The following is a 110,439-nucleotide window of genomic DNA, read 5'->3' on the forward strand; positions in this document are numbered from 1 at the left end:
TGGTAGTTTCTTTAACAACATTTTTCAAGACTAGGGTATAAAAATAGCCAGATAGATTTGGAAACAAACGGACTGTATAACGATATTCGTCGTCACCATCTGCCTTAGTAGAAGTAGCCGCTGATGAAGTCGTAGATAAACACTTTATCGTGCTTCATACATTGTCCATACATACCTACAAACCTTAGACGCGGAAGTTAAATCGAAGGGATTCAAGACGTCATTAATGGATTCAGAAGATGGTCCGGACGTAGTGTTGAACGCACTGACGTCTGGCATTTTGAGAGACACATTATACACATCCATACACTTCTGAATCAGTGTAAGTATAGATGAAGGATCGTTGCAGTTTACGAGGCCGGAGAGATCAATGATGTCTGTGTCTTCATTATCCCCTGAAACAATACGTAACGAGATTAGTAAAACCAACATGATTGTTGATGTTAACGATGGTCCTACTAGGTTGACTGTGACTTGTGTTAAACAATTTGTTGGACATGTTAGAAAAGTAAGCAAGAAAACGTACTTTGTGATTACCGAACTGACCTCAGATATAGCGCGCGGCGGTGGAGTAGCCTAGTGGTTAAAGCGTTAACTCGAAGCCCGGGTTCGATTCTCCAAATGGGTACACTGTGTGAAGACCATTTCTGGTGTCCGTGATATTGCTTCAATATTGCTAAAAGCGGCGTAAAACCATATTCACTCACTCATATATAGAATCAATGATGACGATAATGCCTAGGAACATACACAGTATCCTGGGCAACACAACTGCCCTGGTGATGTACACCTCTCTGAGGTGAGCCTAGTATGAGAGGATCTATTCCCTTAGAAAAGTGTCACCCTTCAAGTCCCCGTGTCTGCTTCATTACTGGGTTACAGACAGGCAAGAAACAATCTTCCAACTCCGCATACATTGGTGTACAAAACTAGCCAAACTGGAGATGGGACTTATCCCAGGGAAAGACACAAAGTCCGTCCAAGAATATCTTGAATGCACCAACTTAAATCTTGAGTGTGCACAGTGGCCAGCAATTCCACGATCACCCTGCTTGAATTGGACCAATAAGATGGGTAACTCCTGGATACCACCGCCGCGCGTAGCTGTAATATAGCTTATGCAGCGATCAGCAATAATCACGAACTCAGACCTCAATGCCAGGCTCGCATAGATCTCTTGTATCAGTCGACAAACACGAGGCATTTTAGTGATGGTGTGACACATAAACCTACCCGAAACTGTGGAAAAGAACAGGAACAAGAACAAGTAAAACAGCGGCATGGCTCCTATTGTCTCCTGACAACGAAAGATCCTGCGCATAAATATATTGTCTTATATAGACACGGCTATCTGAAGGAAGATTAACAGCTGCCAGACTTTAAGTTAAAACTGAATACTTAAACCAGTAGTTACAAATTTTAACCCTGACAAAAGATAACGGAATTGTGAAATTGTGTTCATGACAATATCTAGAAAACACAACAACATTTAAAACTTGATACTTTTTAAAAATGAAATCTGCAAGGGAGTGAGTGAGTGAGTTCAGTTTAAAGACGCTTGTATTTCAGCAGTATCACCTTAAATGGGCTTCACACATTGCACACATGTGGGGAATCGAACCCGGTTCTTCGGCTTTAACGCTTTAACCACCAGGCTATCCAACAGACCCAAATCTACAATGAAGCAGTGTTTGCATTATTATGGACAATTCGTGTGTATTACACTGTTATCTTGGAGGATACAATAAAGACGGTGGGAATTGGATTGAAACATTATTATAATGGGAAAATATCGGGTGACGTTCCATGGCCACGATGAAATAGTAAAGGCCGTGTGCATGGTCGTCTAGCTCGGATAGTTGCAGTGCACAGTCAATTCCTGATGTTCAGGCTGCTGCTGATAATCCACCTCTTAACCACTGTCTGCCAGTGGAAGTTGCAGTCACAAATCTGTTTTCTGCCACATTTTGATGTTACATCACTCACGATGATGGTTGAGTCAAGGTATACTCACATATTTGATTGAACGTGCAAGTTTGATGCATTTTCCTGTCTCTGGGCATACATTCCAATGCAAGTGAATCGTTAAGGCGATCACGTGACTCACTGCAGTTTCATGTTGCCAAGACCATGTTCAAACCAATATTATAACCAATAATGTGGGTGTGCAGTTTCTAACTTTCTTGACCTTGATTTAGTTGGTGCTTCTGTACTGCCAAACAGAAATTGAAGTCAACAGCGAAGTGCCGTGTCCAATCGACACCGGCTCGGTTACGCATGGGAAAGCTCTTTGAACGAGACAAGTTGCGACACGGAATATGGCAAACAAACCTGGTTTTGTTGTTTTCAATAAACCCATTGAAATCGTTCAGGGATCATTTCCACAGTATCTGTAGCCATGCCTTCTGCTAAAACGGACAGGAACTAAGTTGATGGATAACATTCAGGTAAACATGGCAAATATGATGACTTTGCTGGCAAAATATCATGCTTGCATCCCAGGAACTACATGTCCACACACTCCATTGATCTCGGTGGTTTTTTACATCCCAATCTATTGACGGATATTGGGACAAGACCTTGGTTTGCTGCCAAGAACATCCCTTATGATACACATGAATATCTTTTCATAAAGAAAAGACTTGACATTTTTCTCTTCAATTCGGTATTCTAAAAGTCCGCTGCTTTGTCGATTGCGCGAAGTAGATTCATACCTGAAACCAGACGTTGTCACCTGGTTGTGAAACCAGTCTAACCTCGGTCTATTGACGGCACCGTCTCCATCTCCCTTATAATTGCCCGCATGCCAGTCCGGCGGTTGTCGTGGTTCAGTAGCTTTCCATTCATTGTTAGAGTAAGGGTGACCCGTAAATTACATTCTCTAGGGTAATAATCACATACCTTTGTCATGTATGTATTTGATATATGCTATCTCATACATGTTTAAAAAAAACAGTTGAAAGATTTTTTCCACGTATCAGCGGGATTATCTGGTACTTGTGTATATTTCTCAAACATTTGTGTACATCTTTTGTACCATTGTAAATCTTACGATCAGAGCTATATTTTGATACGTACATCTTCCCTGTTACTTTACAAGTTATTTTGCTATTAATTTAGCAGTTATTTTGGTATGTTCCGTTCCTTAAGAAACACGCTTTGTGCATTGGTTTCTTTGCCATGCTATGTCATTTTCCACGGACCGGTACAAAACCAGTTGTCCTCTCCGACGTCCGGAATAGCGCCCTTGTGAAAATCCTGTGTTTTTACCTTCCGTTTACGGACCACCAGGCAACTGTGTGGTCATTTGAAACAAGTAAATAGTTATGGGCCAGTTTTCTCTTGGGTACTGACTTACATCTTTAGTGCTGAGATTAAGATTTTAGCTCGGTTTCTTTCCGTACTCTCTTTTTTCATCTATTTGTCTAGTCTAGGTTAGGTACTTATTTATTAGTGTTAGTCAATTTACTCTTTTGGCCAAGTACCTTTCTTAATAATTGTGAATATGGATACTCAGTAGTACCTGGTATTGTTATTAAGTTTTGAAATGTACTGCCATGGCCAGTCAAGACTAATTTGCTATATAGACGTGTTTTGTCTACTATATGGCTTATATTTAGGCAGAGGCCATCAGTGCGTAATTACCGCTATTTAACCCAGCTTATTCACCCATTCGAGTGCTAAGTTAATTAAATCCCAGGTGTTCATTGGTGGCAACCGATTTAATTGGCTGTCTATGCATTCTGACAATACCTTGTGACAGTTTTGATTTTAGATATACTCTTAAATATTTCTCTTATACCTGCTTGTGTAAAAAAATTCTTTCTTTCTTTCTTTCTTTACTTATTTATGCACTTATAATTAAATTAATCAGTGACCCTTTTCTCGTTAAATTGGGTTTATGATAATTTATTTTGTCTGTTGACACAGTTGGCTGATAGTAGTAAAGCTGTGAATTCTCATAACGATTTCAGTGATTACTGTATTCTTGATTACTGACACCATGGTCTCAAAAGCACGGCTCCAAGACAGGCGTCAACTATAATCGGAGTCAGTGGTAAAAGTACGCATGCACAAATACGCGCACACTGGAGGTTTTACTCATATGTGCAAATAAGACAAATCTTACACAATTCATTCGCACCCAGGACCCTACTGCCTGTCAAGAGATTGAATGGGCAAGTTAAATGACTCGATCCAATGTTATCTACCCCGACTTCATATAATGTTACTCGTGATATCATGTTACTCGTCTGGCCCTAACTTTACTACTTATTGACATACATAATGCTACTAATCTATTCAACTCAATTAGTGATTTTATTGTGTGTACATCAGTAAAATCTGATCATTCGCCTATTGTTTGTCAGCTAAAGTGTTTCTTCCAGAGGACTGTCATGAGATAACTCCGGATAATCCATCTCTAGGTGCAAAAATGCTGTCTGACATTATCAAAGAAACTGCATCTTCTTTTGGAATGAATTCAAACTATGTGAGGAGACGGGATAATCATAAACATCAATGGTTTGATCAAGACATGTGAAAATGTTAACATGATGTGTATGAACTTTGGATAGATTTCGCCTGTCCGGCGATTTTTCTTACCTTCAAGGCTTTCTTAAGGTTAGAAACAAATTCAGAGAACTTTGTCGTCACAAGAAGGAGGAATATACAATCTCAATAACCAACTCTATATTATCAGATTTTTCTTGTGGTAAGAAGGTTAAATCTTTTTGGTCGCATGTGTGACGTGTTAGAAGCGCTTCATGTAAACCTGTAGAATCAATTGACTGTTTGTCATGGGTTTAATATTTTAAAGATGTTTTAAATAGTCAAGATATTCATATTAATGACGATTTTGTTATCCTTAACAGAAGATTACATTGTAAATCATGATGTGCAAGAATCCGTCTGTGAAATCTGTAATGATGATGATATGAATAGTATTGAGAACAGGGACATAAGTATTGCAGAGGTGGATTTTGCTCTTGGTAGTTTACAGTCTAATAAAAGTCCTGGTCCAGATGGTATTCCACATGAGATAATTAATAGTGAGGCAGCGCAGCAAAATAATTATGCAAAATGTGATAAAAGCACCAAACTTGGCACAAATGTTCACTGATATGTACTGATCTTTTTAAGATAAGGAGGCATTAGAAATAATCATTTTTCTGAGCATGCGCAACATTTAAATAATACAATGACAAATTTCACTGACAATAATTTTCATTTCAAACATTTTATATGTTTTCGGAAAGTGATTGACTTACAATCATATCAATGCTGACCCTTTCTAGCATATTCCTTGGCACAAACACAATGATGAACACTTTAGGGAGGCTTTTTTACAGGTACAGCGATATTTGCAGCCTTTCTTACATTTGCATGAAACCAATTCTGAACATGATTTTGCTGCTTCCGGAAGTGTTGTCCAAAAAGGTTTGTGGAGTCCTTCGTCGTTCCTGATCCAACCACAGTCAATTTGATATGGAAGTGCTGGCTGGGCTATAAGAGTCTGCCCCCATACATCTCCCCCCTGCTAGGCGGTTCTTATGATGTACTGCTCAAGGGCTGCGCACGTTGGAGGGATGCCTAGTAAAGAATTATTCCTCACGACCATAGACTTTCTGGCACTGTTGATATGAGTATCCTTGCTTTGTCATATATCTTGATGACAAACCTTTCACTTGTGGTGAAGGTGTTGTTTGGTATGCAGGCTGGAGCAGATGCTAGTGCCAACGGTGCTTCAGTCAGCCCAGGCACCAGATTCCAGGCTGTCCAAGCAGATTTCGCCCATGTTTGGCAAAAAATGACACTGTGTCACACATCGGCAGGGTTCTGGATTTCTGTGGTCCCAGGGAGGAAGACATTTTGCTTGCTGCAAAGTAACGAAAATGCTTTCCTGACCCAAAGGCAATCCAGAGTTCAGTGTTGGGTTCAAGGACAGCATTGCAAACCATCACTGAAAGCACCACAACATCAATGTCTACAGTCCTGGTCATGATTTTTTCCATGGCCATGTCTTGAAGCATGTGTCATACAATAAGACGCTCGGCATTAATGGGTACAACAAGGACTGGTCGGCTCGGAGTCAGTATAATGTGTCTTAGTGGGGTATTCATGCTTCACTGCGGCATGGTATGTCAGTTGGATGGCACTATAAAACCAGCTTAAGTCTGGGCTAGTACAAGAAGCTGCACATACACATACACACGCATGCACGTCGTCATATGAGCGAAATATTATATGTATAAATGAAGGAATGAAGTGTCCAGCATTCGATCACAGATGTAAACAAAACAACACTCGTGGTCAGTATCTGGTATGTCCACCGTGGGCATCAATGCAAGCCCTAACTCTACGACATGCTGAGAAGGTCAGACGCCATATACCTTGGGCAGGGATCCTTCGACATTCCTCTTGAAGGGCTTGGAAAAGCTGACGTCGGTTTCCAAGAACAACGGCTCTAGCACGAATCTGACGATCCAAATGGTCCCACAAGTGTTCAATTGGTGACATGCCAGGTGACCTGGAGGGTCAAGGAACCACATTGATGTTGTTTCTCTGTAGAATATCCATGACAATACGTGCTTTATGAGGACGGGCGTTGTCCTGCTGGAACATGATCCGGTTACGGCGTTGAAGTAGAAATGGTAGCACAACCGGACGCAGAATTTGATCAATGTATCGTTGAGCAGTGAGATTACCATCCACCACAACAAGATGTTTTCATATCGTCACATATGCCGCCCCAAACCATAACACCATCGCCATCAAACAGTTCCATTTCCTGTACACAACAACGTTGCACACGTTCTCCACGGCATCTACAGACACGAGCCCTACCGTCATTCCTGAACAGCTGTAACCTGCTTTCGTCTGAGAAGATGATTCTCTGCCACTGTCTGTTTTGCCACTGGCGAACCGTGCGTGCCTATAGAAGACATTGACGTCAATGTTGAAGCGGCAGCCGTACACTAAGGTAGGGCCTGAAGGCGCGGATACCGTATTGTCAGAGTCGTCGTGCTGCTGTTCATCGACTGATAGGATGTCCAAGCCCATTCGCTGCTGATGACGTCACAGGTAGGAAACGGTTTCTCAGGTGCAGGATACGTCAGTAGCGGTCTCCGTTGGGGTTGGTGACGCGAGGTCTTCCACTTCTGGTCCTGTCTAGTGTCCGCCCTCTTTGCCTGTAGAGGGTCATCAGCCTCATGGTGGTTAGACGTGTACAGCCCAAGGTCGCTGCAACATGTGCATGAGTGGCACCAATCTGTACCATTCCATTGGCTCTCTCTGGATTCCTGCGATAATCGGGGCATGATCGCTGAAGTTGACTTGAAGGTCTGATGTCGAGGAAGGTTTGTGTGCACTCTTATACCCCAAACATGCGCGTGCTTCATGCAATCCATTCACGAGATTTTCGTGCCTCATGACCTGGTGCAGTGATACTGTTCACCCAAACACAACGTTTTTCATGACAAATGTTAGGGAAGCTTTGTGGCGATTGTTTTAAGCTCATAACTACCTACAAAACTTGAGTTCGAGCCCAAATTATCACATTACATTTTGGTATCGTTTCTTTTGCCCGTTTGTTTATATTCGTCATCTAAGTTTGCGGCCAACTTAGTTTCCTTCAGAAGTAATGTGTTCAGTTTGGAATAGTGGCATCTTTTACATCAGATGTTACAGATGGTACTCCCGAGCAACATTGTGGTAGATTATTCAAGGTCTTTGACGATGTATACGTGATATCTGCAGTGACCACATCACGTTATATTTTTTAATGTTCAAACTGGGGGTTTTGAAAGAGGGATATACCTGGGCCTAGTTCCAAGAAAAGACTCCTTTGCTGCAGTTGAGATGGGATTGTGATCTATGTTATCAGCAGCAGCTGTCATATTACAGACAACGTGGTCCTTTTAGACAGAATAGGCTTAATTTTGTGGAAATAGATCATTCTCGTTGTAATTGAAAGCTAGAAATAGCCCCACGAAATAAATCTTTAAAAAATAGAAAGAAATAATGACTGGTCTCCGAGAGGAGACAAGTTTTGATTATCTCCCTTTAATTCCTTAGGGAAGAAAGTTGGACAATTTTCCGCTAATTTGGTTATTTCCATTTTCATTTGTTATTAATTTGTGATGCATATATGATATATATGTTTACTTGTAAGGGTAATACGATTGTTTTGCAGTCCTTTTTATGTACTTTGTTTAATGGCGCTTTTAGATCAGGTAAATTTCCAAATCAGTGGGCACTTATAGTTATATTTCCATTGCATAAAAAGGAAGGATTCACCAAGTAAATAATTATCGTGGTATCTCTCATGGATATTTGTGGCAAACTTTTTAATTTCATTTTGAACAGGCGTTTAAAAGAGGTTGTTGACGTGTTAGACCTGTACCCTGAGTGTCTAGGTGGCAATGGCTTGTCCTCAGTTAAGATTTTTAGCATGAGACTTAAAAATAGATGCTTGATGGGCATTTGGAAGTTGGGAGGTAACACAACAACGTATGGTATGGATTTACAACTTCTTTAATATTTACAACACGACGTTTCTACAACTTCTTTAATATTTACAACACGACGTTTCTGAAATCAAGGTACATGCTTTGATGTGTGTTTTCATATAAGTGTTTTCTTATCGTTGTTTTCATAAGTGCATTCCATCATCCTTCATTGTTTTCATAAGTGGCTTCCAATCAATCCTATCATGTATATCCAATCCTTTACACTGTATAAACATTCTGTGCGTCCTTTGCAAAAACATCTCCTTGAACTCTGTACATCTCATCTAAACACATCACTTAATCTCTGTACATCTCAATCTGTAATACTATCTCACTGGCTTCCTGTACATACTATATATTTTGCTTGCATCATATTCTGTCATTCACCTGATGAAGGGGCAAGAAGTAGCCCAGAAACGTCGTGTTGTAAATATTAAAGAAGTTGTAAATCCATACCATACGCTGTTGTGGACTTCAAAATATTTTTCCAACTCTTTTGTTCAAAATCTTTGACGTTCAGATAAAGCCGATAATTTTGTACGTTTTGGAAAAAAGGGGGTTAAAGAAATGGCATGTTATTGAACAGTTTCATATTAGGTTTTGTGAGTACAGTGTTCTCTGTCAATACCGGCATCACTCGGGACCAAATGAAAATGCCCGTTTTGACAGAGTGCCGGTTAGGCAGGTTGCAAGTTCGCTTATGACGCCGACGCACACAGGAAGTTCACGGTCGTACTGTCACTTTAGCATTAACAACATGTTTGAATAAGAAACAAGGCAGTGGCTGAATGCACATTCATGTTTATTCATTCAAATAAAAACAAGATATATTTTGTTTACTTTGTGAAAAAGTCACTGATCTTACTTTGTATTTTGTGTGCCGATGCCCCAAGTTCTGCACATGAAACATAAGTCGTGTTTCCTGACTGGATGCGAAATGTTTGATCTGGGTGCACATTCTTAAAACTTCACTTAAAGTCAGTTTAGGAAACACATTTTCGTCTTCATCTTCGGCTTCATTTTCGTCTTCATCTTCATTACACTTGGTCTCAGTCTGTTTTACTTCAGTTATCAGATCTGTTTCAAATTCACTCAAATCTGGGTTTTTAGTAGGCTAATGGTCATCACACTGGACATATTAATTGTTTGTACAGCTTGTAAATTCCTTGTTTATCGTTGCCACTAATGTAGCTAGGGGAATGTTGTCGTCTTCTAGGTCGTCACTGCAAACAGTTTCACGCACACCAAATCGACATGAAGCAAAACACTTGCGAATGGTCAGGGTTGTTGGGTGTGAGTTATAAATGCTCCAATGCTGCTGTTTTGGCGGAATGTGGTAGAAAGTATATTTATGCTGATAGTTTATTACGTGTTATGGAGTATTGGTTTAAACATTTACACTTACCACAGGATAGAAATCCAAAGTAGTGCTATATTATGTTACACAATTTAGACACAGTTGGTAGGATATTGTTGTCAGAAATACTTTGTTCAGTTATGGTTTTGGTTTTGTGTTGGAAGCTCAGGGAGTTGGCAACGAGGAACAGCTTTTTTTATTCCAGTATCAAAAATGTATTTTGCTTTGAACAGTTTTTGAAAGATTTTGAAGTAACAGTTGGTGATTGTGAAAGGCAATTCAGATTTTCAAAAATGCACAAATGTTCATCGCTTGATGTTTATTCCAGTATCAAAAATCTATTTTGCATTGAACCATATTTAACTTTATTGAAATCTAAAGATGCAAGGCGTAGAATACCAATCTTACGAATCGGTGCACTTCCAATATATATAAATACCGGTTGGTTTGATGGAGTTCCGATTCACCAAACACTTTGTAATATTTGTAATGATAACTTTGTAAAAAATGAATTTCATTTCCTATTTGAATGTAAAGTTTATCAGGATCTTCGCTGTAAGTATTTTAAAGCATTACCAAATCACAAAGATCAGCAATAATTTTTAACACATTATCATGTACCAATTTTTCAACAGCAACAGATTGTTCTAATTACATTCAGGAAGCATTGTCATTGCGCTCTTTATACATATGAATCTGACTGTCAATTGCCACTATCTTACAATTACACTTGTATATTTTGTATTGTACCTGGGCCTACGGCCTTTTTACGAAATAAACTTGATTGATTGATATTGACATACATAGAGGGAATATTGATTGCAACAAATATACATTCACTGCCATGAGACAGACAGGACAAACACAAAAGTAAGTGAAAAGCCAATGTTTATTTATAAGCTGGGTCATCTTCAGCCAATCAGATTTGATGTTAATCCCTGCTTAGGCTTTAGACACATAGCCGGGGATTGGCTAAGTAGGACGTCCTTGTACATGCTGCCGGTCGTCTTGCTGCAGCTGCTCACCGCAGACACCAGACAGTTCTGGATGACATGAGTGTCACTGAAAACATGCATACACTTCATAAAGTCATCTGTTTCATGTATTTGCTCTGTTGGTGATGGATGTGCACTAGATTCCAAAGAAAGACACAACGTGAAAGCCCCCCATGTTTATTACATCTCATGACATCACGATACCTGTGACGCCACTTCACACTACGTCATAGGTTTGGGTGTGTGCTATTTATAGATCACTGTTCACATTAAGAATATCACCTTCTACGAATCACTGTTAGAAACATTTCCCTTTACATCTACAATAATGAATATGCAATTCTGAGAACTCCAAGAAATAATACATAAAATCATCTCCAAAACTGCCAGAAATAGCTCCCGTTTACAGCTGCGTCTCTCTCTCCTTTCGTGTATTTCCTTGGTAAATTCAAGTGGACAACTCTTGTGGATCGTGGTTACAACATCATTCATTGTGGATCGTTGCTAACTGCCATGCTAATGCTATGCCACGTATTAATTGTAGCCTATATCTTAGATGGATTACTGCATAATGTAACTGCCATATCCTTGTACTATATTCTTTATTAGCATGAATCGTACTTCGTTATACGTACTATATTCTATACTGCGGTACACGTGAAATTTACTGCTTTACTTAATCGCTATGTGAATAGCTAATATAGGATTTAACACTTCAGTTTGAATAATTCCACATGCTGAAGTTTACTTACTCGCAAAGATGCCTCAGGATAATTGAAGCCAAAGAGCGGCGTCTACTGCCGCAAGCTGCTTTAGGTGCCTTCTGAACACACTTGGTGTCGAAATCTGGGAACAGATCAGCAGAAAGGTTCTAAAAAGGTATCAGAGTACCTGCAACATACAAGTTCGGGTGAAGAAGAGGTTCTGCTCAAATATACACGGCTTGAATTTCTGTTATGAAATAGAATTTCTATAAAAAAAACAATGTCATCCTTAATATCGATGGCATGTAAGCAATCTGTGTGTCTACTTTCATACTTTTATAGACAACGAACTCATGCTAAACTACTCACCCCCGATATGACCACAGAGTTTAGCCAAGCCGTCTTGTACTGTCTGGGTGTCGGCCACCGTGGGCTTCATCACGTCATCACTGCATTGCTTCTGTACCTGCAGAGTACAGTTCACTGCCTGCTGGTAGGCCTTCAGATTACTGCCCGACATAAAACGTTACATTGTACACTGTTATTATGCCCTTGATAATGATGTGTACTTCTATAGCGCTAAATTACATACACCAAGTGCACCCTAAAAGCGCTTTTGAGCAGTGATCACTGGATACTAGCGCTATATAAATCCAAAGGTATTATTATTATTATGCTCAAAAAGCATGCAAATCACAATTCATTATTACCCCGGATAACCCAAGCTGCCTGTGAGGCTCTAGATGGTTATAGTCACATGACTTATCCCACCGGGTACCCATTTTCAGCTCGGTTAAAAGAGGCAGTACTGAACTCACTAACTTTTCTAAGGTGAGACCACATGTATAACATGTGCTTCGTTGTGGGTCAGGACTAAAGTCCTAGAAACTCTGAGGCAAGCTGCCTTACAGGGGCACCCATCCAAAAACTCTCCGCGCCCAACCTTGCTTAACTTCAACTGATTTGTGACCTGTTCTCTATACACAGGACCACACGCCACCATATCTCTGTTACACGGATATACTACTCAAATTGCTAGCGATCGCTACTGTAAAAATTAAGAAGTGTACATCTGTTAAAAGAGCCAGACAATATCGGACAAAGACACATTCAAGTAAGAAAAGACCGTTGTCATGAGCCACACAGTTCCCTCAGTGACGATTAACCAGACAGAGACCCGTCCAAATAAGAGTATCTGGCCAAAACTAAAATCAGGAAAACAAATTCATAGTTCAAAAGGAAAAACTCTCAGCGCGTGTGTGATTCACCTGTGACCACAGCCTGAGGCCGACGTCGCGTGCTACAAGTAAGCGTCTTCATTGTTGCCGTTCGTTCCACTCTTCAGTAAAATCATTGCCGAGTTCAAGTAGAGTTACCAAAAGAACGAGCGTCCTAAGATCGAGATCTTCATCTCGTTGCAAATGTGTTGGATTTAGTTGAGGTCTGGTGAAGGACTGCCCACTACATGCGGACAATGGTCTCGTTGGCTAAGTTAGGCAACAGTGTAGTCGTGGGGTATATTATATTACATTAAGAAGACTTCCGGTCCGATTGCACAGCACAGAGTCATGTACACATTCACCATGTCATCACCGTAGCGCACACCTGTCGTCGCCCCCCGCTCAAGGACATGAGAAATGGTTCTTCAGCTCTACTGATCCATACTCTCTACAGCAGTCATGGTTTGTTTACGTTGGAATAACTCCAAATCTTTTTTCTATCTCTGAGCTCGAAGATCTGTGAAGCTTAAACAGTATCTGAAATCATCGAAGTTGAGACCCATTGAAGTCCATCTAGTTGACGTGGTCAACATCATTATCCACAACTGCTACCTTAAGGGCCAGCGATCAAATGTATGTACACGATGGTCTGACATCAGCCTCACGGTGACGATTACGCATGAGTAGGAACGCTAACGCCAACAACGTTCCGCAGTTCATTTCTGAGTGATGGTGTATTGCTGCAATTATGTGCCTGTCTCTTGTGTTGTCAAACGTATTTCACGCCCAGGGGGCATAAGTGCATATAGTCGTTACAAACCTCTGTACTATATTGTGGTTGTGCACTATCATAGGGATGTCAATAATAACGTCATGTCATGACATCTTTCAAGTACCTCATGCACATTGGGTCCATGACTACATGCCTCTTTTGATACGTGTGGAAATCGAGATTATATAGGCGTCACACAATCATTGAGTACAGGGATGTTTCAATCTGTATTTGCTGGATGATGTTTTCGTATCATCAAACGTGGTAATTAATAAACTGTGAGTATCAAATAGAAAAACATTCAGTATTCGATCGTTGTTTCTATAAATTCTTTTCCGGAGAATTTAAAATAAATTACATTTAATTAATTCCTTGTGAGTCAGGTCAGTTGTTTCACCGACCATGTGTAGAAACAATACCATCTATGAAATATTGAAGGTATACAACGTTTTCTCACAATTTGACAAGTTCATATACATGTTTTGCAAGTAATATAAAATGGTGGGTTAAAAAAGATAGCTTCTATACCATCATATTGCTCAAGGGAAACGTCATAGCCTTGAAAACGAGGCAAGTCAATGTTGAAATTCATTAACAGCTACAACACAACTTACCCAAAAATGAGGTTATAAAATAATTACAACCTGCGTATTTCTTGTACAACTAAAATATGATTAATAATGATTCAGATATTATATACATGTATTATGAACAAAAATTACTTAACTTCATGTAACTAGACACAACAATGTGGTAGGGTCATTCAACACTAGGTTTTGACACACTGTCACTAACATTTAAAAGCTGTTAAATTGGTAACATTGTTACCAGGACGTATGTACCTGCACATATTCTTGTTTTGGTCCAGTGTCATAGCGTTCAAGATATACTGACTTGTGGCATCACTGGTCGGTTGTTCCGGGACAATAAGCGTGATCCCATTGTTCATTAAGCATTGAAGGTATCCCTTTCTGACGGTTTGATCGGTGGAACAGTCCACGTGGACTCTGTCAATACTGGTGGCGGCTGAAGAAGGTAATGTAAGTAATCCACAATCACAATCATAAACGATATTATGCCACCTTTAATGTCCACATCCAACAGGTATGTGTTTAAAATGCTTTAAACATATTAATGCAAAATGTTGGTTTTATGTTTTTAAAAAAAGTACCTTGTGGAGCTATAATATTTCACAAAAGGACAATATCATTTATGAGTGAGTGAGTTTAGTTTTACGCCGCACTCAGCAATAGTCCAGCTATATGGCGGCGGTCTGTAAATAATCCAGTGATCAACAGAATGAGCATCGGTCTGCGCAATAGGGAACCGATGACATGTGTCACCCAAATCAGCGAGCCTAACCACCCGATCACGATAGTCGCCTCTTACCACAAGCATGGGTTACTGAAGGTCAGTATTCTAACCCGGACCTTCACGGTTGTATCATTTATGATGTGACTTAGTTGAGTGGAGTCAGGTTGCCAAAAAAATACAAACAAACCATATTAATTTATATCAATTTTCAGTCATCAATCAATTACTCCATTGCTCACGCCAAAATCCTATGGTCGTGATATTCGTTTTCTGGTTTGTCAGTACCATAGCATTTGTCAGCAACAAAGTGGTAAACGTTTTGGGCCCGCACCAATTCGGGCTTTCCTACCACATAAAGTCGATACGCCGGATATAACTTAGATACTGGTAAAAGCTACTTTCACTTCATCCACTTGTGTCTTACGAACCTGTAGACCGAGTGCAACTGCTTGTGTCTGGCAGCGATGCTTCAAACATCTGCAGACTGATCGGACCACAGGCCGGCATCAATCGTCGACCGCACGTTACCATAAGCTGTGATGATCTGTCATGAATACAATAGGCGATCAATATCTGGGTGCCCGTCTGTGTGTTTGTTTGTTGTTTAACGTCGCACGCAGCAATTCTCAAGCTAAATGGCAGCGGTCTGAAAAGTCTGCCCAGACAACCCAAAGACATCAAGAGCACCGATCTACGCAATTGAGGTACGTTGGCATGACCAAGTCACCCGATCCTTACAATCTCCTCTAGCTCGCCGAAGACCAATTTGGACTGGACTTCGGTGGTAATCGTCACTCTGTAATGCACTACAAGGACTGCATTTTATTGAAGCTTTGGATTCAAATAAGGCTACCCGTAAAGATCAGATTGTTTACAGACCGCCGCCATATAGCTGGAGCCGTGGTAAGCTCGTGATATCGTCCGACCTCCGATTTGTTGTTTCCAGAGGTAATTTGATGATATAATTCACATTGCCAGCAAAACAAAATTGGATGAAGATAATCCGAAAAAACTATCATATGCTTGTCGGTTTGGATATGGATGTGGGTGTGGGTGTGGGTGTGGGTGTGGATAAGGATGCTAGAGTGAAGACAAATCTTAGGGCAGAACAGAATTTGAATGCCGAATCAACCAGGGTGACAGGTGTATTCCAAATGACCATTTATTCTGAAGTGTAGTGCAAAAAATCTTTCCTCAACGACAGGCCGTCTCTGAGAAATCTGTGTGTAATCTGGAGTACATGTGTTTTAGGAAAGTATAGTAACTCACGCGCAGAACACTTCCTGCATTAAAACTGTCGTGTTGATGCTGAGTGAATCGCTGATGCTGATGAGGCCGGTGACGTTGGCACAGTCAGCGATTTTCGGCAAAACGTCCTTGAGACAGGTTTGGTTGACCTCTTTAGCAACAATCAATCAAATGCAGCATAGACAAGCAACACAATAACAAAGGGTAGTACTAATAAGTTACGTTCAATGGTCATCTGTTCTGACATGTATGTCTTGTAAAGATAAGAACAAAACTGTGTATGGGTGAGGTTGTTTTGACGACTAGGAGGGCCACCAATAGGCTTCACACATGTACGTATGCTCATCAAAATATCCTAGACACATTTCCATATTCTTTTCTCCTCCAGGGAAGCGAAAGTGTATGATACAAAACAAAGTTAAAGTAAATATATTCTATATTGAAGTATTGTTGATCTCCCGTTGTTAGCCGTACCTACTGTAATGGCCTTACTAACAGTATATTTATAAAATCATACATACTGTCCAAGTTAGCGCAAGAATACTCCTCTGTCTTTCGTATTTTGTCTGCGGATGGAAACATGTCCTTCAGGAAGGGAGCAGGCGGTAGACACTTTTTGGAGACACGATTGCTACACACTGTCGCTTTCACATAGCTGTCAATATCCCTGAAATATGCATTTGTAATGATGTGATTGGGTGGTTTGTTGTTCCACAGGGCACAATATTCTAGATATATGGTGGCGGTCTGTAAATAATCGAGTCTGGACCACACAATCCAGATTTAACAGCATGAGCATCAATCTACGCATTTGGGATACGATGACATGTGTCAACCAGGTCAGCGAACCTGACCACACGATTCCGTTAGTCTTCTCTTACGACAAGCATGGATTGATGAAGACCAATTCTAACCCGGACCTTCACTGGTCGTTATTGTAAGTGAATTCACTTAGAATCATTTGTGCCCTATACGTCAAAGATATTTTAGTCCACTGGATGCTTTTAGTCATAAATAACTTTCGTCAGTTTAAAATATGTGGACTTCGACAATTCAGAAAAATACCAGAGACCCTTAAATCTTCCTTTGAAAAAACTTAACAAATTGCACAATAGGGTCATGAATTAAATAATATCTGGCCCCAGGTGAACCCGATCTTCCCTTTCAAGGACGTTCCAATCTAATTATCTGTGAACATCAATAATATACGTTTGAATTTTATTTTCATTCGGAATTGCCCGTTCAGGTCCCATTTCAAGAGTCCGAACTCGGATATGCTTCTCCCATTTGTTTTGTTCGTTTGCACTGAGAATCTAAAGGCTTTGTGCTGATCAACTGTTCACTTGATGCTGGTGTAACCTCCCATGGAAGGTTCATAAGGTCTGTATAGTATCACAGAATAACTTTAAAACTTTAAACCTTGGTAGTTTCTTTAACAATAAGATTAAATACTGTTGGGTACATGGTATTCGTTGCAGTGTACCGTTTTACTATTTAATAGATTATTTCCGATTTTGAGTTGGTTTCGCAGTCCTTAGTTCTCATTTGGAAACAAACTTCATGTAGAAGACGCTGATGAAGTCGTAGTTAAACACTTTATGCACGTTGTCGTACTTCATTAATTGTCCATACATACCTGCAAAGTTTAGACGCTGAAGTTGGATCGAAGGTCTTCATGATGTTTTCAATCATTTCAGATGCAGATTTCGACTGGTTGTTGAACACACTTACGTTTGGCATTTTGAGAGGCACATTATACACATCCATACACTTCTGATTCAGGTTAAGTATGGATGCTGAATCGTTGCAGTTTACGAGGCCGGAGAGATCAATGATGTCTGTGTCTCCATTATCCCCTGAAACAGTACGCAAAGAGATTAGTAAAATCAGCTTGTAGCACGGAGTAGCTGTTAACGATGTCCCTAGAGGTAGAGTGTACCCTTGGGTTAAACAATTTATCTCACCTGCTAAACAAATAGAAATATAAGCAAGAAAACGTACTTGGTGATTACCGAACTGACTTCAGATACAGCACGGGGCTGTGGGTAGGCTGATTAAGCCATACTCACTCACTCAGATATGGAATCAATGGTGATAATAATGCATAGGAACAAACACAGTATCCTAGGCAACTTAACTGGCCTGATGGTGTACACCTCTCCGAGTGTGAGGATTAATTCCCTTAGACACCCATCTGAGACTAAGTCCCCGTATCTGGTTCAATGCTGGGTTACAGACAGGCACGAAACAATCCTCCAATTCCGCATAAATTGGTGTACACGCTAGTCAAACTGGAGATCGGACTTGTCCCAGAGGGAGACACAGAGCCCGTCCAAGGATTTCTGGAATGCACCAACTTAAGTCTTGAGTGTCCAAAAAGTCCATGAGTACATAGGGGAGGACATGTTGGTAATCATGGACAAGGTCGGATCTATACGTACTGAGGATTTGGTTTGGTTTGGTTGTTATTTAACGCCGCACTCAGCAACATTCCAGTTATATGTCGGACCAGACAATCCAGTGATTAACAGCATGGACATCGGTTTACGACATTTAAGTGACCTGAGCAGATCCGCAGAAACTGAATTGGGCCATCGGATTGGTGGAAATATAATATACTGTAAGATTTTAACTGTTTGCTAATGGGCGCGAAATATGAAGTTTGCAATATTCCTTCTATTTTGGATGATATACGGAACAGTAAATTGTTAAGAATAATGTTAGAGGTTGTAAAAATGCATTCGATATTGATTCATTTTTAGGAAATTATATTTATAAATATTTAACCTCTCATTAATTATTCTGACCAATTTACTGCTCAGGTCACTTAAATGTCAAGGCCCTCTATGGCCGACAAGTGAGTATGATTGCCGATGGTTTTGGTGAAAATGCCTGCTTACTGTCGAGGAAATGATTTGTAGATGTTGCAATAAGTTTTTTAGACCCGTGGAATGCCGCTGCCGATCGAATCTAGCCCTACATAGGTGCTGTCATCGTGGCTGGAATAAATAAACAATATTTAAAGGGGAGTTTTCGCTGTCTTGGGTGATCCATGATTTTGGCTTGAAATTGCGGAGGTAGCTGTTTTCGATGAGTCGTGGCGTTTAACTTTTGAAATAATGATCCGATTGTGACCATTTATAGTTCATTTTGTAGGGAAATCATCTCGCTTTCGATCCACAGGCCTCGACGGGGCCTTAAAAATAGTGTACGTGGTGAAATCTAACTTTGATTGAGGAGGGGGTGGTTCCGTCGTTAAATCCCTTTCCTTTTATATAGTACTAGGGAAGGGTTCATATATACTGAGTCAAAAAAAGAAACTTCACAAAATGTAATTTGAAAAATAATGAATAATTTTTCTCTGATGATACATCTATGTATCCGAAATGGGATCCCTATCTTTCGACTCTAGAAAAACGTAAACAAAACCCACTCAAACCCATCCATTCGTCGTGCAAATGACGTTAGTGCCAAATCAGGTTTTGCACGTGCAGTCGATCACGTGATCTTCGCATCGAAGTTTTCTTCATATGCACGTGTTTGCAATGGACTCAAGAATTGAAAAAACACTTTTAAGCCACAGTTCTAACGGTACTTGAAATGCCACGATTGTCAAATGTGCAACGTGAACGTGCCGTTGGCATGTTGCAAGCGGGAAGATCAGTTATTGACGTCGCAAGAGCAATGGGATGCAGCCGTCGTACCGTGTATGACTTGCGAGGTCGTCTACAACAAACTGGCACCACTTCTGATCGCCCACGTTTGACGTCACGAGCAGAAGACCGTCAAATCGTCCTACGTCACCTACGTGACAGATTTCTGCCGGCTACACGAACCAGGTCTGAGATGTTTAGAGGTCGACTGTCCTCACAGACCATTCGAAATCGGTTGCGGGCTGCCAATCTCCATTCTCGACGTCCATATCGTGGGCCAATATAGACGCCGTTTCATCAACGTCAACGTCTGCTGTGGGCCCAACGTTACCTCCGATGGACCCAGAGAGACTGGAATCGAGTCGTCTTTAGCGATGAATCCAGGTTTACCCTCAGATTCGCGGACGGCAGGCATATAGTCTGGAGACGACGTCGTGAACGGTATGCCCAATGTTGTGTACAGAAAGTCGACAGATTCGGGGGCAGAAGTTGCATGGTGTGGGGTGCTCTCTGTGGGAACAACCGTTCCCGACTTCTGGTCATCCGTGGAAACCTCACAGCTGCTGCTTACCGCGACCAGGTGCTCACCCCTCAACTCGTTCCTTTCATGGCGGCTCATGGCCCAGGTCTACAGTTCCAGCATGATAATGCTCGGCCGCATACCGCGATGTTGACACGAATTTTCCTTCAAAACGCTGGAATCAACGTCATGGACTGGCCATCGAGGTCCCCTGACCTTAATCCAATAGAGCACGTTTGGGATGCACTTGGGAGAAGGCTTCGTGGTCTTAGGAACCAACCTCAGAATTTGCAGGAACTTGGCGCTGCCTTGCAAGAGCAATGGCGCAGAATCCCCAACCACGTGTTCACAAGTATCAGGCAGTCGATGAGGAGACGGTGTTTGGCAGTGGTGAATGCGCGGGGCGGCCATACACGATATTGAACTGCGAAATTTCGCATTTTTATTCTTGTGACTTGACATTCTGTATACCCAGTTTTGGAACGGCGTTGTAGCCTAATGGAACTGATTATGGCACTGTCAGTGTATCGAGTACATCACACAGATCTCAGCAGTGAAATAATAACAATTTAACCATCTTACCATCTCTTGTTCTTTTATAGTGCCCTGAAGAAAGAATGTGAAGTGGTTTTTTTTGACTCAGTATACCTATATGTCTTTCTAACGCTGTTTCTAAGCGTGACACGCCCCTGTGGTACTGAGGACTGCAGGCTAAAGACCAAGTCCAGACTTAAGACAATCTGGAAAATAAATCTGAGATATTCTTTATCGAGTTCTATGAGATTAGCATGTCCTGTGAGCCCGAGAAAGATGCTTTATCTGAAATGTGGCAGGATTGAAAAGTCAATACGTGGATGAATTGTTGACCAGCTCTGGGAAGATCGGGCTCATACTTATTTTGGATGCAGGTTGGAGTTTATTGTATAACGCCACACTCAGCAATGTTTCAGCTATATGGCGTCGGTCTGTAAAAAAATTGAATCGGGACCAGACAATGCAGAGATTGTCACCATGAGCATCGATCTATGATAAAATTGTATGCATCAAACAACCAGCGAGCTTGACCACCCGAACCCGCTATTCGAATCTTACGAAAAGCATTTGTTGCTGAAGATCAATTCTAGCCCGAACCTTCACAGGTATGCAAGTTAGAGACAAACTCTAGAATGGCCATTCTGGACAAAGGACAAGCCTGGGGCAGAATAAATAAAACAGACATAAGAAACAAAATCTGCAGTTGAGCGCACGCAATAAAGTGGAAGTCACAAATACTCGTGCTCTGCCCTTGCTTCCATATTCTTATGCTGCTATTGACGAGAAAGAAATAAGTGAAATTTTTATGGCTATTCCCCGAAACACCTGAGAACAGTTATGGCCTCATGCCTCTTCACCCTGCTTAATTTGGACCAATAAGATGGGTAACTCCTGGACACTACCGCCGTGAATAGCTGTAATATAGCTTATGCAGCGATCAGCAATAATCATGAACTCTCACCTCAATACCAGGCGTGCATAGGTCTCTTGTATGAGTCGACAGATAACGAGGCATTTTAATGACTGTATGACACATAAACCTACCTGAAACTGTGGAAAAGAACAAGAACAAGAAAAAGTAAAACAGCGGCATGGCTCCTATTGTCTCCTCACAAGAAAAGATCCTGTACATAAATATATTGTCTTAAATAGACACGGCTATCTGAAGAAAGATTAACACCTGTGAGACTTTATATTGATTGAATACTTGACCCAGTAGTTACGAATTCTAACCCTGACAAAAGATAACGGAATTGTGAAATTGTGTTCATGACAATATCTAGAAAACAACCAAATTTTAAAAGTTGACACTTTTTAAAAATGAAATCTACATGAGAGTGAGTGAGTGAGAAATGGGCTTCACACATTGCACACATGTGGGGAATCGAACCCGGTTCTTCGGCTTTAACGCTTTAACCACCAGGCTACCCCACAGACCCAAATCTACAAGGGAAGCAGTGTTTGCATTATTATGGACAATTCATGTGTATTACACTGTTATCTTGGAGGATACAATAAAGACGGTGGGAATTGGATTGAAACATTATAATAATGGGAAAATAACGGGTGACGTTCTATGACCACGAGGAAATAGGATAGGCCGTGTGTAGGTCGTCTAGCTCGGATAGCTGTACTGCACAATCAATTCCTGATGTCCAGGCTGTTCCTGGCATTCCACCTCTGAACCATTGTCTGCCAGTGGAAGTTGCAGTCACAAATCTGTTTTCTGCCACATTTTGGTGTTACATCACTCACGATGATGGTTGAGTCGAGGTATACTCATATATTTGACTGAACGTGCAAGTTTGATGCATTTTCCTGTCTCTGGGCATACATTCCAATGCACGTGCATCGTTAAGAAATCATTCTCAATATAAGTGCACAATTACAAAAAATTCACGTCGTCTCCATATACAATACATTTTCCGGTAAATGCTTCATTAAAACTTAACAATATATGATTGATTTAAATTGATATCGAAGTGGCAACATAATAATTAAAGTTAGTGTCACACTTTGCAGTCCATATTTGTAAGAAATGCTCCAGCTAAGAAAGAACTTGTCAAAATAGGAATGTCGCCAACAGGAGATGGTATATAGACTACGTTAGTGAGATGACATGCTGAGTTGTGGAAGAGGAAACAAGTGTCGAATGACAGCACAAGATCTATTCAGACAACTTTTAAGAAGTCATACTGTTAAGCGTTTTCTTAAATTTTACCAAACAAATGAAATGTTCTATGTCGCTGTTTTTATGTATTTTACGTTATGGACTAAAATTCAGCTGAAATTCAATTCTAACTTGCAGTAAACATCTGTATTATCGCGTAGTTAGTTTATTTATTTGTTTAATTGAAAGGAAAACAAAATGTTTCATATCATTAAGGTGTCTTTACATCCTTGAGTTTAACAAATTTCTATTAAGATATAACCGTATTGTTAAGGATGCATTTTACGTTATGGCCTTTCTGGCAAAATGGGGATCATAAACACGCGTCACATCATACTAATGGTTGGTTAGGCGCTAATGATACCAGCAAATGGAGAAATCTGCAAAGTCATGCCAAATATACTCTCCCCAAAAAGAAACGCATATAGGAATTTCAACTGTATTTTTATGTTTATTTTGAAACATCTTGTAGGCTTTATGAGTCAATGAAATATAGCGAAATTGCACACGGTGAATGCAGACTTATCCGTCTTTGGCACCAAGTCGAGGAAAGTCAGTTTGAGTGTCACATGGAGACGTGTGGTGGCGCTGAAGTCAATACCTCGTGTGATCACCGTGGGCATCCAGAACTGCACGGCATCGCCTCGGCATCGAACGAATAAGTCTCAGAATCTCGTGTTGCCCAATCGCAGCCCACTCTGCCTGAAGTGCCTGTGCGAGTTGCTGAAGTGTCTGGGTCTGAGGGTTACGGCGTCGCACCCGTCTGTCCAGGGCATCCCATGTTCGATCGGGTTTAAGTCCGGTGATCTTGAGGGCCAGGGGAGCACATTGATGTTGTGATTCTGGAGGAAGTCTCGAGTGTGACGTGCTGTGTGGGGCCTGGCATTGTCCTGTTGAAACAACTCCCTCTGGCGATCAATGATTGGAAGGAGGTGTGGGCGTAGGATTTCGTCACAGTACCGTTGAACTGTCAGGTTGCCCTGGATCATCACCAAATCACTTCTCCTACGGCAGGTGATCGCTCCCCACATCATAACACTTCCCCGGCCAAATCTGTCTACCTGGGGAACGCAAGCGTCGGCGAAACGTTCACGTCGACGTCTGTACACCCGCATTATTCCATCGCGTCGTTCCAATAGAAATCGTTATTCATCACGTGATTCTACGCCAATTCGGTAGGTTCCAGGCCTGAACGTTGGTGCACCATTGAACTCGATGTCGACGATGTTGTTGTCGAAGCACAGGGCCAAAATAAGGTCTTCTGGCACGTAAACCAGCCTCTCTCAACCTGTTCCTGACGGTCTCTGCAGAAAGCCTCCTCAATCCGGGTATTTGTCGAGCGGTACTGGTCGCCGTAGCTGTTCGATGACGCAGGTGATGTACCCGGATGTAGCGATCCTGCGCCGCAGTGGTCGCTCGAGGTCGCCCACTACGAGGGGCATCTGCTACCGCATTCTGCGGGCGATATCTCTCCCAGAGCCGTGAAATGGTGCTTTGGTGAACATTCATGCGTCGGGCAACTGCCCGTTGAGACTGGCCAGCTTCAAGCAAACCAAAGGCGATATGACGGTTGGTTCACTTAGACGTGGCATTTTGCGTTCGTCAACAATATTCCAAATACAGTGAATAATCGACAGACAGCGATCAACCTTTTACACCCATCATTGAGACTATCTGATCCCCAACTTTCACGTGCATTGCATGTGAATTGTGTATTCTGTGACACTACACGCCGAAATTGAAAATCATGCTGTTAAATACGGGTATTTTACGGATGGTGCGTTTTGTTGTGATGTTTCAAAACATAAACACCATAGTACTCATAAACAGAGCAAAACCTTTCGTAAAATGAATCACCTTTAATTCATTGCTACATGAAATTGCTATTTTCATGATGCGTTTCTTTTTTGGGAAAGTATATATCAGCTGGCTACCAGCGCACACCGTCATTTGTATTTCAGGTTATGTATACTCTGCAAAAAAAGAAACGCACAGGTGAAAACTCAGGAATGTAAACACTTTATTTTGTTTCCAAATAAAACTTTAACTAATGATCGCACGAACGTAAAATTTCACATGGATGTTGTCAAGAGTCAGCTTTACAACATGCAGCTATCATTTGTCTCTGAAACCATTGCACCGGGCGTACAGATGGCGTGGAGGTCAGTACCTGTGGTGACCACCTCGAGCTTGCAACACAGCTTGGCACCTCCTGTCCATGGACATGATCTGTCTTTGAATCCGTGCTTGGGGGGATCCTCCTCCATTCCTCCTGCAAGGCTTGAGACAGTTGTTGCAACGTTTGGGGTTGAGGCTGACGACGTCGAACGCGTTTCCCAAGCTGGTCCCACAAATGCTCTATTGGGTTCAAATCGGGGGATTTTGAAGGCCAGGGAAGAACTGTGATGTTCTGATTCGTCAGGTAGTCCATCGTGATGCGAGCCACGTGCGGTCTGGCGTTGTCCTGTTGGAAAACGTGACGTTGAGGGTTGATGACAGGTAAAAGATGACGTTGCAGAATTTCATCCCTGTAACGAATTGCAGTCAGGTTACCACGGACGTGCACCAAGTCACTTCTCCCGTTGTAAGAAATGGCCCCCCATACCATCACACTTCCCCCTCCAAATCTGTCCGCTTCAACTACACAATTACGGGCGTAACGTTCGTTTCTCCGTCTATAGACCCTCGTCCTACCATCGTGTCTTTGAAGTTGGAAACGAGATTCGTCGCTGAACCAAATTCGCTGCCAATGTCTCCAATTCCATCTCTGGACGTTCCTGCACCATCGAACACGTGCCAGGCGATGATGAGGTCGTAGTGTGCATCCTACGTGAGGTCGTCGAGGGCGTATCCCGTGCTGTCTGAGGCGATTTCTGATGGTCTGGGCGGAGACGCGGCGAAGACCTGGGACGTTCTCTGCTGTTTGTGTTGCTGGGACGGCCCGGTTACGTAAATGGAACACCCGGATGTAGCGGTCCTGTGCAGCATTGGTTACCCGCGGTCTACCACTCCGAGGTCGGTCGCGGGTCGAGCCCAGTTGATCGTAGCGCCTCCATAAACGGGAAATTGTTGTGTGATGCACGTTGAAGTGTCTTGCAACTGATGACTGAGATTCGCCAGCTTCAAGACGTCCGATGGCGATGTTCCGGTCAGCTTCGCTAAGTCGTGGCATGTTGAATTCGTCAGTAAACTGGCGTTGAAAGTGAATTGAACACGTTAAACTGCCTTCCTCATATACCCTACACACTGGTGCATAGGTGAAGCAACTTTCACGTGCATATCGTTCGAAGTGTCATTTACACGTGAAAATTTCATGATATTTTCAAAAACCATCATCAAACAACAATATTTCATGAAATGGTGTGTTTGAGCGATACTTAATGGATATGAACAAGTATACATTATGTTTGGTTAAAGTAACCGGGTTTTGTTTGCATAGAAATAAAATAAAGTTAATTTTAAATTTCATTATCACCTGTGCGTTTCTTTTTTTGCAGAGTATATTTTACGTTCTGTTTATTACGTTATATATTAATTGTTTATGCATGATAAGCTATATACATTATATCCAGGGGGATAAATTATCAAATATTGGTTGTAACATACATAAGTGAGTTAGCGCACTAGCCAATACGATACTACGATACGATGCTCATGTGAAAAACACTGGTAATATGAACCTGTAAATTTGAGGAAATCTTAAAAGCTGTGTAAAAATTACATGTGCAATTTGCCGTTACCGGCAATGAGCGTTATCAGTTGGAAGTCACTTAGGTGTAGTTAAGGCTAAAAGATAGTCGCGTGTAAGGCCAAATGTTTTTTCCACGAACATAAATGTTTTTCATAACGTAAAATATAAGATTCATAACGCAATATACAATCAAACCTACTTCCATCCCTATTAGATATTATACTACAGACAATGTTCAGACAGTGATTTTTATTTCTAAGAGTCTATGACTATATAGTCTTGATTATAAATGAAGACAATTTGAATAATTACACATTTAATTGTTTAAACTGCAGTAATCAGTTATATGTAAAAAATCATGAATTACATTTTTTGGACCATGATAGCAAGAAATTAGGTTTGAATTGGATGTTAAAAAATCACAAGCATTGTCACTAAGGTGACATAATCCCCCGCCGCAAATATCAAATCAAACTTATAAAGTAATGAAAGTTTAAAATGAAGTTAAATGTCAACAAAAACATGACCAGTAAACCCCTCTTGATATCTTGCTCTTTAGGTGTTCAAACACACACATATTTTCAAGACTGACTTTGACCTTGACATGGATGTCATAATGTATGAAATATGCAAAAATAGTACTAAAGAAATTGCTTATTTAAATATATTCAAGGGAAGTCTTGAAAGTCTATGAAGAAAATCCAGTGAACCGTTCTCGAAATATCTTCCTGACAATTCAGGTTAACATGCCGAAATCTTCAAAGTGTCGTCGTGACCCTGAAAATTAAGTGAAGGTCACCAAAATTGACTGAGCCCTGGGCCTTCCCTAGATGAGGCTTGGTGCCAAATATGAAGAAAGTCCAGTGAATATTTCTTGCGATATCGTGATGACTATCTTAACATGCAATTTAACATGCTGAAATCTTCCAAGTGTCTCTGTGACCTTGAAAATTAAGTGAAGGTCACCAAAATTGACTCAGCCCTGCACCTTCCCTAGCTTGGTATTGAATATGAAGAAAATCCAGTGAACGGTTCTTGAGATTGCTTAACATGCAGGTAAAACGTTAAAGTCCCCTTGTGACCTTGAAATGAAGGTCAGGGTCACCAAACCTGACTTGGACCTTTCTTATACTGTGATGAACCTAGGTACCAAATATGAAAAGAATCTAGTCAACTGTTCTTAGATGTTCAAATTCGTACGGACGGACGGAGCCTAATACTATATCCCCCGCTTCGTGCTAAACGCGCGGCGGGGGATAATAAACGTAGTTTACAAATACGTGACTTTTGCACCATGCAACCTCTTATTCCAACTTTCGATTTTTTCGAAATTCATATTTGTAATTGTGCACTTACATTGAGAATGAGTGTAAGGCGATCACGTGACTCACTGCATTATCACGTTGCCAAGACCATGTTCAAACCAATATTACTACCAATAATGTGGGTGTGAATGTTTCTAAGATTCTTGTGTATACCAGTATGAAAATAAAACGAAACTGGATTCGTTTATAATGACACTAGCAAATCCACACATTTTGTCGCTTACTTTAGGTATCCGTCGACATTTTTTGGGCTTTGGAAAAGATTTGCTGTTTTTATCATGCCGATATGCTGACAGTACATTGCCCACAAAAATCTTTTCTAAACAAATCTTTTCTATCTACGAAAATGTTGCATCATTGTTTCGTATAGAAACGTTAAAAAAAATCCAAGTATTCCCAATGTTTATCAAAATCTATCAATCCGATGTACACAACCACGCCCTGGCATCTACTTGTCAAATGATAACTGGAGTGAGGGAAGGAACTCCGATTTCCTTTGCTGATCCGATTTTTTGAAATTCAATCGACACACCTACAGGCGTCATTCAGTTCCTCCTGCCAGGCGTCGTCACGCCGAAGACCCGGGTTCGAATCCCCACATGGGTACAATGTGTGAAGCCCATTTCTGGTGTTCCCCGCCGTGATGTTGCTGGAATATTGCTAAAAGCGGCGTAAAACCAAACTCAGTCAGTCAGTCCTGCCAGGCGATGGCACATGGCACTTGAAATAGTAAAGGTTATCAGTGCCGTCTTATCTTAAACAATTCAAACGTTTATCTTTGCGTCAGACCTGAACGATTTGTGAGTGAGTGTGTATGATTTTACGCTTATTTTACCAGAAATGGGCCTCACACATTGTACCCTTGTGGGAAATCGAACCCGGGTCGTCGGCGTGACGAGAGGATGCTTTAACCATTAGGCTACCCCACCGATCCGAACCATGTGTGCCTTCTTGAACGTGCCATGACGGTATTAACGGTCCTTACAAATACAAAGGATGCATAGATGCACAATAGTTATTTATTCGTAGAGTTTGCAGTGCTTCAAACAAAAGTTGTCTTACGGTTCTCCTCCCACGTTAAGTCATTGCTATATTTTTAGACCAGTTGACCTGCATGGGCGTATAAAGACATACACAATGAAACATAATAATTTCCTGCTTTTCGCTTCCCGACCAACGGGTGTTTTCCTGTATGAAATCCGTAAAGATAGTAAAACAAAGTCTGGCCTTCTGTAATATATGTTTTGATGATAATGACAATAAGGCTGTCACGATTAGCCAGCCAGCCAATATACTGAGTTTCCTTCGTCGTGCTTCTACAAGAACCTTAACCATAATCATACGAAATCTCTAACAGAAGTCAGTTTTAAGATTCCGTCATATAAAATAAATCATGTTATGGCTCACTGCCGTATAGCGGTAACACCAGGTGCAATCACGTCAGCGTGTCCTGCCACATCGGTGTCACAAACACATGCAAACCTAGTCAACTGTTCATCTGAATGCACTAAATACGTGCGATAATCGTCAACAGGAGGTTAACCCCTCATTTACCTCTCCTTATGTTGAGGTTTTATTGTTCAATTTGATTGCACCGACAATGCTTCTTAATGAGGAAATGACTCAGACACCACTGTTTATTTGATTAATAAAACGTAATCAAAGGATGTAATGCCCCTGTGTCATTACTAAATGTACAGAGCATACTGTCAACATTCCAATGTCTACACAATACATTCTAATACAATGGTGCTGGAAATGTGTCCGTGTGTGTGCGTGTGTGTGTGCGTGAACGTGCACAAGACTTATACTTGAAATAATACTGAATATATAATTAGTCCCATTTGATTACATTACCATTAACGTCTAACGGTCAAATCGGTAAAGCGTGTTCGAAAAAAAGATCCCAAATAACCTTTAAAACACATTCCTTTAGTAAAACTACATATGGACACAGATGCTTAATACATCGGCAATTTACCACATTGTTTGACAAACCCAGATACATAATCAGAGCGAAACGGGATTCGAACCCAATAGTATAGCTTTCTGGCACGCCTGAGGGATGACACTCTCCTCAGCGAACTGGTCGCCTGACACGACTGGGCCAACGATGACGTTTTTAAGAAAACGTATCAACTGAGATAGCATATCTTAAGTATCTGTGAAGAACATCGTAAAAAACATAAGAGAAATAGAACTGATCCAGGAACTGGCATCAAAGCACATCATCATTCCATACAGTAATAAAACCTTCCTGGTATAACTTAGCGTCCACGTTCGCACCTATATCGAATACTGGCTGGAGAAGCAAGTGGAATCTATTTCTTGCAATCTTTCCTGTGAACTGACCAATCCTTTCGTTGGCATTCTCTGTTGCAGTAGGCCACTTTCAAACATCCTACGCATCTCTTGCACTGACTAGATACTTTTCCACAGCTGTTGCAACGATTGTCTGTCGCTGTGGTGTTCTGGTTGGGGGGTTCCTGTCTTTGAGTATCCACTGTAACCTGGGCTGTGTTTCTTTAATTCGTTGTAAAGGTCATCGACTTTTTCCTTTGAGCTTCCTTTACTGTCCATATCGCTCAGCATCCTATGAATCTGTCGTTTTGCATCTGAACAACAATGAAAGATGGTGACACTGTTTAGCATCTGCATCATCACTTGATGTTATAAAGCTATCAAATGTGATCATTTTATGGACGAATAATCTATGTGATCCTTAAAGTTACGAAGTTCATATGGAATACTTTCCTTATTTACAGTCCTGCATTTCTGGCAGTCAGTATGTGCTGTTTGATTTTTAAAAGGAATCGGATACCTGAGAACAAGGTTCTTGCCCACATTTATGTGATGTGGCTGCAGGCAAGAAATACGTACCTTCTGGGTCTGCTGGGAAATCTCCATATTTAGCACTTAGATTCACTTCATTCACCAATATCCGAAATGAGAGGTAGTTGAAGCGAGGTCGGACATAGGTTCTGACCTTCCAGGAGACCTGGTCGGACTCTTCCTGTTGAAGACGTGAACTGTTCAGCCTCAGTATCCGGGCCAACAACTGATAACCCTGCGGAACAAATATCTAACATACAGCCGAACTCATATGCAGTCAATTAAGCAACACGACTAACCGATCATAAAGTCAGACGTGATAAAGAAGCGGCCATTTTGTCCGACATCTTCAATACGACGTTTCTAAGGGGATTAAAAGGTCACTGAAAAACATCAGTATCTCAGAAACCTGACGGTCAAGGTCAGAATTGGTCTCCAGGAACCCATGTTTGTGTTAAAAGGCAACTGATAGGATCGGGTGGTCAGGTTCGCTCACTTCGTTGACACGAGTTATCCTCCCTGCTTTCAGCAACGTCCAAGCTTTTTCAAAGTCATACCACGTGACAAATAAAGTTAGCTTCTCCTCCCACACTTTCATCCCCTCCACGTGGAAAACCCCTGCCCACTTGTATATTTCGTCTGGACTATAGCGAAGCATGGGGATACCCAGGACCTTGGTCTGGAGAGAGAAAGGTTCATGGTAATTGATAGTACTAGCTCCTCGTTGCTTCAAGACATTCATCGAAGTGACAAACCACTCCATAGAACTATGAATCACACAAAGAAATATTCTTTGTGGAAAATCATACTTCAACAAAAAAATAATAAAATAAACAATTTTAATCACTTCCTTCTCTTACCAGTACTCAGATGACGCCAAACTGTATCAATTTGTACCTGACATCATCTAAACGTTTAATGATTTATGCATGTATATGAATATATTAATATATTGATATCCATACCTGTACGTCATGTAGCTGTATTACTGTAAACCGCATGCATCGCGGCTTTGCATATCTGTGATATTGTAATCTTGCGAACCAATAAAAAAACAAAGCCAAAGAAAGAAAAAAAACACTATTTTTCATACAATACACCGTACCTACACTTTTCCTTTTTTTAAAAAGAGTTTACAAAGTTTATAATATTTATTTTAACGGAATATCAAACTCTTTGAAAATGATTTTGAATCAATTTCAAATGTCAACGCCTACACTGCTCCTGTTACTTCCTACCGCATCATAGTTTACTCTGCTCCTGTTCTTGGTTACTACCTCAAGACCTACCCTGCTCCTGTTCTTGGTTACCTCAAAGACCTTGGTTACCCTGCTCCTGTTCTCGGTTACTACCTCAAGACCTACCCTGCTCCTGTTCTTGGTTACTACCTCAAGACCTACCCTGCTCCTGTTCTTGGTTACTACCTCAAGACCTACCCTGCTCCTGTTCTTGGTTACTACCTCAAGACCTACCCTGCTCCTGTTCTTGGTTACCTTACCTCAAGACCTACCTCAAGACCTACACCCTGCTCCTGTTCTTGGTTACTACCTCAAGACTTACCCTGCTCCTGTTCTTGGTTACTACCTCAAGACTTACCCTGCTCCTGTTCTTGGTTACTACCTCAAGACCTACCCTGCTCCTGTTCTTGGTTACTACCTCAAGACCTACCCTGCTCCTGTTCTTGGTTACTACCTCAAGACCTACCCTGCTCCTGTTCTTGGTTACTACCTCAAGACCTACCTTGCTCCTGTTCTTGGTTACTACCTCAAGACCTACCCTGCTCCTGTTCTTGGTTACTACCTCAAGACCTACTACCTGCTCCTGTTCTTGGTTACTACCACCCAAGACCTCAAGACCTACCCTGCTCCTGTTCTTGGTTACTACCTCAAGACCTACCCTGCTCCTGTTCTTGGTTACTACCTCAAGACCTACCCTGCTCCTGTTCTTGGTTACTACCTCAAGACTTACCCTGCCCTGCTCCTGTTCTTTCTTGGTTACTACCTCAAGACCTACCCTGCTCCTGTTCTTGGTTACTACCTCACCTGGTTACTACCTCCTTGCTCCTGTTCTTGGTTACTACCTCAAGACCTACCTTGCTCCTGTTCTTGGTTACTACCTCAAGACTTACCTTGCTCCTGTTCTTGGTTACTACCTCAAGACTTACTCCTGTTCCCTGCTCAAGACCTAACCTGTTCTTGGTTACTACCTCAAGACTCCTGCTCCTGTTCTGGTTACTACCTCAAGTTCCTCCTGCTCCTGTTCTTGGTTACTACCTCAAGACCTACCCTGCTCCTGTTCTTGGTTACTACCTCAAGACCTCAAGACCCTGCTCCTGTTCTGGTTCTACCTCAAGTTACTACCCTGCTCAAGGTTACTACCTCAAGACCTACCCTGCTCCTGTTCTTGGTTACTACCTCAAGACCTACCCTGCTCCTGTTCTTGGTTACTACCTCAAGACCTACCCTGCTCCTGTTCTTGGTTACTACCTCAAGACCTACCCTGCTCCTGTTCTTGGTTACTACCTCAAGACCTACTCCTGCTCCTGTTCTTGGTTACTACCTCAAGACTTACCCTGTTCTTCTGTTCTTGGTTACTACCTCAGAGACCACCCTGCTCCCTGTTCTTGGTTACTACCTCAAGTTCACCTTGTTCACTACCTCAAGACCTACTACCTCAAGACCTGCTCCTGTTCTTGGTTACTACCTCAAGACCTGACCTTGCTCCTGTTCTTGGTTACTACCTCAAGACCTACCCTGCTCCTGTTCTTGGTTACTACCTCAAGACTTCAAGACTACCTCCTGCTCCTGTTCTTGGTTACTACCTCAAGACCTACCCTGCTCCTGTTCTTGGTTACTACCTCAAGACTTACCTTGCTCCTGTTCTTGGTTACTACCTCAAGACCTACCCTGCTCCTGTTCTTGGTTACTACCTCAAGACTTACCCTGCTCCTGTTCTTGGTTACTACCTCAAGACCTACCCTGCTCCTGTTCTTGGTTACTACCTCAAGACTTACCCTGCTCCTGTTCTTGGTTACTACCTCAAGACCTACCCTGCTCCTGTTCTTGGTTACTACCTCAAGACTGTTTGGTTACTACCTCAAGACCTACCTGTGTTCTTGGTTACTACCTCAAGACCTACCCTGCTCCTCCCTGTTACTCCTCAAGACTTGGTTACTACCTCAAGACTGCCTCAAGACCTACCCTGCTCCTGTTCTTGGTTACTACCTCAAGACTTACCCCTCAAGACTTGTTACTACCTCAAGACTACCCTCTCCTGTTCTTACTCCTGACTCCTGCTCCTGTTTTGGTTACTCCCTCAAGACTTACCTTGCTCCTGTTCTTGGTTACTACCTCAAGACCTACCCTGCTCCTGTTCTTGGTTACTACCTCAAGACTTACCCTGCTCCTGTCCTCAGCAACAACATCAACGCTTAGCTTTGTCCATTCTTGGTGACATCATCAATTCTTACCCTGCTTCTGTTCTTGGCGACACTTTGCATTAGGAACTGAATGACGCCTTGTAATTGATGTCCGACTTTGGGATTATCCAGCTCCAAGATAGACTTCTTCTTGTTGATTGGGTAGATACGGTAAAGGTACGTGTGAATCAGTTGCCTTCCAAATGTGGAATCTGGGAATTCCGGCAGCCGGGTTACATCAGCACAGGAGAGGGCCTGTTTTGTGAGTATTCGGTCTCCAAATGCCAGCTCCTCATCTTTGAAGAATGTGCTCGTAATAAAACTACGTTTCCTTGATAATTGGGTCTTGCTTGTGTTCAAGGAAACAGCGCACGAAAAGTTTATCTCAGTCTGGAACACGACAGTGCTGAAAGAACACATAATTACATTGAGTAAAGTACAGTATCTGATTATTGTCACTGCATGTAAAGTTAATATTGAAGGCATAGTTTGAGGAGCATCTATTTGATTTCTAGGGGGAATGGGAAGATCTTTGAGCAGTTTGTCCAGAAACATGACAAAAGCATTAATAGTCTATTGGTAGCTTTGAAAAATCTGTGTTGTGTGACATTTCATAGTGAGTAATATATTTATATATAATTTGATTTCACGGAAATACAGATGTGTACAACGGATAGCGATGGTTAGACTCTTTGCTGGACGTGTGAACATTCTAACTCTAGTATGATGACATTGATGTATACTAGCAGTATGTGGCTGCACTGAAAACTCAAATATGCGCAATGTCCTTCACAAGATTACAATCTTCTGTGTTTACGTATTTAGTCGAAATTATGGAAAACACGAAAACAGACATATACATTTAGTGCAACAATGGATCGTTCCCCCACTACCACTCAAACAGTTGCCCCTCAGGTTGCATCATCACTATGGTAATCCCAAATAGACAAACCAAGAATCATGATAGGGCCAATCCCAAATTAGTTGTTCTCGTACACAACATATAACTTTCTATAACCAACTAAGGCGAACCAGTGCTACCAATAACTTTCACACTGTCAAGGTACCTGCGTGCCTTATATATAAGGTATATATGGGGAAAACAAATGAAGTAACACAATCCTTTCTATATTCATCAGATAAAGTCAACTGTTTGATTCTCACAACGAAATGTGCATGTGAGTCGATACCCTGTATGTCATAATTCTTGGACTGTAATAACGCAGATGGAGACATTATACTATACTCGTCCAAACCGGGGAAACGGAACTTTCAATTTGGATATTATGTAAACAAACTTTTCAAAGACAGACATTTTATGAACGCACCACCATTTTTCTTGATCACCACCTCTAAACGCAACGCATGGGATGCACGTGCACAACGTTCCCCTACTTTTTTTAAGAGTGTATTTACACGTACCCGGAATCTTCGAATGTGTACACAATGGCGAAGTGGTTGTCGCTACTGTAGTCACAGGTGAATTTTCCTTTCATCTGGTCAAGACTGGCGTTGACCTTTACTTCATAACGATCCATGTACTCTGTTATGCTCTAGGTCCATGCAAGGTAATAAAACATCAGTCCATGGGTGTTCAGCAGATTCACATTAAGTGCAATTAAAAAATAATTTTATTAAATTGTTCGTCCTGGCAATTTAAAAGGCAAGTGTACCTTCGGGATTATCAGTTTTTAATGTACAAAAGACAAATTTGGAACGGAAAATCGACTCACGGGAAAAAGGTTTGCTTCGTGACATTTGAATTATATGGAAGGTGGGTGTGCCTTCAGAGCTCGAAATGGTGCAAAAGTAAATAATGTGTAACAAGACCTTTTGATCTGACACGCTCAACGCCTCCATCCCCGTGTCCACAGTAGCATTAGCAGGGGCCTTCAGGAACCCTGACAACAAAACTTCGATTCAGATGTGTTCCCAGCTGGTTCAGTGTGTTGCTCTTTTCAAAGATTATACATATTTTTAAGAACAAGCGCTTACGCGCATACATAGTACTAGAATGCAATCACTTCTCCCAAACTATGATTACTTTCCAGCACTTCAATTACTTGCGGATTTTATATCACAATAAAACTCCACCATATTTTCAACCTGACATACGTATTCCCTGACTCCTTGGAAGTAAACTACGCTTGTAAGCTTCATTGTAACAAACATACATACCAAATGAAGCAGGAAGTTGTCCCATGAGAAAGCCTTCAATGATCTTTGCAACCTGTTGCCCTGTGACATATGGTTTAAACTTATCAATCAGATAGTGAGTGAGTGACTTAGTTAGTTTTACGCCGCCCTCAGCAATATTCCAGCTATATGGTGACGGTCTATAAATAATCGAGTCTAGAACCAGACAACCCAGTGATCCACAGCATGAGCATCGTTCTGCTCAATTGGGAACCGATGACATGTGTGAACCAAGTCAGCAAGCCTGACCACCCGATCCCGTTAGTCGCCTCTTTCAACAAGCATGGGTTACTGAAGATCAATATTCTAACCCGGATCTTCACGGGTTATCAATCACATACAGCAAACATAGGACATGAGTGTAAATGAATTGTACTTTTCAACATGAAGATTCACACTACACTTATTTCCTTCAATAACAAAATCCAAAAGAGATCTGACTATAAAATGAATGACGCAATGAATGGGATAACGCATCCAGACAAATTCTTTTTAATGATTTGATAAATATGCAAATGTCACCTAGAAGGGCACGTTCTTAAGTTACACATCTGTACCATGACTACAGTCATTTCATTGATTTCATTTCAGACCGATGAATTGCTCACTGACACAAAATCTAACAATTGCAACAAAACCAAATTTTGCGCAGTCACATGAAATCGACTTTTTTTTACGAAGGAAAACCAAGCTCTGGTCAACTTCTTTACTGCAATGAGTGCGACGTTTCGGTGTAGGTACTAAAACCGTTATCAAGCAAGTGCAACTTGGTAATGCTACATCCATACAACTTTTAAAGTGCCTCTCAAAGAAGGGGGACCACTTGCTGGTAGAACAAACAGGTGTGCGAGTTGCACATGTGAAATTGAAATTTCACTACACACGCTTGTTGATTATCAGATCCTGATTCCCTTTTTTGGGCAGATTATTTAAGCAAAATCTGAGTGACCTTATTGATTCTATTGAATAAAAATGATTGACTATCCATACTGTGGACGGACCTGCTACTTGATAAATAATACAAACCTCCTCCCTCCACATACTGTGCCAGCCTTTTCACAAGTCTTATCACTGAAGGGGTGTCAATCAGTGTAAAGTGGGCACCCTTGAATTTCATTGGGCCCATGGTCGCCTTGCTATCAGTGTTTGGGCGAATTATTGCACGGAGACACTTGGACACTTCGTCAGATCCTGAAAAAGTATTTACTGGTTCTGCAGTCTCGTCTAATATTACATTTCTTTAACCAACTAATATTGAAACAATATAAACAGTTTAATTAATTTATACACTTGATACAGGATATACTCAAATCATGTTTTGGGGGTTCTCCTTCTTCAAAAGAGATACATATTCATGCAGCAATGTATGTAAATATATAGCTTGTAAATAATCGAGTGTCGACTAGAAAATCTTCAGATCATGTTTGTGTCAAGAATGCCAAATTATGTCTGAACGTATACCTGTGAGAGTCAACTTTGACGGTTCTGGAGCCGCTTTCCAATTGAGAATTAAACGTCCACAGCCCACGAAGAATCCACTCTCTAAAGGGCGCCTAATCAATAACATAAAAGATATTTTGGCACAGGTTTTATGATCATGAAGTGTTTGCTGGACAGTCAGACAAATGATCGATAAATATTGTTTCAAAAGGAAAAATCCGATTTAACCATTGCCGATGTCGAATGTGGACATCAATCTACCATCTATAATATACTTCGATTTATGAACAGTCCAAAAGCTCTGAATGAAATGCCAGAGAAAAAGAAGTAACAAAACAGTTGTACTATATTATGAGTATTTGTGTATGAATCACGTCGCGAAAATGTTTAGAGTTTCCTGCTCCAGCTATGGCAAGACACGCTGACAAGTCAATTGTTGACCTAAAGAAAGCAGCAAAGTATGATACAAGTCAAAGTAGGGAACTGAATTCGACCTTATGTTGTCACCCATCGTCATGCAGGTATCACAGGAATGACTATGGACACAAAAGAGAGGCAGGGGAAAAAGAATGTTCTTAAAATATCATTTGTTTTCAGATTTGGTGCAGTCATTCGTGACAAAAGTGCAAATTCTCTATCAGTTGTAGACGTCAACATAATACACAGTGAATCAACAAAGCCAGACATCCGTACTCACTCGTGACCAAGGTTCAAGTCCTCTGCCAGCTGTAGTCCTATAATGGTGGGGTACATGGTGAGCGGAATGTTCACACACATGTTCAGAGTGTCCGGCACGATGCTGAAGGACTGGCTGGAGTGGTAACTCTCAATGGCGACTACACCATTGTCTCTGTAACACAAACAACACATTGATTTAATGAAAACAGCAGAAATATTCTCATGGTGTTTCGCGTCTTCAAAAAAGCCTGATCAGTATTCGTTTGAACGACGAGGACAGAGATTCGTGATGGACTGGTGCGTACCTCTTGAGCCGGCTTACACACGTCACAAGCATGGGGATAATCCCTACGTAGTCGGCCGTGTTGCCTGTATGGATGAAGTCAAACTTCAGAGTCTCTGGTAGGTCATCACTACACACATCTGCACAGTGGCCAAGCCACAGATGGATCTAAAACAGAGTGGGTGAGTGAATGCTATTTAGCGCTGAAGCTATCTCGGCGCTCTGCAAGTTAGAACTTAGAATTTGTACTTTACTGTGAAAGTGTAATCCCAAATATAACATATGTTGCATTTGACCACTTTCTAAATGTGTAATCATAGCTCTGCAAGTAATTGACAAAAAAAAAAAGTTATTGACAAATGTGCGAAGTACAAGGAAATAGAGCTACGGTAGGATGTTGCACTTGTTGAACAGTCCAAAGATGACATATGATGCTAATTTCAATATATTATAAGTACACGTGACCTAAGGCAGCCAATCATACTACGGCAATGGATACCGTCCTCGTCAACGAAAACGGTTGTTGAATGGGTTAAACACGATATGTTTGTTTTGTTAATTAATTAATGACCATCAATCAATGTTGATTCACCGCCAACAAGATTGATGTATACTGTACCGCTAAGTGGCTGAGCTGACACTGAGTGAGTTCGCTAATCACGTCGTTAATTGGGTCTTGGGGGGTAGTAAATCAGTTCGCTATAGCCGTTAATTCGCTACTCACAAGTTCGTTATTCGCGTATAATTTTAATGATATTATAAAGGACTGCTGACGGGACTTTTAAATTTGTTCGCTATATCCGTTTGTTCGCTATATCCGTGTTCGCTATAACCATGTTCTACTGTATGTGGATATCATTTGCAAATTATTCAAGAAAAATGAAAATAACACATTACCGATTCGGCTGAACTAACGCAATTTAGAACTTAAGACTGGACGGTCGTTAAATGTGCGTCATTAACTGAGATATGGAAAGCATGCAATTATTCTTATTATATTTGTAATGAATGTTTTGCTAACATGGCCAGCCTTTGCTCACCAGAGACAAATGTACCTCAAGTCAAAATATAATATGTACCCAAACATACATGAGTTTAACTAGCTGCTATTAGCTGTTATTATCTCAAAGTCCAAATACATTTAGTAACACACAAAAGATTTATGATATAAATACCGAAATATGTTATATCCTTAAACAAGTATAGTTAGTAGATTTGAATCATATAATGTCCATCTGTTGTTCAGCATATATACACTCTCGATTGACGATTGTACACTGTCATATGTTCGCACAGAAGAACCTGTGCCATGTATGTACTGAAATAAAGGATAAACACCCAATCAGGCCACATGAGTAATTGAGTGAGTGAGTATATTCCAGCAATATCACGGCGGGGGACTCCAGAAATAGGCTTCACACATTGTACCCATTTGGGGAATCGAACCCGGGTCTTTGGCGTGACGAGCCAACGCTTTAACCACGAGGCTACTCCACGCCTCTAACAACCGAAACGTATGTGTAATGATGCTCTGAGGTACGGCACCACACATTCAAGTGTTGTCACTAATATGCTCACGGCAAAATGGCATTTACATTTAGATTCCATCCGTCACGCCTTATGCGTTGGTACGTCTGCACCCACTTCCTCAGCGTCTCCAGGAACAGCGCCGACATCGAGATTGTAGTGCTGCCATACCTAACACAGACATCAAGAGTGGAAAGGATGTCCCCATACTGGGCAGCTATATCATATGGAAACAAGACTTGCCAGCTAACATCTAATCTCAGTGTCGTTATAGAAGGGTGACGCATATTTAACAGAAGTTAAAAGTATTCAGAAAAAAACAAACGTGACACATTTGACTTAAAGAGTTCTGTCTAGTTACATCTAGAACGAAATGTTATATATACCGCCACTCACAGTTACCTGTCAAGTATTATACGTGCATGAGGAAAACCACGTTCAAGCGTGTATTTTGGGTGGCTTTTTCCATCACCTTCAATCTTGCAATTTCCAATGATTTTTAATAAGTCAGTATGACATAGGCATAAACAACATGTTATTTCACTGTTAATCACATTGTAAACATTGTCAGACCAATTGCAGCAGACGTAAATGCAGGGGAGAGAGTACCTACTTTCAATGGCTGCCAATATTGTTATTGTTGACGATCTCCGCGCCCAATCAGACAAGTCACAAAGACCAGAGAGGTTTTATAGAGCGCGGTACTAACCGTTCCAGCTTGTAGTCAACATTGTAACACATGAACGGACTGCAGTTGTCCTGGACCTTCCACGCGGTCTCCTGTGGGCGATAGAACGTAGGGTTGACGTGGAACGACTTGAGGAGTTCCGGCATGTTCCTTGATCCTAAGTTGACTCTGGTCACTCCACCTAGTACGTATTCGCAGATTTCCTCGTGTAGTCTGCGACATATAACACGGTCAGTAAAACACCTGGCAACAACTTATCGCATTATAAACAAGAATAGCGTCCTGAGTATCACTATTTATTGGGGGACGGCACCGAGGGTACCCAAGGGGCGTCTGTTTCAGCGTAGGAAGACGGCCGTGGCCAACCTCTGGAAACGGATACAATGCCATCATCAACGTTAGAAGATAAAGCTACGACGTCCAGCCTAATCCAGAACATTTGTGTCTGGAATGTTCAGAGTACCCATTCCTACCTACATGACAATTCATTCATGCGGTTTGGTGAACAATTTGACATTTTTGGCTTAGTAGAAACCATGAAACATGATATGAGCGAACTTGAATCATTCTTTACTGGTAATGTTTGTCATACCTCTGCTGCGAGAAGTCTGGGCAATTTCAGACGACATTCTGGCGGAGTTGCCCTCTGTATATAAGCACTTTTAGCCATTTACACATGACAATCTTTTCTACCTGGCAAAATTGTGTATTTTTCAATATTAATAATATTGGCATTATTGCTTTCCTCTCTATTTTTCCCTGAAGGTTCCCCGCTCTACAATGACACTGGTTCAAACGATATTGATGAACTAGAATCAAAACTTGCATCCATTCGAGCAAATTATATTGAAGACATACATATAGTACTCTTCGGAGATTTTAACGCTCGGGTTGGTTCAAATGAAGAACTGATTTATTTGATTGAAAATGATAATGACACTGATTATCTTCCTTTATCAGATTTCTATTTACCTGACTATTTCAACGAACCTAGAACAACTGAAGACAGTGTACCTAATAAGTTTGGTCTCGCCCTTCTAGAACTATGCAAGCTGTGGGGCTTACACATTGTAAATGGTAGAAAGCAAGGGAGCGAGAGGGGGTCCGTTACTTGTATTACTCATAATGGATCGAGTCTAGTAGACTACATACTTGCTTCAACAAATTGTTTTAGTGCTATTCTAGACATGATTGCTCATTTTCGGCCAGACTCAGACCACCTACCATTGTCATGCACTATAAACCTTGCTGTTAGACGATAGCAAGGTAATGGTACTAAGGGTAAAATATTCTTTCACTTAAACACGTTCCGGAGGTGTCGGTCCAATGAAAATCTCAACTGTTATATTGATGCAAAGAGGATTTCAAAAGTGTGTGGCGGGATAAATCTCCGCAATTTAATACCATGACTGCTGATGAGATATGTATAGCAGCCGCAGGTGGTGACTGTAAAAAGTTTGGTCTAAGGTAAAATCCTTTACAACTGGTTCGGGAGGGAATACCTGTATTCCCATTGGTAAATGGGTTACATATTTCAAGGAATTACTTAATCCTGCAACCAATGTAAATGATGAGGGTTTTGATGAAACCGCCCGTGAATATATATCAAGTCATTACTGTTCAGACTTTGACAATGAAGACTTGTTATCAGATCCAATAACTAGAAGTGAAATAGAACAGGCAATCAAATCCCTTATGACCCGAACAATTATCGTGGTATATCATTGTTGAATATGATCGGAAAAATCTTTACTTCTATCCTTGACTCCAGAATTCGTATCTGGATGTAATTACATGAGATTTTGGCTGACCTCATTTCACAGGGGACAATGACCTTGTACTGAGCTGACCTTGGGATAAACAACTTTTCCCAGAGGTATTTTTAGATCAGGTGCATAGCAACCGAAAGAGAATGACATCACGGCATACGGATAGATCAACTGGTTTAATCTGGTTTGGGAATGAAAATATATAAACCCCTTCATTTCGGATCATGCATCACTTCATTCCTGACTACACAGACGACATCCAGCTATACAACTCTCTCTCTCTCTCTCTCTCTCTCTCTCTCTCTCTCTCTCTCTCTCTCTCTCTCTCTCTCTCTCTCTCTCTCTCTCTCTCTCTCTCTCTCTCTCTCTCTCTCTCTCTCTCTCTCTCTCTTCTTTCTATCCAATCAGAACACCTGTTACATCGACTTATATTCAACTTAGACTAACACAAGCAAATGTGAGGCCACAAATATCCCCCATCTGCCGGGGACTTGTGTTGATGTTACACACAAGACGTTTAATGGCTAGCTTGTCCGTTGTCAACGAGGGCGATGGAGACGCCACTGATCCGCCATAACATGACTGAGTTCTGTCTAGAAGAAACGTTTGCGCATCGCGCAGGGGAAGAGGTTTAGTTTTCTCGAAGCATACGGAAATTACCGAGGCCTTGCGAATGATCACTTTTGAAACAACGTCGCTGATTGCACAACTAAATCTGATTGCCTGCAATCACGAGTCTTGAACGCTCACACCATGAAAGGGCCGTATTAGAACAGAGGTTACGTAGGAAGATATGACAGGAGTAACCTCTGTGGGAAGAGAATGCCTTTGACCGGGTCAGAGCTTTGTTAGATACCCTACCCCGGCGAGGACCCCAAGCTTACACCCTCTTCTGTAAAGCTTTGGAGGAATGCGGAGAGATACAAGCCATGACATTGCTGGGACAAGAGACAGACAAGACAGAGTATCCTCATGGTCATGATCATCTAGGTGGGTACCTATGTATCCCTCTCAGACCTCGAACACAGTTCCAAGAACGGCTGAATTCCTTTCAGTCTTGGCCTGTGCAGATGACACAGAGTCTTAGTCAAATGGCCCAGGCAGGATTTGTGTACTTAATCAGAGGGGACGCTTGCAAGTGTGTTCAATGTGGTGTTGTTCTCAAGAACTGGGACGTAGAGGATGATCCTTGGGTCGAACATGAAAAATGGTCTCCAAACTGTCCGTATTTGGCCCTGGTGGGAGTACCTCAGAAAGAGGTGGTCCGCTGGGGTAGTCATGCAGATTTACATGTGTAAGAGTGTGATGTTCATTGTACAATACTGAGTGTATTTGTGACTATTTGAGAATAAATCAATATTGGTTGTCATTGGTTGATGTGGTGTATAAAAGTCCTAACAAAAGGTAGGTGAAGGGAGAGCAGAGTGGCACAGTGGAAGCGCACTGGGCTCATAACCCAGAGGACCGTGGATCGAAACCACGCTCTGCTAACAACATGTTTTTAGGAGTTAGAATTAGGGCTAGCAGACATCTATATAAAGGACAGAAACGGTGATTTAGCTTCATTTAGTCGGGGACCCGTGATAGTGACACTTCATCTGAAACCTCTGTGTGAGAGTCAGTATTCAACTGGAACAAGAAAATGAACAGGAGATACTTGAGACGCTATCTGGACGACCCTAAGAAATGGACCAAATATTACTATTTGCAGGCTAAAGGCTATCCCAATCCCTTTACTAACGTGGATGATTATGTGATCTATTACGAGAAGCAAGGGGTCAAGATGGACCTACCCCCTCCTACAGACACGTTTGCACTCACTTCTCCAACCCAACAAGTCGTTAAACAGCCAGCACGTATTCAGATGCAGAAGAACGGGGGAACTGAAGCCAAAATAATTACTTCCTCACAGAGTCTCACAAAGAAACGGAAGACGACTTTTTAGATAAAAGCAGCTAGTTGACAGGTTTGCTGCCATTTAGACTCGCACCACCATGTAGTCAGCAACGTGTCCCGTGTGCTATCAGACTGTTTCCAGAAGGGATGCTATGCTTAGACATTTCAGGAATCAACACTAGCTAGGGCGTGTCAGCGTTGACTGTAGAAATGTGCGTCTTGTCATGGGGATTGTACGTGCGCTTCCCAACCTATTTAGGAATGCAACTATCATGGAATTCATCTAAAATTCCATCAGGAATGGGGTGTAATTGTATAGTGTTAGCATGAAAGAGTAATCATAAATGTATGAATGACAACGCATAGGTGTATAGTATTATTATATGGGTACTTATATAACGCTATAGTCCATCCCGCATGCATGCTCAAAGCGCTGGTAAATTTTCCCTTGGATGTCAATCTCAGTTATATTACCATTCTCAACTCCCCAGGGAGCATCTTGCTGCCATTAGGCACACCAAGTTAATGTGGATTTCCCATCCTAACGAGGTATACATGACAAAAAACAAGATAAACTGATTTCATATATTAGCTCCGTTTCAAACGAATAGAACTACGGGATAGGAGCGCTCCCAGAAGTCTACATCTGTTGTGAATTGTCTTATTGCCCCTCCTCACCGTCCTGTCCTTCACTCTCTTCATCAGATGTTATGTCTGCATTATCATCTTCAGTCAAGCCTTCGACCCAAGACTTATATTGGTACAGATTGGAAAACACGTCATAATACAGATTATTTGTGTCTCCTACTTGTTTCAGTATTCCTTGTGTCTTTGGACCACACTGCATATGGTACAGATAAGTAATAAATCGGGCATACGTCTCTTTAAACGTGCTCCAGATGAATTTGTTCAGTTTGGCTTGAATCATGTCTTCGTTTAAACCTCTTTTCATGTACAGCTGTCGTTTCTCATCCAAAAAGTCTTTATTCAGCTCACGTGTAGGTGAATACATTTGTCTTAAACCTTGCTCTTCAAGATAAGCCATCTTTTTTTTCCTGTTGTTTTGTGTGACATCGTTTAATGATTCCTTTTAACTTGGGGTATTCCCGGTGGACCCACTGAAGACTTTACAGGACACCAGTTTCTTCTGTGTTTTTGCAAATCATGCACGTCTTGAAACATGAGTCCACAGTCATCACAAGATGGCATGGTTGGGAGGTTTTCTTCACACGTCTGCTCACGCCAAAAGTCTAACTCGGACTGAATGGTCCTAGCTTGGAGGTCTCCTTTTAAACTGAATGCATTGGGGCAAAGTCGCATATGGGGAGGTGTTTGTGGTTTTAGATCAAGCAACAAGTAGCTATAAGGCTTCATGAAATGGTCTGTGTTACCTGGATACATTTGCCTCGCCAAAGTCATGATCGGTTGTTGATCGATAGGGTTGTTAAACAGAAGCATATATGGCAGTTTCTTCGTCGTGTGGGATCCTTACTGAAATACAATTTTGGTTCAAGGCTATCACTGAGAGATTACGATGATGACTTCCTTCCGTAAACAGATCTGTAATGCGTGGATCTTTGCTTGCTGTCGACATTAAGTCGTCGAGGATAACCACATTCACCACATGGGGGTCCAGAAACCGATCCTTTTCGAGATCAGAAGGAATGCCTTGATGAAATTCCACAAAGGGGTAAACACGGGTTTGAATGGTGTTATACAAGGGCTGCCATCGTTTGTAGAGCCAAATAATACGTTCAGGATAAGGTTTAATGTTCATCCGTTCTAAAAGCTGCTTCACTAAGTACGTCTTCCCACAGGAGGTGGGCCCTGAGACGATCATGGTAAAGGGGTATAGAAGCCTAAATTCTTCCAAAGCACCCACATGTGGTTGCACTGGTTGCATCATTGGTGGTGGTGGTGGTGGTGGTGGTGGTGCTTGTGGTGGTGATATGAAGATTAGTACTGCTGCCAAGTGAAGTAAAATGAATATTACCGTTCAATATCTTGCCTTTTCATTACGAAATACAGATGGCAGCAGTACTGATCTTCATATCACAGAAACCTTCACTTTGCAGCAGCACTGATCTTCATATCACAGAATACTTCAAATGGCAGCAGTGCCGATCTTCATATCACAGATAACTTTTAATGGCAGTAGTACTGACATGCATATCACAGAAAACTTCACATGACATGGCAACAATACTGATCTTCATGACACAGATACCTTCACTTGGCAGCAGCACTGATCTTCTTATTACAGATAACTTCACTTCGCAGCAGCACTGATCTTCATGTCACAGATTACTTCAAATGGCAGCAGTATTGATCTTCATATCACAGATAACTTCTGAGGGCAGCATTACTGATCTTCATATCACAGATAACTTCAAATGGCAGCAGTATTGATCTTCATATCACAGATAACTTCGCATGGCAACAGTACTGATCTTTATGACACAGATACCTTCACTTGGCAGCAGCACTGATTTTCTTATTACAGATAACTTCACTTCGCAGCAGCACTGATCTTCATGTCACAGATAACTTCAAATGGCAGCAGTATTGATCTTCATATCACAGATAACTTCGCATGGCAACAGTACTGATCTTTATGACACAGATACCTTCACTTGGCAACAGTACTGATCTTCTTATTACAGATAACTTTACTTCGCAGCAGTATTGATCTTCATATTACAGATAACTTCAGAGGGCAGCCGTACTGATCTTCATATAACAGGTAACTTCAAATGGCAGCAGTATTGATCTTCATATCACAGATAACTTCTGAAGGCAGCAGTACTGATCTTCACATCACAGGTAACTTGAAATGGCAGCAGTATTGATCTTCATATCACAGATAACTTCGCATGGCAACAGTACTGACCTTCATGAAAAAGATACCTTCACTTGGCAGCAGTACTGATCTTCATATCACAGGTAACTTCAGATGGCAGCAGTACTGATCTTCATATCACAGATAACTTCACTTGGCAGCAGTACTGACATTCATATCACAGATAACTTCACTTGGCAGCAGTACTAATCTTCATATCACAGATAACTTCAGGTGGCAGAAGCACTGATCTCCATATCACAGGTAACTTCAGATGGCAGCAGTAATGATCTTCACATCACAGATAACTTCACTTGGCAGCAGTACTGATCTTAATATCACAGATAACTTTACATGGCAGCAGTACTGATCTTCATATCACAGGTAACTTAAGATGGCAGCAGTACTGATCTTCACATCACAGATAACTTCACATGGTAGCAGTACTGACCTTCATATCACAGATAACATCACTTGGCAGCAGTACTGATCTTCATATCACAGATAACTCCACATGGCAGCAGTACTGATCTTCATATCACAGGTAACTTTACATGGCAGCAGTACTGATCTCCATATCACAGATTTCACTTGGCAGCAGTACTGATCTACATATCACAGGTAACTTCACATGGCAGCAGTACTGTTCTTCACATCACATATAACTTCACATAGTAGCAGTACTGACCTTCATATCACAGATAACATCGCATGGCAACAGTACAGATCTTTATGACACAGATACCTTCACTTGGCAGCAGTACTGATCTTCTTATTTCAGATAACTTTACTTCGCAGCAGCACTGATTTTCATATTACAGATAACTTCAGAGGGCAGCAGTACTGATCTTTATATAACCATTTGGTAGCAGTTCAAATGGCAGCAGTATACTGATCTTCATATCACAGATAACTTCTGAAGGCAGCAGTACTGATCTTCACATAACAGGTAACTTCAAATGGCAGCAGTATTGATCTTCATATCACAGATAACTTCGTCTTCGATGGCAGCAGTACTGACCTTCATGAAAGATAACTTCACATGGCAGCAGCAGTATTGGCTGATCTTCATATCACAGGTAACTTCAGATGGCAGCAGGACTGCAATCTGAAGTCATCTGTGGTATGAAGATCAGTACTGCTGCCATGTGAAGTTATCTGTGATATGAAGATCAGTACTGCTGCCATGTAAAGTTATCTGTGATATGAAGATCAGTACTGCTGCCAAGTGAAGTTACCTGTGATATGAAAATCAGTACTGCTGCCATGTAAAGTTATCTGTGATATGAAGATCAGTACTGCTGCCATGTAAAGTTACCTGTGACATGAAGATCAGTACTGCTGCCAAGTAGTGTTATCTGTGATATGAAGGTCAGTACTGCTACCATGTGAAGTTATCTGTGATGTGAAGATCAGTACTGCTGCCATGTGGAGTTACCTGTGATATGTAGATCAGTACTGCTGACAAGTGAAATCTGTGATAAGGAGATCAGTACTGCTGCCATCTGAAGTTACCTGTGATATGAAGATCAGTACTGCTGCCAAGTGATGTTATCTGTGATATGAAGGTCAGTACTGCTGCCATGTGAAGTTATCTGTGATATGAAGAACAGTACTGCTGCCAAGTGAAGTTATCTGTAATAAGAAGATCAGTGTTGCTGCCAAGTGAAGTTATCTGTAATAAGAAGATCAGTGTTGCTGCCATGTGAAGTCATCTGTGATGTGAAGATCAGTACTGCTGCCATCTTAAGTTACCTGTGATATGAAGATCAGTACTGCTGCCATGTAAAGTTATCTGTGATATGAAGATCAGTACTGCTGCCAAGTGAAGTTATCTGTGATGTGAAAATCAGTACTGCTGCCATGTAAAGTTATCTGTGAGATGAAGATCAGTACTGCTGCCATGTAAAGTTAGCTGTGACATGAAGGTCAGTACTGCTACCATGTGAAGTTATCTGTGATGTGAAGATCGGTACTGCTGCCATGTGAAGTTACCTGTGATATGTAGATCAGTACTGCTGCCAAATGAAGTTATCTGTAATAAGAAGATCAGTGCTGCTGCCAACTAATCTTCATATCACAGATAACTTCACATGTTAGCAGTACTGATCTTCATATCACAGGTACTATCAATTAGCAAAAGAGGCATTACTGTCACGTGCCAAGAGGCCAAGATGTGTGTTCTGTTCTTCAAAACATTCGTAATCATCCGAAACGTCGAAATACGAAGACACGTGTCTCATCAAATCTGAAGTTATTTCCATGTGTCACCTACATTTTTAAAGATTATATATTGCATACCACTGTTTCGAATTTATATTATTTCTTTTGAAAAGAGCCAAATTGCTATGGAAAATACTATTAGTCATAATGTCATAATTGTTCGCTGTTGTAGTTATTAGTTTCCGTAAGATTATTGTGTAGATAGTCTTTATCTTCAGGTGGTATGTAGGTCTCGTCTGAATCTACTGATAACAAGACCAGGTATCAAGTGTACATATACAGATCATATCAAGCGGGACTGTGGGGAAGGTACGTTCTATCATGAATATGCTTCTGTTTGAGCAATGCAGTGTCGTCCAGGTACTGAGCTATATGGTCTAGTCAGGTTGCCATGGTTATCGACTACGGTCTTATCCTCTAATAATACAATAATAATTCATGATGGTGATAATATTAATTGTTATGTCGGCATTCTAACGGTTAGTGAGTCAGTAGTGAGACCTACGACTTTATGAATAACAACTTCTTGTATTTTACATAGAACGACGTTTTGGTGCAGATTCTTATATCGTTATCAAAATAGCAAACAAGTGATTACAACCAAGTGATAAGAAGTGTATACACGTATACATATTATTTAGTGGCAAGCAGATTGATGGCAGCTGATACTTGATAACAGGTTACTATTATGTCGGATTCTGTCGAGAATACGATAACCTATTTCGGAACCACGTGAAGTGAGTGAGTGAGTTGGGGTTTAAACAATTTTCAGGTATTTCACGGTAGACGTGGAAGTATGGGGCTAGCATGTATAGGCCTAGACTAACATTTAGTCCCTGAAATGAACACATTTTAGAGAAACAAAACACTTATTAGATTATGTTAATAAAATACAATTAAATGGAGCCCAGACTTTCATTTGGTATTCTAGACTTGCCACACATTCTAGATTTGCATGGGCTGCATTGTGTAAATTTGTTCATGGTCTGCATTAAAGACTAGTATAGGTGAAAACGTTGTAAGTGTTAAGTGTCTCATTAGTTGATAGATTGCTTTATATTCTTACTTAGTTAGCTTACAGCAAAGCGATGTGTGAATGACCTGAATTAATCCTGCTGGGTCTGTTTGCCCTAGCAGAGCGTATCACACGTATTTCATTTCAAATACGATACAAATGATTAAGTAGGATATAGGTTGTTGTTATCGCCTGACCTGAGTAGGTGTTACAATGTTACTGACATACCGTATATCTTCCAATAGAGCAAAGATTTACCCTCTCGTCGAATCGCCATTCTATCATGTTATCTAGTCATTGTATCTAGAAGTGCACGTCTTTATAAGTCTACACCGTAAATAACATAACAATGTTTCTTTGGGACGATACGGTAATTAAGAAATACACTTCGATCTACCACCATGTATAGTGTAATAAAACACACTTTTGCCCTGAACTATTATAGTTAAAGCACGAGGACCTTGCGTCCGAGTGCTTTAACGTTATAACAGTGTAGGAAAGATGTAGAAAATCTAGCCTGTCCACAGGACTGGCAGGTCAAATTTTTTACCAGTCCTGCCAAAATCTAGCCTGTCCTCCAAATATAAATAAAACACTTTCGGCAGTAAATATTCAAAAAGGTTATAATCATTATATATATGTCATTGGTTTGCTAAAATTCACCCGACATGAGGACGGACTAGATATTTTTTTAACCCGTCCTCCACAAAATTCACCCGTCTCGGACGTTGGGACGGGCTATCTTTCCTACACTGGTTATAATAGTTCAGGGCGAAAGTGTGTTTTATTACACTATACATGGTGGTAGGGCGAAGTGTATTTCTTTTCTAAGATGCCAAATTTAATACTTTCTAAAGATAATTACGATTAATTTAAGGCAGAAAACAAACGACGGTGTCGGTGACCTAAATTAAGAATCCTCGCACAGGGCTAACTGGCGCGCTGTTCTATTGATGTGTCTGCCCCCTACGTTAAGACGAACGTTACCAGAAAAAAACAAATGATAACAGTTTGATGACGGTTTACGTTCGGATTAAATATCTTCTCTGAATTAACTTAATTACATCTGTCATTAACGTAAACCATATGGGACAATATGAACGTTGCATTTCTACTACCAGCGTAAGTTTAGATCAGTACATCCAGAGGAAGTTGAGTAGTCAAGCGACATTCCACAATTGCATTGTGGGAATGTAAACATTACGAACGTTACCGTGTCGCTGAAAACTTGTGAGTCGAAATGACACATTTTAACCGTCGTAAAACATAAACGTAATGTTTCCACCAGTGATGTTAGCTGCGTGAAGCAACAGCAAACCAAGAAACTGGATGCAACGGTGTAGTTTACTGTAGGAGGCCGTACGAGGCGATGACAACTGACATGCATCGTGACGTCGCTTACATTGTGACGTAATGTAAAATGTTTCGATTACGAGGGGGCACACTAGAATGGCGCAGTGAAGGTATAACGTCATTCAATTGTTACGTCATCAAAAAACGATACCTTTATTGTCTTTCAGTGGCATTTAGAAGTTGTACATTGATGTCCAAGATATTTTTATATCAAGCATGTCAATCAAGCATGGATAATTGGTTTTGATACATACTTCGGGGCTCCGTTACACATGTATCTGACAAATCGGTTTTAAACCCAATTCATTCATATCTATCACAGATTTCTCGAGAATGTCAAGAAAGACACAGTGGTGTGCATTTACGTTTGTCCATTCCTGTTATCGTTGTCACGCAATGCCACCAAACCAGTCCACAGTTAAGCCTTGTTATGTCAGTATGAATCAAAGAAAGAAAACGAAAATACTTCATCACAAGTTTTCTATTGAACACAGGAATTGTCTACTAGCAAACTAGGTCCGGCCACAGATAATTGCATGCTATTCTCCATTATAAAATACAACTCATCATGGACGAAAAGACAAGACTTTTAACGGATACGAGCGGCCGCCCATTTGAGGGATTTGGCGAAGAAGAAGAGACGTTGTATACCCCGCAATATTTAGCCATAAACGCTGCAGACCCCAAACTCAGTGATAATGCTGCCACTTTTGAGGACTTAGTGTCTGAGCGTACACGAATAACTACCCCAAAGTTCGACGACGGTCTTCTAGCCCCCGTCAACAGCAGCCCGGTTACCCAGGAGGTGGAGGTGAAGGTCAAGTTGTATAAACGACGATGGTATATTTTGGTCGTGTTCGGTTTATTCGCGGCCACACAGAACATTATGTGGAACACCTTCGCTCCCATCTCCGCAGCCAGTGAAGATGCATTCGGTTGGGATGACGGGACGATAACCACACTGACTAACTGGGGACCGATATCCTTCATGGTGGCAGCCGTGTTCTTCTCTTGGGTCATTGACGTGAAAGGTAAGTGAGTGGGTGATTGACGTGAAAAGTAAGTGAGTGTGTCATTGACGTGAAGAGTAAGTGAGTGGGTGATTGGCGTGAAGGGTAAGTGTGTGGGTGATTGACGTGAAGGGTCGGTGATTGGGTGATTGACGTGAAAGGTAAGTGTGTGGGTGATTGACGTGAAAGGTAAGTGAGTGGGTGATTGACGTGAAAGGTAAGTGAGTGGGTGATTGACGTGAAGGGTAAGTGAGTGGGTGATTGACGTGAAGGGTAAGTGAGTGGGTGATTGACGTGAAAGGTAAGTGAGTGGGTGATTGACGTGAAGGGAAAGTGAGTGGGTGATTGACGTGAAGGGTAAGTGAGTGGGTGATTGACGTGAAAGGTAAGTGAGTGGGTGATTGACGTGAAGGGTAAGCGAGTGGGTGACTGACGTGAAAGGTAAGTGAGTGGGTGATTGACGTGAAAGGTAAGTGTGTGGGTGATTGACGTGAAAGGTAAGTGAGTGGGTGATTGACGTGAAAGGTAAGTGAGTGGGTGATTGACGTGAAAGGTAAGTGAGTGGGTGATTGACGTGAAGGGTAAGCGAGTGGGTGACTGACGTGAAAGGTAAGTGAGTGGGTGATTGACGTGAAAGGTAAGTGTGTGGGTGATTGACGTGAAAGGTAAGTGAGTGGGTGATTGACGTGAAAGGTAAGTGAGTGGGTGATAGACGTGAAGGGTAAGTGAGTGGGTGATTGACGTGAAGGGTAAGTGAGTGGGTGATTGACGTGAAAGGTAAGTGAGTGGGTGATTGACGTGAAGGGAAAGTGAGTGGGTGATTGACGTGAAGGGTAAGTGAGTGGGTGATTGACGTGAAAGGTAAGTGAGTGGGTGATTGACGTGAAGGGTAAGTGAGTGGGTGACTGACGTGAAAGGTAAGTGAGTGGGTCATTGACGTGAAGGGTAAGTGAGTGGGTGATTGACGTAAAAGGGAAGTGAGTGGGTGATTGACGTGAAGGGTAAGTGAGTGGGTGATTGACGTGAAAGGTAAGTGATTGGGTGATTGACGTGAAAGGTGAGTGGGTGATTGACGTGAAAGGTAAGAGGGCGTTGCTTTGTTAGTGTTGGTTTCATCACGATCATTAGTATTTAGGTAATAGCTTAAGAACTTTACTAGTTACCATCTGTATCATCATTGTTTTCAGAGGCATCATTGTCGTCAATAGTTTTTCGATGATATCACTAACATCAGTAATTGAATATAATATCGGTTGTGTCCCATTGTCTTCATCCTAGTTGTCACAACCATTCTCTCAAAAAGAGCCAAGGACCATGGGATTTGTTCGTACTACTATATATAATCTCTCACTACGCCTGTCTGTTCTAACATTCTAGATTGTATGTAGCGTCTGAACACCTGAACAATAACTCATGATATATTCGGCACAGACCAGTTCGTAACCCGGAAAATGTTGTTGACACGTTTGACACGGCGTTCAGTGTTGTTTATAGTTGAAAAGGCAATACATTCTCAATCACAGGTATTAGGCCTGCCGTTGTGTCCAGTATGATGCTGGTAACAGTGGGGTGCGGTATACGGTGTATCTCCTCGACGCCACCTCTCGTAACATGGTGAGTATGGGAGCCCTTCGTAACATGGTCGGTAGAGAAGACTTTCGTAACCTGGTCAGTACAGGAGACTTTCGCCACATGGTGAGTATGGGAGCCCTTCGTAATATGGTCAGTAGAGAAGACTTCGTAACACGGTGAGTATTGGAGCCCTTCGTAACATGGTGAGTATGGGAGCCCTTCGTAACATGGCCAGTACAGGAGACTTTCGTAACATGGTGAGTATGGGAGCCCTTCGTAACATGGTCAGTAGAGAAGCCCTTCGTAGCATCTTCAGTAGAGAAGACTTTCGTAACGAGGTGAGTATGGGAGCCATTCGTAACATGGTGAGTATGGGAGCCCTTCGTAACATGGTCAGTAGAGAAGACTTTCGTAACACGGTGAGTATGGGAGCCCTTCGTAACATGATCAGTAGAGGAGACTTCGTGACATGGTGAGTATGGGAGCACTTCGTAATATGGTCAGTAGAGAAGACTTTCGTAACACGGTGAGTATGGGCGCCATTCGAAACATGGTGAAAAGAGGAGATTTTCGTAACATGGTGAGTATGGGAGCCCTTCGTAACATGGTCAGTACAGGAGACTTTCGTAACATGGTAAGTATGGGACCCCTTCGTAACATAGTCAGTAGAGGACCCCTTCGTAACATCTTCAGTAGAAGGACTTTCGTAACATGGTGAGTATGGGAGCCTTTCGTAACATGGTGAATGGAGGAGCCCTTCGTAACATCTTCAGTAGAGAAGACTTTCGTAACACGGTGAGTATGGGGGCCCTTCGTAACATGGTGAGTATGGGAGCCCTTCGTAACATTTTCAGTAAAGGCGACTTTCGTAACATGCTGAGTATTGGGAGCCCTTCGTAACATGGTCAGTACAGGAGACTTTCGTAACATGGTGAGTATGGGACCCCTTCGTAACATAGTCAGTAGAGGAGCCCTTCGTAACATCTTCAGTAGAAGGACTTTCGTAACATGGTGAGTATGGGAGCCTTTCGTAACATGGTGAATGGAGGAGCCCTTCGTAACATCTTCAGTAGAGAAGACTTTCGTAACACGGTGAGTATGGGGGCCCTTCGTAACATGGTGAGTATGGGAGCCCTTCGTAACATTTTCAGTAAAGGCGACTTTCGTAACATGGTCAGTATGGGAGACCTTCGGAACATGGTGAGTATGGGAGCCCTTCGTAACATGGTGAGTAGAGGAGACTTTCGTAACATGGTGAGTATGGGAGCCCTTCGTTACATGGTCAGTACAGGAGAATTTCGTAACATGGTCAGTAGATGATACTTTCGTAACATGGTCAGTACAGGAGCCCTTCGTAACATGGTCAGTAGAGAAGATTTTCGTAACATGGTCAGTACAGGAGACTTTCGTAACATGGTCAGTAAAGGAGATTTTCGTAACATGGTCAGTACAGGAGACTTTCGTAACATGGTCAGTTGAGTAGACTTTCGTAACATCGTCAGTAGAGGAGATTTTCGTAACAAGGTGAGTGTGGGAGCCCTTCGTAACATTGTCAGTACAGGAGACTTTCGTAACATGGTCAGTAGAGGAGACTTTCGTAACATGGTCAGTACAGGAGACTTTCGTAACATGGTCAGTACAGGAAACTTTCGTAACATCGTCAGTACAGGTGATCAGATGAAGCTCGTGTTACTATGACACCTGGTACACTGAACACCCATACACAGACTCGGCATACACATCAGGTAATATAAGCTTTGTTTTGACATATTTATGAAGATGACCACCTATTCTATTCAAGGCTCAACCACGTCGGGGCCGCATTGAACGGGTTGGGTGGGCCAGTGGGAATGTTTGGTGTTCCTGTCCTCTCCAGTGTCTGGTTCGGTCCTCACGAGAGGACAACAAGCACTGCTCTCACCCTCGTCATCTCCAACATGGGACTCGCCTTGAGTTTCGTAGTAGGTCAGTGTTACTGCTCTTGCAAACTTCATAATCTGAATATATAGATATATGAATGGGTTGTTAGTTTTCCAGTTATAAGACTGCGGCCTGGAAATAATCAAATCTAGACCAGACAATCCAGTGATTGACATCATGAACATCAATCTACGCAAATGGCGTACTGTGACAAGCCAACCTAGAGAGGCGATCAACAGGATCGATCGAGTGGTCAGGCTCGCTGACTTGATTGATACATGTCATCGTATCCCAATTGCGTAAATCGATGCTCGTGACGTTGATCACTGGATAGTCTGGCCCAGACTCGAATATTTACAGGCCGCCGCCATATAGCTGGAATATTTGCTGAGTGCGGCGTTAAACAACAAACAAGCCAAGTTTGCTGAAGACCGATTCTCACCAGGATCTTCACGGGTCCGTGAGTAGGTGAGTGAGTGAGTGAGTGGGTGAGCCTGGTGTGATGTGAGGTATAGGTAAAATCCGTGAAAGGAGCTTACTACCTAAAATATAGTCTGGGCGAATCTGGTGTCTGACAAGTTGAAAGACTGAACTCTGCACAGCGAACAGCGGCGCCTCAGATTAGATAACCCTTGTCCCCAAGTTCAATTGGACTTTGACTGGATGGGAGAGAAGAAGGGGTCTCAGAAATGCAACGCACCTTTAAAGGCATCTTACACTGGCATAAGGTGACCGTAGAGCCACATGACACACACCCCACACCCCAACATATGATCACATGAGAGTTGCGGGGCCACTGAGATAAATAGATACTTGCTTCTAGTTACCATCATTTGAGACGGTGCAGTTTCTGATAAATTTACGCATGTGAAACGTAAATGAAGTCTCCCAAGGAGAAGTGTTAATGCTGTCGATGGTTCAAGGAGGCCACTGTTCTATACTTAAAGGCTGCGAGGAGACACAACGTGACACAGTACTATACAACAGTGGAATTTCGTCACGATATACTACATCGACAACTACATCTACTTATACGTAATGTCAGGAATAGCATCATGTGTATTTCGTTCGTGGTGACCTTTAATGGATCGTTCAAATCATTTTCTTCCAGGGCCAATTTTAGTGCCGGATCGTACCAACCCAAACTGCACCAATGTAAAAAACAACGAAAGGCGAGTTATTTCATTGTTTGTCCCAGTAATCTACGTACCGAAAGGCTACAAGATTGTTGAAACGGCATTAAGCAATAATCAATAACTCACGATGATTAATTTCTATTTTGGCCATTTGGTTGTGCTTTCTACGAATTATTAATATATACATTTATCATTATTTCGATATTACTCATTGATAATTCATTGATTATTAATTTCAACATCAGCTGTTAAAACTGTAATCGAAACAAACCGATGTACATGGAGACCACATTTCAGGTAATATAAAAGGATGGTAGTGTCTTTTGTGACAATGAAAGGGTTTGTTGTAGTGTTGGGAATTGGTTGAAATCTCACAATTGATGATTGGTTCAATACCAACGACCTATCATCGAAAAAAAATGGTTCGCGTCATTTTTTAGATTTTCCTATTCGGGTTGTAGTTGCAGATAAGTATAAAGAAAAAACATTTGGTTGTCTTGTAGTTTTTTTGAAACTGCACAAATTACATTTGCAAATTTCACATCCAGTGTAAAATGATTTAGTTCTAGTGTAACATAAACTTCCCAGATTCTTCAAGAAATATTCAGTCACGACTTTTCAGAAAGTGAAGTGAGTTTTCTTAGAAATAAACACGTTTTCAGGCCCTGACAACGTCCTAGATATGTTTCAAACTCTATTACAGCGGTTCCAAAATCGTTTGTGTTCGATTATGAGAAAATGTGATCGATTGCTTGGTCGTTTGGCAACTGCGACCAATCTTTGATTATTTCAATTAATCGGACCACGATTAGTTTGTTGAAAATATTTCACCATGAAGCGTCTGTATATTAAACAAAGAACGAGAACAGCATCCATAGAAAATCACTAATAAGTGAATGATGCCGTCTTATAAAACATACTGTGTTAATCTGCCGGGCAAATAAAGGATGCGTTATATTCCACATTACCTGAAAGTGAACCGAACAATAGATATTCGATGGTGATTTTGTATTTGATAAGGACAAAAAGAGCAATGGTATGTACATTACATCAATTAGCATTTACATGTACACGATGCAGGTTACAACCTTAAAGCAAATTTGACAGTGTATACTTTATATTCCCTACAGTTTATGTAATGGCGTTGACTTCAATAGAAGCCCAAAATTTGAAACACTCGATCACATGCCCAGTTTAACTTTCAGACCAAACGCTCATATACCTTAAAAAGCGATCCGGATTCAGCCTCATTCAACAGACTTGCAGGTTAACACCGGATATAGCATGTCTACCAGGGGAACACAAACACCCACACACACACCCAATCCCGATGAGTTTTTCCCCTAACCTTTGGACTTCATGATTTATGTGTACCCCAAACTCCTGGATCTGCCCCTGCCAACGTATCCTTAATGAACTCCTGTTGTCGTAATGATGACTTTTGTTATACGTTTCCAGTATCCATATGACGACATATACATCCGACCTTGAGGAGTCAGGCTGTTCCCTGTACTTCAATACATCAGGTGAGTGTCTTCACGACATAAGAGGATACAGGCTCTACTCTTCAATACATCAGATCAGATGAGCAACTTCACGACATATGCGGAGACAGGCTGCTCTCTGTACTTCAATCCATCAGGTGAGTGTCTTCACGACATGTAGAGACAGGCTGCTCTCTGTACTTCAATACATCAGGCGAGTGTCTTCGCGATACGTGGAAACAGGTTGTACTCTTCAATACATCAGATAAGCAACTTCACGACATATGAGGAGGCAAGCTGTACTCGGTACTTCAATACATCAGGTGAGTGTCTTCACGACATGTGGAGGCAGGCTGTTCCCTGTACTTCAATACATCAGGTGAATGTTTTCACATGTGGAGGCAGGCTGTACTCTGTACTTCAATACATCAGGTGAGTGTCTTCACAACATGTGGAGGCAGGCTGTACTCAGTACTTCAATACATCAGGTGAATGTTTTCACATGTGGAGGCAGGCTGTACTCTGTACTTCAATACATCAGGTGAGTGTCTTCACAACATGTGGAGGCAGGCTGTTCCCTGTACTTCAATACATCAGGTGAATGTTTTCACATGTGGAGGCAGGCTGTACTCTGTACTTCAATACATCTAGTGAGTGTCTTCACAACATGAGCATACAGGCTGCTCTCTCTACTTCAATACATCAGGTGTGTGTCTTCACGACATATGAGGATACAGGCTGTACTCTGTACTTCAATACATCAGGTGTGTGTCTTCACGACATGTGGAGACAGACTGTACTTCAGTCCATCAGGTGAGGGTCTTCACGACAAATGCGTTTCAAGCAAGGATGCAATTGACGTATAATTAAAATTGTATAAAATACGTTATTGACACTATATTTACGTGTATTTATCCTCTTCTCTGTCTTCTCAGGAACAAGGATAGCAGAAGAGCGGAAGGACATTATGTTTATGCTGTATGTTGGTGAGAATCATCATTTACCTAACTTATTGTTGTTCGAGTCTTCATATGAAAGTTGTGGAATTATGTTTCTGTTAAAAGTACTTGCGTTTTCAAAGGCACTGCTTGTTTAATCCATTTTAAAACAGCCTTTACGCTGTGGTCTTAATACACACAATGTATGACCTTGCTATGCGTCACCGTGTCCCTGCTGTCAGTCTAAGAGTTTCTACTGACCGGGCTGTGGCGTGGCGTCATATTGCTGCATGTGGCCTAGCTCTACTTCCACTTTCTTCTGTATTTCACTGTATCAGTGCCAGTAAGATCAATCTGATTAAAGCATGTACTGCTTGTTTCAGTGTGTGGATGGTCCGTATTCATCCTCCTGATCATCTTGTTGTACTTCCCCAGCAGACCGCCTCTTCCCCTTGTTTGTCAGCGTCGAAAAAGAGGGAGAACTTCCTGGTGGGACTCAAAACTCTCTTCAGGTGACCACTGTTCGTCTGAACGCATTGTAACATTGTTGTTGCTGTTGTTGTTGTTGTTTAACGCCGCGCTCAGCAATATTCCATCTATATGGCGGCGGTCTCTAAATAATTGAGTCTGGACCAGACAATTCACTGATCAACATCATGAGTATCGATCTACGCAGTTGGGATACGATGACATGTGTCAACCAAGTCAGTGAGCCTGACCATCCGATCCCGTTAGTCGCCGTTTACGACAAGCATGGGTTTCTGAAAACCAATTCTAACCCGTACTTGCCGATAAGTTCTCCCACCATTTTAAACTGTTGGCATTCCTCTAGTACGTCCTGGGGGCTGTGAACGTGGCGTGCTTCGCCTCGTCTGTGTTGGGGTATTGCCCTCTTCTCTTGAATATTACCATCATATATTTCACTTCTTTCCGATACATCTCCGCACGGAGATATAAACCTTCGCGTACTGTGAATTTTAAACCTTACCGCCCAATCTTAATGAAGGTATTAGGATACAATGTGTGGAGCCCGTTTCTGGAGATATTGCTGGAACATAGCTAAAAGCGGTGTAAATCAATACTCATACACTTCTTGGGTTTTTGAGACAATCAGTAAGGTGATCGTAGGTCACTAAGGTAACCTTAGTGCAATGTTAAAGAATGGTAGTTAAGGTTAACCTTAGTTAAGACATAATTGTTATGACGTTGATACCACAGAACCCGTGAAAATCCGGGTTAGAATTGATCTTCAGTAACCCATGCTTATCGTAAGAGGCTACCAACGGGATCGAGTGGTCAGGCTCGCTGACTTGATGGACACCTGTCACCGTCTCCCAATTGCTTAGATCGATGCTCATGCTGTTGATCACTGGATTGTCTGGTCCAGATTTACAGACCGCCGCCATAGAGCTGAGTGCGGCGTTACACGACAATCAAACCAAACCAAAGATACCATAATGTATCTATGAACTATTCATTGTTCAGGCGTGGTCAGTTCTGGCTGCTCGCTCTAATATACGGTCTGACCCTTGGAGTAGCCAACTGCTGGACAGGCTTGGTGGACGTCATTCTCAAGCCGTACGGAGTAACTCAGAAACAGGCCGGCTGGATGGGGTTCTACGGCAATTTGGGCCAGATGGGGATGTCGTTAATAATTGCAAGGTAAACATGATGCACAACCGTGAGGAACAAAAACACTTTCCAATTAATCAGTAGGACATTTGACTGATGTATTGAAGTATAGTTTCACTAAAATTGAAACCTGATACAATTTCTACACGGTGAGCTGGATAGTTGATATGAATGGCCTCGAAAGTACCTTTCCTGTCTTCAATAGCTTTTAATATTTCAGGTTTGCCGATAAGTTCTCCCGCCATTTTAAGCTGTTAATATTCCTCTTGTACGTCCTGGGGGCTGCGAACGTGGCGTGCTTCGCCCTCGTCTGTGTTGGGGTACTGCCCTCTTCTCTCGGTAAGACTGTTTTAATAACAACCCTGGACTATATAAATATATATATAATCTACCCGCGTTACTGTTTCAACAGGTTCCGGTACGATGACGTCTTGTTTCCACTGAAAGCTGCATAAAAGCTTTGAGGCGGTGGCTGCTGGTGTTTTATCGAATTCATTGTATCATCGAATTCATGGTATCAACACTAAATGATACTGATTTGATATACATGCTAATTGAATGGTTAAATGTTCGAAAGTCTATACCGAAAACATGCATGCGTTCAGGATTAAGACACATACAAGACGTGTTGAGTTCATGTGCTTTTGTCTCAGTCTAAACAATACCTAATTACAACTAGGGGTGACTATTGAGGGGGAAACAACTATTGCGATAACGATAGTTTTTTCGACCAACTATTGCAATAGTTTTTTTCTTCTTGAAAATTGTCTCATTTGAAGTCATTTCCCAAATGAATGTATAGTTCATATGAACTAAAAATAGGTTGAAGTAGTTTCTGTCTCTTTTAATAACTGACAAGAAACTTAAAACCCGATCAAGTAAACAGTTAAAACATACACTCAATGAAGCTGCAAGTCTGCACCCAAACATCCTGTATTTTGCACTGCGAATTTATCAACGGAAGTCAATTACTAAACTGTCGATAGTCACACATACTATCGATGTATCTATAGTTTTTCGTTTCTACCATCCATTAATTGCTATCGGAGATTCAACCATTGTTACAGCCCTAATCACAACATACTTAAACTCTAACATGTTTAGAGTTTGCTCATGGAACTAAACAGCGGCATGCTTCGCATTGAGCTTAACTTGTTTGAGTAGCATTTAGAAGGTGGTGTGATAAACAACGGGGAAAGTACTATGGATATACAACTTCTTTAATATTAATGTATAAGGTCGCTTACATCAATGATAAAGAAGTTCTATATCCATGCTCACTGCACTTGCACAATGAACACGGGTTAGTCCAGATTAGTACAGTTTCTGGGAAAAGGCAAGCGAGTATCAGAGGTAGTATTCAGAGAATTATCATTTCTGACCATGTTCAATTTTGCAGTGGTCTTGTACGTAACGTTCATAGCGGCAACCACCATCTTGTATTGTGCGGAGCCACTTATCTATGAACTGACGTGTGAAGTGACGTTCCCGACCGGCGAGGGGGACAACCAACTCCATTCTGACTCTTGGGAACAATATATTCGGCTTCGTCTTTCTCCTAATTCCTACCTTACCACATATTAGTAAGTATTTTTATACCCTCCTGTCCTGACAAAAGAGTTTCTGAAGGAACTCTGATTGAAACAAAGACCCGTATATTCAATATCTATAAAATGTTGGTTCAGTTAAAACATATGTTATTCACAAAGTGAAAAGGATCTGGTACAAATCCTTACAGCTTATAAATTCCCTCTCTAAGAAAATTTACAGTAACAAAATTCAACGCAATTAACCATTTGAAACAGACATCAAGATTGAAAGTTAAGGGGGAAATATTATAATACAAAAGGTGCAGAAAAATAGAACTAATGGAACCGTTTTGCTTTGCCAAGCAGTCAGGTGTAGAATCTGCTTGAAAAAAATAAATACTGAATACCAGCTAACTGTTTTAATTCCAGGTAGCCAGTCCTGGATGAACTGGGCCATGTTAGGAGCTATAGTGGTGGCAATCCCTCCCATCTTGCTTCTGAAGGACAGATACCTAAGGCTTGAAGTAGACGAAAACGCCGAGAAGAAACTCAAGAGGAAGCAGACTGAATGAGCATGTCTACTGGCGCATCACTACGTGAAGAACCATGCTTATCTTTAGATACTAAACTGGAAATGGATACTCGAGATGTATGTCCTTCGTTGAAACCCAAGCCATTGCAGGACCTTCAATCATGCGTCCTTCACAAGATTACGGCAGTACATTCATATACGTGACGTTCCCTGTTGGAATAGTTTCCAACAAGGATCAAATCATCAGTGTGTAAGCATCTGACACATACGGAACTAAACAACACCACATCGTGGAGACTGAATATAAATCAGCAAAGACTCAAAATAATAACAGCTTTCTTGAAACGTTTGGTAATTCCTGGCGTGATGACTCACCGTCTGGGAACCGGGTCATAATACGCCGATAAAGGAATTTGTTTCTTTTTTAGAAATGGCATCAAGACATTTCAAGTGGAGCAAATGTTTTTTTGTCATATTCTTGGGTCGTGTTTTGTATTCCTCAAGGGAATGGTCCACGACGTGCATATAGGACATGCCGGGATAAATACCTGGTGGCGTTCCACTAACCGATCTTAACTAAGATCAATCTTAGCAAGTGAGTTGAGATATAGTGTTGAAAATGTATTTTCTTTAGCAAAAGCTGTAACGCCGATTTTTATTCTAAATGGCTCTTGTATCACGGCTTATTTAATTATATTAATTATGACTGAATTAATTATATTCTTAATCAATATGTTTGATAATTAAAAATAATCTTGTGTTTGTGTGAATGGTGAGTGAATGGTTTGTCTTGTTTCGTAAAAATTTACACCTGTATCCCATTAGATTGCTGCATATCTTCTGACTGAGCGGTTAACTGGCTGTTTAGTCTTGACTGTGACAGGGATTCAGAAATATATTTAAGTTACAATAAAAATAAGAAAAAAAGATCAATCTTAGCAAGTTATGCCAGTTTTATCAATGGCACCAATCACCTTAGGAAATCCTGCGAGTTTGAAACAATCACTCTTCGTCCTCATGATACTCCCAGGTGTCTGGTCGAAGGAAATATTTTCAAACGCATCACATATAGCCTGAATGGTTTAATGAAGCAGCCTAAATACGCTTGACATAGAAATCCCATTAAGATCTCCCAGTTCAACCAAAAAAAATCCATCTTTCCCAAAAAATCCTAGGGTTGTGAGCACCTTGGTTTCAGGGATAAGTGTGAACTTAGACTGTCTGAACCTTGACGATCAGCATGACTGACTGACTGACTGAGTTTGGTTTTACGCCGCTTTTAGCAATATTCCAGCAACATCACGGCGGGGGACACCAGAAATGGGCTTCACACATTGTACCCATGTGGGGAATCGAACCCGGGTCTTCGGCGTGACGAGCCAACGCTTTAACCATTAGGCTACCCCACCGCCCCCGATCAGCATGAACAAGGCGTAACGAGGAATGCTGTACTTCGCCACAAGCACATCATCTGTAAATCTGTAAATGTATCTAGAATCTGTGAGCGGTCTCGAAAAACACGCGTCGGTGTAATGATCGCTCTTCTTCATCTTCACATAGAATAAGGAAAGCCGCCATTTTGGTTTCTCTACTCAGATTCGTCTGGATGTACTGATCTAAACTTACGTTGGTAGTAGAAATGCGACGTTCATATTGCCCCATATGGTTTACGTTATGACAGATGTAATTAAAATAATTCTGAGAAGATATTTAATCCGAACGTAAACCGTCATCAAACTGTTATCATTCGTTTTTTTCTGGTAACGTTCGTCTTAACGTAGGGGGGCAGACACATCAATAGAACAGCGCGCCAGTAAGCCCTGTGCGAGGATCTTAATTTAGGTCACCGACACCGTCGTTTGTTTTCTGCCTTAAATTAATCGTAATTATCCTTAGAAAGTATTATATTTGGCATCTTAGAAAAGAAATGCAGTTCGTTCTACCATCATGTATAGTGTAATAAAGCACACTTTCGCCCTGGGTGCCGTTGTACAAAACAACCTTAGCGCTAAGGCTACCTTAAGCCTATGTTAAGGTATGGGAGTTACGGTCACCTTAGCGCTAAGACCGCTTTGTACAACGGCACCCTGAACTATAAGAAATGCAGTTCGCTCTACCATCATGTATAGTGTAATAAAGCACACTTTCGCCCTGAACTATAAGAAATGCAGTTCGCTCTACCATCATGTATAGTGTAATAAAGCACACTTTCGCCCTGAACTATAAGAAATGCAGTTCGTTCTACCATCATGTATAGTGTAATAAAGCACACTTTCGCCCTGAACTATAAGAAATGCAGTTCGCTCTATCATCATGTATAGTGTAATAAAGCACACTTTCGCCCTGAACTATTATAACGTTCTCGTACTTTTACTATAATAGTTCAGGGCGAAAGTGTGCTTTATTACACTATACATGGTGGTAGAGCGAACTGTATTTCTTCAGTAGGAAATTACCTTTGACTCAGCTTCTTGTCACTAAACATCTCGTGCTGCTCCGTGAACCTTGATCCCACACGTCGAGTAGGTGTCTGCGGATATTGGTCTGTGCTATAACCACTGAAATTAAAGTCCTTTCTTTCACTAATTACTCCTTCAGGGTGGAATTTCTTTCCCCCCCAACACTTCAGTGCCTGAACGACCTTCTCCTGTGTTCTGGGCGAGCCAAATCTAACCCCATGATCCCCAGAACTGACCATCTCGAGATCCTTCATGACCCTCTTCAGTCTTGTCATATGGGTTTTGCTTAGGAGTACATCATACCAAACTGCCCACAGAAACTTCAGATCATTCAAATTGTCCACATCGATAGTATCAACCAGGTAAAGAGTAATCAATGCCCTGGCCAGTATCCCTTCCTCGATGTCATTCAGGTGGAAGTTGAGGGTAGGTTTGGGCTCCGTATTATGCAGGCGCCCGTGCAGTGCGTCCAGGGTGTGAAGAAAGAACCTCACATCCCCGCACCCCAGCAATAGGATGTTACAGGGGTTGGGGATGCAACATCCGTGGGTCACATCGCCTGATGGACAGTTCCCAACTGGGTAGTAGTATTGGTACTTGTCGGGTACCGGTAGGGATTTAGCATCTTCAACGGTGATTTGTATTGGACAACCTGTGGAAAATATTGCACATTTACATTGCAGCTCATCCTGTATATTGAGTACAATGAACAAGTTTTAAAATGGCAACATGTTAAGAGAGAGAGATTTCATTACTACGAAGCAACAAAAATAACACATTTTCAGAATTGCCAAAACCCAAAGCTTTTCCAGTTTTGGTTCTCCTTCTATGTTTTCTTTGCTGAAGTTTAAAACCCAGCCTTCCAATCTAGCAGCAAAACTACTATGTCTATTACAACAATAGTATTTACTATTTACAGATTAAGGTATTTTGTATTGTGGATCAAATATTTATGCACATGTTCTTCCTACTTTACCATTGTATTTTATGCTGTATGTACACGACATCTGTAATAATTCTGCAGTGAAATATAAATGTTGAACTTAAATTGTACATGCTATTTCTTCCAAATGCATATCGAACAAGCGGTCCTGTATTTGTAACATGGAAATGGGAAATAAAAGACTTAAATGAGAAAAAAGTTTTAAATGGCGTTGGTTAAATTCGCCAAGAACCAGGGCCCCGTTCCACATAGCGATCTTAGCGCTTCGATGATAGTAAGCCTATGTTAAAGTATTGAAGTTAGAGTCGCCATTGCTTTGTGGAACTGGACCCAGACGTCTTTCGGCCATGTGGGTTATAAATTAGTGCCGAGTCTTTGAGAAATGTCACAAAAGTGCAATTCACATATGTTATATTTGGGATTACACTTTCTCAGTTAAGTACAGATTCTAGTACCTTTTTTGGTTGAGTCCCATCCGGGATTCGAACCAACACCCTCAGAGTCAGGCACCTAATCGCCAGCACACAAAGTCAGACGCCTTGACCACTCAGCCACCGAGAAAGTGTAAAGAATGGAATATCTATATTTACTACTTTTTATTTTTGGGTCACATACAAGATGCCTGAAATGACTGGTGTCCGAACACGAGCTGTATTCGACGTTCTGGTGATTTCGACAATTGCATTGCACGCGCTATATCGGGTGAGTACGTGTGCGATCGGAGTGCACAAACAGTTTCACTGGTAGGGCGGGTGCCCAGTCGCTGTCGTGAGAAGTTTTATTGACAATGGAAATCGGGAAGTAAAGTTATATAAAAAACAAACAAACATCAATATTATTTACCCGAGATCGTTAATACCACTTCAGATGCAAAATCAGTTGCCTTTATAACAAAAAATAGCAAGCGAAAATTCAGTAAGATCAGTCGTCTGCTGGTGACAGGCAATATATAAATAGGAAGCCACGTGATCACAACACTCCTTCGCAGTGCGGAGCAAAAAGTCAGTCTAAGTAAACTTAGTCTCAGTAGTATTCGTTACACTCCTCTCTGTATAGTAGGGTAACTTTACTTAGACTGAAAAAAGTATGGCTCATCGTCGAAAACCCATACAAAATACCCGGAAGTTACGAGCGGCCACTGTTTCGCCGATACGATGTCATCAACGCTATTTTTGTAGGGAACACTTTATTTTTTGGTGTGAAATAGATGAATATATCCTTTATCACTCGAGGTTAGTAAAATAAAAACTTTAAATGACATTACAGATAAAAATTACGTTTTTGTCTTACATCGTCGAAAACCCCAGACACCGGGATATATGTCATATTTGACCACTTTCTAAAATGGCATTGTGTATTTCAGTGCAATTCACATTTATATATTTAGATATGTTTATTGTGGTTTTCAGCCTGACGCTTAACTTATTGGGGATACAAAGCAAGGACTGGTCAATTTTGACAGTGGAGTATTGGTGTTATCATAACACTCAGAATCATTTTTGAGCGTTTACATGGCATTGATGCCAGTGGCAATTCGTCGGTGAAGTTCAGTTGCAAAGTTACTTCCGGGATTGTAAAACTGATCATATCGACACATGTGCCGACACATATAGGGACGAAAAGGGAAGAAGAATTACTAGAAAAAAGAGCAGACATCAGCCATCACTTTTGTAGCATCGACAGTAACTTGAGTAAGTCTATCGCATTGATCGTATTGATCAATTAATGCGATTCGAATAGTTTAAATGCAATGTCCGCAAAAGGGCTTCCTCTGCCCGTAATAGCTATGTTACATTTAGTACACTTACCTAACAGTGACTCAACATCCACCGCTATATTTGACGATAAAGGTTCCATGATATACACAACGTGGGACGACCAGACCGGCTGTCTCGATCCAGGTCTCAGAAAGCGAAACCGAAAGTACGTCTGTCAAACCAACGGTCAAAGGGAAATAACTCTTCACTACTTCTTTCCGGACTGGTACCCTGACCGTCACCTCCTAGACTGGTTCCTGAATTCTCCGCCTGGCATCACTGCCGCGAACCAGCTTGTAAACAAACGTGATAATTTGAAATCAAAAGTGTGACCTATTTTAAGCTTTTCTGTGCGCTTTACTTATAATTTTCCATAATTATATACATCTGGTTTAAACATCGGTCCCGATAGCACTCCTTAAGGGTTTCAAGTGAGTTTATTTTTGCGCAGCTTTTAGCAATATTGCAGCAACATCACGGCGGAGGACACCAGAAATGGGTTACACACATTGTATCCATGTGGGGAATCGAACCTGGGTCTTCGGCGTGACGAGCGGACGCTTTAACCACTAGGCTACCTCACCGCCCCTACAAAGTTTCGATTACAGCAAGTGGAGCCATACACAAAGTATACAGGAATGGTAATTTACGCAGAACATATAATTTCCTAATTTAAAGTTAACCATTCTATGACATATGTACATTGTATATCTAAATGTGTACATTCTTCAAAATTTAAACAGATGAAAACATTTACCATATATCCGATCTATAATAGATATCTGATTGTACGAGACATGTGAAGAATCGTCGCTTGTCGGGCTGGTTTGTATGGAACTCTGGGTAGAAAAGAGAACAACTTCAAACCCAAGCTCCACACAGATTTAGTCCGTTCGCTGAGCACTCTAAACTCTACGACATCGCTGAGAGCTCTAAACTCTACGATATAATCCAGTTAAAAACATTAAGTTTTAACATCCAACACCGAAACAGGCATGGGGAATTTAGTTTGTCTTAACACACATAACAGGTTGATACAGACGAAAGTTGTTGATGGTTCATATCCAACGGTTCCCACATACTGTAGAGCCATTTGCAGCTGTATGCTCGAGTTTACATATAAAGCCTATTAGCTGAAGTAACTAATTGTCGACAAACGCTCTCACAAGCTCGTGACGTCGCGGCGTCATGTCTAAACAGATGGATGAATCGACAGAGGGAAGCTAGAGCAGGCCATTGAATGTGATATGATATTGATTTTTTAAATGTTTGATGATCAAGTCGCTGTGTCGATTATTAACTAACATCCTCCGGTGACGTCCTCCATAGTTATCACATGTACAACATCAGAGGGTAGCCGACATAGGATATTCTCCTCGCAACTCACCATGGTTCATTGGGCGCTGCGTTACCTGCCTATAGGGATGGTACTCGCTGTTGTTGTTGCAACAGGTAAGTCATCTTATGTTACATATTTATCTGTGGAAGGCGTCAAGTGATATTGGATTCAGATATTTGTTCGACCTGGTTTCACCGTGTAGAGACGCTCTTTCCGCGAACTTACTCTCCATGACAGATTATGATCATCTGAACCACGTGTATAAACTATGTGTGTGTACTTTATATGCTTGTGTCGTAGGGGATAATGTGAATCATATTCCAAACTTATAACAACAATGTATCATTTATTTTTGGAACAGACTCAAATATTCATAAACAATTTTATAAATCGTTGCATTACCTCAGCTCGGTCTGTGTGGTTGTATTGGGGACCTTTGGGCAAAAACCTTTAAAGTTCAGCTATGAACCTCATCGGATATGTTTGTATGTGTTAAATATTCCCTTTTTGTTTCTTTCTCAAGTTATTTGGTAGTGCCTCAGGTTGTTTCTGAGTGTCGCGCAAAGAAAATAATCCCTTGAAAATTAAATTTGATAAAATATGACAAACGTTATCAACACGTTTCTAGGCTGAAGTTAGTATTCCATCAGAGTAAGCACGCAGGCTGGATGTGGGGACGGAATAAAAATGAGAAAGTGTTCAATAAAAGAACAGAATTTGACCCGTAAACTACAACAAGTCATTAACATGTAACTACACTTATATCAGTCGCCGAAACCCTGCAAGTTCACTGTACCTAAGGTGATGCTGGTAACGCATCCCAACATGGCGGCAGGTAAGATAGCTTGGCGATTATTCCCCTCAAATTAGCAGTCTTTGTATACAATCAACATTATTTAGCACACTAATAAACTTTGATGGGGTGAATACATTGAATGCACTGAATCTGCTTATTAATGTCTATGTGTTGAAGAATAAGCATTTTTTTAAATCGCGCGAGGATGTCGGTAACTCAAAGTCTGGATGTCGGTAACGTGCAATGGATGATGCTGGTAACTCAATGCTTTAGTCGGTAAACAGAAAGTGTTGATTTATGTTTACATACAAAGGAGATACTTATATCAGTTCTTATGTTTTACACAGATGTGTACTGCTGCTACATTAACAGTATGAGCGACCTTTCTGTGCGCCGGAGAGTTGTTGTTCGTCTTGAAGCAGGTTGTGTTTAATCACACTATTTATGTGGCGTTTCATTGAACTTGAGGGATTTAGATGTGTGTGCTCATTGTCCATTACGCTGAGAGCGTTTTCTCTGTCCCTCCTCAATTCGGACATTTGACATGTTGATTTTGTTGCAATGTTGACGTTTAAAGTACATTTTACATCGTGCATTTATTGGGTAGGGCTGAATATATAAAGCTATATAGTCTGTCAATTGAGGAGGGACAGAGAAAAAGCTCTCAGCGTAATGGGCACACACATCTGAATCCGTTCAATACACTAGGACCGATTGTTGATAAAAGTAATGCAAGAGGCATTTTTTAGTAGGATTAGGTATCCGGGCTAGTTTCCAAAATTTACAAAATAGAGATACAGTCACGGGCGAAAATACTGTGCACACCTACCACTATTTTAGGCGATTTTGGCGTCCATTTTGTTTTTCAATTTTGAGGGTCAAAAACACTTTTTTCAGCTTGGTATCCTATTTATTCGTGATCAGCATCCTACTAAAAAATGCCTCAACATCTTTTATTGGAGCCTTTTTCCAGAATCGGCCCTAGTCTACAAGTTCAATGAAACGCCACATAAATAGTGTGATTAAACACACCCTGCTTCAAGACGAACAACAACTCTCCGGCGCACAGAAAGGTCGCTCATACTGTTAATGTAGCAGCAGTACACATCTGTGTAAAACATAAGAACTGATATTAGTATCTCCTTTGTATGTAAACATAAATCAACACTTTCTGTTTACCGACTAAAGCAGGACAGTTACCAGCATCATTCATTGCACGTTACCGACATCCAGACTTTGAGTTACCGACATCCTCGCGCGATTTTAAAAATGCTTATTCTTCAACACATAGACATTAATAAGCAGATTCAGAGCATTCAATGTATTCACACCATCAAAGTTTATCAGTGTGCTAAATAATGTTGATTGTATACACGTAGAAGACTGCTAATTTGAGGGGAATAATCACCAAGCGATCTTACCTGCCGCCATGTTGGGATCACCTTAGGTACAGTGAAGTTGAGATTCAAAACATAGCCGTGATTCCCATATGAGGTGTTATGGGTATTATCACCGAATAACCGTTTCCTTTTTGTTTCATTATCCTATATACAAGAATGCATGTATACTTTCTTTAGTACGACAGTATATGATTTATGTTTATAGCGACATCCAAACAATTCGAATTAACAACATCCTATCAACCATACATCTCATCCATGTGTACACATCCAGTGACAACATCAAAACAAGTCCTTATTTCCTAAACTTCGAAAATCTGGAGGACATGAAATTTACAAACCCCGACATTTCATTTCTGATGATTTGTAAAATACCACATACGGCATACTGCACGAAAATCGCGTTTGTGTAATTTGACAATAGTGAGTGAGTGAATGAATGTCTTGGCATCGTTCAGAGTAAACATCTTCCGAGTGAGTGAGTAACTTGTTAAACGTCATCGTCTATATTCTGGTTCTATCTCGATGCATCAGTTTTAATGTCAGAAGTGATGCAGGTCTCAGGCATTTACAATTTACATCTACGCAATTGGGATACGACGACATGTGTCAACCCAGTCAGCGAGCCTGACCACCCGATCCCGTTAGTCGCCCCTCATGACAAGCATGGGTTACTGAAGATCAGTTCTGACCCGGATCTTCAATAACCCATGCTTGTCGTAAGGTGCGGCTAACGGGATCGGGTGGTCTGGCTTTCTGACTTGGTTGACACATATCATCGTATCCCAATGGCGTATACATCGATGCTCATGATGTTGATCATGGGATTGTCTGGTCCAGACTCGATTATTTAGAGACCGCCGCCATATAGCTGGAATATAACTGAGGGCTGAGTAAAACTGCATTCGCTCACTCACTCACTCACTCACTCACTCACATATTTAGCACAATATTGCTACACGAGCCCCGCCAATCTCTAATGAGTCATTCAGGAAGCAGTACTTAGTCCGTTAGGAGGCGGGGTCAGACCTCCCTTGGTTAGCAAATTAAAAGCCACGAAATCACTTTGAAGCTATTCCCTACATGGGTACTATGTGTGAAGCCCATTTCTGATGTCCCCCGCCGTGATATAGCTGTAATATTGCTTGAAGCGGCGTAAAACCATACTCACTCACTCACTTGGAAGCTATTCTTGTATAAACGTTCGGAGAGGGGAGCATCATATATAAATACCTTACAATTTGTTGTGTGTCAAAACCAAGCACGCACGCATACGCACGCACATGCACACTCACAGTCCAACATATCTGCAAACGCGCTTATTTGTACACTCACTCGCTAATCTGTGAAGATGATTTTGCATAAGTTAAATCATGTGTTGAAGTAACCCAAATGACTGAACTGAGCCTTAAATCGGATCTGGCTATAAAATCGTAACTATATTCATACGCTGTGATGTGGGGGCGGGGATTGGAGAGGGTCTGACCGAGACTATTCACTTTTCTCATCAATATTGATTCTGAAGCATGTTCCTTCATCTTTATATGCCATATGTTACGAAGCGATGCTCATAAAATCAGGCACACCATTGATCCGTATCCCTACTTCAATGAGGCTCAGTTCGAGTATTCGGTGTGCTTAGCTTGGTATATACCACGAACAAATGGACATGATAGCTTGGAAGGGCCATCTGTCACAGACATATTGGAAAGAAATGATAATTATTGGAGTATTTCCTCTTATTTCAAAAGCCCGCCAAGACGTGAGCTGTTTCTCTGCCATATAAGACGTTACTTTCTTTATAGAGGCGAATAAGACTAAACTGGTTTAACGTGGATTCTACGCTATCCACGATATGACGCACTCCTACCGTCCATATTCCAGGGCCGGGCTGAGTTTTAGTTGTTCTAATCCACTGAATACTTAAACGGAGGATGGATCATATTATATTGGTTGTACTTCAACTGAGAAATGCTAGTTAGGTTTTATGTATTCTAGACGAATAATTAGACATCCGGCTCTCATATAAATGAGTTACTTGATGACTTTATTGCAGAGTGTTGTTTTTGACATATACATTGTACAGCCTTTGATCGGTGAACCTACCGAGGAGTGCAGAACACGCTGCCATACAATGGGGTGCCTAGCAAACTGTCATACAACGGGGTACATAACAAGCTCCATAAAACGGGTGCATAGCAAACTGCCTTAAATCAGGGTACATAACAATAAAGAAATACAGTTCGCTCTACCCCTATGTATGCTGAAATAAAACGGGATGCCTTTGAACTCGTAAGGCGTAATTCATTTGTTCAGGTTGACAAACATTAAGAGAGGTAATTTACTACTTATCTTGCAGAAAACGACGGAAATTCTACTATTTTGTGCTATCTGTTCAAGTTAATCGCTCTAAGTGAGTGAGTGAGGTTTAGTTTTACGCCGCACTCAGCAATATTCCAGCTATATGGCGGCGGTCTTTAAATAATCAAGTCTGGACCAGACTATCCAGTGATCAATAGCATGTGCATCGATCTGCGCAATGGGGAACCGATGAAATGTGTCAACCAAGTCAGCGAGCCTGACCACCCGATCCCGTTAGTCGCCTCTAACGACAAGCATGGGTTACTGAAGATCAATATTCTAACCCGGACCATCACGGGTATTAATCGCTCTAACATTCAGACCATGTAACAATAGTAACACTACCTGTGGAGTAACGTACTGATTTGTCTAGACTCAGTGATTTCAATTACAACTGAATTATAAGGTCAGAGTGTGGTGCCCTAAAATCTACAATGGTCTTAAGCGCACAGTAATCATAAATAAACATGAGTGGGCGGAGCTTATGTGACCACGTCACAAGGCAATGACAGACGAAGAAGCGTTGGTCAACTCCCTCCACTAGTTCCGCGGAAGATACTGTGCCGTGTATGTGACGTAGTGACATAAGCTCCGCCCACTCAGGAATATTCATGATTTCTGTGCACTTAAGACCATTGTAGGTTTTAGGGCACAACATATGTGTAACAAGCGTACATGTCAAACCAAGTTACGTTTAAAGATAAAGTTGCTTTAAAATACATTACTAGGTGCATTCGCGTCGATAGCTTATTGTTAAAATGATTGGCAATATACTTTACATGTGTATTTTATACAGTATAGATTTCCTTCACCATAATATCTATGGGACCAGCACTGAAATGTCAGGCTACAACTTAATGGCATTCCATATGACTGTACTGAACATGTGTGTCTCGGTTAGGAGATTCAGAGCCATAGGTTATACGTGCAGCATAACGATAATTAGACGTGCTGTTTCTGTATTGCCAAACATAACAATGTAATGTAACAAACACTCATAAGAAATGTAGTGTGGAAAATAATAATGATTATAATATACTTTCCAAAAAAAGAAACGCATATAGGAATTTCAACTGTATTTTTAAGTTTATTTTGAAACGTCTTGTAGGCTTTATGAGTCAATGAAATATAGCGAAATTGCACACTGGGAATGCAGACTTATCCGTCTTTGGCACCAACTCGAGGAAAGTCAGTTTGAGTGTCACATGGAGACGTTTGGTGGCGCTGAAGTCAATACCTCGTGTGACCACCGTGGGCATCGAGAAATGGATGCATCGCCTCGGCATCGAACGAATAAGTTTCAGAATCTCGTGTTGCCCAATCGCAGCCCACTCTGCCTGTAGTGCCTGTACGACTGGCTGAAGTGTCTGGGGCTGAGGGTTACGGCGTCGCACCCGTCTGTCCAGGGCATCCCACAGATGTTCGATCGGGTTTAAGTCGGGTGATCTTGAGGGCCAGGGGAGCACATTGATGTTGTGGTTCTGGAGGAAGTCTCTAGTGTGACGTGCTGTGTGGGGCCTGGCATTGTCCTGTTAAAACAACTCCCTCTGGCGATCAATGATTAGAAGGAGGTGTGGGCGTAGGATTTCGTCACAGTACCGTTGAGCTGTCAGGTTGCCCTGGATCATCACAAAATCACTTCTCCTACGGCAGGTGATAGCCTCCCACATCATAACACTTCCCCGGCCGAATCTGTCCACCTGGGGAACGCAAGCGTCGGCGAAACGTTCACGTCGACGTCTGTACACCCGCATTCTTCCATCGCGTCGTTCCAATAGAATTCGTGATTCATCACTGAACCAGATCCTACGCCAATACGGTAGGTTCCAGGCCTGTGAAAAAATATGAACCCCGATATGTTCGCCCTCGTAGGTAATAAATATGTATATTATGTACAACATATACAACATACGATACACACGTTACACTGAATCTCTTCTCAATATACAAGCGCAGAAAGTATTGATACAGTTTTGTAGCATTAATATTTGATTGTAGCCATTGTGGAAAATACAGTTGCCTTAAATCATTTTATACAGGACAAAGAAATAAAAAGTATAATTCATTCTCTACAGTATTACAAAATGGACAGAACCTTTGTGAGTTTATAATCGATGAATATCTTCCTTGGTGGATATATAAACCATTTAGGCCAAGTCTCAGGCGTATGAAAACATTACGAAGCTTTTTTATTACGTAAGTTGTATAGATACGACTCAGGTTCAAGTAAAGATTTAAACTCAATCATATCTTGAATTTTCATATAAAGATGAATGCCAGTCTTGTTTAAAGATATCGATAGCCCTGGTACGAAAATGTTTGATAATGCATTAGCGCCTCAGTGTGTTGGAATGACAACAGAGAAACTTATGGTTTTGTGCCTCACGAATGGCGTTTGAGGTCACTAGAACGTTTTAGACTCCCTTAGCGATTACTTGTTTCACTCGTGTCTTCAATGAATTGCTGGTCAGCTAAACTTGAGATGTGTTCGCAAAGGCAGGTGCTGACCCCTGAACCTCAGAACTATTTACATCAGAAGAGGAATATGTCAGGGCGATTCATTCAGTCTTTTCTTTTCTGTTTGTCACGAAATTGTTTCAATTGTTTGCTAAACAAAGAGGAGGGTTATCATCCTTGACTTTCTCTGCACAGATCTCCACGACCAGAGTGGGGGCATTGACCATCTTATGGAAGGTCGGGCCTTTACCAAGGGAAGCAGGTTAGAGAAAAACTCCAGAAAGCCCATGTAAAGAAAAACCTCAAGGCAGAATATAATTGTAATCTGGAGTTAAAAGCTGAAGTTTAGAGTTCGTTACAAAGACAGAGCCACAAATGTCCGTCCTCCCATATTCTTTTGGTGTCGTTGATTGGACGAAACGAGAAATTAAGAACACTGGCACTCAGATCAGAATCATATCAAACAATAGAGACCACCATCCTCGTTTTTCCCTCAATACTTCAGGTTTGTCATTTCTAATGGGAGGGCGTGGCTTGATTAACGCGGAGGCTCTTCATGAGAGAATTGTATTCTGCACTTTTGCACATATCTTTTTGTATGTCAAGGCTCACGATGATTTCAAAGCATTCTAAAAAGTTATCTAAAAAGAGCCAACCAAGCGAAGTTCCATATCAAATCGGCACAGATTTTGTGTTTCAATGGAAGGCTCTGCTGCACCGAGTGTACGCGTAGTGTGTTGAGGAGATTAGCAACCTTTGCGTGGATGAAGTCGGCTGGCCTGAAAAGTTAAACAGAAGGCTTTCTGTCAGCTGTTCAGGACCAGTCACTTCCCACACGTAAACGTCAGTGTGATTTTACGTCAAAATATAAATATGAAACAGTATGCAATGAATTTAATGAGACATTGTCAGTAGATGCTAACCAATGGCAGAGACACAGTATCTAAAGCGGCATGATGGCGTGGCTCGGTCACGATTCCATGCGAAGTACCAAGTTGTCCGATTCGCCACTGTTCTCGGTGCCTTTGGTTGCCTCCGCCGCGATCACAGCCCTTCTGCCACTCTGGGTAATGCAGCTGAGGTGGGGTGAGCCTGACTGTGCCGGACCACCCAACCACCTGTCTGCTTCATTTTCTTTTAGCCTGTAAACGATAGCAGCAGCAGCAGCAGTAGTAGTAGTAGTAGTAGTAGATGTGCATTCAGGTTAATAATTGACTTGCTTTGTATGTGTTTGTGCCACCAATAGGTCATCTTCTTGCAAGCCCCTTGTATTATCACTATTCCATAGTGATTCATACACACATGCTTACGCTTACAATTCTCCTGTTGTGAGAGATTTTTATGATCATATGGAAAAGGCTTTTGCCGCTTCTATTTACAGAAGCCTAATCGGGGAAACTATCAACACATTGGCTGACTGACAAATCGTGACCGCCTTATCGTGTGCGTGTGTGCGTGTATGCATGTGTTTGACAGTACTAGTATTAACACGCTGATATACCCGGTCTCAGTCACGTATACATCTAGTCGATGTATGAGACAACTCTTGTTGGAGCACCTTTATGCAGAGCGTCTGTCTGAAAATGACAGTTGAATTCATCATGTTCGTCTTGGTCCACTGCTAATGCCTGTCTTTATTTACTTCAGTTGTTTACGTGGAGGTGATCCGGAGCAAGGCTGACGGTGATTCACCCCATTTGGACCGGTCCAAGAGGAGGACGACTGCCCATGGCAGCTCCAATACCAACAAGATACCGGTGACTGGTTACACAGGTGGCATCAGCGGCGGGTAGGTGCACACACTAGTTGTAGCGGTATTACATGGGTTTAATGCGTTATGTACCCTGGCTTGGTTTTACTCCTCTTGCCACCTGCTCGTGGTATGAATCCTAGACATAAAACTACTTATTCCAAATGGTTCCAAGAAACCGATGTTTCAGGAAAGTTGTTCGTACTATCTGATACCCTTGGTCAATAATTAATAGTTACTGACGCCCTACTAGGACAATAGTTGATAGTTAATGATGACCTAGGACAATAGTTTCTAATTCCCTGTGCCTTAGGACAATAGTTTATAGTTACTGACGCCCTAGGTCAATAGTTCTAAGTAACTGATGTCCAATGACAAGTTCCTATGGCAATGGCTCCTAGTTACTGACGCTTTCGCTTGTCACGTCGAACACCCGGGTTCTATACCCCATATGGGTACGATGTGTGCAGCCCATTTCTGGTGTCCCCTGCCATGATATTACTTGAATATATTTCAAGGAACTGATCCCGTAGGATAATGGCTCCAACTAATTGTTTCCCAGGGATAATAGTTCCTGGTAACCGATGCCCTAGGAAGCGGTTCCAAGTAGCGCATGCCGCGAGACACAGGTTCATATAAAGACAATTTCTATAGACCTTGTGGTATTTCGAAATTAAAATTCTTGGACAGCAGAACCTATGTTTTCAAACATATATTAGAGTCAGTGAGTGACTTTAGTTTTACGCCACACTCAGCAATATTCCAGCTATATGGTTTCGGTCTGTAAATAATCGAGTCTGTATGAACTGTATGAGCATCGATCTGCGCAATTGGGACCCGACGACATGTGTCAACCAAGTCAGCGAGCCTGACCACCCGATCCCGTCGCCTCTAACGACAAGCATGGGTTACTGAAGATCAATATTCTAACCCGGACCTTCACGGGTTTGACGTTGAGATTCTGTACAACATACTCAATATAGAGTGTAACGAATAAAACTGAGCCTAAGTTTACTTAGACTGGTCAGCGAGCCTGACCACCTGATCCTGTTAGTCGCCTTTTACGACAAGCATGGGTTGCTGAAGATTAATTCTAACCCGGACCTTCATGGGTCACATACAGTTGAGCACCGTTGTGTCGAACTCTGATAACTCGATATCTCGGTTGTCTCGATATAACATCTCAGTCCCAGCAAAATCCATCATAATTTATCAGTAGTATAGGGAATGGGGGTTTTGGACCAGTTCCAACAAAAGCCTCTGCAAAGCCTTATTTCACAGATAAGGCTTTAGTCGGACCCTTAGCTCTTGCTACCATTACCCCTACTATAAAAAAGTTTGGGACGATAGCGGGATACGAACGCCCAATGTTACAACTCCTAGCCGCACCACTTAAGCGACTGAGCTACCGGGGATATGGTTGAAGTATGTTGGTTTAACGGGTCTATCCTGGGATTGCATCATCCAATACTGGGCTGCGTCTAACGTGCCGCTATGACACTATTGTGCCGCTATGCCATGTTTACCTCAATGAAACAGTTTAATGTGAATCGCCTATGATCTCTTTGGTGTTCGTTATAAAGGCTTGCTGTTCTATGTACTTTTTTTTTTCTCGGCCTCGCTGATAGCAGACTAACGAGACTTGGATCGAATCTCTTGTTTCATTTTGTCATATTTTGTGAGTTCAGAGAGGATTGAACGAAACTCCTCCTCTGAGATCTTACTGTCAGTGAGTGCAGTGGAAATACACTCACTCACCGTGTTCAGCTTTGCTTCGGCCAGAACCCTGATCTCATCGTGTTTCAATGCTTTACGATGCAGTCTGCGGGATACAAGCTTAAGTCCCAACCCCAACACCCCTGTCACCCCAGCTGTTATTTCGAGCCCCATCACTATAGGTGCGGCCACGATGGTAGCTAACAACCCAACACCTGCCACCCCTAGGCCCATGCTGGCTGCCATAAGGGTAGTATCAGTCCCGTCCACGGCATTGAAAGCTCTATGATACTTCTTATATAGTGCTTTCCGCTTGTCGCGGTCTTGTTCTAGTTGACGTTTTACATCGCATAACTGTCTCAAGCGGAACCCGTCTACGGTTTCCAGGGTCTTCACTACTTCATCTATGCCTGGGTACAGTCCCATCCTATAATATATATTACAAAAGATATTTTAATTGGGTTTCAGTCAATAACCGATCTAGTTTCCAACTGGTGTTCTGGTACTAGTTCAGGTATATAGTTCAATCCCGTAATGTATTTTAATTGGGTTTTATTTAACCTTCGATTAATGTACTTAAAGCCGATAATACTTAGATTAACGTGCGTGTAAAAAAGCGGGGTCTTAGCTCTACGTCCATTAAGGAGACGAACCCCATCAAGACTTGGTACAGGGTCGTTTCCCGATACCTTAATAATACAGCAACGTTGGTTATTACACCTGTCTTCCCAACGTATAATCATATTATCTATAATGTCAATATACTTACCAGGTGGTAGACTATCTCCGAGATAGACGTCTATGAGGAATGTGAAGTTTTCCACGATATTTCTAAAGACCTCTTGGTGCTCAAGTAAGCTGATTGATGTCTTCACTTTCTCCTTGGAAGTTACCATGTTGCCCGAGTGGTTTGGTATTGGTGCGATATATATATTAGATTCCTGAACTAACGCTCCTGCTGCAAATATACTGTTGCGGTTCGGAACGAATGCTCCTATAATTATGCCGTTGTTCTTAATTTCGGAGACAGTACCATCTTGTCTCAAGGTGATATAAGGTGCGGTGAGGGTTAAGTTGATTAACCATTCAGGCTCTTTAAAATCTGATAACGACACCCGCCTATACACGTTGTCTTTGAAGTGCAGGATGTATAAGGTGTCTTCCTCACCAGGCTGGTCGAATCCCTCTGTGTCCCCTAAGTCGTTAAGTGTAGTGTTGTGGTGGTGCCTAATCATTGTTATAATACTATTACGATATAATTTCCAACTGGTTTTCTGATAATAGTTCAGGGGTGAAGTGCACCCCCATGAAGTGTATATTGTCGGGTAGGAATATCTTGGTTAGTGATATCGTGTCTTCCATGATCACGTTGACTCCCTGCAGACTGGTTTTGGAGTCGGCACCCACCCGCACGTAAACGTTGCAAACGTGATACTGTTGTTGTTTCCCCCACCGGAGTTTGACCCCCTTCACGATTTCAACATCATCCCGCGATGGTTCCCCTAGGTAGACTTGGATGATAAGTGTTGAGTTCGCCGGTAGACTCTCCAGTATCCTGACCACGCCTTCGAATTCAGCCACCAACTGCAATACCACGTTTTGCATGCCCGCTTTACTCGATAGCATGTGGGCTGCTATACTGGCGAGTGGGCTAATGACTACACTACGTCTCTGAGTCGGGATGTAAGCCACGAGCAGGGTTCCGTTGTTCACGACTTTGTTTAGGTGGTTGTCTTTGTTATCCGTGAACACGTAGGGGGAGCCGAGCCTAATGTTGAGAAACCAGTCGGTCTTATCGGGTAACAACACCCACTTGTCATCGTCGGTGAAGACGAGCGTATATGGCTTGTTTCGGGTGACGGTAGTGCGCTCAACATCGTCTAAATCGAACAGTTTACCTCCGAACGATGGGTATATTATCCAGTCATCATCACCGGTGTTGACAAGGGTGTACTTAGTGTTGACGACCGCTCTTGTGGTATCTACTATATCACTTAGGTTGTTAGTACCACCGGAGGGGACTTCAACGCGTTTGTAAATGCTGTTTTTAAGTTGCAAGGCGTACACTTTACCATCCACTCCGGGGTCGTCGAAACCGCGTGTGTCCCCGAGATCGGAGATCCCCACATTGATGCATTTTTTCAACTTCATTCCGGGACCTTGTGCGCTGGTCATTTTATGTGCAGCGTTACGCTGAGGTATCCTATATTCACGAGATTATGATTTATATCTAACACCGATATTATCAGCTCAGGGATGTTGCCCTGGGTTAACCTCTTATACTGCCGCGGTGAAAACGACTCGGTTCTGCCGTCGTTGTATTTCTCCGTTTTCACCGGTACGGCTCTCAGTATAGTGGAAGGGTGACCCCCTTGAATGTTGTCCGTTGTGCTAACCTGGCTGAGATGAATGCACAGCTCTCGGTACGGTACTAGGTCGGTAACTTCGTGCCTGTGGCGGTAGTCGTTGGTTTTATCTCGTCAGGCTGTATACCGAAAGTGTCCTCGCCAGTGGTCGACCGAGCCTCAAGGAGTTTCTTCCGTTGTTGATTAACACCATTGTACCGTTTGAGTCGTTCATCTTGAGTTCGGCTCCCAGGGGTTTGACGACCTCGTCGCTTAGAGAGCACACGCTGTAGTAACCGTCAATTATCTTGTTGCTAGCGCCACCTACGAACAGTTTATTGTTGCTAGCGTTGATGTTAGTCCATCGTGGTAGGTAGGTGATATCGCACAGTGCGACTTCGAGTTGACCCGACGTGTTATCGATCGCGTGCGTCAGCTGAACGGCCTCGCCGCTCGTTATTCCTGGAAGTGTTATGTACATGTTAGAGTATATAAACTCATTATATAATAGTTTTAAAATGTACTCCCCTGGAGTGTTTTACCCTAAACTGGACGTAGATTTCCCCCACATGAAGATCGTGGTCGCTGATGGGTTGTATTTCAACACCCAGTTCATAGATGTGTTCGGTCAGTATAAGTTTTCGGTGACTAACGCTAAGGTAGTTCACGCTTGGTTCAACAACCCGATGCAGTTCTGGCAGAATCAACTCAACTTCGCCGTGTGGTGCGCTACAACGGGGTGTGGTGTGGCATTGACCGACACTCGGCGTGGCCCACTGAGTCAGTCTGTGTTCACGTTTCACGTGTACTACCAGGTCAGACGTATCCTCAAAGAGATCAGCGCCCCGCTCCCACAAGAAAAGGCGTGGAATGCAGTAAACAACCAGTACGATAGACGGGCCTACGAACGTATTTGCAACGAATTCGAACTAAACACGAAGACGGATTGGCGTTTGCCGGGACCGAACCACGGGTTGGGTATCCCCATCGTTCACAATATGCCCCTCGTGGAAGCCAGCGAAGTTGAAAGAATGGGGATACAAGTCATATCATATCACAACAAACGAGTGGGATGACCGTTACATGGCTTTCGACAACAGTAAGGATTACAGAGTCTGGAGGTTCGAGCAGGGGGCAGCGGATGACTGGGAAAAGTTCATGCTGGACACGTCGAAAGGGTTTACTCGTGTCGGGTAATCAGGTTGAACGACTCGATTCGAACGTACGTGTGGGCGCTGTTGGGTGCGCAGACGCAAACGCGTTCCAATATCCTAGGTAAGAGGACTGCTTACGACGCTCAGAAACAGTTCATTGTCAACGTTGAGGATGCTATTAATGCTCCAGTTGATCTCCCGAGTGCCATCAAACGCTACCAAGACGTGTTGGAATATGCCAGGTCGAAAGTCGACTACGTGTTCGACGTGGGACTGTACATGGCTCCGAGTGATATGCAACTGAGAGTAAAAAAAGTGGTGGGCTACAACAACGAAATACAGTCAAGTCGCGTTAATCCGACCTCCGTTTATCCGACAATCGGCTTTATCCGACTCTTTTGTCGGTAACAAATTGAATCAAAGCTATTTAGTCTCGTTAATCCGGCAGTCCCGCGTTCCGACTCCGACAGACCCAATTAACAACCGACTGTCGTAATCATACAGTAATTGGTCCCGTTAATCCGACACTGAGTTGAGCAGCGCGTGTGATCAATTAGCCGTGAATACACTGACACGTGTCACTCAAGATAACGAAAGTGAGTTACACAATGCTCAAGGTAAGTATAAAAATAATGAAAATGACTTACCTAACACAGTCGGCAAAATGTCTTGTTCAACACCAAGTAAGCGTGCGAGAGTCGAGATAACCCCACAGATCAAGAAGGACATTTGCTTCTTCAAGCAAAGCAAACCGAAAGTGACACAAGGTGAAGTTATCGCTTATGCAATTGAGAAGTTCGGGTTGAAGATCGGCAGATCGACGGTATCAGATATCCTGAAAGATTCAACAAAATGGTTGGCTGTTCCATCAAGCGACACGTCCACATCAAGAAACAGAAAACCAAAACAAGAGGAGCTGGAGAATGCCTTGTTTCTGTGGTTTACGGATGTAAGATCAAGAAATGTGATGCTGAATGATGAACTGTTGAAAACACAGGCCAAAGTGTTGGGGGATCGGTTAGGTGTGGTCGATTTTTCATACAGTACTGGCTGGCTGAATCGTTTTAAACAGAGGCATGGGATAAAAAATCACAAAGTTCATGGTGAATCGGCTTCTGTTTCTTTAGAAACAGTTAGAGAAGGCAGGCAATCTCTTCAGGAAGTACTCGCCGATTTCAATCCTTGTGACATTTTTAACTGCGATGAGACAGGCTTATTTTACAAGGTTGAGCCGAATTCAACATTGTGCACTGCTCCGGTTTCTGGCAAGAAACAGTCTAAAGATCGTTTGACAGTAATGCTGACAGTAAATGCAACGGGCACAGAAAAACTGAAACCACTGGTCATTCACAAATTCAATCGGCCGAGATGTTTTGGGAGAACATTTGACCCTACGTCTGTTTGCCACTGGTATGTAAATAAGAAAGCATGGATGACATCCTTAATTTTCCGTGATTGGCTGGTGAACTTTGACCGACAAATGCGCATGCAGAGACGTCACGTGATCCTGCTGTTGGACAATGCCCCCTCCCATGCTACTTGCCAGTTGACTAATGTCACATGTCATTTTCTGCCGCCAAATACCACCTCACACATCCAACCACTCGATGCTGGGATCATAAAAAAATTTCAAACTCATGTACAAGAAAGAACAAATGAAACTCTATTTGGACAATTCTCAAAATGAAACTCCGCAAACTTTGGATGTGAAGCGAGCCCTGCTCTTTATCCGAACAGCCTGGAACGAAGTCAAACAACAGACCATTATCAACTGCTGGCGCCACACACAAATTCTGCCGTCAACTGAACCAGTGACCACGGATCTTGTCCTCGATGTAGAGGAGACGATTGCCGAAATTTCAACAGCAGTGATTAAAGTGTATGGACCAAACATGTCAACTGGAGATTTCATCAACGTTGACAGCGATATTCCATGCGAAGAATCATTATCTGTTGAATCGATCATCGACATGGTGCTGAAGACCGAAAACAGTGAACCCACTGAGGACGAGAGTGATGACAGTGAAGAACCCACCATTCCAAAGGCTTCTACTGTTAAATCTCATTTGACCGAGATTGCATGCTTTGTTGAGCACCATCTAGACACGTTCAGCGTGGCTGATCTTGATGCGCTTGAAAATATTCAACAAACTCTCAGGAAAATCACGAGCAAGGCTGAATGTCAGAAAAGCATCAAAGACTTTTTTTGTTAGGAAAACAGTGTTCTGTACATGTAGCATACGGGCTCCGTCATAGGTTTCCGGAAGCGTGTACATGAATGTGAAACATGTGAGTAAATGGTTTTATTCGTAAAATGTATACATGTGGTTGTTATTACAAATGAGAGTTATAAATGTTGTGCATTTTTTTATGTTATGTGCTAATAAAATATATGAACTCGTTTGAATTTTCGTTTGAGTATTATTTACAGTAACTTCGGGAATATGAATGTCACGATCAAGGACGTGATCTGTCCTCCGAATTCGATAATCCGACATCCTCGATAATCCGACAATTTGCTGTGCAACGGACGGTGTCGGATTAACGCGACTTGACTGTAGTTATAGCCACGGCGGGTCAAAAGTTGGGCGTCAACCTCGATGTCAACGTCCCCCACGTCCCACCACCCACGACCGGTGAAACGGGTATAGTAGCGCCACCCCCGGAGCCTAGGGTTCAACACACACACCTACAGCCCCAGTCTGCAGCCTCCAATCAGCAGCACATCGATCGTAAGACAGCCCTGGTGGTTGGTGGGGTAGCTTTGGGGCTCATTTGGTTAAAAATTCCTTAGCCGCTACGTACACCAGACCCGCCACGGCGACGATGGCTGCCAACAGGTTTTGACTAAGCCACGTGGCAGTTTTAGCCAGAGCGCTCAGCAACCACGAGACGATGCTACCCAGGATGCCGGGTAGGGCTTCGGCGGCCTTACCAGCCAGTTTAGCCAGGGCCTCCCCGAGTTTTTTTATCCAGTCTTTGACACCCCCACCACTTGGTGCATGCGTGGGGTGTACCCCCACCGCCGCCGGCAGGCGTCAGTGACACCACCAGGGTTGATATGATGAAGCCCAGTGCAGTCAGAATGCTGGCGATGGTGATGCCTTGCTCCCGGAACAGGGTCCGAATCCTGTCAGCTAGCGTGGTGTCTTCATTTAGAACTCGATCGATGGTTTCCCGTACCGACTGATCTGCGATCGGAGGGCTTCCCGGTTCGAGGAAGCGGATTCCAACCGAGTCCGTCTCTCGTCTTCCAAGTTTTTTATTCTCTCCTCGATACGGCGTTTCATATCATCGTCTTCAGTTTCGGTGAGTTTTATTTTCTCGCGAGCGATGCGCTCGTCGACTTCGTTCAGTTTCCCCATGTTGTTAACGAGTTCTCCACGTACATGTTTCAAGGCTTCGTCTAAACCTCGCAGTTCCCTCAGGGGAAATTCGAGCCCAGGCAAGGGTTTGTCATGGTACGTAGCCAATATTTTTTCGATACTGTCCGATGTTTCTTTAGCATCCCCAGTATTGGCCCTGGCTACTTGCAGATCTTGGACGACCTTCGGGGGAAGCTTAGACCGTGCGCCACCGTAATCTATGAAGCCTAGTTCCCCACGGAGCAGTTGACTCCCACCAGGGCGACTTGTGAGTGTTGACAAAGCATATGGTTTCCCGTCTTTTTTTATGATATCAGCCCACGGGTAAGCTTTCAATCGCAGCGTGCCCTTCTTATCGACCATAAACTTGGAATAGTCCCTCCCCAACGGCTTGATGTTGTCTTTATTTTCAACTGCGTCGTAATAATCATCGACGGCCGACTGTACAAGTTCAGTACTTAAGGGGGGTAGTGAATGAGGTCTCCTGCTCATCGAATGCCTGGGCATTATCATCCCACATATCATCCATAGGGATATACTCGGCCATTATTTAGTATTAAAACTTATATCTTTCATTTATATAACAATGTACGGTAGAAAACTAGATCCTTTCAGAAGATCGAGAGAGCCACTAGGTGTCAAAGCCGTGCGTCAGTCGGTGACCATCACCAACAATCCCAGCAAGATAGACCAGAATCAAACGCTGCTGGTTAGATTTCCAAACCTTGGCGCGAATGACCTCATTGTACCAGGCACTGTTCGACTGGCGTTCAACCTCACGTTGACCTCCGACAACGACAAACGTGAGCTAGTGCGGAACGTAGGTCGAGCTATCATCAAGAAAACCACCATGTAGATCACCGGTAACGAGGTGCTGAGTATCGACGACAGCGATGTGTTTCACTGCTACAGGGACCTCTGGAAAAGTGAGGGAGAACCCGTCAATGACGTGTACCAGGGCATCAGCAAATCGACCAGGTCGCGCATTGGGTATGCCTTCACGGCAGACCAGTTATCTAAGATCACGGACGGTGAAAAGGCCATCGCTCAAGCGTACGGGAACAGGTTCTGCGTGCATCACTCGACTTCGAGTTGCTCACGGAACACGCCCCGTTTTACCAGGCCGCGCTGGGTGATAGGCTTGAATACGAGCTCACGTTTAACGACTACAGCAAAGTAGTGCGCGCGCGCCGAACGGCGATGAGGCTAGTTATACCATAGACAACATCTCTCTGGAGTTCGACATGGTCACTAACCCGGAGCTGGCCAGGCAGGTTCGAAACCAGTACTCGGGGAATGTGGCCATCCTGTACGATCGCATACTGAGGCATAGATCCATCGTGCGGGATAAGAGCAACACTGTGTGGAATATCAACCTGAACGTGCCGGCGCGATCGATGAAAGGCATCCTGATCGTCCCCGTGGAGGATTACGAGCCGTTCCGGAGGGACAGCGAGAAGTTTTTCAACCCCGAGATTGAAAAGGTGGAAGTGACCATCGAGGGCGTGCCCAACCAGCTGTTCAGTCATGGTATGAGGGCGTACCAGCAGTGGGATGAGATAAAAAAGCTGCCGAGCAAACATCCATACATAGCCAAAGACCTGGACCTATCATCCGCGCAAATCGGTGAATACTTAACCAACAAGTACGCCCTATGGTTGGACATGCGATCCACTGATGATGATAAACTGCACGGTAGCGGACGCCGTATAGACAACGGTAGTGAGGGGATTACTATCCAGATTACCAAGAAGGCTCAACCCGCTGGCAAGTTGAAATTATATCTGTACGTTATTATGGACGCGCAACTTAATATAGACAATGGGAGATTCGTGCAAGCCATTTATTAATTTGCCCCGCGACCCACACTGCGCCATAGTGTGCGGGCAGACTGGCTGTGGGAAGACCGTTTTCGTGTTGGATATGTTGGAAGGGTACTACAGGGATGTGTTCGACCACATCGTTATCATGTGCCCTACTCTGAGCATGAATAAAACGTACACGGAAAGACCTTGGGTGATGACGGACCCAGACGTACACAGAGTCGATCCGGGGCCACGTCTACAGGACTGGTTGAAAGCTTACCATATGAAATTTAAAGGGGAGTCGACGCTGTTCATACTGGACGACTGCAGCGCTAATCGCGAGATAACAAAAAAAGAGAGACATGCTATCGTACCTGGCCTTCTCCGGACGACACGCAAATCACAGCGTCTGGGTGCTAACGCAGAAGTTCAACTCGGTGTTGAAAGACCTCAGGGAGCAGACGCGATGGGTGGCCTTATTTCACTGCAAGGACAGGGATTCGTTCGAGGAGTGTTTGAGAGAGAACGATGTGATGAGCAAATTAGAACGGGAACGGGTGAAGAAACAGCTCGCTGAAACTAAACACGCTAAGCTCGTGCTCAAGACCGATCAACCAGTAGCCTATAGGGTGTTTTAGCTAAGCAATGCTAAGTAAAGCTAAGCAAATGCTAAGCAAAGCTAAGCAAAGCTAAGCAAATGCTAAGCATTTAGTTATAGCTATGGTATTTGAAGTGTTCGTCGTGTGCAACTTAACCTTCATTTCTCTGTGTTTTGCCTGCATAGGGTATTATATTATTAAAACTAAAACTTACTTATCACATTATAAGATGGAGTGTGAGGAATTGCTCGAACAATTGTTGGTACCCCAATCACCACAGGTGGACGATGATAAGCGAGAGAAACTGGTGGCGTTGGCTGTTGGTGGCAAAGCCAAACATTACTTTGGGGAGTACACTCCGGATAAAATTCACAAAATGTCAGCCGAAGAAATAGATAAACTGTACGCTAAATACGAGGCTAGACTAGGTTCAGAAATGACAAAGACAATAGGATCGGCTATGACTCAGATATACACTGGTATTGCGTCGTACTTCCTTCCCATCCCCCCCGGAGCGTCGACTTTACTTGTGGGAAGACCTCGAGAAAGACCCTTTTATCGAACAGGCCTTGAGCTCTATTAGCTGCGATCTGTACCACAAATACGGTATGTTGTTAGCCCCGGTGACGGCGGCGATTATCACGGCAAAGCATTGTCAATTTGAGAGGAAAAATAATAATAATAGTATAGATGGATGCTGCACAGACCCAGACCCCTTCAGAGGAGACGGTGAACCCTCCCGAGCAGACCCCACCCCAACAACTGGAGGAAACCCCCACGTTGGGGAAACCCCAACCCCCTACAGTCACCAGGCAGAAGAATCCTAAGAGAGTAGCTGCCGGTAAAAAAACGGTGGTGTAACCAACATAAAATTATTAAGGTGACCCACCCGTCTCGATTATTGTTGGTTGTATGCGCAACTGCTGCCGTGACTATCTCGTGGTTATATACACGGCACAGGAATACCAGGGAGGATTCCCCGGAATTAAAGGTCAACCCGCATATCATGCAATAAAATATATATTTTTATATCATATACATAATGTCTGAGGGGAAAACGTTCGTCAACGACGCATACCACGCCACAGTGGTCGCCAGTCTAGCCGTAGGATACGCTCGGTTGACCAAAATGGTGCTTAAACAACCGACTATCAAGCTAGATTTCAACCTGCAGGATATGGGTATGCTCATAATGAACCTTGGTATGGCGATGGCTACAAAAGACATCCTAGTAAAACAAGGGATAATACCTGAAGATATTATGAAATAAATATAGGATGGCCACGATAGCTATGATGGTCGGTGGTGCGTTAGTGAATGCCCTGGCATTTTCCGGGAGTAATTTCCTCTTTCGAAACTACGAGAGTCACACGCGGCTGAAATACAGGCAGAGAGAAAGCGGCACGACCTCGCTATTGAAAAATTACAGGCTGCACAATCCGAGTACGCTAAAAAACGCCTCCAGAGGATCGATTACATTAACGAACAACTCAGGCGTGAAAACCATGCCGTTCAAACATTCCACGATGTCGACGACGCAGCGAGAGAATACTTCTTATTAACTGGTAAACGATTGGAGCCACTCAATAAACCCACACTCATTCAGTACTACACACCATCCAAGGGACAAATGGACCGTGAACTGACCTTCATAGCGCTGGGTATAGCGGCGACTGCGTTGGTTGCGAAACAATTAGACTAAGTACTCATATAAGTATGCTAAACATGAGACCTGCTCCATACCGATGTGAATACATACTTATGGGGAAGAACGAACCCTGTGGTAAGAAATGTAGGACAGAGGGGTACTGTTGGTTCCACATGGGAAGCCCTAACTACTCGTGTTCTGTGTGTGGCATAGGTGTGAAAGGACACTACTGCTTATGTAAAGCTCACGGAGCAAACGTAGTCAGACATCACCTCATCTACGAGAACAAAAAGGCCTACATAAAAGAACGTAGGCGGCTTCTCAAGATAGAGCCCAATTAGAGATTATACACACCTACGTATAGCTATGTTTGTGGAAATTGAGCCCAGGGAAGGTTGCCTGAGAAGCTGGCAGATGGATGTGGGGGAAAGTATAGATATCAGTGTCCTCAAACCCATGATTGTTAGTGAACTATATAAGGGGTGCTCGTTTACAATCATGGTAAAAGTAGGGTTTGATGTGCCATGGGCTGGGCACACTTGGAATTACTTTGATGGGGGGCTAGTAGATGTGCATGGGGATATAGATATACTTGTTGACGACTCGTTGCAAGTAATACAAAACACCCTACTATGCTGCGCATGTTCTGGGTGGGTCGAGGGAATAATCGATAAAGTGTATCTAGATTTTTTACCTTTACGGCGGCCCAATTAGACATTGATCTTCATAGGTGTGTACGCAACTATGACTACTGTTGGTGAACTTAAGCGGGTCGCCAGGCAGAGGGGTGTAATTGGGTATTCTCGAATGCCCAAACCAGCATTGTTGAAATTACTAGGTTTAGAAGCCCCTCTCACGGTAAAACAATTAAAAGCTCAAGCAAAACAGCTTGGGCTCAAGGGTTATTCAAACCTGGGGGAGAGCCGGGTTAAACGCATTGTTATCACATGCCCCCGTACCTACTGTAAAACAATTGAAAGCTGAAGTTCGTGATTTGGGGTTAGGTGGGTATTCCCGTATGAATAAACCACAGCTTGTAGAACTGTTACGGCAGAATAGAGCTATCGACCTACAGTTCGTGCGCACTGAGCGCGCTGTAGGTAACTATTTGAGAGGTTGGCGCATGCATGTTAATAGGAACATAGACATTACAGATATTAAGCCACTGATAGCTGATAAAATAAATCAGGAACTAGACAGTCTGGGAAGTATCAAGTTTCAGATCACATTTAAAATGTCGCTCGATAAGCAGGTAGGGAATGGGGCCACTGAATACGTTCAGCCTTACTTCAGAGGTAGGCAAGAGGTTGTCACGCATACAGAGACCATTAACGCATCGATCGATACCAGTTTTCAGCAGATATGAGAATACCTAGAACGTTACACACACTTGGGGTCTGGGTGGGCTGTAGATAAAATCGATAATGTCTATCTAGACATAGCTAACTACGTGCCATTCAGAGGCGGGTCATACCTAGACTTGCCTCCCTACTATAGGAAAAAACATGCCATGGTCAACGTCAAGAATAGAGGAGACGATTGCCTGAGGGTAGCTATCAGGTCAGCCTTGTTTCCAGCTGACACTCATTCAGACAGGCTTTCTAGCTATCCCCAAGATGATGGGCTCAACTGGGATGGTATAGATGAACCCACCCCCATATAACAGATAACTAAAATAGAAAAACAGAATAATCTAGCTATAAATGTCTTTGGGCACGAAGGCAACACAACAATAGTACACAGGGTCAGCCCATCGTTGGGGGAGCCCCAACTGGGGGAACCCCACCAAGTTATCAATATATTCATGATCCAGCGAGGTGACAAGTACCACTACACATGGATAAAACACTTTAGCAGGCTGTTGTATGACCAATCGGCACACAGAGAAAAGACCCACTTCTGCGAACGGTGCCTACATGGCTTCACACAAGCTGATTTATTAGAATCCCACCGGGAGGATTGCCAAGGTGTGGGGCAGACGGCTATACGGGTCGACATGCCTAAGGAAGGTGACAATATCCTAAAATTCGGTAACCACAAGAACCAAATGCCTGTGCCTTATATCATATACGCCGACTTTGAAGCCTTGGTCAAACCTGTTGAGGCTGCCGCCGGCGGGGTTGTTGGGGGTACCCCAACCACACTCAAAACACAAGAGCATGAAGCCTGTGGGTTTGGATACATTGTCGTCCGTTGTGACGGGGGAAACGAAAGATCCGGTAGTGTACAGGGGTCCCGGCGCTGTTGAAAGATTTCTTAAGTGTTTGCAGGAGGAAGAAAAAATTATTAGGAACGCACTGTATAGAGTCGCTCCCATGCGTATGACCCAAGACGACAGGCTAGCTCACACCTGCAGCACTAACTGTCACGTGTGTGACTCACCACTTAACGGTGATTCGGTGAGAGATCACTGCCACATAACTGGTAAGTATAGAGGCGCCGCTCACAGCGCGCGTGTAACCTCAAGCTTAGAATCATCCCCAAGATAATAAACATCCCCGTGGTCTTTCACAACTTGAGAGGGTACGACTCACACTTGATCATGCAGGCCATCGCGAAAATCGATGGTAATATAACGTGCATCCCCAACAACATGGAGAGATACATCTCCTTCAGCTTAAACGGCCTTAGGTTCATAGACTCGTTTCAATTTCTCCAGTCGTCACTAGACAGTCTGGTCAAGGCCAACGATACCTTCCCTATTACCGATCTATACACAGACCCCGAGACTAGACCCCTGCTTATGAGGAAGGGTGTGTATCCCTATGAGTACATGGATAGTTGGGCCAAGTTCACCGAGACCAGACTACCCCCCATCAAAGAATTTTACAGCAATCTGACAGACTCGGCAATATCCCAAGACGATTACTCGCACGCTATTAACGTATGGAATAAACTGGGTTGTAAGAACCTGGGTGACTATCACGATCTGTACTTGAGGACAGATGTACTGCTGTTAGCCGACGTGTTTGAGACGTTTAGGCAGACATGTTTCAAGCAGTATAAACTCGACCCCGCATGGTATTACACCAGCCCAGGTCTGTCGTGGGATGCCTTGCTTAAAAAGACCGGAGTTAAGTTGGAATTGCTTACAGATTACGACATGCACCTATTCATTGAGAAAGGCTTGCGAGGCGGGATCTGCATGGCAACCAAACGATACGCGAAAGCAAATAATCAATACGTGAAGGGCTACGACCCTAGCAAGCCAACCAATCACATTCTCTACCTCGACGCCAACAACCTGTACGGCTGGGCCATGAGCCAGTATCTACCCACAGGGGGATTCGAATGGGCGTCACATATTGATGTTATGAGCATCGCGTCAGATTCTAACAAAGGTTATATCCTCGAGGTTGACTTGGAGTACCCCAAGGCATTACACACATCACACAACAGCTACCCCCTGGACCCCGAACGTATGAGGGTTAACCCAGACTGGATGTCTGAGTACCAACATAACTTGTTAGGTGGGCGGGTGACAGACGTTGAAAAACTCGTGCCTAACTTAATGAATAAGACCAAGTACATAGTTCACTATCGCAACCTACAGCTGTACCTGTCGTTGGGTATGAGACTGACCAAAATACATAGGTTGCTCAAGTTCGACCAAAGCCCCTGGATGGAGCCCTACATCAGAATGAACACAGACCTCCGAAAGCTTGCCACCAGTGACTTTGAGAAAAATCTCTACAAGCTCATGAACAACTCGGTGTTCGGTAAGACTATGGAGAACCTGAGGAAACGCGTGACCGTGAAGCTGGTTCGGTCGAATGAGGAAGACAAGCTCAGGAGACTGATAGCCAGTCCGGCATTCAACCGTAGCAAGATATTCACCGATGACCTAGTTGCCCTACACATGAAGAAAAGCCACATAAAATTCAACCGGCCTGTTTACGTGGGGATGAGCATCCTCGATTTATCCAAACACCTGATGTACGACTTTTACTACAACGAGCTTAAGAAACAGTACGACGACAGGTGCGAAGTGCTGTACACTGACACGGATTCCCTGCTGATGGAGATTCGAACCGAGGACGTGTAACGAGGACATGAAAAAAACACCTCGATTTGTATGCGACACCAGCGACTACCCCAAGGACCATGCCATACACAGCACGGTAAATAAAAAGGTCCTAGGTAAGATGAAGGACGAGTGTGCTGGCACGCCCATAGCCGAGTACATAGGGTTGAGACCTAAGATGTACTCCATCCTGAAGGCCGACAATAGTGAGATCCGGAAGGCTAAGGGTGTTAAGAAGTACGTGGTGAAACAACACATCAAACACGCCAGATTCAAGGAAGCCCTGTTCAAGACCCGTACCTTTAGGCATAAAATGAACACACTTAGAAGTGATGGCCATAAGATATACGGACTGACAATAAACAAGACGTCCCTGTCGCCTATGGATACTAAACGTTGGATAGCTATTGATGGGATAAACACGTACGCGTACGGGCATGAGAAAATTGAACCAAGAACATAGGTGTATGTAGGCGACATGTCACGGAACCAGAAAAGTTTGAGGCTATTTACTATAGCCCGCGTGGGTACTGGAAAGGAGCTAGCGCTGTAGATAAGCTGGCTAAAATGGCACGAGTACCCCCGGAGGAAGCCAAAGCGTGGCTTGAAAAACAAGCCCTGTGGCAGATCTATTTACCGCCACCACGCTACGTGCCTAGAAGGAGGTTCGGTATTAACATACCTAATAGCGTTCACCAGGCAGACCTACTGTTCCTACCCCACGACAAGAGGTACAAGTATGCCTTAACCGTAGTGGACGTAGCCAGTCGCTACAAGGAAGCCGAGCCCTTGACCACGAAAGATTCTACCCAGGTAGCCAGAGGATTCGAGCGCATATACAAACGCAGTCCGCTGACATGGCCAACAGAGCTGCAAGTTGACCCCGGGCGGGAGTTCATGGGCGCCGTGTCACAACTGCTAGCCAAACACGATACAAAGGTCAGGCGTGGCACGGCTGGAGCCCATCGCAGCCAAGCCATAGTTGAGAGATTCAATAGGACTTTGGCTGAGCGCTTATTCGGACATCAGTATGCTAGGGAGATGGCCACCCCGGGGAAAAGATCGACTGAATGGGTCACGAGGTTACCTAAGGTGGTGTCGGCAATCAACCATGAAGTCACCCGTCTCACCGGCAAGAAACCGGCAGATGCTATCAAACTAAAATCGATAGTGTCAGAGTCGGCCGCTCCATTGCGTGGGAAGGAGAAGCAGATACCAGATAGGGCCCTAGTGAGGTATCTATACCAGCCGGGGGAACACGAGGGTGATAGCCGTAAGCGAGCCACCGATCCTATATGGTCAATCAAAACTTACAACATAGATAAAGTGGACATGAAAGTAGACGAGCCTAACTTGTACTACTTGAGGGATGGGCCAGGTAGGGGGTTTGTAAGAGAAGAATTATTGATCGTACCGTACGGCACAGTGTTACCTCCTGTCAACACGGCATAGCCATGTCTCCGGCGCGTACATGTGGGTTCGTATCCCGCCGTTGTCTCTGCAACTTTGTGTGATGTGAGAGAAAGGCAGCCGGCACAATTCCCAAGGGAGGAAGCGCAATACATTTCTATTTCTCCCTTTGGGAATTGTGGCTGCCGGGGACATTTTACTACTTTTTCGCTTGAAATTTTTATAGGTTGGGAAAGCAGTAGGGGTAATGGTAGCAAGAGCTAAGGGTCCGACTAAAGCCTTATCTGTGAAATAAGGCTTTGCAGAGGCTTTTGTTGGAACTGGTCCAAAACCCCCATTCCCTATACTACTTTATCATTATTCAAGCTCGTTTAACTCGATACAGATGTCTCGATATAATTTGATGGTCCCAACAAGCAAAATTACCCTTTTAACTTGATATTTGCAAACAAATTCGATATTCACTTACTATCATGGGCAAGTATCCCTCTGAACTGAGGTTGTTTCCACACGGTGTGGCATGAATCAAAGGGATGCGGTAGTGTAAATTAATGAGGGCTAATTGAGTTGAAGGTGTCACTTGTTTGTTATTTAATTAGGATTGATTAAGAAGGAATTAATTAGGGAGTACTCACTACTGTTACGAATAAACACTACTGATAACGGATTACAGTTTCGAATCAAATCACTCTGAGAAGCGTTTTGTTTTCTTTCATAGTGATATGTGATGATGTGCCCTGGTCGGATGTCTCGAAGTTCGGATAACTCGATATTTTTTCTTGGTCCCATGAATATCGAGACAGCGGTGCTCGACTGTATATTAAACTCATCCTACGCAATGTTTGGAGGCATATGAGGTCTGCCAGTGCATAGGTCCCACAATCTTAACACAAAATTGATAAGTGAATATATGAATAATTGTTATCACCAATTAGATTAAAGATGTTGTCAAGAAATATTACTGACATCTTGAATGTATCCTTATATCCAGTCACATGTTTTGATATCACTAATCTGTATTGTTCAGAAACCGATACCGGGATAGCATGCCAACCAATCATTTTTTCACTGAGGGTGTACCGGTTGATTAGACAAAGACGCTGCAATCGGCAAAGCAGAGTCGTGTCCCTTAGACGAGCCAGAAATCTATGGTCGTTCTGTGACCAGAATTCAGATATCCAGGGCCCCGTTCCTCAAAGCAATCGTAGCGCTAAGATGATCGTAACTCCCATACTTTAACATAGACTTACGACTGTCATAGCGCTACGATCGCTTTGAGGAACGGGGCCCAGCTGGTTTGTTACCACGAGTTACCAACCACCCACACACCCACCCCCCTTTATCCAAGTGTCCTCCTCCTCCTATCTATCTATCTATCTATATATCTATCTATCTATTTATCTATCTATCTATCTATCTATCTATTTGAATTAACAAATTAAGGTGTTTTACAGAGGAGCTCAACTATGGGCCACCCTCGGCGTCGTGTTTGCCTGCGTGGGTTTCATCATCTTCATAGTGTGTTGTATCAAGGCTTGCACACCTAGCGATAACATCTCGCCTTCTGTATCAGACAAGAAAGAACCAGACAGTGAAGAAAGGTACGTGCACTTGTTTATATTGTATTTATTGTATACACAATCAAGCCAGTGATCGATATCATGAGCATCAACCCATGCCACTGAGCCAGGTCCATTGACACTCCTTGCGACCATAACATGCTGGAGTTTTCTAACCTAGAATCTGAGAAGGTGAATCGCCAAGAGACTATTGACCTACAGACCTATGCTTGTAATTACGAGACTTTTGTTTGATTCACGACTGAAGGGTTTTAGACATGTGTTTATCCTCGGCATAGTGTTGGAGAACCGGAGATCGGATCTGCCTCTAAGGCAGGGTAATGTCGTAGGAAGGCTGGAGGGACTGGTACAAAATTAGAAAAAAAATACATAAAATATCCTGACAACATGTGACCATGATTTTCTGTCAGAAGCAATTATTGTTCTCTTGACACGCTTGACATGTCGTAAAAATGTTTGTGTTAAATAATATATTAATTCGGCTCCCCAAAGAAAAAGTGTGTGCCTTGAAACAGCCCTCGAAAACATGCCTGTGAAAAAAACTCATGTTCGACTGACGATGGTTGATCGTATCATCAGACAGAAATGCCAGCTGATTTTCTCCCTGGCTCGGCTGCCGGATTCTGGTCACCAATCAGGCGCTGTATGTTAAGTAAATGTCAATCATAATTTACAGTGTTGCCAGATGAGGTAAGGAGAAACAATGCTGATAATTACATATGGCATTTACATTACGTTTTCAGATCGACAACCTTTGTTACTGCAGTCAGGTTTGAGCCCACATTCCTTCGCTCGGCATGCTTGCACTCGACTGAGATGCTCTTACTTACTATAGCTAATGGGTCAAGATAACTCCGATATGCAGAGTGTCATATATCTCCCTCTACCATGTACAGTGTCTGTAACAGTAACGTTATAGAAGTATACCTGATTTGATTACCATTGCAGAAAATGACAATGGCAAATCGACCTCTCACTTCATATTCTTAGTTTTCAAATGAATATGCATATGATTATAATGTGTGCTTAGAAGACAATTTATGACAACCAAAATAATGAATGTGGAACAAAACTGTTAAAAGTTTGGGGTTTTTTAAAATGTAGTCAGTGTGTACTTCCAGTCATTGTGTTTTAAGCGGGTTTTTTTATATGAAATCGGGAAAAAACTTCAGAAAGTTTCAATTCCACGCAAAAAACTAGTCAGCAGAGCGCTTAGGTAAGCAAACTTGTACGTAAATGGCCATGGGCTTAGCGCTATCTGAACAATATTTAACGGCGTTTAGATTAGTTTGGGAAAAAAGCTCAAAATGCAACACACATGTTTTACATTTACCAACGAGCAAGTACGTGGTTTTGACACACAAGTTATCAGCTCCAGCTTTGCAAAGAATCTGCACATCTTACAGCTATTTCTTGTATGGAATGTATTATAGATACAACACTAGATGATTGCACGTTCCTAACCCGCTTGCTGTAATATCACCTTGTCAGCGCACAAACTCCTATAGCAGCACATTTTAAAATGCACCAAATAATGGATTAATATGCACTAAATTATGCAATAAGATGTATACCGATGCACTAAATTAAGTAACATATAGACCAATATACTCAATTATGTATTAACGTACAGGACAACGGTAGCTTATCCCACGTCTTGGACCTATGTTATTTTTCATTGCGTTGAAAGGTAGCCTGCGTGCTATGGTGCATTCCTTCCCTGCAATGTGTACTTCTTTTGTTGGTTTCCAAGATGGGACTTATATATTGGTGACCACGACAAATACACACCTCTACTGTTACCACAGAGTATATACATATCCTACCTGGTCACATGTGCATCGTTTAACGAATGAGCGAATATTGGTTTACATCCGAACCAGCAATAACTAATATCACAGCATTTCATGAAGTGAGTGAGTGAGTTACCTAACACATAATAACAATGCGACGTGCTATTTACTCATTATACTATTGATCACAAATGCACACAATATATATCCACCTGCATGACATGACACGCATGTCGACGAGCTGGTTCATATAACTGGCGGTGAAATCAGACGTGAAGACTGCATGGCAGCTTCACATCAACGTTAACAACTGCCTGGTCGCAGTACAGTCCAACGGCAACAGCAGTCACTACGACCGCTACTCCGAAGCCACAGTCCAATAAACATTCTACATTGACACAAATGTCGTGACCGGTCACAATAGCTAACACATGTCCACGATGTTTGGAATGCAATCAAATAATACACAGATATGTCATGTCATCAACGTATGCTCATCTACTGTATTTCATAGAAAAGAGTGAGTGAATTGGTTTCGGTGGTATTTCTTAGAGCCAGCTTCGTGTGCGACTGAATCTGGTTTTAGCAACATTTTGTTTACACCACGGGGTGAGCTCTTGATGCTGCATGTAATGTATATGTGATCGTAAATTCTACCCGCTTGCTTCTTTCAGGCACATCATTGGTCCTGCAGACGGTCGAAAAGAATACACTCAATGAACATTGCCTTTGGATGCATGATTCTGTGTAATGTATGACATGTTCACGAAATGCTGTGTATAGTTATTTACTTGTTTCGCCATTTTATTCTCACCCAACGTCAGCAAATAAAGGAATGACGTGGTCCTCCTGTACATATTATTGTTGCCAATAACCTTTAATTATCTTAACGTTTGTATGCTGTATATTGCTGTCTCATTGAACCTTTTGGCATAGAATGCATTTCATAGTTATGTATATAGTTGGGTGATGAGTAGGGCTGAGACGGGTAACCCGGATACACGGGACGGGTGGGTAATGAGTTGGACCCGGGTACCCGTCTCCATACCCGGACCCGTTATGCTCATGTGATTAATAGATTAAACAATGTAATATGTTATTCTTTCATGATTAAAAGGTTGCATTGTCTTGGAAGATTTAGACATAATTTACAGTCACTTTTTTAATATAATACATGGTAAAGATATTAAAAAGCTTGAAAATTTAGCCACCGAGCTGAAGAATATATTGCCATTTCTTGCAAATATGATGTCAGGAATTAACATAACGGGTATCTGGGTAGGGTAATAGGGGTGGGGTACCCGGGTAGATCATTTGGACCCGTTCCAGCCCTAGTGATGAGTCTTATATAGTACTGATACTGTAACAATACCACCGGTAGACTCGTTTCCTTATCTTGCTATTTGCCTGGAAACAAGGATATGCAGGGCCTTAATACTGACGTGCCTTGTTTACTGCACTAACTTGTAATTAGTTATTCAATAAACTGTTCTAATTCGTAAGTTTTTTGTTTGTTTGTGTGTGAATGGTAGTAAAACGGTTAAAGCGTAAGGTGTTAACGTAATACATATAGCATTTTAATATTGTAACGACTGGCGGACGAGGGATTATGCGTCGGTAATACATCTGTATTTGTTGCTTCCCGTCAAACCTTTATCATTTCATGTCGTGATGAATTCAGGGCGGACTGGAGATGGAAAACAGAAAAAAAAGAACTACCTAAACAAGGTCTTTAGCATTCATGCATACATGCACAACTCATATGTAAGACGCCTGTATTATTGCAATGTTTATAGTGCTCGCCCACTAAGCTATACCCAGGCACAGTGTCCGGTCTACTATGCCCTTAGTGCCGGGTGCAAGGCAAGGAAACAACATATAATACCTTTTAAAGTCTATAAGTAAACACGGGAACGAACCCGTGACCCACTCTTATACCAAACGATCACCCAACTACACTACAACATTCAGGCGGTCGTGTTCGAATTTTGTCAAGGAACGAAAGGTGTAGCCATTATTCTTACATCGTAATGTTTTCGGAAATGTTTATTACCAAACGATCGACACAACAATATTGTTATTAGCAGAGTTTAATTACTCCACAGCGATAATAGGGTAAAAGGGAGTGTGATAATTGTTGATATGTTGACTCGTTACTGGTAAAAGGCCTAAACCCCCAACTGTTGACAAATGAGTCAGATAGGCACCATCAGCCTCTATTCGCGACATGATATTATTAACTAGTGCAACAGTCTACAGTTCATTTAAACCACCAAGCCATTAATTACCTTGTAACTACCAACGTAGGCTGTCCTACAGACCCTGAAACAAATATACCCAATGTAGCCCATGCAAGTCTAGAATGAGTGGAGGAGGTCTACTCTGTTGATGAGGTAGGGGCGGTGGGGTAGCCTACTGGTTAAGGCGTTCGCTCGTCACGCCGAAGACCCGGGTTCGATTCCCCACATGGGCACATTGTGCGAAGCCCATTTCTGGTGTCCACCGTCGTGATGTTACTGGACTATTGCTAAAAGCAGCGTCAAACTAAACTCACTCACTCTTGATTAAGTAATGTCTACTGTGAAAACATTAAGGTTCGCTACATAGTAGTTGCACAGGCCAGGGCCCCGTTCCTCAAAGCGATCGTAGCGCTACGACTGTCGTAAGTCTATGTTAAAGTATGGGAGTTACGATCAACTTAGCGCTACGATCTCTTTGAGGAACGGGGCCCTGTTGCTAGCCCAGACCAGACTACTCACTGGCACCATCACTGTCCTGGAGTACACAGTTTCAGGCTGAAAACGAAGAAAGTCTCTGGGCTCAGTATTATTGTATTTCAGTTTAATTTAAAAACTTTTTTCTGTACAATATGTTTCAGAGACTAGCTGTTAGTCTACTACCAACCTATACAAGTGCTGAAGACAGTAGTGAGGGGAAGGAAATCAAAAATAAAATGCATGCATAGAATGAATTCCATGGTCACACACTGTACCCCTGGATATGGTCAGTTTTAACACAGAGCAAATCGTTTCAGTTTTAAGTACAAGAAGCAACTTTCCCGAAGGCCCAACATCACAGGCCTTATGCCCCCAACTCCATGAAAATGACCAGTTGCCCGCAATTGCAATTGCAATGCTGGAAAAAAGCATTTTGTGTTCATTGTAACACTACAGTCAGTTTGGGTGGTACTTATAAACAAGCAACACTATGGACAGACCAGGTTCTGGATGTCTAGGTTTCGTTGGCAAGTGATCATTTCTTTCCGGTTTAGCATCGAGCTATGTTTCCCACAGTAAATGTAACACTCCACTGCATTCCTGAAATGTGAGGTGAGGTGAGGTGAAATTGGGTTTTACCTCGTGCTTGAGAATATTTCGCTCATATGACGACCTGCATGCGTGTGTATGTGTATGTGCGGCTGCTTGTACTAGCCCTGACTAATGCTGGTTTTATAGTGCTAGCCCACTGAGATAACATGCCGCAGCGAAGCATGAATACCCCACTCAGACACATTATACTGACTCCGAGCCGACCAGTCCTTGTTGTACCCATTAATTCCGAGCACCAGGCAGGGACCAACAAGTACCATATTTTAATGTCTTTTGTATGACGCGGTTGGGATCGAAACCGCGACCTTCCGCTCTCCGGGCGGACGTTCTAACCACTACACCACGCCCTGAAATGTATTATCTTGGAAAGATTTATGTATTAAATGTTGTGTTAAACAAGTGAGTGTGTGAGTTTAGTTTTATGCTGCACTCATCAATATTCCAGCTACATGTATATGGCGGCGGTCTGTACATAATCGAGTCTGGACAGCATGAGCATCGATCTACGCAATTGGGATACGATGACATGTGTCAATGAAGTCAGCGAGCCTAACCACCCGATCGGTTAGTTGCCTCTTACGACAAGAATAGGTTACTGAAGATCAATTCTAACCCGGATCTTCACGTGTTAAACAAGACTGGAGGAACAGTTGTAATGTGATACAGCCAATACTTCAATTATCTCCACATAGAAATTATTCACATATTTACGATAGCAAGAATATGGACTGAATTCAAATGCTAACTCACATGCATTAACATGCATCTCCCCTGATTGAACACTTTGTTGGAGACGTCTGATTCTTCTCCGTGCTACCATTCACTATACAGAGTTGACTTTGGCGTGCTTGAACCATATGAGTGTAGTCTGGAATACATATTCACTCTGACTGTGGTTGTAAGTCTGTCAGTTCCAATCAGATACAGGTGAGGTGAGGTGAGGTGAAATTGGGTTTAACGTTGTGCTTGAGAATATTTCGCTCATATGACAACGTGCATGCTGCATGCGTGTGTATGTGTATGTGCGGCTGCTTGTACTAGCCCAGACTGAAGCTGGTTTTATAGTGCTAGCCCACTGAGATACCATTCCCGCAGTGAAGCATGAATACCCCACTCAGACACATTATACTGACTCCGAGCCGACCAGTCCTTGTTGTACCCATTAATGCCGAACGCCAGGCAGGGACCAACAAGTACCATATTTTAACGTCTTTTGGTATGACGCGGCTGGGGATCGAACCCGCTACCTTCCGCTCTCCGGGCGGACACTCTAACCACTACACCACGGAGGCGGTCTCCAATCAGATACAACCAAACCTATTTCCTCACCTGCCAAGAATATGACTGATCTCTTACTGTGAATCAAACAACTGAAAGTAAAGATCAGTTTCCTGGAGTACATTTTCAGATATTTGTTAAAACCAGAAGCCCTCAATACAAAAGACAATAGAACAAGATTTGGTAAAAAAATATTTAATGGCAATGATAAATCTTCATGACATTTTCCACACTGATATAAAAATAATATCTGTTCAAGAAATGTTGTTTGTTGTTCACTCAACACTATTCAAATCCAAGCTATTTACCTTTCAAGGTACTTTCATTATAAGTAACAATTTATTTTCAACATTAAATTGTGAAACGACACACAGGAATAATGAAGATGGCAAGAAAACGATGATTGCCCGTACACTTAGTCACCTGAAGCAGCAGGTAATGTAGATACAACTCTTTATCTGTTTACACACCTAATCCTTAAGCAAAAATGTTTTTAACCATGGAACTATACTGCTAGTTGTTACTGTCTGAATCACTAATCACACAGCTTGTGATATAATATCATAAAGTGCACTTTCCTGGAAAACATTCAATGCACATTTTGTGGGAGAGATATCCTTTAAAACAACAGACCTTGAGAATGACATTTTATGACAAGGAGAACACACTATCAAATAGTCACAGCTTGTGGAAAAGATTAGGCTAACTAAACACATAGTATTTTCCTCATATCGGATATTTACCATAAAAGACAGGATAGGATTATTTATTAAGAGTATTTTGTTCTCAAGGGTTTTCTTAAATGTCCTGGGAAGTTGGCGGGAACTGAACACAAAATCAACCTAAACTTACAATTTGCCATCTGCGTACTGAACAAGAAAACCAGAAACGTAGAAAATCATACTAGTACTGCATAGGAGGGATATACAGACAGCAAAGGTACCTGCAGCAACTGGAGTTAGGGTGAAGCTATACGCCATTATTCAAATGTTAATCACCCTCCTTACATGCAAATATCAACAGAGAAAAATATATCTGAAAAGCAGAATGGAAGTATAGCTTCAGGGAACAGAAGACTCACTGCACCAACAGTGCTTTTCAACACTTAACAGCAAGCAATTGATATTCTACTCAAAAGGTTAAAGAGCATCCAATGTGTTCATATGACCATAGTTATTTTGTCATGGCACGTTGGTATAGCTTCACGCAACCATACAACTGTGGCTGTTCTCTAACTTGTTTTGAGCAGTATATAATATAGTAACACGAACTGTGCAACAAAAGAACAAAACAACTTCTAAAGTAGCCAAAGACTTCACAATGGTGTAAAAGGGATAGTGTGGTTGCCAGTCAGTTGGACAAATTCAATTGGTACAATCGGTCAAGCACTCTGATCAATGGGACAAGGTGGCTTGCTGGTGTTTGTCAAAGCTTAGTTTGTTGGCCTAGAATTTCAGTCAGAAATTTGAAACAATCCTGGCTCAATGCAACGGGTATAATACATACATTGTTTGCCATATTAAGAACCTGGGCTAATGGACAATCTACAGATGGGATGCTTTTTAAACCATACTCAACTCAGATTTGTTTTCAGAGATTGAGAAAAAGTGAACAAACAGCTGTCAATCAAACTAAACTACAGTGGTAGTTACTGGGCAATCAATAATCCCTTCCATCATTTCCTGCAGCAGAATCTATAACATGAATCAAAAACAAGAATTTTCAGAACATCAGTTTCCATTACTGAGATTTAGTAGCGGGTAGTGGTGTAACAATACGGCAATAGAGTACTGCATCGTGATACAAGGCTCATGATACAATACATCAATTTACAACCCCTGTATCACAATACATACGATTCATTACATCACAAGTTATATTGATGTGAGAACATGTGAACAGCAACAGAAACTGTTCAAGAGCCAGTTTATGCAGTACTTCCTGATTGCTATAAATGGCAAAATCTTCGCAGTGTCCCTTATACATTTCTCCCCTTCAATATCACATTTTCTCTGTCTGAAATTGATACAAATGATACCAGGTTTTGATTTACCTGTGAAAAAGGAGAATTTGAACTTTGAAACGAAAGAATCCTAAAGGGATACAAACTGTTTTGCATTCACATTATTATGATATGTATTGTATCGCTGTCTGAGCATTATCATTCCAGTCCCAGTAGGGATTGCTTATGAAGGTTATTTCCAGACTGGTATTGTATATGGAACAGGGCACTTAACATGGCAAATATGGTACGCTAAAATCCATATCCATTTGCTATGTTCCAATATAACACACTAAAGTATACTCTAACAGTGAAATAATGACTTCAAATGACTGACTTTCAAAACTGGCAGTGAGACCACAAACTGAGATTCACAAACATTCACAAGCCTATAAACACAACCGACATGGAGTCAGGCCAATTGACATTGAAACAAAAATCTACAGGGGATTAGAATTGTGTGAGAACTAATTATTGTCACCACAACTTTAATTATACATACAAAACTCTGACCTATATAAAGACTGATGCTCACTGGATCTATTCAAATCAACATGGAGATGGTCAGGTCATTGTGCCAGTTTCACTAGCCGTACAATGCTACTGGTTTTTGAAGATTTTGTATTAGACAAGGAAGAAAAATCACACCGGGCCTTGAATTAAAATGAGATAGACGTTTCTTTGTCACACAGAATGTACAGTAGACTCTATCTTATGTTGATTTGTCTGTTTGTATAATGCAGCGCTCAGCAATATTCCAGCGATATGGTGGCCGTCTGTAAATAACCAAGTCATGACAATCCAGTGATCAACAGCATGAGCATCGACCTACTCAATTGGGATACAATGACATGACAAATATTTATCAATCAAATGTCCGTAATATGGTCAATCTGGCACAGATCTTGATCTTGTTATTTTACACAACATGCACACTGACATATTGACATATCACTCTTTACGAGACTGGGGATCCTGTCTCTTGTACTTGTGGAATTTTTACCTTTTGTCCGTAAGTAGTGCCTTGAGAATGTGGAATCTCTCAAATTAGAAGTGACCATTTGATGAAAGTTTTGTTCACTGTCTATACCAAGGTCAGCAAGACTCCAGCTTCAGCACATCATGGCAAACTCTCAGACCAAGTCACCAAGTCCAAGTGCCGAGTCAATAAACTCATATCTTACAACAAGCAATAAATAATGTGCTGGGGGTCTATTCTAGATCTTGTCCCCTAGGAATGGATTTGATACAGTAAGTACACTAATGTTCTCACACCTGTGATATATTGCAGTTTAACCCAATCAGTTGGCTACAGCAACTCCTGTACTACAGCCTGTCCTCACTGATACAGAGGAGCTGACTCAGAAATATGTACATACTTTTGGGATGAATAAAACACATCATCTTACACTCACTGTTTCATAACAATGATAGTGTGTATGGTGTGAAGTATCTTCCCAAGACAAGATTGTCCGTCAGCCAATATCAAGCTACATGGAAACTTCACTTTGGCGCAGACTGGTGGACATGCTTACCTTGGAAAGAAGGGTGTTAAGAGCCTCTCCCTTACACAACAACTGTTCAGCTTCTCCAGCCGACAGAGCTATAACAATTCATTCTAAGACAGGTGAGTGAAGATGCCATGGTAACAATATCCTTACAAATAAAGGTCCACTAAACACAGAATGAATGACAATATTTCTGCTTTCAGGTGAAAAGGGATATTTTGGCACATGTGTAGCATATACAAAGACCAGGCCAACACGTTTTTATCTTGATAGGAAAACATTTCTCTCTTTCAAAGCCATGTTGGTCGCTTACTTCCATTTACTACTCACAAACATCATATAAAAACATGAAAAGAAATCATTTTCATGATCTTTTTGCTAGAATGAGACATTGACAAAAAATATAAGAGGTGTCCTGCCAAAATCCATCAATACTGGACTGACTCTTGGTGTAATCATAGCACTTCAAACATCCAGATACTATATCACAGATAAACATGTTAAGTAAGAAATGAACTCAAAACACCAGGGAAAAATGGTTATGGGGGATGATGATTTTAATGGGGCTCCATTTTGTTCTGTGCAGTGTCATTTTGACACATGTACTGGGATCAAATTTTGTACTTTGTGCATAAAATTGGGGTGGGGGTGGTGGTGTTGGTTCCATTGATTGCACACATGTGGGACATGATTCTCCATAAATTACAAAAGTCATTCATACATGATTCTCCAAAAGTCATCATCACCCCCACTAGTCATGAATTATGAACAGTCCCTAAGGCTAGTCCATGACACTACAATGTCAGCTGTGGGCTCAGTAAATAATATACTGTGTAAGGATAAGAAATTAATTCATTAATCATGTTAATTAGCACATTTACTAATAAGCTACCGGATTTCGCTCACTAGCAATTCTGGTAATTAGACCCAGCAAGCACAAAGCGCCGGACCTCTAATAAAGCACCAAGGGTAGAGGAAAAAGCAGCTCACTAGCAATTATGGCCTCGATAAATTAGACCCAGCAAGCACAAAGACGTGTAAGTCGGGCCTCTAATAAATGCCAGGTCTGGAACTCTGTTGTCACCGGTAAAAAATATGTGCTTTACATTAAATGCTTATTTGTTTTATCCAGATTCGTGTCGCTTTTTGTATTAGAGGGAAGAAATACAGTATATCCTAATGTAACAGCTCTTAGACCTGTATATACTCAGCCTTCCACTGTTAGATTTTTAGGTCCAAGAGAGGAGATTAAAGGGGACATAACAAAGATAGATAAACCTATGGCAAGCATACACAAGCAGACAAGCATGTTTTTGATCCAGTGTAATGGGACTGAAGACTGAGGGAATTTGCAATATACAGTATAAGGTTGGATATACAAACCATAATAAATATTCTAATTTATTCACAGAAAGTTAAACTTGAAGATGTATGATACTTACAATGAACATGCTGAAACACACTGTAAAATTACTGCTAAAGCACATGGCTATGGGTGATGATTCCAAACAGGATTGCAACAATGTATTTGTTGAAAAACCACATCGAATCTTCCAGATACTACCCTGAGATAAACATATCAGTAACTTTCATGTGTTTTGATCCACACAAATACTTACATACAAATATCACAAAGAACATATCATGAAACTTGTTAAAGCTATCACCTGACTGAGATACACACAGCAATCATTCTAC

General features: G+C 42.2%; 4 protein-coding genes and 1 long non-coding RNA gene across 6 annotated transcripts; 2 read left to right on the forward strand and 3 right to left on the reverse strand.

Moving 5' to 3' along the window:
* Positions 1 to 8,674: 8,674 nt before the first annotated feature.
* Positions 8,675 to 8,836, reverse strand: LOC124262651. The gene is made up of 2 exons (XR_006894662.1): positions 8,803 to 8,836; positions 8,675 to 8,770 (listed from the first exon to the last, which is right to left on the reverse strand). It is a non-coding gene; the product is annotated as an uncharacterized LOC124262651 (long non-coding RNA).
* A 1,902-nt stretch (positions 8,837 to 10,738) lies between these two features.
* On the reverse strand, positions 10,739 to 22,028 carry LOC124262649. Its single transcript, XM_046697151.1, has 9 exons — positions 21,872 to 22,028; positions 17,757 to 17,976; positions 16,642 to 16,787; positions 16,142 to 16,271; positions 15,301 to 15,416; positions 14,401 to 14,584; positions 11,936 to 12,075; positions 11,615 to 11,708; positions 10,739 to 10,929 (listed from the first exon to the last, which is right to left on the reverse strand). Exons 1-9 carry the CDS (start codon positions 21,957 to 21,959, stop codon positions 10,779 to 10,781), a joined length of 1,269 nt encoding a protein of 422 aa, XP_046553107.1. The 5' UTR covers positions 21,960 to 22,028; the 3' UTR covers positions 10,739 to 10,778.
* Positions 22,029 to 29,632: 7,604 nt separating this feature from the next.
* On the reverse strand, positions 29,633 to 69,269 carry LOC124262721. Its single transcript, XM_046697260.1, has 15 exons — positions 69,134 to 69,269; positions 66,380 to 67,034; positions 41,097 to 41,288; positions 40,456 to 40,558; positions 38,883 to 39,028; positions 38,597 to 38,749; positions 37,921 to 38,012; positions 37,486 to 37,650; positions 36,442 to 36,501; positions 36,094 to 36,164; positions 35,686 to 35,816; positions 34,315 to 34,669; positions 31,342 to 31,524; positions 30,894 to 31,080; positions 29,633 to 30,628 (listed from the first exon to the last, which is right to left on the reverse strand). Exons 1-15 carry the CDS (start codon positions 69,180 to 69,182, stop codon positions 30,435 to 30,437), a joined length of 2,736 nt encoding a protein of 911 aa, XP_046553216.1. The 5' UTR covers positions 69,183 to 69,269; the 3' UTR covers positions 29,633 to 30,434.
* LOC124262682 (solute carrier family 49 member 4 homolog) lies at positions 50,007 to 61,872 on the forward strand. The gene is made up of 9 exons (XM_046697197.1): positions 50,007 to 50,111; positions 52,665 to 53,201; positions 54,704 to 54,794; positions 56,554 to 56,717; positions 57,784 to 57,844; positions 59,267 to 59,334; positions 60,228 to 60,278; positions 60,614 to 60,742; positions 61,716 to 61,872. Exons 2-9 carry the CDS (start codon positions 52,739 to 52,741, stop codon positions 61,742 to 61,744), a joined length of 1,056 nt encoding a protein of 351 aa, XP_046553153.1. The 5' UTR covers positions 50,007 to 50,111; positions 52,665 to 52,738; the 3' UTR covers positions 61,745 to 61,872.
* Positions 69,270 to 70,200: 931 nt separating the features above from the next.
* On the forward strand, positions 70,201 to 102,057 carry LOC124262683. 2 transcript variants are annotated; one of them, XM_046697198.1, is made up of 5 exons: positions 70,211 to 70,534; positions 79,083 to 79,224; positions 98,706 to 98,852; positions 99,575 to 99,601; positions 101,299 to 102,057. In XM_046697198.1, exons 1-5 carry the CDS (start codon positions 70,471 to 70,473, stop codon positions 101,342 to 101,344), a joined length of 426 nt encoding a protein of 141 aa, XP_046553154.1. In that variant the 5' UTR covers positions 70,211 to 70,470; the 3' UTR covers positions 101,345 to 102,057. The 2 variants fall into 2 exon arrangements, with proteins under 2 accessions (XP_046553155.1, XP_046553154.1); XM_046697199.1 differs by lacking the exon at positions 99,575 to 99,601 and having other exon boundaries at positions 70,201 to 70,534.
* The last annotated feature ends 8,382 nt before the right edge of the window (positions 102,058 to 110,439 follow it).

This window comes from Haliotis rubra, unplaced genomic scaffold (genome assembly GCF_003918875.1).
Source record: "Haliotis rubra isolate DU_JTF1 unplaced genomic scaffold, ASM391887v1 Scf85, whole genome shotgun sequence".
Taxonomy (NCBI): domain Eukaryota; kingdom Metazoa; phylum Mollusca; class Gastropoda; order Lepetellida; family Haliotidae; genus Haliotis; species Haliotis rubra.

Excerpts from the sequence above, each read along its gene's own strand:
- LOC124262683 (XM_046697198.1), top strand. The coding sequence starts at position 70,471 with ATGGTTCATTGGGCGCTGCGTTACCTGCCTATAGGGATGGTACTCGCT. Across the intron at positions 70,535-79,082 it reads CGCTGTTGTTGTTGCAACAG|TTGTTTACGTGGAGGTGATC; the intron begins GTAAGTCATCTT and ends TATTTACTTCAG. Across the intron at positions 79,225-98,705 it reads ACAGGTGGCATCAGCGGCGG|AGGAGCTCAACTATGGGCCA; the intron begins GTAGGTGCACAC and ends GGTGTTTTACAG.
- LOC124262682 (XM_046697197.1), top strand. The coding sequence starts at position 52,739 with ATGGACGAAAAGACAAGACTTTTAACGGATACGAGCGGCCGCCCATTT. Across the intron at positions 54,795-56,553 it reads ACGCCACCTCTCGTAACATG|GCTCAACCACGTCGGGGCCG; the intron begins GTGAGTATGGGA and ends ATTCTATTCAAG. Across the intron at positions 59,335-60,227 it reads CCTGTACTTCAATACATCAG|GAACAAGGATAGCAGAAGAG; the intron begins GTGAGTGTCTTC and ends CTGTCTTCTCAG.
- LOC124262721 (XM_046697260.1), bottom strand. The coding sequence starts at position 69,182 with ATGGAACCTTTATCGTCAAATATAGCGGTGGATGTTGAGTCACTGTTA. Across the intron at positions 41,289-66,379 it reads GACAAGAAGCTGAGTCAAAG|ACTACACGAGGAAATCTGCG; the intron begins GTAATTTCCTAC and ends TATATGTCGCAG. Across the intron at positions 38,013-38,596 it reads GACTTGAACCTTGGTCACGA|GCGCCCTTTAGAGAGTGGAT; the intron begins GTGAGTACGGAT and ends GTTATTGATTAG.
- LOC124262649 (XM_046697151.1), bottom strand. The coding sequence starts at position 21,959 with ATGTACAGGATCTTTTCTTGTGAGGAGACAATAGGAGCCATGCCGCTG. Across the intron at positions 15,417-16,141 it reads ATGCAGGAAGTGTTCTGCGC|ATCATCACAGCTTATGGTAA; the intron begins GTGAGTTACTAT and ends TATTCATGACAG. Across the intron at positions 14,585-15,300 it reads CAGTTGCACTCGGTCTACAG|CCGCCACCAGTATTGACAGA; the intron begins GTTCGTAAGACA and ends TACCTTCTTCAG.